This window comes from Calonectris borealis, chromosome 25, assembly GCF_964195595.1.
Source record: "Calonectris borealis chromosome 25, bCalBor7.hap1.2, whole genome shotgun sequence".
NCBI lineage: Eukaryota > Metazoa > Chordata > Aves > Procellariiformes > Procellariidae > Calonectris > Calonectris borealis.
Window position 1 is genome coordinate 3,931,813 of NC_134336.1, and position 140,636 is coordinate 4,072,448.

The 140,636-nt window shown below is 48.5% G+C and overlaps 5 protein-coding genes across 11 annotated transcripts; 3 read left to right on the forward strand and 2 right to left on the reverse strand.

Annotated features, from left to right (window-relative positions):
- The first annotated feature begins 57,491 nt into the window (after positions 1-57,491).
- Positions 57,492-62,378, forward strand: SYF2 (SYF2 pre-mRNA splicing factor). Its single transcript, XM_075173444.1, has 7 exons — positions 57,492-57,585; positions 57,681-57,788; positions 58,185-58,310; positions 58,572-58,689; positions 58,811-58,901; positions 59,492-59,590; positions 59,698-62,378. The coding sequence occupies exons 1-7, from the start codon at positions 57,529-57,531 to the stop codon at positions 59,861-59,863; spliced, it is 765 nt and encodes a 254-aa protein (XP_075029545.1). The 5' UTR covers positions 57,492-57,528; the 3' UTR covers positions 59,864-62,378.
- On the reverse strand, positions 61,070-66,186 carry RSRP1 (arginine and serine rich protein 1). 2 transcript variants are annotated; one of them, XR_012677200.1, is made up of 6 exons: positions 65,941-66,186; positions 65,690-65,745; positions 63,929-64,555; positions 63,419-63,573; positions 62,123-62,614; positions 61,070-61,597 (listed from the first exon to the last, which is right to left on the reverse strand). XR_012677200.1 is itself a non-coding variant. In XM_075173442.1 (6 exons), exons 1-6 carry the CDS (start codon positions 66,027-66,029, stop codon positions 61,412-61,414), a joined length of 1,197 nt encoding a protein of 398 aa, XP_075029543.1. In that variant the 5' UTR covers positions 66,030-66,184; the 3' UTR covers positions 61,070-61,411. The 2 variants fall into 2 exon arrangements, 1 of the variants encoding a protein (XP_075029543.1); XM_075173442.1 differs by having other exon boundaries at positions 62,123-62,206; positions 65,941-66,184.
- A 177-nt stretch (positions 66,187-66,363) lies between these two features.
- Positions 66,364-70,385, forward strand: TMEM50A (transmembrane protein 50A). 3 transcript variants are annotated; one of them, XM_075173447.1, is made up of 7 exons: positions 66,364-66,466; positions 66,884-66,995; positions 67,399-67,511; positions 67,905-67,972; positions 68,179-68,271; positions 69,558-69,618; positions 69,903-70,385. In XM_075173447.1, the coding sequence occupies exons 2-7, from the start codon at positions 66,903-66,905 to the stop codon at positions 69,946-69,948; spliced, it is 474 nt and encodes a 157-aa protein (XP_075029548.1). In that variant the 5' UTR covers positions 66,364-66,466; positions 66,884-66,902; the 3' UTR covers positions 69,949-70,385. The 3 variants fall into 3 exon arrangements, with proteins under 3 accessions (XP_075029548.1, XP_075029547.1, XP_075029546.1); XM_075173446.1 differs by lacking the exon at positions 66,364-66,466 and adding an exon at positions 66,522-66,776; XM_075173445.1 differs by lacking the exon at positions 66,364-66,466 and having other exon boundaries at positions 66,816-66,995.
- A 401-nt stretch (positions 70,386-70,786) lies between these two features.
- Positions 70,787-83,088, reverse strand: RHCE (Rh blood group CcEe antigens). Of its 4 annotated transcripts, none has more exons than XM_075173441.1 (11): positions 82,642-83,088; positions 81,067-81,102; positions 79,630-79,816; positions 79,249-79,399; positions 78,425-78,566; positions 75,420-75,580; positions 74,973-75,110; positions 74,610-74,740; positions 73,618-73,697; positions 72,441-72,514; positions 70,787-71,805 (listed from the first exon to the last, which is right to left on the reverse strand). In XM_075173441.1, exons 3-11 carry the CDS (start codon positions 79,794-79,796, stop codon positions 71,779-71,781), a joined length of 1,071 nt encoding a protein of 356 aa, XP_075029542.1. In that variant the 5' UTR covers positions 79,797-79,816; positions 81,067-81,102; positions 82,642-83,088; the 3' UTR covers positions 70,787-71,778. The 4 variants fall into 4 exon arrangements, with proteins under 4 accessions (XP_075029542.1, XP_075029540.1, XP_075029539.1 ...); XM_075173439.1 differs by lacking the exon at positions 82,642-83,088 and adding an exon at positions 80,235-80,261 and having other exon boundaries at positions 81,067-81,297; XM_075173438.1 differs by lacking the exon at positions 82,642-83,088 and adding an exon at positions 80,235-80,431 and having other exon boundaries at positions 81,067-81,230.
- Positions 83,089-83,972: 884 nt separating this feature from the next.
- Positions 83,973-114,831, forward strand: MACO1 (macoilin 1). The gene is made up of 11 exons (XM_075173437.1): positions 83,973-84,315; positions 93,935-94,076; positions 94,777-94,903; positions 96,996-97,119; positions 99,356-99,534; positions 100,005-100,503; positions 109,333-109,491; positions 109,687-109,869; positions 110,720-110,840; positions 112,333-112,507; positions 113,650-114,831. Exons 1-11 carry the CDS (start codon positions 84,236-84,238, stop codon positions 113,850-113,852), a joined length of 1,992 nt encoding a protein of 663 aa, XP_075029538.1. The 5' UTR covers positions 83,973-84,235; the 3' UTR covers positions 113,853-114,831.
- Positions 114,832-140,636: the final 25,805 nt, after the last annotated feature.

The window sequence follows — 140,636 nt, forward strand, 5'->3', positions numbered from 1 at the left end:
GGGTGTTTAAAAGACGTGTAGATGAGGCGCTTGGGGACATGGTTTAGTGGGCATGGGGGTGTTGGGTGGACGGTTGGACTTGATGATCTTAGAGGTCTTTTCCAACCTTAATGATTCTGTGATTCTGTGATTCTATGATTCTATGACTTTCCAGGCTGCATGGGAGCCGTCCCAGTTTAACCCCTCCTACGAAGGACGTCCAGCTCTCGGTGCAGCCAGGACGGAGGTGCTGGGAGCCGGCATCGTAGGTGACCTGCTTGTCCCACCACAGACCCAAAGCTCTGATTTTGTGGGTCCCAATCCCTCCCACCATCACAGATACGACTTTTTTTGTGGGCTCCCTTCATCACCGTTAACCAACCCCTTTTGTCTTCCGCCCGGCCAGATCCAACCACAGCATGTAGAGCCACATTTCTCAAGGATAACGTCCCCTCCGGCCAGGGCTACCTGGGCAAAACAAACCCTGGAGGATGCATGGGCACATTTTTAGTAAATATGAGCAATGTTTTTGCATTTTAATAATATCCTATACTGCTGCCTCAGAGTAAACGAAGATGAACTCTGGCATCACAGCAGGAACGAGCCCCTGCAAATGGGAGAAAAACGTGTGTCGGTGGTGCCAGCTCGCACAGTTGGGGCTTGAAAGAGTTAACCAAAGCGGGGGCTGATCAGGAACTCTCTCATTTGCATCTATTATCCCACTGACCTCCATCTGAGGGAGGAAGGTGATGGGATGGAGGACTCGGGACTGAACTGCCCAGCTCTGGCTCTCAGCAACACCCCGATGCACACCGAGGTGCCACCAGCACCTGCTCCACCACGAAACATCTCCATAATCCCGACCCAAACTCAGCCCTTCCTACAACAGACCAAAAGTCCCCAAATCGATAAGAGAAAGCAAGCGGTGATGGATTTCAGCAGCCCCTGGGCTCGTGATGGCAGGGCTGCCGTGCCTGGTGAAAGCGGAGCTAACAGGGAGCAGAAACATGATATTTTGGGAAAAACCAAGTGAAGTGAAGCTCTGTGCCCAGCTCGAGGCGCAAAAGCAAACGCACGACACTAACATGGAGTAAATTCGGGTCTGAAAGGCTTTGCCACGTGGAGGTCCCTATTAGCTGCAGAGGTAAGGGAGGTTTAAAGCACGTGCATGGGATCCAACCCCCGTGGAACGGGGCCGAGGTGCCGGTGGGTGTCCCACCACCCCGCTCAGGGACAAGGAGTTGGGGCTGGGGCTGCTCCTCCCCGCCTGGCAGTTTTGCTGAGTTTTATGGAAAAAAAAATGGTAAGCTCGCTCATTCGGTGAGATTTTCCAAACCGACCCAGGGCTAATAAAAAAAAGGTGTTTAATTACAGGGTTCAAGGTAATTGGGCACAAAAGTGGCCAGTAAAATGCAGCGCGGTGCAAAGGAGCTGCAGAACAAGGGCTTAATTTTGGAACAGCACATCTGATTTAGTCTTTACGTTCTCTGGCCAGCACTTTCTCTCTCCTAATGAGGGAAAACGGCATGGCCTTTCGCAAATCCCCGCTAAGTAGTTTATTCCTGACTTCAAGTCACTGAAATCACGGCACCGTGCTCTGTCCTTAAATTATCTCCATGCATATGCTTCCAGTTTAAAGGGAAACGGCGCAGCCCGTGTCTGGCATTTAACGTCTGCCAGGCTGTGAAGAAACAGCCTCCCCGGCTTTTCCGTGCACCCCATCGCTGCGTGGCCCCGCTCCCAGCTCGAGCATCTTCTTGCCACTCGCTTGCCCCCACCATCGCTGAGCGTGGGATGCAGGGAGCAATATTCCTTTAAATATTTTGTAAGCAATATGAACAGGAATGGAAATAGGCGATTTTCGCGGGAGTTTTTAGTATTTGTAATTGAGTGTAGCTTCCTCCCCGGCTTTTTGGCTTCTCACTGGGAGAGAAATCGAGCTACAGCTGGGGATATTCCTGTAACAGCCCCGCTAGCGGCAGCGGCTGGACGGGAGGCGTGCGCGGGCTGCGTTGCTGGTTAGGAAACGTGCCGCTCCCGGGAATAACCCACGTGCTCGCTCCAGAGATCAGAAAGCAACCGCTCCAGTCACTTGCTGAGGTTTTCCTCCAAGAAAACTCCCCTCCAGCTGCAAGAGAAGCACTATTTAACCAACACCCATCTAACGGACACACGGACCCCGTGCCGTCGGCTCCGTCCTGGGATGCTGGTGCCGCACCTGCAGCCATGCGGGAAACCTCTTGCAAAGCCCCGACCAAGGCTCATTAACACAATGAGTATCTTTTAACGACCAGCTCGCCCTGTCCCGCAATCACGGGCACTGGCGCGCTCTCCATCGGCACGCGGAGAGTTTGCGACGCCCTTTGTCTGTCTGTCTGTCTGTCCCTGTGCCAGACCGAGCCCTGGCCGGGACCCAGGAGGCGCAGAGGGTGCGAGAAGCCAGGGCAGACTTTGGTCCAGGGTTGTGCCGCTAACATCATTCCTACCATTTTGTTTTGATTTTTTTAGAAGCTATTTTAACAAAAACCATGCTGCCTTGTGAAATCACATCCCAATATAGCTGCCATAAACACACACACAGAGCGACCGGGGAAAAAAAAAAAAAAATTAAAAAGCAGCCCCGGAGCCCTAAATCCCATCGTTACCAGGAGAAAAGACCCTCGGAAGGTGCCTCCTCCCGGCCGGGCTCCCCGCGGGCACGCGGCTTCCCCGCGCCGACAGCTCGTGGTTACGAGGTCAAACCCCATCACGATGCCAAAGGCACCGGTGAAACCTCAGCGGGGTGGGCTGGGGGGGGACGCGTGGCCGGTGCTGGCGGTGATTCAGGGCACCGCTAGCGCATCCCTCGCCCGAATCGTGGCCGTGAAACTGGTGGCACCTCGGGGACACGAATCTCTCGTGGGATGCTCCTCGCTGGGGTGATGGGACCAGCCAGGGTGGCAGGAGGTCCCTTCCCAGCCGTCATGGGGAGGGCCGCATCTCCCCAAGGGGAAATACAAACCCAGGAGCCCCTTATCCCTCATCCAGGATCCGGCCATCCCAGAGGCAAAGGTCAGGTCCCTACGGGGCCCTCCTGCACGACAGAGATTGAAAAAAAGCCCATTTTTCTGTGTCTCCCTTCCCAACTGAGGCCTTTTTTTTTTTTTTCTTTTTTAAATCTCTCCCTTCTCCTCCTATTTTGGTTGTTTTTATATTTTATTTTACAATAGCTTGAGTAATACATTCCTCATGTTCCAAACGCACTCGCTGCTTCCAGTGGGAATGGAAAATCATTGTTTCTTTTTATTTTCCCTTTTCTTTTTCTTTTTAATATGTTTATGTTATGGAAAATACCCCCAGATTGCAGACGCGTCGGCTGTCCCACTTTCTTGAAAAAAAAAAATAATAATAAAAAAAAAAAAAATTAAAGCATTTTTAGAAAGACAAGAGCCGAGGAGGAGGAGGATAATGCTGCGGTCGAAGGCCACGCCTGGCACCCCGCAGACCGCTGTCGTGGCCAGCTTGGGTGTTGCTTTAGGCTGTCGGTGCCTTGCGGCATCACGATGGTCCATAGAGCACCCAGCGCACTGGGGCCGCATCCTGCCCTCTCTGAGGCGGGATGCCGGTGCCCTGCGTGGGAGGTGGGTGCTCTCCGTTCCCCCCTTTCCCACGCGCCCTTCTCTGCCGGGGGCTGCCCAGGAGGGAGCTGCCCCCCAGGGATGCTTCTGTGAAGGGTCTCGTCATCCTCACCGGCCGGGAAACCACATCCGCCGCCGGCGCGGCAGCTGCCCCGGTGAGGCCAGGGCGGCAAAAGGAAGAGGCAGAAACGGGTGGAAACGGAGAGAAATTTTTCCGGACAAGGCAGGGAGCGGCACCAGGTCCAGAGGGGAGAGGAGGATTTGTGTTTGCAACCAAAAGGGCTGAAGCATCTGCTGTTTCAGCCGGCGCTAACGCCGGGGATGCTTCCCCGTGCTCCAGCAAATGCCGATGGCCTGCCTGTAACCGCGGGCATCGAACCAGATTTGCAACGCGTCTTCACTCATTTTTCCTTCCCACCCAGCGCCGCCACCCCAGGGTGCTGCCGTCGGCACCCCCCAGCCTGGTGCACCCGAATATCTCCCCCCTTACAAGACAGGGCACGTCCCCACCCTGAAAAGAAGCTCTTCCTTCGGCTCCCGGCCCCTCCACCTTCCCTGCAGCCGTGCGTCACGACGCCCCGGTCAGCCTCGGGTTTGGAGCGGCGGCGGCGGAAGGCGGCCGGCGGCGCGGGGTCTCACCTCGCCCAGGCTCACCACGGGGTCGGCAGAGAGGGCAAGGCTGAGGGGTTTTGGCCAAGACTTGAAGTTAAAGGCTACTGGGATCTCTGGGATGAAGGGGCCAGGAGCACGGATTCAGCCCCAGCCTTTGCGCCTGCTCCATCCCCGACGCGTCAGGGGTGAAGCACCGGAGCCAAGGAAGATGAAAGCGTGATGGGAGCCCTGGGGGAGAGCTCAGCCCTCTGGATCCTGCATCGCTTGCGCAGCTAACGGACGTCACCCCCGCAGCGACATTTTCTTCTCACCCTGGAGATACCCAGGAGAAAAATCGGGTGCAAAGGCACCCTGCAGCAGGAGGGAGAGGGGAGGCGCATCCTCGGGGCTGAGCCCCGAGCCCCCATCGCCAGCGCCCCAACGCCGCTGGAGACCTCCTGGCAGGTATTTCAGTGCTCTCCCCTCCTCGTTCGGGCAGTATTTACGGCGTGGCCCGTGGCTCGGGCTCGTCGCTTCGGATGGGAAGTCACATTCTTGCTCCTAATGCCGACCATGTGTGGATCCGAGCCTGCAAACATACAGCTCATTCTTTGTTTCCCAAACCGTACGCGGCCAAAACAGTGGACCGCAAACACTGACGACATATCGGAGGAGATCAAGTCTAAGAAATCATCATGAATTAAAGTGCTCAGCAAAGGGGAACGCCACTGTCTCTCTACCCCTATTAGATCATAACAAGGTGATGAGAGACAATGGATTTATACCCGTTCCCACACACACACACACACACAAATATATTTAAAAAAAAAAAAAAAAGAAAAAAAAAGACATGCCACCAGTCAGCGGGGTTCCCTTGGAAAAGGCAAAGCCACTGACAGTCAATCGGGAGCCGGCGAGCTCCGAGCGCGCAAGCCTTCCGCGGGAGGGGAGGGTGAATGGAGGCAAACCAGATTCCGTGGCCACGTGGTGCTGCGCGCCGGGCCCCCGGCACGTGGGCGAGCGCGTCTGCACGGGGCCGGGGGGGCAGAGGGAGGGTTTGGGCAGGGGTAGGGGGGTGAAGGGACCCGGGGTGCTGGGTGAGAGCAGGCTCCGGCTGAGCCCTGACTGTAGGGGAGCTGCTGGGTGTGCAATGCTCACGGGTGTGCAAACACCCGTGGGGATTGCAGTGCTCACGGGCATGCAAAGATCTGCAGGTATTGCAAAGCTCATAGGCGTGCAAATATCTGCGGGTATTGCAATGCTCACGGGCGTGCAAAGATCCGTGGGTATTGCAATGCTCATGGGCAAGCAGACATCTACAGGGGCATCCTTCCTCTCCCCAGCGCGCGGGCTCTGCCTTGCTTCTCCCACTTGCAGGCACGGATAACATATCCGGCTGCGGGCAGGCATGGTCCATGTGCTCATGTCTCCCACCCCAGCACCCGATGACTGCAGACCCCCACGCGATGCACTGCCATCATGCTGGTGGGGAGCTTAGTTATCCATATGGAAAACAAAAAAATCACTTTGGGGGGTAGAGGATGAGACAAAACACCTGCCTTTAGGGAAACACGACGGCAAAGCTCGGTGGCATCACTACCTGTGCCCGGTGTTAGCCGGTGCCCGCTCACCCAGCCTCCGCCGGAGGCATTGCCCAGAGCACAGCATGGCAGGAGGAGAAAAAAACAACTCGAAATACTGTCAGGGTTACAGTTTTCTGTGGTTAGGAAGAAACACAGAAATCCATTAAAAGGAAGTTTGCCGAGCGGGAATCCTGCGGTGGCCAGTTATGGGAAGGGTGGAAAAAGAAACCTCTGCTTGGGGCAAGCTGGGGCCATCACCTCCGCCCCGGCAGGCGAGGAAAGCCGCTGGTGACTTGGGGGTGCAGCGAGGAGAGGCATTGCACCGGGGCACGGCCGGAGCACCGGGGCACGGCCGGAGCACCGGGATGGCTTCCCCACACCCCGGGATGCTCCAGCCCCGGCGCGCGGCGGCAGCCCGAGACCACAGCCCCCAACGCAGCAATTGCGAAACTCTGACTAATCCGTGCTCGTGGCAAATAGGGGAAAGGCACGGACGCAGCGACCTTCCACAGAAGAAATGACGGCTGCCCGCCGCACCAGAGCAATCGGCATCGCCCACTTTCAGAAGCCAAAGGCGACCGGCACCAGCTCCGCCACCGCAGGGTTTCCTCCTGCTCCTCCTCCAGCATCTGCTGGGGCAGGTCCAGGGCCGGGAGAAGTCAGTTTGTCCATCCAAGCTGCCACGTTTCGGGGATGGGGTGGGTCCATTTCTTCTCCTATGGGGCGGATGATGTTCTTGGGGGGATTTCAGACCCCCCGGCAAGGCTGCCCTGCATGGGGCCACAACCCCGCTGCCTTCCCCGGGGGCAGAGCAGCTCCCTCTGAGCCCTCATGTTCCCCACTTCAGGCAGAACCCTGCCTGTTCGTTAGGCTAACGAGGCCATGAAGGGCCTGCAGGGACCTTCAGGCTCCCCACGCCCTTTAGCAAAGGGGAGAAGAAGATGCAGAGGCAGGAGGAAACTTGCCACGATCAACCAGAAGTGAGGACCCGGAGAGCCCAGGAGAAGCAGCAAAGCAGGGACTAAACCCCAGGATCGGTCCCAGTTCCTTCGGAGCAGCACTGAGCCCTGCATCGTGGCCAAACGGGGCTGAGAGCACGCCTACATCCGTGCATTTGCAAAATGAAGACTAAAATTCCCTCTTTGGATGCCGGGACCAAGGCTCGGTGCCCTTTGCATCCTGCGGGAAGGCATGAAGCCACCTGGGGAAGGCGATGGGGTGAGGGCACCAACGTGATGGAGAAAGAGGCAAAAAGAGTGATATAACACAGTTTCGTTTTCACGGGGGAGCGGGGACGGATGGCGACGGTTTACGAGCTGTTCCTGCGTGCTTTTAGATTTACAAAGGCCAAAGAAAAAACGTCGAACGTCGGCAACCTGAGCTAGGAACAAGCCCAGCACATCCCAAGCAGAGGAGCCAGCTTGTACCACCAGCAAGCCTTGTAGGGCTCACCCCGAGGCAAAATAACTCCCAACCCTCAGCTGAAAGGTCTGAGAGCATCCGAACCGCCGGCACCCCGCTCCTCCCTCGGTGGCCCCGCGGAGCATCGCAGCCCGTGGCCGTCCCTGAAGATTTCCACTGAAGACACAGCAGTGGCTGCTGAGAAACCAGCCCCGGTGGCTGAGGCCCCCCCGTCCCGATAGCCATCGGTAGCGAAGAACTGACTCACGGGTGTGACATTTGTGGTTTGATGACTTAGAGGCAACCGGCTGCCACCGGGACGGCGGCTCCGGGGGTCCCAGGAAGGCACGGCCGGACCCAGGAGCCGCGCCGCAGGGTGCTCGCATGCAGCAGTTATTTTTTTCTTTGCAAAAAAATTTTACAAAGGGTTAGAAAAGTGTTTAGCAGCCCCGTGAAGGAGCGCGGCCGTGGCTCGGTCCGGTCCCATGTGCTCTGCTGGGAACTCGGGCTGGCACCGACCGCGGGGTTCAGCCGGTGGGAGCGGCAGGGGAGAGTCTCCCCTAGTTCAGCCCAGTTTATCCCACCACTTCTGGCCAGTCTCCAAGCGAAGCGAGGGGATGCAAAGGCAGCCCCCAGGCCAAGCCAGCGCTGGCCACCGAAAATGGGGTTTATATCCCCAAAACCATCGACTGGAGGCAAATTTATTTCAGTCCCCGCCAGATATTTGACTCGGTTGTGAATCCGGCGCGTGCGAGTGGGGATTGGTGCCGCTTTCCCACGTGGGGCTCCTTCACCCGCCCCATTGGAAAGCCAAAAAATCCCTTTTCTATAAAAAAAAAAAGCCTTTCCAGACTAACTAGTGAATACCTTTGGGATTTTTCGTTTCATTCCTTAAATATTTGTGCAAAAAAACACCCATTTTCATGGATGTGCCCAGAAAAGCAAACAAAAACTATGAATGCGGTTGAATCCCCCAAAGCCATGAGGAATTTAAATGATCGTTCGTGAATGTTTTGCAGTACTCACCCAAATCTAGCCGGGCAGGAGAAGGACACACTGAGCTCCTTAAAGAAAACAAGGATTTCTTGTCCTAATACTAAACAAATGTTTTACCAGTTGGCCATATTCCATCCTTGGTGCAATCATTTAATTCTCCCCCATTTAATAAAAAATTATGTCTGAAACAAAGATGTTTATTGCTTTTATGAGTTCCTATTTGTATGGAAATTGCATACAAGACGTGATATTTCTGTTGCTCGCTCTCTTTTTATTTTTAAATGAGCAAGCCCAGCTAAACCCCGGCATTTCTTCATCTGGCTTGCGGAGGGAGAAGTATAGATTAAAAAGAACCATGCAAATGTTTTTTATAAACTTCTCTTCTTTCCTTGCCATGGGACTGCCTTTAATTAGCTGCATGAAGTACAAAGGACACATTTATAATGCCACCACCTCCGAGCGGAGGGCATTAAGATGAACGTGGCTGTTTTGCCTGTTCGCCCTGTGCACCGGCATGGTGTATCCGTGCCGGGGCTGGGGAAGCCGGTCCGGATTTACCCCCCATCCCCATCCCTGGCTCTTTCTGCTGCCTCTCCAACACCCTCTGCTCAGAAGACGACTCAAAGCCACGGAGGTGCGGTGCAGGTTGACACCACCGATCCGCCTCAAAAGGACACGTAACCTTTTGTGTTCTCAAAAACCAGCCAAAATCTGGTCTGGAGCGACGCGGTTCTGGCTGACCCGCTGCATTTTGCTCTTTGGGTCGGGGTTTGTGATGACCCTCCCCTGATCTGCCTGGGTTCGGTGCGACGTGCCAAGCCATCGCGCAGGACCTGGGTCCTCGCAGCCATGATCAGCTCAAACTTTTGCTCCTGAACCGCATCAGGAAGGGCAAGGGCAGAGGTTTGCAGAGCTCTGCCCGATGCATTAGCAAGCCCCCGGCTTCTTCCCAAAAAGGTCTTGGCACCTGGGAGCCGTGGTCCCAGCAGCTCCAGCCCACCCAGTTCACCCCGAGTGGAGGAGTTACGGCAAGAGGACGGCCGTTGTGAAAGGAAGGCGGGTTCAATCCTGGGGACCTGAGATCCTGCTGGGAGCTGGGACCGAGCGGAGGAGAAATTTGGGGAGAAGTGACCCCCTCTCGCCGGCAGTTTGCCCGTCCCGAGGCAGCCGGGAGGGACGAGAGCGTCGTGTCCCGGGGTGTGCAGAGGCCGGGAAGAGCAGGTTGAACCAATTCATCGCCCAAGAGAGTTAGAGATTTAGTAAAGCACTATATACAGTTGCTGTGTGTTTTCATATTTGGAGTATTATATATAGGTAAATATATAAAATTGTAAGCTTGAATGCAGCCCTAATCTCCCCCAGCTCTTCTCTCCTTGCAAACCGGTTTCTCTTTAGAAGCAATTTACATTTCTGCAGATTTTTGCTCCCCCCGCGCCGCACCTTGGGCTGCACCCGGCTAACGGCTCGGACGGCAGCAAACACATCAAATCAATCCCAGCACCGCTCAGTCCTGACCCTTCCCAGTGCTGCAATTGTGCGGGAAAAGGGGGCAAAAAAAAAAAAAAAAAAGGAGCAAACCACCCGCCAAACCCGGACAAACACGGCAGTGGCCCAGAGCATCGCAGAGCCGGCAGAAAACCCCGGCGGGCAGCGGCGAGGAGCGAGGTGCCAGCAAAGCCGCGTCAGATCCCGCTGCCGGTTTGCTTCTTTGGAAAAAAATAAATAAAATAAATGCAAAACCCGACAACGTTTCCTGCTGCCGAGGAACGAAAGAGCCGGGTCTGTACTCACCGCGCAGGAAAGCGGAGGAGTAGGTGGCGAAGGAGTCGAAGATGCTGTTGGAAGCCATCCCCCTCGTCCCGTATCCCGGCTCCCCTGGAGGAGCCGCTGGCCGGCGGGAGGAGGAAGAGGAGGGATGGGAGAGGAGGCAGCGAGGGAGAGGAAGAGGAAAACCCCGCTGGCGGTGCAGGTAGCCTCCGGCTGGCTGGTGGTTCTGTGGTCGGCACGGCAGAGCCGCCGGCTCGGCATCCGCTGGGTGGGAGAGCGGCGTCACCTGATCCGTGGCGTCAACGGGCCGGCGATATCGCTGCGGCTTCGGGGTGCTGGGGTTGGGTTTGTTTTTTTTTTAACCCCCCTCTATAGTTTTATTTTTTTTACTAAAAATCTTATGGTGTGTTGTTGGTGGTTCACGGGAGGCTCGCTCGGACTCACGGCTGAGTGACAGACGGGAGCGGAGGAGACATTTCTCTTTAATTAATTATATTGTTGCCTTAGAAGAAACGAAGAAGAGAGCCCGTAGATTCCTAATTGGGTGATTGAAGTAATAACCCATTTACATGCCGTGGTTTTCTCCTTTTAACTGCCTTTTCTCCCACATTCACCACTTGTCTGTATCCTAATTTTGAGCTGTACACGGCTTTCCGACTCCCAGCTGGGTACGGGACTGCCTGCCAAGACTGTTTCCATATGTGTAGATGGGTGGTTCTTCTTCACAGGGATTTTATGTGAATTAGTATTAAGCAAAAATATGAAGCACATGCGGCAGAATAAACAGCGCTGGCTGCGGAGGGGGGGCTGGGGAAGGTGGAGAGAGCTGGCGAGGAGGAGGAAGAGGAGGAAGGCAGCGGGTACGGCTGACCTCCTGCTTTGCCCAAATAACAGCAGATAATTTTTGTATATTTTTTTAAGTAATAAAGCCGATCTGGTAATACAGGCACAGCAAATTTCCAGGAGCACCTAAAGATGCTGTTTCTGATGGACCACAGAAACGCCAGCACCCAAGGGGTGCTCACGCCTGGAATAGGAGCCGCCGTCGGACACTGCCCCGCCTGGGACCGACGCGTTTTCTCATAGAAAATTGCCATTATCACCCTCAGAGATGGATCTTCCCTAAATGGGAAGAAAAGTCGAACTGAAACATGAGATGATATTTGTCCTTTTCTTTTTTCTCCTCATAAAAAAAAAAAAAAAGCAAAGGGAGCTCTCTGATGGAGTAAAACAAACGCAAACTAAGCCTGAGTGACCGAAATCCGCAGGCAAATAGGAGCCAAGGCAAAGGGGCTGGCCATCAGGGCACACAAGTACAGTTTCAAGGTATTTGGAGAGTTTGGTGTCCATCGCGCCTGGCTGCTCACCGCTGTCATTCTCCATGGAGTTTTTCGTCCGATGGATGTTGGCAGTCGGGCGGATGGAGACGTTATCAGCCGGGACGTTGCAGATTCCTGCAGCGCTATTAGAGGCTGGGGAGAAAAAAAAAAAAAAATAAAGAAGAGCGGCTCGTATTTACTGCAGCTGAAAACTGCTTGTTTGCTGCTTTTAAGCACAGAGGGGGGAAAAAAGTGGTTTCAAAGCGGTGAAAGGGGGCAGAGGTTGTGCAAATGCTGGCACAAAAGGAAAGGGAAAAGCACCCCAGCCTGGCAAACACCGGCTGCTGCACAGAGCGGGGTCTGTGGCACCGAACAGCATCGCCTTGTCTCGCTTGCCAGACACCCACCGCAACCACAGCTCCAACCCCGGGACGGGAGGCTACGGGCAGCGAAGTCGTTTCTACCGGAGTGGTGGCATCGCTCCCCTCCAACCCCCAGCAGCGGGGGGACACGGTCCCCTGGCCACCCCCCCCGTGGTCCAGAGGCAGCGGGGTGGCTCAGCCCAGCAGCATCCCACTTGCCACCCCTGCCTGCTTCAGCCTGACGAGCCTCTTGGGCAACATTCAGGTTTTTCCAGGCTATTTTTGGATTTCATGGCTTCTTCCTTGCAGAAAAAAGGGTGGGAGTCTCAGCCCTCACCTGGCTTAAGTCCCACTGGGGCTGATGGGGGGAAAAGTCAGGATGAAGAGGAGGAAGAAGAGAAGCGGAAGGTGCTTTTAAGGTATCTTCCCACTCCCCACATCGTTAGGTGCCAGATGGGAGCTCTGATTCAGCTGTGCTGATTTACAGGCTGACCAAACATCCTTCAGCAGCACTAATTGGGGGAGGCTCTGGATGGGGCTTTTCTTCTCCATCACCCTCCCACCACCCCCTTTCCCTAAATCGTGGCTGCACCACCCCACGGACGTGGTCCTGAGCCCCTTCGGCACAGCCAGGGCTTCTGGTCCTGGTCATCATCCTCATGTGACCCACAAAATCAACCTTTATCATAAAATTTCTCCTCCTGCCCCTTCAGATCACAGTTTTTTTCCTCATGTGGGCCTTTAAATCGAAATGCTCCCCCTTGCTGCTGCAGTCAGATGTAAGGGGCGTTATGGGGTACAACCTGCGGGGTATTCTATACGTTATCTAGGCACGGTACCTATACGGCGCGCGTCAGGGGGATTAATGACCAGCCCAGGCAACGCACTTAATTACACATGTTTATTTGCATCTAGGTGAGAGTCATGGACATCCCCAACGATTTAGTGTTCACCGGTACTCGTGGAGATCCAAAATTCCTCCCCAAAGCCCCACGAGGCTCCAGAGAGATTTGAGGACCAAACCCACGTTAAATTCTTGCCCTTTTACATCCGTTTACAAAAATGGGTCCTTCTTTGTCAGCTGTGTTACCACGGGAGCTGCGGAATGGAGCCAGGGGGAGGGGAAACGCCTACCCCATAGAAAGTACAAGGGAATAAAAACCGATCGAAGGAGCCTTTGGTTTTTTGGGATTAAAGACACGGTTCTATTTGTACGTGCAAACCACGGTTCGGGAATGGGCAAGTTTTAAAAATAACGGATTAAAAACTCTTGTGCAATTAATCCACCGCTGGGATGGTCCCCCCTGCTCAGAGCCTGGTGCTCGGCTCTTCCCCGCAGCCGTGGTGTGGGGTCGGCTTTCGGGTGGGTTTGTTCCCTGCGTGTCCGGGGAGAGCTCCGTGCCGGCTGAAGGCAAGCGGGCATGTTGTGGAGGAGGAATATTTCCTGCTAATAATAATATTGATGAAAAAAATCCGAGACCCCAGCCCCAAACCTTCCCCCTTGCTCTCACCACCCCGAAGCTCTGGATTCGCTTTGTGGGCATTGCTGAAGGGCAACCCCCAAAACCACCGAGCCTTAACGCTCCCCCGCAAACACAGCCCTGGCCTCGAGCCAGCCCGGCTGCCGCTGCACGCTCCCAACCAAAGCGCAGGTACAGCGCCCTTGCACCCTTGCTGCCTGCACCCTTGCTGCCTGCACCCCAGCTGCCTGCACCCTTGCTGCCTGTACCCTGCTGCCTGCACTCTTGCTGCCTGCACCCTGCTGCCTGCACCCCAGCTGCCTGCACCCTCGCTGCCTGCACCCCAGCTGCCTGCACCCTGCTGCCTGCACCTTCGCTGCCTGCACTCTTGCTGCCTGTATCCCAGCTGCCTGTACCCTCACTGCCTGCACCATTGCTGCCTGCACCCTCGCTGCCTGCACCCTGCTGCCTGCACCCTCGCTGCCTGCACCCTCACTGCCTGCACCCTGCTGCCTGCACCCTCGCTGCCTGCATCCTTGCTGCCTGTATCCCAGCTGCCTGTACCCTCACTGCCTGCACCATTGCTGCCTGCAACCTCGCTGCCTGCACCCTGCTGCCTGCACCCTCGCTGCCTGCACCCTGCTGCCTGCACCCTCGCTGCCCGTACCCTGCTGTCTGCACCCTTGCTGCCTGCACCATTGCTGCCTGCACCCTCGCTGCCTGCACCCTGCTGCCTGCACCCTCGCTGCCTGCACCCTCACTGCCTGCACCCTGCTGCCTGCACCCTCACTGCCTGTACCCTGCTGCCTGCACCCTCGCTGCCTGCACTCTGCTGCCTGCACCCTCGCTGCCTGCACCCTCGCTGCCTGCACCCTGCTGCCTGCACCCTGCTGCCTGCACCCTTACTGCCTGTACCCTGCTGCCTGCACCCTCGCTGCCTGCACCCTGCTGCCTGCACCCTGCTGCCTGCACCCTCGCTGCCTGTACCCTGCTGCCTGCACCCTTGCTGCCTGCACCATTGCTGCCTGCACCCTCACTGCCTGCACCCTGCTGCCTGCACCCTCACTGCCTGCACCCTCGCTGCCTGTGAGCCGCAGAACCACCCAGGCATTTCTGGTTTAGCAAACCCACCGGTTTTACCCCCAGCAAGGAGCTGCTTCTAAGAAAGACGCGAGGGTCCCTGCAGCACGCGGTCGCTGCGTGTCGCGGTACGCGCAGCCGGCGCCGTGCGCTGGCGTGGCAGAGGGGCTTCGCAGCTCAGCCGCTTCCTCCCCGGCTCAGCCGAAACGGGGGCTGGGCGCAGCCTCCCGCCTCGCCCCGCGTCGCCAGCTCTCGCCTCCGGGAACGGGGCGGCCAAACTCAGCTCCCAAAGGTGCAGGGAGCGGGTCTGGCAGCGCCGTACGCGCCCACACACACGCACACGTACGCAGCTCCCCGTGCAGCCCAGACACCAGGGAAAGGCAAGAATTAAGGGCTTTAGCACCCGCAGGTCTGCTCTGTCCTGAAAACCGCTGCAGCGCTCGGTGCTCCCCAAACAGCGTCACTAAGGGAGGCGGGATGGGGCTTTCACTTTGTACGTGGGAAACTGAGGCACGGGGCGATGGGGACTAAAACGCCCATTCATTTGGGGAGATGACTGAAAGCTAATAAGTCATGCCCTTAACAGCGCCCAGCCCGGCACGGCTGCGACGCGCTGTATCATTTCAGCACGCAGCATTTCAGCCAACCCAGCCGCCAGCATCTCACCCAGCCCCCCCAAAACAGCTCGTGACCCTCTCCGACACCCCGGGCTGATGGCGGTGGGCAGGCCTGGCCGGGGCAGGACTCGCTTGCCTGAGCCATGAGGCCACGACGGCACATCCCTGCTCCACCGCCAGTCCCAGCACCCAGCTCGGCGCTGCCCGAAGCCATGGGAAAGGAGGCATGTGATCGGCTCCATAAAAACTGTCACGGCCCGGGAACAACTCACGGTTGTGTCCGAGCTTCACCCCAGCCCTTCCTCGCCGGCGCCAGGACGCTCTGGGAATGCCCATGACCGGTGCACAGCACCCGGCCGCGCGGAGCCGCGCGGGCACGCGTGTGCGGCGAGCGGCACAATGCCGGCGTTGTAACCCTGACGCCGGCGGAGCGATGCCTCCTGACCCCGGAGCAGGGACCGGCCACGGGATCTCTCCCATCACGGCTGCCTTGTTTTCCCTGTGCAAGGAAAAGCACCCGAGCCTGGGAGCCGCGGGTGCCGCTGCGGTGATCCAGGGCCCCGGTGCCGAGCTGCTGGTGGTGCCGGAGCCGGGGAGCGGTCGAAGCCAGCGCGGCGGAGCCGACGGTCTGGCAGAGCTGCCGTCCAGCGCCTGCAGGAGCGGCCGGGGAGGTACAGGCGGAGGGGCTCTGCAGCGGGCCCGGGGGATTGTCCACAGAGGTGACCACGGCCCTGGGATGAGAGGGAAAAAAAAAGAGAGAAGTGAAAAAAGCAAATTTAGGAGGGGACCAAGCATCTGAGGTGACTCGGTGCCTTTGGGCACAGACGCGGCACCTGCCCGGACATCTCCGGAGCCCAGAGGGGCTTTGGGGACAGAGGTGTTGGCAGGGCAAGAGGGACGGGACGGGCTGGCCGTGCTCCTTCGCACTGCCACGGGACCCCAAGACTGCCATGGAGGGGGTGCAATGCCAGCAGACCCGCGGGACGGTGAGCAGCTCCTTGGAGAGGCCACACACCGGCTGAGCCGTTGGCAACCCTCTGCCACCGCACCGCAGGCACCCGGAGGGTCCCGGGGTGTTTGGTGGGGCGAGGGACATGCAGCCCCCCGGAGAGAACAGCCAAGCAGAGACGTTTCAGCCGAGAGCACGGGCGAACCCGAAGGAAGAGCCCTGCATGGACGGGGGTTGCGCCATCGCCGGGTCACGCCGCAGTCACACGCCGGCAGAGCGCGGTCACGCCAGCGCCCTTCGCCTGACCCTGGGGATCACAGGCAGGCACCGGGGAGGGCTAGCGGCGTCCCCCGGGGGGTGACAGCCCCGTCCCGCCGTACGCCCCGTCCTGGCGAGCGCCGGCCCCTGGCCCTCACCGGCATTGAGGGGGTTTGTTGCATTTCCAAGAGGGATGAGCAAAAAAGTGTGGGGCCCACAGGTCCCCCCGGGTGCAGCCGCGGGGTGGAAGCCACTTCACATCCAGCCCCGTAGAGGGAGAGAAGGTCTAAAAATCTCCCCAAACCTCAATGCATCCACGGAGCACGAGGAAATTCGCTTTCCTTTTGGGGTTTAAATACATCTGCCCGTTCTGAAATACCCGGGGGATCCCACAGCGATCGCCCACCCATTCTAACTGCCGCTCTCGCAAACGGCAAGGCAAAAACAAACAACAATTTATGGCAAAGAACGTGAATTTTTGTGTCTGGTCTGTGGTCTCGGAGCGTACGTTCTCCAAGAAGAGTTTCTTGCAGGAGCCAAGGAAGCCGAGACGCTCGCTGATGGGCTCTCCCTTGACACGTCTCCCATCAGGGATGACCACGCCAGAAGTCAATCCAAGTTTACCAGCACGGAGGAGACCGCGAGCAGCCTGAGGTCCATTCCCCACCGTGCTCAGTGCTATGGTCCCACCACCACCTGCACCAAGAGCAGGGGGGTCCTGCAGCAGCGGCCGTGGAAGGAGGCTCCAGGCATTTCTTTTGAAGAGTGTAGTTTGCAAGATTGGGTGTTAATAAGGAAAAACCATCATCTGGAGAGCTTGGGGGAAACTGCCGTCACCCTCCAGCTTCCTTGTTTCCCTCCCCAGGAGAGGGGGTTGGATTTATTTTATTAAACAGAAGCAATAATTCACATTTCGAGGGGCACCTGCGACGCAGGAGCGGCTGGGCTGTGAGCAGGTAGGGAGGCTGGGGCTCAGCCAGGGCACGTTTTGGGGCAGCGATGAAGATGGGGGCTCCCAGGAGGGTCAGGATCCCGGCTTTGCCCCCCGTGAAGGAGCCGCTGCCTGTGGCAGGACGCGCCGGGTTTGCGTTTCGCAGCCGGCCGCTGCTTCTCTCTCCGCTGGTGAGCAGGCAGCGCGCGAGAGCACGCGTGGGCTGCAGCTCGTTATCGGGGAGCTTTTGAAGTGGTTAGAAAAATGAGTGTTATCCCCACAGCCTGTGGGCAGAGGTGGATTTGGAGACGTTTTCCACCTTGAAGAAATGCAAAAAAAAAAAAAAAAAACAAAGAAAAGAAAAAGCAAACCAAGACGCGGAGCCGTCGCCACCCACGGGGGAGCTCAGCAGAGCCTCGGTGGGTACCGAGCATCCATCCACGGGTGATGGAAACCCTCCCGCATGCCCCACACTGCTTGGAGGGAGGAGGATTCATGTAAAGTACCAAAATAATTAGTCTGGACTTCAGAGGAAAGGTAGAAATTGCAATCCCTGAACAGTCAGTAAATCAAGGAGACAGTAGAGGGGGAACCCCTAAACATACATACATATATGTATATACATATATATACACATATATATTCTTTCCAATTTTAAAATGCACAACCAAATCAAAAGGCAAAGATGTGCTGGGAATTTTTTTGATGTGTGGTCACAAAATAGTAGAAAATACCGGTATATTAATATAGTCACGGAATTGTGGAAGAGAGACTTTGAGGAGTCACCCAGCCCCTTCTTATATATATAATGTCTGTGCGTATATATACACACACATGCATACATATATATATATATATATGAACTTCCACAGAATTTGTAAGTGATCCAATTGGAATTATTACCTGGCATTTATAGAGCGTTTCACAATGAAGGTGTCTCCATAAATAAGATTCACATCCTTTTTCATTAAAAACTTTTAGCTGAAAATGGCTCATTTAAAAAAAAAAAGCGCGGGTTGTAGTTTGGCTGAGATTTGTTTTTTTCCACAAAAACCTCATTCCCCCCCTCCCCATTTCTTTCGCTTTTAACTAGAAAGTTTCACCTTTGTTTTTAAACTGAAAACTGAAGTTATTTTTGTTGGTCTCTTTAAGAAAGCCAATTAGCTATTGCTCAAGTCATTAAAAAAATAAAGCCCCCCCCGAGGGAGGACCCCCCCCCCCGCCGGCTGCCGACGCCGTCCCTCAGCCCGGGGGCCGCTGCCTTCTCCATCTGCAACCTCGGTCCAAGCGGGAGGCGTCGCAGAGCCCCCGGCAGACGGGGCGGATACAAATCCGGCTATTTGGGTAACCCCAACAGCTAAACCTTCCCACGGGCAAGGTGCTTCGGAGGGGAGGGCAGAGCCCTCTCCCTGCCGCTGCCAGGGAAATCTCCCGCGCCTGCCTGAGCCCCCCAGTTTTCAGACAAAAAAATCGCTCCTGAGCCATTTTTTCTGATGGGAACAACCTGGGAGCAGAAACACCCGAGTGCACGGAGGAGGCACAGCCAGGAGAAGGTGTTGTCCGTTGGAAGATGCTTCCCCGGCTGGGAAGGGGCAGAAGGCATGGGAAAAGCTGGACTCCTGCTCCTCGCTTCAACAAGCGTCGTATTCAGGCTGCTTTTCTACCCCAAATCCAGGCACCCCACACGTACTGGTACACCACCGCGGGGAGAATATCCCCCTGAAGGGGGGCTTGTAGCCCTCCCAGATCCCCAACGCGATGGATTTGGCATCACCTTAATTTAACTTGTCTCAGGGTTTCTCTTCTAAGGCCAGTAAAACCAGTACAGGATGCAGACGTGCTGGGAGAGCTGCCTGGGCTAAACCACGATGATCATTTTGGATCTGACTTGCACATCACGCTTTTGGCTCACCAAAGGTGAGATATCGCTGTTATTTTGCCTTCCAAAATAACGCTCAACCCAGCGATGTCAAGGCAGAAAGGCGCAGCCATGGCTGGTGCAAAGAGCCGTGGGCGAGAGATGGGCTCTGCTTTAAGGTTAAAAACCTGGGGGGTTGGAGGTTTTCCCCTCTCTGGCTTCAAAAGGTATCAGCGGTGCAGCAAACCGGGGTGAATTTTTATTAGGGTGGGATTCAAGAAACTGGGGGCTGGCACCCGGTCAGCCGTGACCTCGGGCATCTGCTCTCAGAAACAAGATCCTCTTCAAATCCACCCAGCAGAAAGCATCCGTGAAAGCAACGTTGGATGGGGACCGGGATGGGGTCAAAGCCCTGAGTCCCGGGAGGGTTTGACCATGACCAGCTCCAAAATCCCAGCACGAGGCTCCAACACAGCAACTGGCTCTGCCGGGGGTAGGAAAGGACCCTGATCCCTCCCGGGTGGGGGTAAAAGCTACTGTAAAGTCAATAATACACATAATTTATTAGCAGCTGGTCACCGATTCTCTCCTGCCATCCATATTGCAAGTACTATGTTTTATTTCAGAGACAAAAATCTTTATTAGGATTACTACCGAGTTACTTGCTTTCCTCCAGAGAGAAGAGATTCAAACCAGAAGAACTAATGGCTTAAAGACCAGGGATGAATTTAAAAGGATTCAACTCGTGGTGTTCTGTTCCCATTCAGGCAACACCCCTTTTGCTAAACAGAATAACATTGCCTCCGTTCTTACTTTTTTTCCTTTTCTTGTCCTTTTCCCCCCCCTCATAGGCAGCTGTTTCCATTGATCACATCTGTAGCAAATCTGCACTTAATCCCCCACTGACAGTGCAGAAGAGGGGGGAAAAATGGAAGGGCTGATCCCAGTGCCCGGGATGTGGCAGGGAGGAGGGAGGGGCTGTAACGGGAGCAGGAGGCTCCGGCCGGGGCGAGTTCCCGGGAGCGACCCCCTCTCCGGACCCCCTCTCCCCCCGTCCCGTCCCCCTGTGGCTCTGTATCCGCAGAACCACGGGATCCAGCTCCACCTGCCTCGGGGAGCCCTGGGGCCCCGGTTCCAAGGACAGAGAGATGCAGCTCGAGGTTTTGACTCATTGCTTTAGTTTTATTTTCCTTTATTCCACCTTTGGTGGTCTGAGCCCTCAGGGACTTTGCTGCCGAGCAGGGCCGTGCCAAAAACGGGTCAGCAAGAGGTTCCCCTGCATCGCTTTGCCCCGAGCAAGGTGGGAGCTGATGTTTTGGAGAGGATGGAGAGCTACCGGTGCCTGGGAAAAGCATCCCCGGGGTGACCCACGCTGCACCCCAGCCTGCAGCCCTCCCAGGTGGCCCCGCATCCCTCTGCTTCGGGGTTATTGCTCGGGCAGGTTTCGGTTTGAAGGTTTCGGTGACCTGGCAGCGGTGCAGGGCGAGCAGGCGGCGGCGGGCAGGGCTTCCTGGGTGCCATTTGATGGGCGGCTTCTGCAGAGACTCATTCGCTTGGCACCGGGAAACAACGGTGAAACCTGCCTTTCCCTCACCCTGACGCAAAGCAGCACTAATCCTGCTGAAGGCGATGGAGCCCCACCGACACAGGCGAGACGAGCACCGTTCCACTGCTGAAAAAATATTTGAGGACCAAACCTGGCTGCTCGGGGGATGCCAAAGCCGTGCCCAGCCAGGGTGAGGAGCTGCAGTGGGTGCAGCCCCCGGAGGGTGCTGGGGCAGTGGGATTTTGCCCCCAGGGATGTCCCCGGAGCAGGGAGCGTCCCTGCCGGGGAGCAGCCAGGACGTGGCCATGCCTGGAGCGGGGACGGGTTCGCAGCAGGACGGGGGCACTTTGCCGCTGCCTGCCGAATTCTGCAAAATTCCACCCTCTGTAAGTATGCATAAAGTAATTCGTGGCCTAAATTGTGATTATTATTATTATTGTTGGCACCTCACCGTAGCCAGTGGGGAAGGTTTAGCACTCGAGCTGCAGCATCCCAAAATGTGGGCACAAGTGATAACGCCTTGGGACCCCCCAGCCCTCCCCTCGCCCGCCCGGCCCCGTAGGACGCCGCGTTTCGCATCCGCACCACGGCGCGGGGGGCAAAGGGTCCTGCGAGGGGCTGGGGGTCCCTGGGAAGGGCTGGGGGTCCCCACGAAGGGCTGGGAATCACTGCAAAGGTCTGGGAGTCCCTGGGAAGGGCTGGGGGTCCCCGGGGAGGTCTGGGGGTCCCCAGGAAGGTCTCAGAGTCCCCACGAAGGGGGTTGCTGGGAAGGGCTGGGGATCACTGCAAAGGGCTGGGTGTCCTCGGGGAGGGCTGGGAGTCCCCACGAAGGGCTGGGGGTCCCCACAGAGGGCTGGGGGTCCCCACACAGGGCTGGGGGTCCCCAGGAAGGGCTGGAGGTCCCCACGAAGGGCGTCCCTGGGGAGGCCCGGGGATCACCGCAAAGGTCTGGGGGTCCCTGGGAAGAGCTGGGGGTCCCCACAAAGGGCTGGGGTCCCCAGCACCCACTGGGGGACAGCACTGGGGACACGTCCAAATTTTACCTTTCATGCCCAAAGTGAAGAACAAGCGATGGGGGGGGGGGGGAAATGCTCGTGTGCAGGAGGGGGCACGTCCACCCCCACCTCCCGTCACTTGATTTCCCCACCGCCAGCCGCTTTCACAGAAACCCCCCAGCCCCCGGGTGCCCCCTCCGCCTCCCCCGGCACCACGGGCTTCTCAGAAGGGCCCGGCGCCCCCCCTGCGCTCGCCGCTCTCGCTTACTGGAAAGAGGTGCGGAGAGGGCCCCTGGCACGCTCTTTCCTTTCTCACCGCTTTTTTTTTCTAGCTTTTTTTTTTTTTTTTTCTTTTCTTTTTTGAAACTTTTTTCGAGCAAGAGCTCAGCGGCGTCATGAGTGAGCCCCGGGCGGAAGCGGCACCGCGGGGCTCTTGTCACGAAGGCGGTGGCAGGTGACGGGGACGGAGGCAGCGCTGCAGGCAGGATTTGGCAGGGGCTGGCTGCGAAGCACTGGGGCAAACTGGAAACCTCTGGGCAGCGGCACGGCAGGGTCCCTGGGGGGCTTCGGGGCAGCCCTGAGGGTTTTGGGGTGAAGCGGTGGTGGGTTCACGCTGGGAAAAATCCCTTCGTGGGGGTGTTTTGGGGGTGATGGGGGGAAAGGGGAAGGCGTGCGGGAGAGGAAGAGGATGGGGGAAGCGATGCTCGAGCACCGGCGTGGTCCAGCCACGGCTCGCGGCAGCTATTTAAAGAGCAGACCGTGGGAAACTTCTTCAGACGTGCGGTTTCTCTAAACGGAGGGACTTGTGTCTTCGCTGCCGCCGGGTGAGTCACAGTCAGAGCAAGAGAGAAGGGGGGGGAAAAAAAAGAAACCAAAAAAAAAAAAAAAAGACCAAGCCCAGCCCCCAGCAGTGGCAATTAGTGCCGCTGCCTCAGAGGACCCGCAGCACAATTAGCTCCCGCGCAGCAGACCGAGGTCAGATCTTTTAAGAGGAGGAAGCTCCAAAGAGGGTTGGTGTTTTTTTCCCTTCTTCAAACAAGAAAACTGTCCCCTGCCTCAAAAAAAACAAAGAAAGAAACCCCAAACCTCTTATGTGAAATTGTATCGCGTGGGGAGGGGCAGGGGAGATGCTATGGGCTCCTCTGCCCCTTGGGGGGACCCTGGGTGGCTCCGGGACCTTGGGCAGCTGCGGAGGTCGAGCATCCCCAGCCCCGTCCCCAGGGAGGGACCCCGGAGGTCCCGGCCACCAGCACGGGGCTGGGTCACCTCCCCGAGCCAGGAGGGCCCCAGGTGTCCCCGGAGAAGCCCAGCTCTGCCCCTGGCCCCGCGGGGAGCCCAGCAGGGTCGGGATGCGCATCCAGGATTTCTAAAGCCCTTTTTCTCTTTCCTTTAAAGTCGTACACTTCCCCGCAGAGGGTTTCTGCTGCTGTCTTAGCAATAAGGGAAACTGAGGCACAACCCAGGTGGGTCCCAGTTCATTGTGGGTTAGCAGCATCTTTATAAACCTGGGGTGGCTCTAAACTGGAGCGAGTCGGGGTGTTGAAGTGGCATTTTTCTGGGTGAAAAAGACACATTTCTGGCGCTCTCAATGCCATCACGTGTGCATCCTTCGAGCTCCGGAGCCGGGGAGCGGGATGAAGCAGGTGGCTTCAACCAGCGAGGAGCCGCAGCGGGAGCCGGGAGGTGGCTTTCCCTGGGGACAATGTCAACGCGGAGACAGCGCTGGGGTCACGGGGACACAGGCAGTGCCGGGGGGGGGCTCACACCTCCCCGCAGGCATCGCTGGGTCTCCTCCTGAAACGAAACCGCTCTGAGATTGAAGTTTTGAATTCTTGTAATTGGCTCTGAATCATTTTGGAACGGCCTCTGCAGGTGACTCAACCTGGGGGAAAAAACTAAAAATAAATCACAAAGCCACATTTCATTCACGTTTGGGAGGTACCAGAGGGGGAAGGTCAGGGCACGTGTGGCATCGTGCTGCTGACGGCGGCGATGGGTGACGGGTGACTCCAGCACCGAGCCGGGGCCGGGGCAGCAGACAGGCACTGGCTTTTCCCCAAAAATACAGGTTTTCCCGGTTCCTGAGCAATTTTGAGAACTGCAGGAGAAAATATCGAGGGTCCAAACTCAACAAAGCAGATCAGAAGCGGGGGGGGGGGAATATACAGCAAGGTTTGCCCTTGGCTTGGGAAATGCTTCATTTCAGGCACCAATTTTTCTAAGGTTTTAATTTAGAAAGTAACAACTTCTAGTGTTGAAGTTACTTCCCCCAGGCCGTCCCGCCAGGCTAAAGGGAAATCCAAACCCCTCGCTGCAAGCCCTCGGGGCTTGACCTGCACATCCTCCTTGGCGCGGGCAGCCAGGCCACCCCGGGGTGCCATGGGGGGGACGCGGGGGACAGCGGCAGAGCGAGGTGCGAGGAGTGGGTGCTGCGCGGGGACGAGGACGGCGACTCCGGCTCTGCGCTGCTCGGAAGGATTTGAAACCCTGCGGCCGCAGACGCTGCTGAACTTTGTAGGAACCCTGCGGTGACCCAAAGACACGGGCCAAGAGTCACCTTATCTGTGACCCAGATAACTGATGTGAAACCAGCCCGGCGCAGGGGCCGGCCGGGACCCGGCTCACCCCGGACGGCGATGCAGCCCCCCCAGCTGCAGGCACGGTCCCTGCAATAGAAAAGGGCTGCGGGAAGCCCCAGCCCTCGCTCGGGGTGTCCCTTTGGGGTGACACCGGTGCGGGAGAACCAGACCAGTGCGGAGATGGCTTTGCACCATTTCTGCCCCAAAACTGCTGGGGGTTTTGCTCCGGGGACCATGGAGAGGGGATGGAGAGGGTAGGGGAGCACCCCCAGGATGGGGCCAGCCTTCATGCAGGACCCCGGGGCCGAGCGTCCCCCCTCTCGGACACCCCACCCCGCTCTATCACCCGCCGTCCCCGCGGCCGGGAGGAAGCGGAGGAGGGCATTTCCCCCTCCCTTCCAGCAGACAGAGCCGCTGCATGAAATCATGAAATTGCCTTTTTTCTCAGCGATGCAGCAGACACAACACACAGCAGCTTCCGGCGTCGGGGGGGGGCTGCGGTGCAGCGGCTCACGCACCCCCAGCCGCCCGCCGCGCTCCCCAAGCAGAAGTCTGCACCGTGCTGGGGAAGTCACCGGTGGCCGATGGCCCCGGGGCGGTTTGCAGCCCCCAACGTGCGTGGGAGAGGATGCTGCTGGGGGGGGGGAAGGAGATGTGGCTTCCAGTGACCCCCCCCCCCCACCTGCAGCTCTCTGGGGTTTGAAGAAAAGCCACTGTTGCAAACCCCAGTGGGGATTTTTCTTTCTAGCGAGGATTTATGCTGAATTACCGTCTCTCAGCTCTTTGCTTCTCTCTTCCCCAGGGCATGGTGGGGGCCAGTGGTTGCAGGGAGGGGGATGCCAGCCCACTGCTTTGCCCTTGCTGGCCGGGTGGACGCGGTGCCGGACCCCCATGGCACTTGGGGTGGCCCTTGCTGACCATCGCAGAGCCCCAAGACCGCAGGTCCAGGGTGTTGGACTGGCCTAGGTGCAGAGAGGGAGAGGAAAAAACCCAAATCAGCACTGGCTTTGCAGGAAAAAGGCAAAGGAAAAAACATTAAAAAAAACCCAACACCCCAAACCAACAAAACAACAACAACAAAACATCCCAAAGCAAAGCAAAATAACAGTTTTTGATGGTTTCCAACACCAAGAGACAGGCCAGGCCTCGGCTCTCTGCTCCCCAGGAGCATCCCGGGGCTGCACCCCCACCCCTGGAGCTGGCGGGGGTTCACGACAGCGAGGACAAAACCGCAGCGCTCTCAGCCCAAAGCGCGGCAGATCCCTGGCACAAAGCACCAGGCCACCTCCCTGGCCGCCCCCGGTCCCCATCTCCTCTCTCGGGACGGATCCCTGGTCGGGACAACGCGGATCACGGGCCCAGGAGGTTTTTCCCCTGGGCACAAGCAGCCAGCCCGACCCGACCCCGAGCAACGGCTGCAGCTGCAGCAGCGCGCAAACGCCGTAGGAATAATTCACCAAGAATCTCATAAACACTTGCAACCGCGGCCGGTGCATTTCCTTGATTATCAGCCTGAAACTTTTCATTAGAAATTACTTATTAAACAGGGATCTAACCTTTCTCCCGGCTGGCAGTGGATAACGAGTGTTTTATTAAGTCATCAGGAGCAAGCAGCAGCTAATGCAAGCTGCATCCGCTGCATCCGCAGGGCTCTGTACTTCATTAGCCATGGATTATTATGCCATTTATAATTAAACGGTCAATACTTTAAAATACGGCGCGGCAAACAGTGGCGATCAGGCGGAAGGGATCAGGGAAGGCTCCTGTAAACGGTGTGTGCCGTGCAGCCAAAAACCACCTTCCCGTGGTTTTGGCTGCTGGGCGATTTGACCAATTCTCCAGTTTTTCCAGCTCTTCCTCAGCAGCCAAGGGGTCTCCAGGCAGGGAAGATGCGACGGCCACGGGCTTCTCCAAAGACCACGGCCATGAACTCAGCGGCAAAATCCCCGCCGGGCACTGCGGCAGCGAGCGGTGGGACGGCACGGAGCAAAACCCCAGCCTTCCTCGCCCGCCGTGCCCGGGGTCTTCACAGACAAACCCCACGGAGCAGCCGCTCTCCGGCAGCACCATCTCCATAACGCAGCCGTTTTACAGCAGCACCACAGTCCGGAGCAGCCTGATGGTTTTGCTTGATTTTAATCCAAAAGAAATGTCTCATTTCTGATCAAATTTTTGCCAGGGAAAGACCAGCCTTCTCTGCCCCACCACTAAAGGACAAACTTTATGGATGAGCCGATGGCTCATCCCACTCCAGCTTTTGCCAAGCCCCCTACGCTGTTATTTTGACCTAGAAGTAACTCGGTGCTTGTCCCGTCCCAGGGATGCTGCCAAGGGTGAAGACAGCCCTACGTGAAACACAACATTTCCCTTGACGTGGGTCCGTGCCATCCTGAAAAGGACCCAGCCACCTTCAGATTTTGGGCTGAAAGTTGCATCTGGACCAGCATTTGCAAACCCCAGACCCTTCCCAAGCAGCAGGCAGAGCAGCAACGGCCACACGGAGAGTCCCAGCACGATGGAGAGCGGCAGCAGCTTAAGAAGAAACAATTAGGAAGGGGAATTTGGATAGGCAACAGGCTATCCTTGCCTGGGAATAATCCCATAAATTTCAGCTGAGTGAATTAAGTGCAAATTGATGGTCAACTTGTTATGCGGCTCCAATATTTTGGTCTTCTCAAGAAAGAGGATATATGAGAATAGAGGGGGTTTCGTGACGCGTTTTAAGGCAGGGAAGGGAACGAATGCTTCCCTGATGGAAACCGAGCCACACACGTGAGCGCCCACCACGACGTGGAAATGAACCCAACCCAAATCCAAACTTGTCCCAGTGCATCCCAGACCGGGGCAAAACCTCCCAAAGCAGCCACTCATCCGAAGGAAGAAACCTCTAACGAAAAGACTAATTAACAGAAGACTTTACGCCAGTAATTTAAACCTGACGAGCGAGGAAAGAAAAACCACACTCCCATTATTTCAGCCTCGCTAAGTTTGGTCAGTTGGGTTGTGCTTTTTCATTAGGCGCTCTCTTGCAATAAGTAATTTTCCTTAATGCCTCGAATCACTCTTGATACCGCTGTGGTGTGCCTGTGGCCAACGTGAAGTATGAGGAGGTCACAGCTGATGTGTCTTCGTTGGGATGGGGTTTCATTAAATGTGAGTGACCACAGAATTTAACGGTGGAGCCCGGCAACACTGCCCACTAATTGCTTTAGCGTGCTTCTGGTACCACCACAATTTCCCCTCCTCGGTATTGGGATTTGTCTACTTAATCCAATGCCCTTCATCAGGATTGTAGGGAGATGTGGCCTCGTTATGTAAATACGGCTTTTCCTGAGTCTTCGGTATTTCTTCAGCGTTGAGAAGAAGGAGACAGCCCTGCACAGGAAACATCTCGGTGCCAGGAGAGCATCGGTGCCTGGAGGACCTCCAGCTCTGCTCACCAGTGCTGTGAAGTGACGTGCTGGTGACACCGTTCGACAGCATAACCCAGCGCAAAGTGTCACTGAGCCCATTTCACAGATGGGGAAACTGAGGCGCTGGCAGGGAATTGCCCAAGGTCACCCCACAGCCCGACGTGCATCTGGGAAAAGACAAAAGCCGTGAAAGCACATCAAAAATTGGGGCATCTCCCGGGTGCTCACAGCACTTGCAGAAAAGCAAACGCCTTTAAGGTGAGTGGAGCTGAACGCCCTGCCACGTCCCTCCGAAGCAGCAGGTAAACCAAGCAAAGCCGGGAAAGGGGTGACCGAATCGGGGACCAAACCCCAACCCCTGCCCCGCGTCCCCAGCGGCTTCAGCCCCGCTAGAGGCTGCTCGGAGTCGTCTCTATTGAGCGGCGTTATGGCTTGTTTTGCTTTAACTAATCCATCTGCTCTATTGTGCTATTTCTATTCCTAAATCTTACATTACATTGAAAGTCTTTTAAACCGTCTGCACAAGAGGACTCTATGCGGTTTCTAGGGCATTTTCTGTTTAACTTGCATTAAAGTCTACCAAAGAGTTACAAGTGCATTAGCGGTCCTGCTCCCAAATTGCTGTTATAACCTTTGCCCCCGGCCAATCAATCTTGCTGACACCCATTAAAATGAGCTCATGGTGCCGTTTTTATGGCCGGATTAAGTGGTATATCTGTAGCTCAGGCGGTTCGGTAAGGGCGTCACACTGCTAATGATTTCTTTATTGATCTTTAATGATTTCCTACATTAGTACAAGCAACATTAGCCTCAACAACATGCTCCAGGACAGATTGACTAAATAATTCACTGCAGCAAACTGTGATCACATAACTGCACATTCCTCCTTTGTGTTAAGAAACAGGGGTGGAAAGCGCATAATTATATTCTCTGATATAAGACAGAAAGCTGTTGCCTCCCCCCAGATTTCTCCTGGCCGTCCCCCCCAGCGCCGACCCACCGTGAGAAGAAACTTTCCCATCAGGGGCCGGTGACCTGCCCCAAATCACTCACCGGGAGAAGAAATGCATCGGCGTGGTCGAGGCTTCGCTCCGCTTCTGCCCGAGGAGATGCAGCACCTGGGGGGCCGAGGGGGTCGGGAGGAGTGGGGCTCTGGCGGGTCTGGGCTTCGGGGTGCTCCCGGGGACCATTGGCTCAGAGGGGACATCACTCACGGAGGACGTAAGGAGCTGCCGCTTCCCCGGCTGTACCCTCCCCACAGGACACCCCGCGGCTGGTGTTTAATGGGCGACTGGTGTTTAATCTTAAATATGAAGATCCCAAACCCCAGGGCTGGGTTTGCCTCCCCTGTGGGTACCCAGCAGTTTGGGGGAACACCACACCATGGCTGCCTGCAAGGGCAGGACCTGCAGACCTGTCCCAGCTCGCTCCGCTTCACCTCCAAGCATGCCCGGAGCAGCAAACGAGATGAGAGGTGCAGAGGTCCTCAGCGGACTGAAATGAAGTTTTAAAATCTCTGGGACAAGTCTGACATCCGTCGCTACCTGCAGGATGGACGGACGGATGGATGGAGGTCTCCCCATGCCACCAGTGGATGGGATGGTTTAAAGGAAACCTCTTGCCTGTAGAGGAACACCCGGGGCCACGGCCAGCACGGGCGTCCCTGCAGGCAGAGCACTCTGCCACATGGGCGGTAGCATCCACCGGGGATGAGCGGAGCTGCCGTGGGGCCGGGAGCTGCGCAGCACCAGCCGCGCTCCTCTCCATCCACGTCCCAACCGCCAAACCCCGGGGAAGCCCTTCAAAACCTGATTTTGCAGCATCACTTCACTATTTCCTTGGTTCACCCCACCCGGGAGCTCCTTCCTTCGACGGAGGACCGAGGCCAGGATGGGGACGGCTGCTCCCTGCCAGCCACCGGCCACGAAACCAGCCCACGTGGCTCGGGATGCGTCGGGGGTCTCAGGTGCCAGAGAAACCCGTCTGCGACCTACAGCCTTCCTGCCGGGAGGTAACGGGGAAGCGCCGGCCCCGCTGCCGCGCCATTTAATTGGGGAAAGCACTCAGTGGCGTGGGTCAAATTCTCCACGGGTGCTGGCGCGGAGCCAGATGAGGCTGGGCATGCCACAGTCTTCATTAGCGTAACTGGTTGCAAACCACAGCTCTTGACCTGCAAATAGAAATGATTTCTTCATTAATGGAGATGTCAAGAGTGGGGAACCTGTGGTTTCTAATGACGCAGCCATTTTCATCAAGTGTACAAACAAACTATTAAGAAAACAGAAAACCGGAGCCTTCTCCCCTCTGCCCTAACTCAATGCGGGGATATTTTCCTTGAAATGCAAGGTGATGCTTCCGAGGTCCTGCAGCGAAGGCGCTCATCACCATGACTTACTGGAGTTGGCCAGAAAACCCCTCCCTGATGTTACCACCAGCACGTCAGCGGTGGGAGAGGCTTCAGGATGGCACCTGCAGACGTCACGGCTTGGCGGTCCCACAGGACAAGGCTAGAGGGACACGAGGTGGTCGGTAGAGGCTGCTTTGGGGACCTTGGCTGTGACTAACGAGGCGTCTTAATGATGTTCCTATCCCAGGTAGGTTCCAGGGGGAACCGCCTGCGTGTGCCGCAGGGACCCTGGGCTTTCATGTGGCTTTTCTAAGCATCCTAAAAACTCACAGCCGACACCAGGGCCCGGGGTGCCGGTGCCGGTGCTGGAGGAGCTGCCACAGCCGGTGCCCTCCCTGGCCGGCACTTGCCTGGCACCGAGCCCGCAGGAGCTGGTGGCTTCACTGGGTGATCTCAGTGCCTAGGAAAAACATCCCAGAAAAAGGTTTTTTTTCAAGCCCTGGTACAGATGGGCCGTCTAAACAAATGAGGCTGCTCGGACGAGTCCAAATTAGAAGCCAGAGAAAGACAGACAGTGGCTCTAAACAAATAAACAAACTAAAGCAAGAGCTCGTTTGCATCCCTCAGCCCTCAAACAAACCGCAGAGGATATTCTCGGCCGAAATGCAGCGACAGCGTCTAACACCTGGAGAGAACCCTGCTGTCAGCCGACGCTTCAAAACCCTCCCCAAAAAACTTGCCGAGGGCCATTTCCACCTCTCCCGCCTGGCTGCCGCGGCACGGAGGACGCGCTCGTTGCTCTAATTATTATTTGCAGGAGCGAAGCCCCGCCGGCAGCGTTCGCTTTGCATCGTGCCAAGCGGAGCTGCTGCAAGCCGGTGCTGCGGGCGGTGGAGCGGGATTTTGCCGAGATGCACCGGGGCGGTGATGCGAGATCTGCCGTGGCCCCGCAGCAGAGCATCACCTGAGCATCTTAACAGCGGTCCAGAAACGAGAGCCAGTTTCTGGCCCTGTGGTCACGGGCAAAGAGTGGAAAAAGGGAAGGGAAAAGCCTCAGCTGTGCTCAGAACAGCCTCTGCTTATTTTACTTATTTTTCTGGGTGCTTTTTTTTTTTTTATAAGGCCACCCTGGGTGGCTGAGCGTGCAGGGTGGCAACGCTGCGACCTCAGGAAGAGAAAGTGGGTTTTCTACGGAGCAGAAATAGAGCAAAAGGCAAGAAAACAAACAAACAAATCCCACTGAAACAGAGTACTCGGGCATGGGACAGGCTCAGACCGAATCCGGTACTGCCAGCAGGAAAACAGCCCTCCGCTCCAAAGAGATTCACATGGAGCGCTCGGAGCAGAGACAGGGGTGCAGAGATGGGGTGCAGCTCCAGCCCTCCCCGTGCAGGTGTCCCTTGTCCCTCCAGGAGCCTTTTCCCGATGGCAAAACCCCCCACGGATCAGAGAAAGCGGCTCCTCGGAGCCGGCTCCGCTCCTTTCCAGCCCGAATTCGTGCACAGCCCAGCCCCTGCCCGTGGACGTCCCCGCAGGCACCAGTCAACGCCTCGGAGATGCCGTAAAACGGGCGGCTGACAAATCCCACCCCGGTGAACTCGTCAGCAGGAAAATGTAAAGGATCTCGTTAAAGGATCCAGCCAAGGCCTCTGCGGGGAGGAATCAGCATCGCCCCCCCTGAAGTCAAAGAAAGCGAGGTCCAACGTTACTCACTGAATTTATACCTGAGTTTGGGGGGGCCGGGAGTGCTGCGGTGGGAAACGCCGCCTCCTTGAGTAACTTCTAGATTAGGTTTGGGTTTTTTTGAGGGGGGAGGAAGGTGCAAAGAATAAATAAATAAATAAAATTGCATTTAATCACACGATCTGCGCACAAGCAAACCAAGCGCCGGGCAGGTGGGCGGCCTCGCTGCACTGGAGGGAGGTGATGGGTGGAGATGGATTACAGCAAAAAATCAAATATTTGTGTTCTCACCCTATTATATTTATTTGGAATAAAACATACTCCGGAAAAAGAGCATCCCCTTGGCGGAGCATTCATAAACCAACACTCGGGGACAACCTTCTGCCAAGGGACTGCCTCTCTCGTGGGCCAAGCAGAAACCCAACCCCGCCGGTTTTCAGCCCTTTAGACCCCAGGAAAACCTCACCGGTGTGTGGGCAGGACAGGCAGGCAGGATGGGCAGGCAGGGATCCCTGCCCTGCGGGGGAGAGGACGGTGCTGGCGGCTGCGGGAGCCCCGACCGCGCTTCCCATGTGGCTTCAGAGCCTTGAGCTGCTGCCGGCCGTGGCCGGTGGCTCCGACGGCAAAGCCACAAACGGCCCCATCTCCCGGCCCCTAATGCCTATCGACCGGGGGCCCCGCCACGGTTGGGGACATCGATCACCGTTGCAGCGGAGCAGCAGCCAAGGCTGCGTGGGGTGGCACGGGGAGCGCAGCCCGGGCACCAGCACCGCAGCCCGGGCACCAGCATCGCGCCAGAAAGCTGCGTGCCATCGCGTGTCCTGCCGAGGGACCGCGGCGGCGGGTGCCACCCCATCCGCCGTCCCCGAGGGTGTGAAGGGGACGGGTTCGGCTCACCCGCAAATCCAGACCTGAGCCCTCGAGGAGCTCCCGGCCCCGTGCAGGAGCATCCTCAGTGCATCCGGCTGGACCCCGTGCTGGGAAAAGCCGCGGCAGCGCTCACCATGTGCCCGCGGTGGCAGGACTGGGGTCCCCATCCCATGGGACACCCAGTCCCACCGTGCACCCAACGTCCCACCAGCGGAGCGTGGGGCTTTGTCTCCCTCTAGTGCACATCGCTCCGGAGCAGCTCGGCGATGGGACGCGCTGGCCGGGGCACCCATGGACGTGGCCAGAGCCCCAGGGCCGGTGGCCGGCACACCGGTCGGCCGCTGGACCCGCACTGGCTGCACCCCACGGCACCGCTTCCCCACAGCAAAGCTCGCAGCAGCGTAACGGCAGCACTCACGGCGTGTCCGGCTGGTCCTGACGCAGGGGAACGCGTCCGAGCGGAGGCTGCCATCCTCTTAGGACACAGTTTGGACTCGGGACCCCAAGAAACCGCCCGCCTGAAGCAGCACCCGGAGTTTGTCTCCTACGGTGACGCGACCGGGAGAGTTTTATCATGTCCCCATGCACCTTCTGTATTGACTTTCCCAGTTTGTCCTGTTAAACAAATATTCTGGCAGGGGTACAGGGTGACTTATTATCCTTGCATTGCAATATCTAATCCACTGATATTATCTATTATTCATTTATTTTTCTATTATTCATTTATTCACTGGGAATTTAGAGGCAATCAAAAAGGCACTCTTGGTCATTTTGCTATAAAAGCATTTTTGATCCTCCTCTCTGCCAACGCGAACTTGTCTCTCTCGCTTAAAATACATTAATGACCCATTACAGGGATGGGATCTGATGCCCTGCTTATATATAGGAGCGTCTTTGGAGATTTTGAAATTGATATAAATAAACGGGGGCTTGTTGTTAATGCGCTCATTAAGCAAGGGGTGGGCTGGGGTGAGGAACACAATATTTTCCACTCCGAGCTCCCCGGGGGCTCTGCGATTGTAGAATTTAATGCCTAAAACCAAGCGACAAGCTGGGCTCTGCTGCCCTGCGCCAGCAGCCAGGAGAACCTGAACGGTGCCAGGGAGCACCATGATCCCTTCAACCCCCCCACATCACCAGGAATCACTCACCAGGTGGTGGGGGCCACATCCAGTGCGTTTGGAGGATGAGGTGATCACCCAAGGGAGAGGGAAGGTCCAATCCTGCCGCTGACCCGTCCACGCGGGACCGGGAGGCCGTGGCGGTGCTGTGGCTCCGTTTGTCAATTTTCAGATAAAATTGCAATTTTATCACAGGCACACGGATACCCCTGCAAGAGATCCTGGCCAGAGGGGCAAAACTTAACTTAAAAAAAAAAAAAAAGCCAAAATTCACAAGGTAAAATTAACAACCACTGACGATTTAGCTCGTGCCACTCTGCATCGGGTGCTGAGCACGGCACCATGCTGGAACCCTCCCTGGTTTTACTGGGGCCAGTATCTTACACCGGGATCTCTGATGGGGGAGATATCACGGCTTTGCCGGGTGCAGAGCGGTACCGGCACCTCTGTCCCGCAGCCTCGAAGCCGTTAGCGAGCGGGGTCAAAGTCACCCACGCCTGGGGACGCAGGCTGCGGCCATGCGGGAAGGTAGAGGAGCACCTAATGAAGAACCAGCGGCAATATTATTCTAACGAGAGGGTAATATTGTATGAAACATGCCGGGGTACATACGTCAGCCTGTTTGTACTGGCTGAGAATTGCCTTTATTCACCAGCAAGGAGAGCGGGCAGAGCCCATCTTGTTCTGCAAGACACGCGCAGCCTGGGCCACCACTTTCTGCCTCACCTTCAAGGATCACGCGTCCCTCCAGGGTTCACGTCGGACCCTTGTCCCGGGAGCTAGAGACCCTTTCTGTCAATTAGGGGTTGAATGCGAAACGGCATCGCCTGCCTCCGTGCCGATGCCCGTCTGCGGAGGTGCACATCGTCACCGGGTTTGGAGTCGCAGGGACTTGCAGGGGAAACGTCACCCGAGAAAAGCCAGTGGCAATGGGAAAGCAAAGCAAAGAAGTAGACAAGGACTATCTCTGCCTCTGTGCCACCTCTCCCATTGCCTGTCCCCAACGGCACGGGGACAGGAAGGTCCCTTCCCCAGGGCCAGGAGAAGTCACCAGTATCACTGAGCCGGGCCAAGGGCTGCCCTCAACCCCAGGAAAATGAGTCAGTGCCCAGCCGGCACCGACCCAGCCCTCGCCGCTGCGCTGCTCCCGGGCCAGGCTGGCTGCAGCCGCGGCCACCGGGCTGTCCCAAACCCTGCGCCCCGTTAGCTGGAGCGGGGAAAGCACCGGCGCAGGGACCGGGTCCCGGCAGCTCTCACAGCTGCGCGATGGCCCCTTGCTTCTGTTTTCCTCTTCCCGGCAGCAGTCGCCCCCGCGGGGTGACATTTCCCCGCTTCTCCCTTTGCTCCTGGCCCGAGACAGCGCCAGCCCCCGGCCCCGCAGGCGCCGCGACCCGATGGCCTCCCCGCTCCCAGCAGCTCCTTTTGCACGGGCGAAGGGCGAGCGCCGCTGGCAGGGCACCCCCTGCAAAGGGCTCCTCGTCCCCCTTGCCCAGGGGAACCAGCCCCAAGAATCACCCGAGGCTGCTCAGCAAGGAAAGGGCACGACGGGGCCACCGTGAACCCAAACCCCATCCTCGACCACCAACGCGAGTTCCCTCGGCCCCGCCGGCTGGGCAGGCTCACCGTCGCCCACCGCACAGCCGCCTCTCGGGGTTGCGCTTTGAGACGAAGCCAGACGAGGTGGTTTGCCGACATCCTACTTCTTCTTTAACGTCTCGACTCTTCTCCCACTTCCATAAGCAGCATCCTCTCTGCTCGCGGGGGGAACGGGCTCGGCAAGCGCCTCGACCCACCGTCTGGTCCACCTTCCAGGAGAGCAGGTCACCCCCGAGCATCCCCTGTGTCTGGGAGGAGCCCCCCACCCGAGAGAAAAAATGAAAGCAGGGAACGGGCTGGAAATGAGGGCTTGACCCAAGCCCTGACGTCAGCTGGAGATTTTCCGTCTCTTCAAAGGGTGCTGGATCAGGTGTCCCCACGCGATTGCCATCGCCCGGTCACAAGCTCTGGCAGCACCGCGCCGGCGGCAAAACCGAGAGTGGCTGAGAGCGCCGTGCCGGCGGACAGCCCAGGTTGCATGCCCTCCCCCGGGCCCGCGGGTTTTTGAGATGAAAAGAAGCAATAAAATCCCAACGAGAGAAGAAGCGGCCGAGTGAGAGCCGGGACACGAGCGGCTCCCTCTCATCCCGGCCGTTAAACGGTGGCGGAGCCCCTGCAAGGGGCAAGTCCTTCACGGCACAAAGGGCCCAATATGGATCGGGGACAGGTCTCAGCGCAGGCGCTTGACCCTAAAGACTTCCCGGGGACGCCGAGCTCTGCCCAGGCGCCGCACGCCGACCCCAGCCCAGCCCAAACCTGCTCTGCCCCGGCAGAGCATCCCCACGGGCCACCCGCGGCGTAGCCGGCGGCACAAACCCCCTTGTGCTTCGATGGCAGCTCCCAGCCGTTGCAAACCCCAAAACACCCAACGTCTTTTCTTTACTCCATCCTCCAAATAGCCATTTATCTTCCTCCTTTGAGGCCGCTGCAGGGCACAAAGGCTACCGTAGCGAACCCCCACGGCGGGCACAAAGCCTCTGGGCCACAGGTAGGGCCAGGCAGAAGATGTTAATTATTATATTAGTGAAACACATGAAAAACAAAACCAACAAAAAAAAAAAAAAACAAAAACCACCTCAACCAAAAATGAAAACAACCCCAAACCTCCACCAAACAAATGGCACCAGCATTATGGAAAAAAATAAAGTTATTACTGGCTGCAAACGTTCAGGCTCCTGAGCAAGGTCTTTCATAGGTAATTTCTGTTGTAATTAACATCTCTGGGGTTAATGGATCTGAGTTTCAGGGGATAAAGAGCCGCATTGTTAACAGCCCGGGCTCCTGGCTGCGTCCGTCCAGGCTGGGGCTGGACCGACCGGGAAATCTCCGCTTTCATCTGCCATTAGCGTCAACCCAGCTGTTATACCCAGGAAATTAAAACTATTCACTGCAGTAAAGTTTTAACGTCCGTGGTTTTATTTGACGTCCCGTGACTTATAGGCTGGACTGGATCCTCCTGCTCTGATCTCTTGGATTTATGAGTTTGAAAAAGGCACCGAGCGACGGCCCCTGGCACTCAGCCACCGGGCAGGGAGCGACACACGGCCCCGAGGTGCCCCTTTCCCTCCGCTGGCTCCCGGCTCGGCAAACACGGAGCCGGAGGCAGCTCGGTTTGCAGCTCAGCAGCTCCGTGCTGCCTCTGTCCTCAGGAAACCTCCCCGCTGCCGGCTGCCTGCCGGCCTGAGCCATGCTCGGGCTGTGGATCGTTTTTTACATCCATCGGGGCTGCTGTGCAGGGCACCCAGCGCAGAGCAGAGCATCACAGGGACGCCCGGGAGAAGGGACGGGGATACCCAGGGAGAAGGGATGGGTCCTCCAGCACCAGCCGGCACTGGAGGTGGGGACAGCCTCGTGCAGGAGAGAGGCAAACCCGTTGTGTCTCAAAGGGTCCCATGTGTTTTTACCATGTGTGGCCCGTGGGGATGCTCTGGTACCCTCCCGGCCATGGGTACCTCCCTGCAAATTTCCACGCTGGTCCGTCCATCAGCAATTTGTGCATTTGGGAAGAGAGGGAGGAGGCAGGACCCGGCACCAGCCTCCACCGATGAGTTTTCACTGTGGGCAAAGCCAGCAAATCAATACTGCATCCGAAACCTTAGGGAGAATTACACTCGGTACCTGATCTTGCCCCCCCAGGGACAAGGAGCTTCGAGCTGTCGGAGGGGAACACGCGGTTCGGGAGAGCCGAAGCGGCTGCTCGGTGCCCGAGGCCGTGCCAGGAGAGCGGCTGCAGCGGGAGGCTGGAGCTACTGCAGTAGCATCCTGGATTTCAGCAGGCAAAGAAATGCTTAACAGATGGATTTTGCATCCATCCTTGTGGCTCCTAGAATATCTTCATAAGCCACAATGTGCCCTTAATCCCACAACAAAATCAAGTCAAAGAGCAATTAATATTCTGATACCTGTGGCTAGCTGAAGTGATATAGAGCTGAAGATTTCTTTTTCCATTTCACTCCAACTGTGGTTTTGTTTTTTTCCAGCCATTCTCTGGTCAGTGGTTTTAGGGGCACCAAGGTTCACTTTTGTGGGTAACCTCCACTGTTAGCTGTTGATTTAATTAACTCAGGCTCCTCTGCCTTCTTGACCATACCAACCCCAGCAGGGCTGGATTTCAAACAAGCCATGAGTATTTCTCAGGGTTTAAAAAAAAGCCCCAAGAAATTAAAAAAGACGACTCTGAATGACCGGGCTCTGCAATTCCAGGGTAGCAATATTGGTTGCTTAGTCCCAAACTCGATGAGCAACAAACATTTGTGACTTGTTTAGCCTAAACTTGAACCAAGTCTTAATGGACTTGTTCAACAGCTAGCAGTCAAGGTACGATCATGGGGGTGCTCGCGGCATCTCCCAGAGGCAGCTCCTGCTGCTTTGCAGAGATCTCTGAGTGCACCCCAAAAAAAAAGGGCAGATAAGAGTTTCTGGGCAGGTGAGGTGGAGAGACAGCCCCGGAGCCCAGGGAAGGGACCCGCGCTGCCCCACCACAGCCCCATGGGCAGCACCTGCAGGTCCAAGTCCCAGGTGGGGTTTGGAAGAGGAGAAGCCTCCGAGTCCTCTGGGTTAGGAGCAACGGGAAAACAGCTGTTACCTACAACAGCGTTTATCAACACAGGACCCCAGCGAGAAACCCGGTCCCCAGCCTCCAGGGAGGGGTCGGCACCAAGAAACCCCCAGGAAGACCTGAGGACGTCCTCCATCCCCTGCTGAACCTCCCTGACCTTCGCCGGCAGCCGAAACCCCGGCCGAGGGATTGGCCCAGACAGGTGCTGCCTTGTTTTTAGCAATCTCGTTGAAATTTAAATTGATTTGTTATTTATCCAACTGACAACAAAGAGAGAAAAAAAAGTCCTAACTCTGTGCGCTGGGGAGATTGGATTCCTGTATCACTGTCAGCTGCATTAACTTACTTCCTGGACCTAAATTCAATTAGGGCAGCATTCCCTAGCATTAATAAATCAATACCAATGCCATTTTGATATATTTTGAATGTCTTTCATTATATATTTCAGGGCAGGGATTAGTGCTGAATTCGAAGTTAATGGGACGTGACAAGGCAAATCAAGTTGCGGAGGTAAAGCCTTAGAGCCGTTAGCTGTAATTGCTTTCTGTTGCAAAAGATTGCAGCGGCAAAACAAAGAGCCGCTGAACTTTTCTTGTTGGGGAGAAATCCCAGCCAGGGACTGTCTCTCTTTGCAAGGGGGAAGAAGAGTTAAACAGCAGCAGAAAGTCTCCGGCGGGTTTTGTGCCCGCATTGCGATAGGGGTACGGCATCGCGTCCCTCCTGCGGCAGCTCTTGGGATGGATTTGCACCTCGTGCCTCTCCCCAGGGCTGCCGAGGGCTCCGGCTTCGCCAGCTGCAGCATCCCCGGCTACCGCCCTGGGTTTTAAATTAAAGGGTTGTGGGCAAATTGAACTGGTTTTGAGGCTCAGTTAAAAAGGGTGAGACAAAGCATTGGTGCGATGTTAGGGAATTTGTCCCTCAGCCCCTCTGAAGCGGTCTTTTGAAAACCACCATGAAAATCCATCAGCCCAGGCACGAGCCCAGCCGTTGGGTCTGCATGTCCACCCTGACCCGCTCGTCTCGGCCCAGGAATTTTTCACAGCAACAAGGCAGTCAAAATGCAAATATTTCCTCTGCAAAGACTCATTGCAAAGGGGAGTTTGCAGAGGTGATGGAAAAGCCTTTACCTGGGGCAAGGAGAGTTCATGGGCATCAGGAAAAGCACGAGCAACAGGTAAGCAGAGCCGTGCTGCTGGTACAGCTAACGATGTAGTAGAGCATCCTTGATATTGGCATCCTTAAGCCTAAATATAAAAGGCAAAAATCCAGATCCTCAGCTGGGATTAACGTTACCCACTCCCGCAGACAACCCAGCCCTGGTTTTGGCTGCTCTGGGCGATAATCCCTCGACAGCCGCCGCAGCAAAGGTAAATCTCCGCATCTCCTCCTCGCTGCCTCTCAAATTGATCAGGACAAGTCCTGATTGCAGATTAAGTGACCGGCTATCAGTGACTTGAATCCTGTCCATCAATCACTCAGTTTGGTCCCTTGCAAAACATTAGTGAAGTAATTTCTCAGAGCGACTCTTTCAGACAATAAACCAGGCACCTTGCAAAATGGAGCGTGCGACTGTTAAAGGTCTTAAAAGCATTTGCCAATTATGAATGGCCTGAAGGGAGCCATTCTTGCTGCATCTGGGGATGAATAAAGATGGAAAATAATAGTATATCAATGGTATTGCAACTTTGCTGTATTAATCTTTTAAGAATTAAAGTTGCTCGGCCCTTCAAAACAGGAATGGCACGGGATACCTCTGGATTTTGGTGCATTAAAAGTGGAAAAATGTGTAGTCTGAGACTTGTTCGGACCCGTCCCCACTGAGTTTGTTGCGGTCGTGTCCCTGAAAAGCTGATGTAGCCTGCACCAGGGACAGAGACACACAGGGAAGGGCCCTAATTCCTCCACCAAAAACCTTCCTGAACTCAAGCTTCAAAGCGTCAGAAAAGCCCAGTGTTTCCTTTGCCAAGCAAGCAAGCCCCCGAGTCGCATTATCCTGTCCATAAAATCAAAATATGCTATTAAGAGCAATTAAGAGTCAGGATTGCCCTTTGAAACCAGGTGTTTTCACTTTCAGGGGCACCATAAGCTGCAAGAATAGGGGATTTATATAGATTTTCCATAGCTGACTTGGAAAAAAAAATAAAAAGGAAGGAGCCCACTAAAGCGTAGCCCCGAGAAGGCAGGTACCGTCGCATCCTTTTGCAATTCATTAGATCCTTCCTCCTCCGGAGGCAGGTGCTGAGCTCACCCGCGGGTCGGGCAAGGGAAGGAGGTATAAAAAAATGCCGCATTGTTGATCAAAACCATTTAGCCCTGACAAAAACCAAGTAGCTCTTTTTCCAAGTGGACTCCAAAGCCTCATAAAAAGGCACCGAAAGCGGAATGACCTTATAAACCTCAGCCCCGAGTGCCTTTGGGGGCAGTTCAGCTCAGACCGCACCATCCGACGAGGTACCCGAAACGGCTTTGCCCCTAAAAGACAGCGACTGCCACCCTTCAGATGATGCAAAAAGCCAAATCAGGCTTAACCCCAGCAGGGGATCCAGGTCCGGAGGCAGGATCCGGCCCTCCCGGCCGGCGCGGTTTCCCAAATGCCTCCGTCGGGGCTGGGCTCCCTCAGCTCCTTTCGGCCGGAGGGGGGTCTGGCTCAGCAAAAAGCCACATCCGCGGCTTGCCAAATCAAACAGGGCATTTTCTGCCCACTTCTGAGCGACTATAACGGGTTTATAACTCCTGGAGGGTGTGGAAAGTCGGCTATCGCAGGCTTTTATTGAACTTGGCCGTGGAGACTGAAAAAAAACCCACCAAAATAGACGTTCAATGAACAAAAGCATCAGTGAGGATTTTTCCATCTCGGTCGCAAGCAGCACACCCTCCCGGATGGGCTTCGCTCCTCAGTTCAGTGGTAGTAACTAAATCTGGAAAAAAAAAGACCCAAAATAAGCTCCAGGCATTTCTAGCATCGCATCCCAGGCTCCCCGTCGAGGAAAGCCGAGCGGGTGGTGGGTGATGTGCCAGCCGCGGCCACCCTCGGACGTCCTGCAGGGCCCCCTGACGCTGCCCGTGCAGCGATGGGTTTTCCTCGCCTGTCCACGGTCTCCCTAAAGCGCTGCCCTGGAAGTGCATCTGCACCCACATTTTTGGCCGTGCCCTCCTTTTAACGGGCGGCTGAACTCCATCCCACACCAGGCGACAGCCAAATCCCAGCCAGCAGCTCCCCGCAAAGCACAAAAGGGATTTATTCCCCCCAACTTTTATTTTTCAGGCTCAAGACCTTTCACATCCACATAACAAGCAGCCTCTCTCCGTCCCGGTGCTACCTGCCTCCCCTGCGTTCGTGCCAGGTGAGACCCCAAAAACCAAGCACCATCTGGGCCGCTTTCCCCCCGACTTCCTCGTCTCACCCGAGCGCTTAACCCAGAAGAAGAAGAATCAAGAATGGCTTTGCCCAGATGCATTGCACAACCTTTAAAAAAGCAGAAGCCTCACTTGCAAAGAAACCTGCTTTGGGCAGCCCAGACGAGCCCCAAACCTCCCTGCCCACAATCTTGAGCAATAATTTATCCCAGCCACGATGGGGATCTTCTCTCCCCACGCCGCAGCGAGCCGAGCACAGCCCGGCCCCCGGGAGGGCTCGAGGTTTGCTCGTGCATCCAGCTGCTATAGGGTCTTATTAAGGGGGACTTCATCCTGCAAACAGGGTACGGTGCTGCCGGCTCGCTCCTAACCCAGGGGAACGAAGGAGGAGATGCAGAACGGGGGTTGGAAAGCTGGAAGACCCCACATCTGCCTAAGGGATGTTTGATTTTTCCTATTTTTAATTAATTACAGATGTAAAGCGAATGGCAAAGAGAGCCGGGGCTGCAGAGACCCAGAGCTGGTACAAAATCCCACATACAAATGTGAAAATTAGACAAGGTGTTCGATGACCCGAGGGGAGGGAAATAAAAAAAAAAAAAAAGAAAATATTTCAAACATTCCAGAAATAACACAGGCAGTTCCTGAATTACCACCGCGTTAATGGAGACTGCTCCGCTGGCAAGCCACCGAAATCTGCCGTAATCCCACAAAAATCAATGCAACGATAGCGCTGCCAGCCTGCCCTAACGTCGGCATCTTCTCGGACTCCTGAGCAGCGTTTCTTCGAGGATGCTCGGATACGGCAGCGGCGGGGGCTGCATTGCAAGCACACGCTCGCCCTCCGCCCAGCCCCATGGCCATCCCCGCCGGCTGATGCTTAAAATCAAGATAAGAACGTTACTGCACCAAGAACCATCAGATCCAGGACCGAATACAGCAGGAAAAATCATGCAACCTGCAATGCGACCGCTAACTCTCCTTTTCTACCCCAAACAAAGCTCTTATTTCCCTCCCTGGAGGAATTTTTGAGCCTCCCTTTCAGCAGGGTCAGAGCCCGTCAGAACGACGGCAGGACTCATTTCACGGACAAGCCCATCTCCCCCTACTTCTTGCCTTTACTTCAGACATGACCTTTTGATTTCTCGGGTAGAGTGTAAATTACATGTCGCCAGCATAAAATATTAAATCCAATTTATATTTAATTATTGATGTTATTATGTATTCCATAGTAATGGCAGCAGGAAAAAAAAAAAAAAATCCACCCCACCATTAAATAGCTCGGTTGCATTAGCAGCTTCTTGAGGTTAGATATCTTCCTCCGTTCCTTCTTAACGGTAAGATTGATGGGTATGGGGAATTTTGCAAATAGTCTTCCAGAAATATTTTATCTGATTATTGTACCTATAAAAGGGAGCGGGGAGGGGGAGAAAAGGCCTTTTTAAACCGCTACTAATTATTTGCTCAGCTAAAGGGCAAACAGCTCGGCGAGCTGCGTGCGTCTAATGCTCTCCAGCAACCCCACTGGAGGTCGGCAGCCCCAACAGCCCCCGAAGGCAGAGACGGGGCCGTGGAAACCAGCCTGGGTTTAAGAAAAAAAAGACGGTGGAGAACCACAGTGGTTTTTTCCAGCTGAGATTTAACCAGTATGTTAAACATGAGTTTGACATTTTTACTAAAATATTAATCAATTCTGTTTCGACTTGATTAAGCTAATTTTCTCCCCATATATATTTAATGCCAAAGCCACCCAAGGTGCGCAGGGCTTCGTTGCTTTGGTTTTGCCCCCACGGTCCTCATGTGGGATGGAAGGGGTTTATGGACATCCAGCATGGACCAGGCTCCCAGCGGGGAAGAGCTCATCCCACCACCCCACCGGTGCTGCAAGGCCGAACCACCCAAATCACCTTCACCCCCCCCCCCACGGCAGCTTCACGTTCACCATAACGCAAGAATGATTCAATTTATTTCTGCCGTGCCCGCGCCCCCCGCCAGCGTCCTCAGCTCCCCGCTCAGCACAATAAAAACAGCATTATCCCCCTCACTTAAAATTCAAATCAATAGACCAAATGGAGAGAAGCCGACTCAAGAAAAGTAAAGAGAAATAATTCATCGGGGGACTGACAGCAGGCCACTAAGTGCTCAAGTGTCACCGCGCTGGGTGACAACCTTTGGGACCGGCCAAGCTTCGGAGGCGAGGGGGAAAGTTTCTCCAGCCCAAGTACGTCACGGAGCTGCTCCCGTAGAGGAGCCTTGTTCAAACAAAGAAGCGGGTTCCTTGATATTCCGCCCCCTCTCCCCGTTCGGAGGTTTGGCAGAGCCAGGGGAGCTGCTCGCCCGGCCCCGCACCCAGCTGCAGATGATGCTCCGGCGGGAGCTGCTGGGCTGGACCTGCACATCCAGCGACATCCAGATACCCTGCAAGCTTCCCCCCGTTTCCTGAGCTATTGTCTTAAAAGTCAAAAAGCGTCAAGCACGTTTTGTCAGTGTTTCAAAATAAAGCGCTCCCACTTTTTGATAGGAAAGGCTTTTCTTTTTTGCATAGAAACGCTTCCTTAGCAGCCTTCTAAAATGCCCCAGAAGCCTTTTCCAGCCAGTCCAAAAGAAAACACTTTGAATTTTTTGCTTTCCGTTAGCTGAAAAGCTTTGCAGGTAATTCCAAGGCAGGCAAATACAAGATCAGCCCTGGCCACCCCAGCCCAGCCCCGTGCAGAGACCCTAAAGCTGCTGGGGCAGAGACCACAGGGCACAACCCGGTTCCTCCTCTGCTCCCCAGCACCAGCCCCGGGCCAGGACAGCCCGAATTTTACCCTTTTGCTGCCTCCCAGCCCTCGCTTTTCCCAGGGCTCCGACACACGACGGCCCTGAGCGTATCGTGAGATACTTCAGCATCACGACAGCTCTGAGGAGCCACAACCACTTTTCAAGACTCACGTTTGCCAAAGCAGCCCCTGCGGTTTGCAGCACAGGAGCAGCCAAAAAGCTCATCCACCGGCTCTCCGGGGAGATGCTGGTGTGAGCACAGCAGCCATCGCCTCCCCTCCCTCCCACTGCAGCTGATTAATCCCTAATTGCCTCCACCCCGTCCCGCTGGAGCTGCCTTGCGGGGCAGCTCAGGTGCCAGGCGTTTGACCCTGCATCTTGTCACCCCCCTCGAATCGTGCCAGCTCCAAACTGCGGGTCTGAGCTTCATTTCTGAATCCACAGAACCCCAAAGGGGCTTAAGAAGGGGCCAGACTGCAGCACAGCGCTGACTTTGCCCCCCTCCTACCCTGCTATGATGTACGGGAAGGGAAAATTTGCCCCAAAGGGAGCTGCCTCGTGCAAGCCCAGGGGATGTGTTGGCTCTCGGAGCGCCGGGCAGCTCCGCAAGGACTGCAGGGTCCCAGCACCGTGGTGGGGCTGGAACCGAGGGAGAAAACAAGAATATTGGGTCTTTACATTTAAATGCTCAGGTCTGGGCTTTTCCCAGGTTTTTGGCAGGATGGAGCAGCTGGGAATTTCAATGCCGCAGGATCCCTGCGTGTCCCAGCTCCCGGCGCTGGGCACCTTCCCTTTCAGCAGACAATATATATTCAAATATAAATTGTCCCCCTCTCCCGGGGAGCTCAGCGAAGCCCCCCCGTCGGGGGAGGCAGCTCTGCCTGCCCCAGGCCCGGCTGCGAGCGGCGGCGAGCGATAAGCGCGTCCAGCCATGGGAAGGCGAGCGATGGAGCATCCTCCTCCCGTCGGCAGGCTCTGCCCAGCTCCAGCGCAGCCTGGATGCAACCCCTTCGCGCTTCTCATCACAAGTGTCCACTTGATGCTGGTTTTTTCCTTGCTTCAGCTTTGGTTTTCCCCCCGTTGGGGCCCAGCAGCAGGGCAGGCGAACCCTCCGCTACGCCATCGCCCAGCCCCACTTTGGTACCTCCACTGCCAAAACCCTCCCATCCCGCTCGGCCAAGCGGTTGGTTATGTTATTAATTAAAATAAGCTGTCATGCCCAGGAGATTTATTTTCTTTGCCATATCTTTAGCAGTAAATGCCACTCGGAGAGCTCAGAAGACCATGTCAGATCGAATCAGCTTCTGAACAGGCTTTTTTTGTTCCTTGTCCCCCTTAATTTCGACCGATCCCTCTTTTCCATTCCCAGGAAGGAAGCAAGTGCTGTGCTAGGCACCACATCTGCGCCCCGGCACCCTCAGCACCACGGTGCCACCCGTGTACTGGCCCGGGCACCCATCTGTCTTAATTACCATCCCCTGCTAATAAGCACAGGCTTTTTATCCTATTCAATTACCCCCTTTGAGGCCTAAATCCGTTCCAGTCGAGTCCTCTGCCTGGACCTCCGATCTGGCAGCATCGATTCCCTAATCGCGTTTGTCCACGTCCTAATCTCTACGTCGACTTTAATGGACATTTATATATATGAATTATAGCCCAGCCCATGACATTTCTCAGAAATACTCAGAGAACCCCCAGCAAGGGCTGTACACGGGCGTCAGGGACCAGCACAGCCCCACCTCGGGGACCCGGAGGGATTTCTACACCTAAAAATATACAGCCTGGATTATTTTTTAATTTGTTTTTTTTTTTTCCTGAAGCCCCCAACCAAAGCTGCATCAATACGCTTTACAGGCACCCACAGACAAACCCCTGCTCGCCTGCTGCCCGAGGACGGCGAGCCGCCCGCGGGGACGCAGAGGGACGGCCACCGCCGATGGCACCGCGGAGCAGCGGGCGCGAGCGCGGTGACAAACGCTGGCAGAGCCGCCGCGCCGAGCTGACGCCTCCCGCCAAGACGCCGCTTGTAAACAACAAGTGAAACAACCGCCCCGGGCGGCCGGGGAGCGCTCGGCGTTCCTGCTCCCCTCCGCGGGCTCCCCTCAGCCCCGGGCGCACGGGGGTCTGGGAGAGGTGGCCACGGGTGCAGGGCTCCGTCCAGGAGCTCCGCTTTGGGAACCCAGCAAGGGTGGGATCGAGCCGCCTGCTTTTGGGGGAGCAGCCGGGGGAACGCTTCCCTCGGAGGGAAGCAAAAGGCAACCGGCCCCGGCTTGGGTTCCGAAGGGAGGAGAGCTGGCAAGGGGAGACGGATGGGGAGGCTTTAACGAGCAGGGCTGAACGCTCAGAGGGGACTCGTAGATCACGCTCGGGCTCGGCTCGGCCCCGCTGCAAGGGGTGAGCGCAGCCCGCATCCCGCTCGCTCCGTACAAACCCATCTGGGCTGCGGAGGCTTCCCGGGATGAAGACGTTTCCCCCTCTCCCGCCTCCTCGGCTAATTTTACTCCGTCTGGCCGGAGCTCGCAGCCCCTGGTTCTCGTTACGCCCCCCGCCGCGCACCAGCGCAGGCACGCAGCATTTTTGCAAAGTTACAGGGTAGCAGAAATATCCTTGTTTTGTTTTTCCTTTGGCCACTCTGTCGCGCTTCCAAAGTTGGGAAAAAATTACGAAGTAGCAAGAGGGGGAAAAAAAAAAAAAAACAACCCCAACCAACACAGATTAGACAAATGCATAAATAACCTCTGTTCTTTGGGGGTTGATCACGCTCCAGAGCGGAAGAAGGGGGAGGACAGAAGGAGGGAAGAAATTCAAAATCTAAAAAATTGGAGTTTGTTTATTAAAAAAAAAAACAACCCCAAACCCGCACACGCGGTGACGCCAGCCCCAGCCAGCCCGTCATGCCCCATCCCTGCGGAGACGACCCGTCGGCTGCGGCTCCCCATCACCAGCCCCAGCCGGGGGTCCCTGCCCCGCAGCGGGGGCCTGCTCGGGGGAAAAAAATCCACATTTCCTTCTCCTCGCCGTTCCCGGCAGATCCACCCCGGCACTCGCTTGGACGGGGCACAAGAGCACGTCCCCACCTCGTGCCACCGCGCTGAGCCCTGGACCCAGCAGCACAAGGGAGGGGGACGAGGATGAGCTGAGGGTGATGAAGGGCACCTGGGAGAGAGGTAAAACACCAGCAAGAGGGAGAGCAGCGAGGTCAAAGAAAAGGGAAGGCGCTGGCATGGGAAGGAGGGGGTCTGGCCCCGAAAGGAGGGCAAATAGCGCTGGTCAGAATGGCTAAATATGTGCTTGGGGGTGAGCTGGCGGCAGCAGCGAGCAGGACCAGGAGCCGATACCGGCCCCTGCTAGGAGGGTGGGCTCTGCGGAGCCGCGGGGGCCACGGCAGCCCAAATTTCTGCGCACAGCCCATCCGAAACGCCACGGCCCCAAGGGCCAAGCAGGAACCTGGAACTGAGCTGCAGCAGAGGGAACTGGGGACAACGCTGGAGCCCTCGAGGTTTTCATCGCAGCCCTTCCCCAAAGGGAAAAAACACATGGGACGGGGGGTATAAAGCACAAACCACCATGTTTTCCCCCCAAAAAAGCCATCACACCCCCGGCTGCCGGGTGGACGGGCGCAAGGTGGGCGCCGGGAGGAAATCGTCCCAGCGGCGGGTGAGGAAGCTGCGGGGCTGGGGCTGGATCCGGCGCACAGTCCTGGTTAACACATGTCGCAAAACTGAAAGCCAAATGGAGAAGGAAACAGAAGGTGACAGTAAAGATACCGTGACTAACGGGATCTTCCAGGGCCGGTTAGAGGAACTGGCTTTGCCTTGAGGTGGTCGGGGATGTGCTCGAGAGCTACGGGCGGCCCCGCAGATACCATCAAAATGCCACCCAGGTGGTTACAAGAATGACAGATAAAGGCGGCCGAGCAGGAACAGATTTGCAGAAGTGACACCCTCCGGGGCTCAGCACCAGTTTTCGGCCAGGCTTGGTGGTTTCTCTGTTTATTCTCCCAGCGAACAGCTACGCCCCAGCTCCCGTGCAGCCAGAGAAGCCTTCCCAAATCCAGCCCTGGACTAGCACCCTCCGAGGGTTTCCTAACCCTGACCGAGAGTCTGAGGCAGGCAGAGCGTTGGTGCAGAGCTGCACGCCCCTAAGGTCTCCTGTTGCCAAAAAAATCACCTTTCGGTCCTGCAGTTAGATGCCTTAGATGCAGTTAGATGCCCAAACATTTTTGCATCAGTGCATTTTTTTGCTTTGGTGCATTTATCACCTTGCACAAAGGAGGAGGCGACTGCTCCAGGTGCCTCCCAAAACAGGGGGAAGGCATTTGCACACACCCCCCCCCCCCCCAGCAAAAACCGGCATCAGCGAGCCCTCCCAGCACCCATGGGTGTCCCCAGGTGAAGGATGCTCCCGGCAGCTCCCATGGGATGACTGCAGAGGACTGAGACCAGAACGGCGCAGACCTGAGCTTGCATTTCCCCCCGGCACCGAACATCCCCGGGCACGAGCATCGGCTCCCGGGTTTGATCCTCCACAAGAGCCGAGCAAACCCAGCTTGCTCGCAGCCCCCTCTGCTCCTTTCACCAAAGTTTCACCATATTAAGCAGCTGAACTGCATCATCCAAGGAGTGTCAAATTGGTTTTAAATGGTTCTAATTATAACCAGGAAGTTTTAAAGTGTGTGGGTGGAAAGGAATGCAGCAGATTAATTTAATAGCAGTTACCACGGCACAATAGTCCTTCAATTAAGAGTTCTTTCTGGCTGGGTGTTTTTTTTTTTTTCTTTTCCCTGTTAATAATAAATGTCACAAATGAGAATAGACATATTACTTCATCAGATGCCTTGGCATATCTTGTCGCCGAAAGCCTTTTGTGCAGAAATAGTAGCTGAAAGGGTAATTTTATAGGGCTTAGCACTCACTTAACACTTTAAGGGCCAAAATCAGGCCTCAGAAGAAACCCAGGAAGCTGCACCTGTTTACATCCCAGCAGAATCCGACTCCGCAACCACAAAAAAAAAAACCCTGGTGTAGTAGCAGAGCTTTGCTATGGTGTGTCAGACACGAGCTGGCTGGGGAGCATCCTGCTGCCAGCAGCTGGAGAGAGCAGGGGGGGGCCGGGGAGCGTGGGGAGCTCAGCTTTGCACCCCCAAAATGCTCCTTTTGGTTTTCCAGCCCTGTGAACCTGAGTCCTGCACCGGCTGTGGGGTGGCTTTGCAGTGCACGGGGGGGAGCGGGATCCCGCTCCGGCTCCCCGTGGTCGGGGAAGGGGCCGGCTTCCTCCCCTCTCCGGCTTTGAACAGCGTGGGGGTTCCTGAAATCCAGGTGTCGAGACTGGAAACAACACGTTTCCCAGTGCTGCTCTGCAAAGAGAGAGGCTGTGTGCGGGGCTCGGGGGCTGCGGGGTGCGGGGTGGCCCACGGGGAGCAGCCTGCACCCCGGCTCCTTCCCGGCGCTCGTTAGCAGCCACGACGTGCGGCGATGGCGGTGCAGCGATGTGCCCCAATGCACCACGTCACCCACCGCTCCCTGCTCCGCGGTGAGCAGCAAAGTGCATCTCACGTCTCCCTGGAAAAGAGACATTGCGGCCCCGTCTCTCTTCTTTGAACTCCCCTCGTTAAAGCCATCAAACCCCAACCCTGATTGCTTCACACCTGAAACACAAGCCGGGTTTCCAGCATCCCTCCCCGGAGCTGTGCAGCACTCTGGGGCGAGCTCCTGCGTCCCCAGGCTTCCTCCCTGCCTTTGCAATCCACATTTTCCTCGGCTGCGGCCAGGCGCAGGGTTTCTCTTTGCAGCTGGAAGTTCTCCCCAGATCCGGCTCCCAGTGCCGCGGAGGGGAACCTGCCGGCCCTGGCCCTGCCTGAAATAGCCTTTACCGTTCTTTTTTTCTTCTTTGAAAGGTTTATTCTGGTGGGTAATGAGGGGGGAGACCGCTGGGATAGGGGAAAACCACGGAGCAACCCAACCCAGGCAGTTAATGACGAGGGAGGATGCAGCGGCCGCGGCCAGGAGACAAAAATACTGGAAAGAGCGACCAGAAGCGTCTTTAAAAAGAAAACCTGTGGCTGGCAGGAGGGGCAGGGAGGCTCGGGGGGGGTCAGGAGACACCCCGACACCTCCGGGCTCCCCAGAGCACTGGGCAGAGGATGGGAATGAGCGGGGCACAGCCCCTCCGCTGGCGTGGGTGCCCCATGGACCCCCAGCACCTCTGGGTTTACACCCAGGGGCGGTGTACTGGGAGCACTGGGAGCTCTGGGGGGAGCTGGCCCCTGTCCCCCCGGCATTGCCGATGAACCGCAGCTTGGGGGTGAGGTGCCTGCTGCTTACCAGCACCGGCTGCCTTTTAATATTTAATGATGGCTAAAGTGTGCTTCCCACGCAGGGGGGCTCGCCTCGGGGTTACAAGAAAGCGATGATCAGGCTGGGAGAGCTCCATCTCCGCAGCGGCAAAAATGCACGGGCCAGGGGACGGCAAGGCAGGGGCCAGAGGCGTCCCAAAACTTCGATGGGGCCCACACGGGAGAGGGACACGTCCCCCGGCGCCGCAGCATCACCCTCGCCCAGCGCTTCCCCGGCCCCGCTCAGCCCCGGCCCTCCTGCGCTCGCCACGAGGTCGGCGCTTGTTCGCGGTGCCCGGCGAGCCCGCGGGAGCTGCCCTGCACACCGCCGAGTGCTGGAAAACAGCAAAGACTGACTAATGTTCCCCAAAATCCGGCTTCGTCTTTGTGATTTGTGTTCGCGTTTGGCCGCTGCAATATTGAACAGATGCCCGGAGGGATTTTGGTACTTAAAAACAACGCACAGGAGGTAAACAGGGAGATTTATTATTTTACTTTTGTGGTTTTGAGATAGTTTATGACACCGGGCTAATAACTCACAAACCAAAATCTTCATTGATCGGGGGAAACGTTACGTTATCCTCCCTCCGCGCCCGGAGAGGCTGCTCCCCCGCAGCCACCCTCTGCCCCGCTGCCTGCTGGGGACGGATCCATCCTGGCACATCCCTGGGGCACAGCTCCATGTCCCACAGCAGGGAGGGAAGAGGATCCCCAGTGTCCAGGGCAGCGGGACCCCCGTGGTGCTGTGGACTCAATATTACTCGTGCCAGGACCAAGAGCAGGATTGTCCCCACCACGCTGCCCAGCTCACAGCATCCCTCCCTCCGGCCTCCTTCTCCCTCCTAATTGCAACAGCGGGACCACAGGTCCCATTCTTCCCCGTTATTGACAGCTAATTAATTGCCACTTGTCACATTTCCCGGGGGAAGTGTCCGCCCCCAGCGATCGATCCCTGCTGCTGCTGGGTTTTGGGAGCCTCGAAGGCATCCCCATCCCGCAGGGGCCGGTGGAGAACCAGCCTGGCACCTCCCGAAGTGGCCGCGGCACCGGGGCGGCCGTGCCGGCGGGCGATGCTCGAGGGCAGCACATCGGCTGGGCCGTTTCCCGGCCAGAGCTCGGCGAGGGGAGAAACGCAGAGGCGAGCGCCCCGGGCCACTCTCCTGCTGTCTCACACCGGCGTATTTCTGTGATATATACTGTAAATCTGCTTCATTTGAAATTCATGGTTAATGACTGAGGTGCTCTCATCCAGGAAACTCCGCGAGGTTCCGGCTTTTAAGGGAAAAGATGTAACCGGGCAGGAGTTGACAAGCGCTGCGGAGAGCTGCCCCGTTCTCCAGGCACTTAAGAAATCTCCAAAAGAAACATCAACCCCCCCGGGAAGGCTGGGATTTATCGATCCTAGGGCTGCGGATTCCAAACCATTCCACCCCACGTCCCCCAGCCCATCGTCCCAATCTGAGCTACGATCCCGGACCGATGGGGTGTAACATGGACAGGGAAGCCTTCGGCAAAGCTCGCCCACAGCCCCTCGTTCGGCCGGCACCGGGGACACCCGGTGGGACCCTCTGCGCGGTCCCGGGGGGAAAACGGGGTGGATTTTCCATTTTGCCCATTGGCTCGCTGCTAGCGTTAAAGGCAAACCGTTGCCATCATTTGAACTATATGATCAGCAGCCTAATTCAATACAATCAGGCTCATTGTTGGAGGGTTGAGCATTTAGCTGAAACCCTAAGCCAGCCCTGCAGTAATTTGGCTGGGGAGGAATTGATTTTGACCATCAGCACTTTCTCATTTTCAATAGAGTACGAACGTAACCAGGTTAATTTCTGTTAAGCACATTACCCAGGTACTTTTTGCTCTCCAGCCCAATGATTATGTGTCTGATCTGAAAGATTATAATTGCAACCCAACAGGACACAAACAGTAGTCTGTGATTGAAAGGAACCGGACTGAAAGAAAACCAGCTTCTCTTCTACCTAAAAACCAAATAGTCTTCACGTTTCCCCTCTCTCCAAATTTCTTCATGGCTAATGACTACACGCAATGAAGCAGTATATTAGATCTGTTCCAATAAGTAAATATGCTCTGATTAATCTTATCTTCCAATACACTAGTATGTCTCCCATCTCACTGGATTAATGCAGTTATTGCAAGTTTGATTTGATCCTATGCAAGTTTGAGGTCTCGTTTTCTTCTTCTTTACCCAAACCAGCGCTTCTGCTTGCAAAGGGCTTCCCAGCGTGGTCGATCCCAGCACCCCGCTGGTCCCAGCCCCAGGGCTCCTGGCCACGTGGGCATCCTGGGCGCTGCCTCTTTTCCTGTCACCAGTTTTCATCCCAGTGACAAAGGAGATTTGGCCACGGGTCTGAGATTCCCAGATGTCGGCATGCCACCGGGATGGCACTGCAGCGAGCCGGCCCAGCGGGAGCACGGCAAACCAACCCCGTATGTGCCACCCACGCTCATCCCTGTGGTTTCCCCCAAAATCAGAGGTGGGGAAGGGTCCCCGCTGCCCAGCTGAGGATGTCCATCCCCCCGCCACCACCTCCCATCCCAAGGGCTGGGACCGGGATGAGCGCAGGCTTGCCTTGTCTCCAGCCCTGCCTGTACATTATTTCTCCTGATCATCATAACTTTCTTCCGCTTCTAAAGCACCTTTCATCACGAAACAGGATGGAGCGCGGCAGCTGTTGAACAGCATGGAGCTGCGCTGCACAGGCAGGGACGGGCAGGAAGTGGAAGCGGCTCCTGCAGCTGCTGGGACCGCGCAGGAGAGCTGTACTCACGCCACCGCATGCCGGGGCCTTATCACATCCCCCAGCACGCTCACGGCTCCCTTCTGACACGCAAGAAGCCCATGTGGCAGGTTGCACGTGACGGCACCGATGTGACACGCGGCGGCTGGGGAAGGGCGAGCTCCCCTGCGGGACCAAGGGGAGAAGAGCTGTCCTTGGCCGCAGCGGAGCATGGCGCCTTCCTGCCCTCTCCAGCAGCACCTCCACCCAGCGCAAGGACCCGCGGGGCCGCAGGTCTGACCCGCGGCAGTGCAGGTCCAAGTTGTGGCATTGCAGGTCTGGACGGTGGCATTGCACACCCAAGCCACGGCATTGCACACCCAAGCCATAGCACTGCATGTTCAAACCACGGCATTGCACACTCAAACCACGGCACTGCACACTCAAACCACGGCATTGCACACTCAAACCACAGCATTGCACGATCAAACCATGGCATTGCACACCCAAACCACAGCATTGCATGTCCAAACCACAGCATTGCACGCCCAAGCTATGGCATTGCACGCCCAAGCCATGGCATTGCACGCCCGAGTCATGGCACTGCCTGTTCAAACCACAGCACTGCACACCCAAATGTCAGCATTGCACACCTAAACCACAGCATTGCACACCCAAACCACGGCATCGCACACCCAAGCCACGGCATCGCACACCCAAACCATGGCATTGCACACCCAAACCACAGCATTGCACCCCCACGCTTTGCTGCCGCAGGTCCAGCCACGGCACCGCACGCCCAGCTCAAGCCGCTGCTGCCCACAGGCTGTGGATCAGCCCCGGAGCTGCCCTGCGAGGGTGGGAGATGGGGGCTGCGCCGCGGGGCAGAGGCAGCGAGGGTGGACCTTTAGGGAAGAGACGCTTATGGATGCCCCGGCTCAGGGCGAGGGACCGGCCGTCCCCGTGTCCCGGCCGTTGTGTTTAAGTGCTACCCGCGCAGAGCGAGCTGGGCGCGCTGCAGACCTGGCTTCAGCTCCAGCTTGGGGTTATCCTCCCTGTCCACCCTCCCTGGTGGGTGGGAAATGTCCCCCCAGGGCTGGGGCTGGCTACCTGCGGCGCTGGCGCGCGGGGGCTTGGCTCACGTCCTGGGGAGCGCGCTGTGGCCTCTGTCACGCTGGAGCCACAATTATTTTTCTGAGAAACAACACAAACCCCTCCCTTCCCCGCTGCCCCGACTGTCTGAGCAGCCCGAGGAGCTTCACGCTGCGAAGACGCCCGGCTGCCTTCGCGGGGGCACTCGGCCGCGCGCCCTGCGGACCCCTGATAAAAGCGTCATGTTTGCTGCGGTGAATGGGAGATAAGCGATGCTGCTCCCCCACCACCCCTCGACCAGGATCTTCCCCTTTGAAAAGGACAAATATAACCGAGATGAGTCAGTTCCTCCGAGCTCCCATCCCCTGTACAATATGTAACTGGAATTTTTCATTTCGGCACTGCAGGGGAGGCATAACTGGAGAAGACAATGGAGTCAGCTACGACCCAAAAAAGCAGTGCCAATTTATGTGCATGAGAAATAAAAACATTTTTTAATCTAAAAATAAATTAACTGTAAGTGACAGCAAGAGCAGATCTGCATGTACTCACTGTCAGCCCGCGCAGGACCAGTCCCTGCTCCTTGGCGCAAGGTGGGTTTGGGTGAATTCCCTGCTCTTTCAGGCCAGGTTGGGATTCGCAGCAGTACCACCGAGCTGGGGAGGCCCTCAGCACCTGCACCAGGAACTGGGCTCCCTGAGTTGGCATCAGACCCAGAAGCAAATCCACAGAAGCCAGGGAAACCTCTTGGGTTTATTTTATAACTGCATTACGGCAGTGAGAAGGGAAAAGAGGCTCCACCAAGCTCAGGGCTTGGCCGGGCCAAGAAACTGCACAAACCCATAAAACCCATCCAGCTTCCCGTGATTAAATAAAAGGGTAGCGAGTACGCAAGCGGCTGACGGCCTCATTCTGCAGCTGAGCTGTGGCTACCCCCATGTCACGGAGCAGAGCAGATACCTGGGGCAGCCTCTGCCCAGAGCCCACCCTCCTCCCCTGCCGCTCGCCCCTCTGCTCGCTCCTACCTTGTGTTTGGAGGAGACGAGGAGTGACCGAGTGCCCAGGTGTCACAGGAGATTGTCCGGATGCTCCAGAAAATAAGAGGCCGGTCAAGGGACCGCAGGTGGGAGCTGCAGGGGGGGCGCAGCTGATGCATCCGAGAGCCAGGCCGGCATCCCCTCCCTGCTCCCAAAAGTTCTCGGATCCCGAGTGTGGCAACCAGTTCCCAGACATGAGGGACACGGAGACAGACCCCGAAGCAGAGCACCCTCTTAGGGCACGTGAGCAGGGCTGGATCCTGCTGCTCTTCTTTACAAGCCCCAAGACTTGCCGGGACACGGCCGGGGTTGCTGCTGCGGCGGCAGCAAGATGTTTCTCAGCTTTTCTTTGCTCCTGTCATGCACCGATCACCTTCGCTAAAAACCCTTCCCACGGGGTCACCTACGCAGGTGGTGGGACACCCCTCGCTGCAAAGGGCTCAGAGCCGGCGAGGACAGGACCCAAGGGACGACCTCAGGGCAGAGGGGCCGGGAGCTCCAGGCGGAGCAGAGAGATATTGGTGAAGCCGTGGCCCAAGCACGTAACTCAGATTTTGACAGCGCACTGCCCAATTTACTGCGTAACGACATCCACCGCTTCGCTGGCTGTTTCTTTCGGAAATCTCCCCTCTTCCAGCACCGGTGGTCCCTGTCCCCAGGGTGGTGGCAGCTCGCTCCATGTGCAGGGAAATCTGACGCCTTCCAGCCAAGCCATGAGGGTATGGACAAGGCAGGTGAGGGGGGACACCCCAAAACCAAACCACGTCAGGGCAATCCTCTCCTTTTTGTTAAGATATTGTCAACAGGGCTACATAAAAGCCTTCTGCCTCCCATTCTTTGCCCCAGTCTGCTCAGTTTTACAGCACTGGCTTCACTAGTTTGGGTTTCTTTTTTTTTCGTCTGACTTGACTCCTTGCTGGGTAACACTGTATTTGATATTTTTAATCACTCAGCATGCATCAGAGTTTGGCAGTGGAAGAAAGTGAAGTTAAAAGAGAACAGAGATAGTTCGCGTTTGCCAGGGCTGCCTGCCATTGCCACAACCCTTCATCGCTTGTGCTGCATTTCCCTCTGCTGGAAAGTCACGAGCCGCAGCTGACAAGGTCAATTTAAAAAACATATCGTCGGCTGGCAGTTATTAACCTTCTGGGGTTTGGATCGTTTCTTCAAAGAAAAACAAAAGTCCTGAACTCTTCTACCTTTACTGTACAAATATACGGACATTACACGTACACACACACAGATGCATTTGTGTGCACATATCAATATTACCGATAAATTCTTTTAATAAATCTATATTTGGCTTTGTAAGGCTGGAAGATCCTGGCCACTGTAGCAATATTATGGAAATTTTGACTTTCTTTGCTTAGAAGTTGCAGCAAAACCTTTATCACTTTGTTTTCTGTGAGAGCTGCAACTTTCTCCCGGAGCAAAGCTGTGGTGGGTAACGCGAGTGATTCCCGGAGGGGCCGAGCGGATGGACGGCGCGGAGGGATGCTGGTTCCTGGTTTCTCATTCTACGCCAGGCTCTACCCTGCATCCCGCCGGTGCTTCCAGGCGAGCGGAGGCACAGCAGAGTTCATCTCGTTCACGTGCTGCTTCCTTACTTTTGACTATAAAGTTTGCATCACCCCATTGATTCCTTGGAAGAAGAAACAAAAGGTTGATTAACAGTGTTTACTAAACCACGGAGTCACTTCAAGCCCGCAGCAGTTGCCTGCCCGGCCATTAGCGTCTGGAATACAGGGGTAATTTAAAGGTTGCTTTCCAGACGGCTCCGAGACGCAGCGACACGGCTTTAAACCTGCCTCCAGAGGTAAAAAAAGGAGAGTCACTGTTTTTCATCTGCCTCTCTCTTCGCACACAGAAATTAAGCCCAAACCACCCGTGCAGATCGCTGACTCCAGCCTGCCGGAGAGCAACAGCGACCGGGGCTCCCGGCGAGGCCGGGGCCGCCTCACAACATTCCCCTGGGACCCTTGAGCCCTCTCCAGCTCCGGGGGCGGGGGGAGAGCCCCGCAGGCGCCGAGGCGAGGAGCACCGAGGGGCGGTTTAACGGCGGCGGGGCCTCGGCGGGGGCGGCCCGGGCCCGCCTCACGGCGTGAGGGGAAGGCGGCCGAACGGGGCGGCGGCAGCAGCACCTCCCGCCCGCTGGGGGGCGCCCGATCGCCGCGGCAAGCTCTTCGGCAGGAAGTGCGCGAGGCCGGAAGCGGAAGTGTTTATCGTGCGCGATGGCGGCGGCGGTGTCGGCGCTGGGCGGTTTGGGGGTTCCCGATCCCGATGGCGGGGTGAGGCGGCGGCGGGGGGAGGGAAGCGGTGACGGCGGCGCAGGGGGGTTTCCGACTCCTTCCCGGTGCCGGTGGCTGAGTGTGGGTTGTTTCAGGGCTCCTCGGGCTCGGAGGACGAGGCGAGGCCTGGCACGGCGGCGGCGGCGGCGGCGGAGAAGCGGGAGGAGCGGCTGCGCAAGTTCCGCGAGCTCCACATGAAGCGGGTACGCGGCGGCGGCCGGAGCGGGAGCGGTTCCCGCCAGCGGTGCCGCTGATGCGCGGGGAGACAAAGCGGAAGGGGCGGCGGGGCTTGCCCGGCCCAGCTCGGGCGCAGGCCGGCCGCGGCCCGGTGGTCCCGGGGAGGTTGTGCCGCCGGTTCGCTGCTCCCATCGCATCGACGGTTCCCCGACCCATCTAACCCCCGCCGCGCACGCACGGGTGATGGTTGCTTTAGCCCTTCGCCGAATGCAGCGTTTTACGCAGCGGGATCAGGAACCTGCGGCCTGGCCCCTCGCGGGACGGGCGCCCGCGGTCCTCGGGGGTTCCGGGTCTTTTTTGTTTCTGCGGCGGAACGTTTCCACGCGTCTCCGGAGCTCAGTAACAAACTGTTTTGTTCCTAGAACGAGGCTCGCAAGCTGAATCACCAAGAAGTGGTGGAAGAAGATAAAAGACTTAAACTGCCAGCGAACTGGGAAGCCAAAAAAGCTCGGCTGGAGTGGGAGCTGAAGGTGGAGGAAAAAAAGAAGGTAAATGCGCAATTACAGCGTCCTGTAACCCGGCTGAGCCTCAGTCCAAGCGCCTGCAGTGATGCTGAGCCCCCCTTCCCGGTGGCTGGACAGTTTTGGGAGCTCATACGGATGTTACCCCCCCAAAAATCCATCTCCTGATTATCTAAGTTACTGTCCTGCACTAGAGGTTGACTGGACTGATCTAGATAGTTATAACTAGGTTTGATGCTTGGACACTATCTTACTGTCAAAACTGAAGTGTTCTTTGCGCTGTGTTAGGAATGTGCGGCGAGAGGAGAAGACTACGAGCGAGTTAAACTGCTAGAGATCAGTGCTGAGGATGCCGAGAGATGGGAAAGGAAAAAGAAGAGGAAAAATCCAGATCTAGGATTTTCAGGTAATGGCTTAACTGCGTAATTCTCTGTGTTCGTAATGAACACCTTTGTGAGTATTTCAGCTGCAAACTGAACCGTGAAATAAAAACCTTGCCCTTGACACGAATTCATTTTCTCCCAAAGATTACGCGGCTGCTCAGCTGCGCCAGTACCAGAGGTTAACCCGGCAGATCAAACCTGACCTGGAGCAGTACGAGAAGCTGAAAGAGCAGTAGTAAGTCTGATCGCAGTCATCTGATGTTGTCTGTGGTATTTCTGTGTGATTAACAAACACCAAAGACTTAAACTAGTCCTTTCAGCACATCCATATTCTCATATATGCTGGAATATTAATTAGGCTTTTAACACGATCTTAAAACACATGGCCTCCTCCGCAATCCCTGCTTTGGTAGGGAAGAGGGGTGGTGATGTAATTGATGAGGTTCATTTCTTCAAGCTTGGCATTACTGAGTTTGAAGTATTTTATCAATTAGATGATATTTAAATGCATGAGTAGATTACTCTTGGTTCTCAGAGTAGGTTTTGGGTTTTTTTTAAGCAGCCTGGCACAGTTTAAGAACAGACTGACCAACAGTTTGCATTCAGATTTAGAATTTCAGGGGGTTTCTGCATCTTTCGTAGGCGTGTGCTAGCGTCTCTCAAAATAATTGAGAGCTTGTTTTTAGTATCAACAAGTTCTCACCTCAATCTTGGACTCCCACTGTTCAGTATGAGTTAAGTGCTAAATTAAGACTCAAACAGAAGCAGTGAAATCTGAGTGATTACGGTTGTGTAAGCTGCTGCCCATCTGTTGCTCTTGTCCAGCGGTGAAGCGCTGTATCCCACATCTGACAGTCTTCTCCACGGAACTCACGTGCCATCTAAGGAAGGGGTTGACAGAATGGTTGCAGATCTTGAAAAACAGTAAGTAAATATGGAGCTAAAACAAAGTGAGAAACATAGAGTAGCATTGTGTGACCAAACCCCCAGCATTCACCCACAGCCTTCAAACACTGCTGTGTGTCTTACAGAATTGAAAAGCGTGAAAAATACAGTCGAAGGCGTCCTTACAATGACGATGCAGACATCGACTACATTAACGAGAGAAACGCCAAGTTCAATAAGAAGGCGGAGCGGTTCTACGGGAAGTACACAGCTGAGATTAAACAGAACTTGGAGAGAGGAACAGCCGTCTGAACCGTCATCTCCGGCTAGCCACATACAACAGCTCTCTACGTCTATTAAAGTGTGGTATAGAGGTTTTGCAGGCAATTTTAAGTTCTATGAGAAAAATACTTCGTAGACCTCATTAAGTAACTTGTAAAATCAATAGTGTATTTAATGTAGTAGAAGTAATTTGTGTAACAACTTCAGCTGTATACAGCTTTTACTTGCAGAAGTAACCAGCTTGTGCTATTTCATGTTCTAAATAAACACAAACTCTCATTGCTCAATTTAGAACAAAGCTTGTCTTCATTCTTCAGTAGCTGTGGACCGGTGAAGTCCCTGAAACCACTTGTTTAGCAAGAAGATGAAAGAATGCTTGAGGAACCTTTCCATGAAAGAGAAGCTACCCCCAGCTGCCCGGCACGTGCTGGAGTTTGGAGCTCTTCCGTGGGCAGCACTGCGCAGCACAGCTGTCCCACCACCCCCCAAGAGGGCAAGGAATAGGGACCATCTCAAGCATTAACTTCAAGTTGCCACAAAATACCTAATCCTTAGTATGTTTGCCAGCCTCGTCTTGGCAATTTAATAGTTTCTTAAAGCAGCTTCCAGACTGTAGGTGTCAAAGTCAGTTTATTTTACTAACCATTTAATTTTACAAAAAATGAGTTTAACTGCTCCCAAAACCATGCAACAGCCTGCTGACTTACTTGCAATACTTTTCTTCATGAAGGTCATGGCGAGCCATGGAGCAAAGCGCAGTCTGCTGAATTCTGGAGCTCTGAGCAGTTACAGGCAGCGTAGCCTGTACCACTGCTAGCATGAAGCTGCCTCCACTAACTTCACAATTTGCTAACGGCCTTACACAGCGAGCCTTTAAAGGCTGCATTTAAAGCAACCTAAATCAAAACACAAGCCGGCACTAAGTCAAGTTCAGCATTAGAAGTCGGCAGAAGCAACAGCGACACCTTCACATACAGCAGTCAGGTATACATCCCACACGAGCTTTCCACTTGCGGAGGGGTATCTGGGGAGGTCACGCTGGAGGCCCTGAACTAGCCACAGCCTGGGCAGGAACAATTCCAGTGTAAAGGTCCACTTTCAGAATGATGCAAACATTATCTTCTGTTGCGCTTTGTGGTAACAGTAGATAAGTGAAAGCTAAACCTGGAAATAACCACTTACAGGACGTAGTCAACTTACTACCAAACACAGGTCTAATACTTGACACATGGAGAAGCCAGTGCAAAACTAAAGTTTATTTACTTGAAGTAAACAGTTACACAATGTAAATCAAGTGATCAAAATAACAGCTACTGAACTATTGTTTAGAAAAAGTTACCCACCTGTAAGTTCTAGTCCATTAAAGCAATACAAAAATATTTACAAATATACACAAGATTCCCATCTGTGGCTTCTGGATCACCTTGCTCTAGATCTGAAAGAGAAACCTAAGATTCCAAAATTAAGATCTCAAAATAAATACTCAGTATTAACAAATCTTCAACCTGATCAGAAAATTTCAGATCTCACTAGTGAAGAATGCATAATGCTGCAGTCGGAGACCGTGAGAAAAATAAGCTAGCGTGCCCGGAACGGTGCACTTTTAGGTGAGAAGTTTAAAAATGTTTTCTTCTCCTCCTTCTTGACAGGAACCCACTGCCCATAGGGACTTCCCTTTCTGTCCTCTTCTCTTCCCGGAGAAATTGCCGGTTCTTTAACAACATGGCTCGCTGGCTTCTGTAATACTGGTTTTGCCATTGTATTCTGGAAAAATAAATTTCCTTTTAAAATGCTAGAATGAGAAGGAATGTACTAAGACCTGTCAACTTCAAGGGGTTTATCTGTGCTGACAAGACAAATGTTTCCTTTCCAGCCCATAGGAGACCCGATGCCTACTGAGTATCAACTACGTACACTTAACTGACACAGGGTTCAGGGAAGTTGCTTTTTTCTTAGTTCTGCGTTATTAAAATATATCCAAACATGTAACTTGAAAGAAGTTCTGGTGTATACCAGTTCTGGCATACACTTTTGAGTCTATAGTACAGTACAGACATTCAACATTATTAAGCATTGAAAGGTAAACATCTATTTTAAACACACTGCTGTAGCATGTTTACAGTGCCCTACTGCTGAAGTACTGATCTAACTCCTCCAGGAAAGTCGTTATCAAACCATTAAATTCAACTTGTTACTATCATAAGATCTTTAATCTGGCAACCAACCCTGGCAAAAGCCTAGCACAGGAGGGATGAAGTATGGACTTCCATCTTGCGAAATCACACTTACATTAGGACTGAAAGAAATGCTTCTCTGTACGGTTGCTCTCTCCATTCCACTCTTGGTCATGTCTTCTGCCAGTCTTCTGGGTTGCTAGAGAAGAGCACACACAGCTTAAGCGGGAGGGTACGTTATCCCGTGCAAGTTAAGGCAGTTTCTAAAGAGTATGAACTTTCTGGTAGAGTTGTTTCAGATATTTACATCAAAAGTAGCTGTAAGCTACTAAATATGAAAACAGATGAATGTTGGAACTCAATTTGAAAAACATTCAGTATTTTTATCAATGTCATTGTGCCAATTCACATGTGACCTGATATCCATGCCCCAGTTACAGTTTTAGAAAGGATTCAAACGATTCAAAGCATGGACTGCCATACAATGAAGTGTAGGGACAGAGTAAGTTGCATTAAGTTCTGCATATCCATCCTGCACAGCTTTGGATAATGACAATAAACTTATCTGCAAATGATGCAGGCCTCTTCTTCTGTACTCTCTCAACATCTGGAATATATTGCATATATTATGAAAGGGATGCCTGTACCATTGGTCTAAAACCCTTAGTAAATTTACTTCCATTTGAAATAGCAGTATCTGATCAACGTAACAGTTATTGCAGTTTTGTATTTGCCACGAATCAGGTTAACACACCATAACAACAGAGCCAAACTAAAATTCCAGTTCAGTTTAAGCTGCTCAAGTTTCTCCCTCCCTTAAATTCACAGCAGCTATAGCCCACAAGTCCCTTAATTACCAACAGATTTTCTTCATCATGTCTGGAACCATAGTCATGATTTCTATAAGACAGAAATAAAGTATGTAAAATGCATTGTGTGCTTGGGTATGTAATTTCTGGGAAAAGGTTTGTTGTACATGAAAAGCTTTTAACAGTTAAAAAGGGTAGAAAGATTTAACCTTTAAAGAAACCCACACTATTCACTAGGTTTGGTAAGGAGACTCCTTGTTTTAGGTCAGAAACACAGAAACTAGTCTAAGTAATGGGCAAGAAGAACAACTCAAAAGAACAAACTACATTCAGCTCTCCTTCCCAACCTATCACTACTGGAAAGCCTGTATGTACTCCGTGGATCAATCACCTCTTAAAAGTCCACAGTACTTTCAGCTTAACACGAAGTCTACAGTGGTTTCTAGAGTAATTTTAGCATTCTGGTAAATCTGAAGTTTTTGTTCAAGGGTCTGAATTCATCATCAAACACTCCACAGTCAAAAACTGTAACACATCCATGCAAACAACAAGTTTTGAGAAGTGTTTACCTTTTCATTGAAAATACTCCAGTTCATACTTACCTCAGCTGACTCTCCAGGATCTTCATGCTCTTGTTTTTCATTTTTTATCTCTTTGGAAGGAGTGAGGATCTTCAAGCTTGCTGGCAAGACTATGTTATCTGTTCCCAGAGCTTTTGCAGCATTAGCTTTTGCTATTTCCAGTAGTTCCCTCTTGTCTACAAGAGGAAAAAAAGTGTCATTCTCTTATGTTTAAAGCAACGTGTACCTACTGACACAAACCTAAAACCTGCAGGTTTACTATCGCTGCATGTACATAAGCATCAACTGTGATGAACTTTCCTCAGAACTTGGGAGATTTAGCTTCAGTTGAAGTGCAAAGAAAATGCTCTGAAGTACTTAGCTTTTTTTTTTAATACATTTTTATAATGACACAGAGATTTTCTTCCACATTGCCACTATCAGTTATGTTCTATAAAGCAAGTAAATGGATGACAATTTGACTGGTTAAAATAAATATAAATTGTATGTTTTGAGGTTCTCACACAATGGAAGTCTCAAAAAAAAAAGTACCTTTTTCACTCAAATGGAGAGGTGACCTACTCCGAGATCTTGTTCGTGACCTGCTTCTCCAACTCCTGTAAGCCTCGGGATATATTGTTCGCCCAAATCCATAGTATCTTCGGCCTCTTGAACGTGATCTGCTTCTCGAATAGGACCTTCTGTAATACGATCTTCCACGAGACCACGACCTACTGCGTGATCGATACCTCGGAGGAGAGCGGTGGTACCTCCTGTAGCGTCTGGCGTGGTACCTTCCGCGGTACCTCATGTAGCCACGTGATCTCGACCGGCTTCTGGAATATGAACGAGAGTATCTTCTGTACCTTCGGGAACCATTTCTTCTAGCCCATGACCTTGATCTGGATCTGGACCGGCTCCAACTCCTGGAGGAAGCTGAAGAGGAACTACTTGAACTGGACTGTGAACTGCAAGAGGATCTGCTAGATGACCTTGATGACTGATCACAACTTCTCCTGGATCTCAGAGAAGACTCTCTTTTCTTCGGTGAGCTGAGGGTTAAGTCATCCATGAAGTCTGTCATATCATCAGTTTTCCTAACCACCGTTTTCTCCATGCAGGTACTTTCAGAAGCTGGTTCCGTTTTTATTGTTGTTCTGTAATACCCGGTCTCTGTTCCTGTTGTGGGTGGGGAGGGGAAGCCGATCATTTATATGCATCAAGTCATTTATACAGCAACAACAAACATTATGACACACAGGCAAAAAGTTCAAGGATAATTAAACACACCAACAATTCTCATCCAGTTTATCAGCATGTTTTGCACATGACAATTTTAAGTTTCACCATTTCCTCTCCTGTAGTCAGTCTTCTGTATGAAATAAAAAAAGGCTTCAGTTTCAACCATAAGTAGTACTGTGTAGAATTTTGAAGAGAGGTTTGCGTGGGTTTTAAGTTTAATACCCTTCATTTGCTAGGTAAGCACACACCTTTTGTGAAAAGAATACGAGTTAATACCCTTTTTTTCCCCTCCACACAGAATTTTCACGGTATTTTATCTTCAATCTATTCTAACTGCAGCCTATTGCATCTACAATGCAAAATAACCATTCGCCTTCCAGATCAGTATGAATTGAATAGTTTTCTTCTGCAGTTCTATGGAGGTTAAGTTTTACTGTTTTCCTCCAACTGGATATGATTCATCGGATATAACTTGTAAAGGATGTAACACTTGTTAAGGTTATATATTAATAATTAAGATGGCTGTTCCTCTAGTGGCAGCCATTTTATATCTACAAAGGTTACTGTATTCTAGGGTGTAACTATTTTATCACCAGTACTTACACCCTGAGTTACGTCACCACTTTACACTTTAAGGAAGCTTGCTTTACCACAAGATTTCTATTCAGTGCTCATTGTAAACCAAAGTTACCAAATAAATCTTTAAACCTTACCAAAATCGATCAAGGGTATGAAGTTCTACACGAATTTGTAAGAAGCATTCCCCTCGCTACTACTAAAGCTAAAGTTTCACTACTTCACCTCTAAACAAAGGCCAAGGTCACAAGCACTGTACAGGGCACAGCGAAGACGAAACAACTGATTAGTTCTAATCCCAAACACCACCCCCACCTCCCACGCTAAGCTACCTAGGCATCACTGTTTCCAACAACGTACATATTGAGCACATCCACGTATTCTCACACAACTGGCCTGCAGCTGGCAAGCTGCACAAAGCACGGTCCCCTGCGCCCGCCCATGAGCGGGCTGAATTCACAGATTTCCCGTCAGATGCTGTTCACAGGCACTTACCGCTGGGAGCCGCCGGACACCCCCGGTGCTGGTTCCCGTGAGACTCCAGTGCTCTTCTGTAATAAAGACAAACGTGAATAATGTGTTTCCCCCACCCCGCAACGGCGACCCTCCCACACGTTCAAGGGAAGACAAGTAACGGCCTCTCCCCTCCCACCGCCCCGAACAACCGCCTTTCGCGAGCACACCCCAGCCCCCGGCCTCCGCCAGCGGCTCCGAGGAGCCGTCCCCGCGGTGCCCCGTCAACTCACCGGCTCCAGCCAGCCGGGCTTCCCCCGCACGGATCCTGCTCCAGAGGCGACGCCTGCGGAGACAGCCCCGTTTCGTGAGTCACCCCCATAGCGACCGGCCAAGCTCCTTTCACCCAGGAAACAAGCCGCGACACAGCCCCGGCAGGACGCAGCCCTCACAGCAGCAGCGGCGGCCGCCCGCTCCCGCCACCCAGCAGCGACTGAGGGCGGCCGAGAACCTTCCAGAACCACCCCCCTCCCCTTACGTAACGGGGAACCAGGGCGCACGCGCAGAGGACAAGCTCTTTCCCGCGCATGCGCACTGACCGCCATCCCCCATACTGCAGCGCATGCGCAGAAGGAGGTGTAGGACCCGCCAGCACCCCGTGCGCCTGCGCGCCGCCTCCCTGTCTCATGACTCCGCCGGAGCGCATCAGCTGAGCGCCGCGCATGCGCAGCGTGCGCGGCTCGGCGGCTGGCTGGCGGCGGTTGGGGCTGCTGCGCGCGCACCGGTGAGCCGCCGGCCAACGGTCGTTGCCGCCCTCAGGTAAGCGGAGACGCGGCGTGAGGCGCCGCTTCGGGGCGTGCGCGCTCCCCGGGCGGGGCGGGACGCGTGGCCGGCGCCTTCTCCCCCTCCACGCGTGGCCGCAGCCCCGCCGGATGTCCCCGGCCTCGGGTGCAGGGAGGGCGGCGGGGCCGCCTCCGAGGGCTGGGTGCGCTGACCGGCGGTGTCTTCGCCTCAGCTCCGAGGCCGTCGCCTCTCCGGTGGTTTCCCAGGTGGATGTTGGTGGCTAGGCTCTGTCATCTGCTGTGCTCAGTCGTCCCTCGGGAAGGGGCCCTGGCTGTGGGGTTTTCAGGTGGCGAGTAGCAGTTTTATCCTTGCACGATGCGCATTGCTGCACGCCAGCCCTTGATGTGTGATGGGTTTCCTCTTGGAAAGAAATGTCCCTTTTTTCTTCTCCAGTTCTTCAGAGCGCTGAAAAATGTCAGGTTTTCTTGAGAGCTTGAGGTGCTCGGAGTGTGTTGACTGGGGAGAGAAACGAAACACGATTGCTTCTGTTGCTGCCGGAGTGCTGGTACGTACAGCTTCTCTCACGCTGCTTTTGGGCTTTTTAGACGTAGTCAGCTGTCGATGAGCTAAAAATTATTAGCCGTTTGGAAGTAAAAGGAAGAACAGGGATACATTGTCCTTGTATGCAGCAGCAGAGTTAACGACAAAATCTGTTCTGGGTGCTTGCATCCACGTGTTACTTAAGTTTCGCAGCTTCTACCCATGTAATAACCATTGGAGTAGGTAAATCTCTGGCTTTGCAGTTAACCTCGTTCCTAAGTTGATAGCAAAACTAATTATGCTATCAGTTGACTCTGGGTTGGTTGATTTTATATGTTAATGTTATTTTTTCTAGAGCATTCTTATATATTGTTAAAAGGCTTGTGTCCGTATTTTAAGCTGTTGTGCTCTTTCTTCTTTTTTAATAGTTTTTTACAGGTTGGTGGATAATCATAGATGCAGCTGTAAAATACCCTAAAGTGGAAGATTTCAACCATTCATACCATGCTTGCGGGGTTATAGCCACTATTGCATTCCTAATGTAAGTGTAATTTCTTGATCAGAGCTACACACTCCTAGCACGCACTTTATGCAATTAATAAAAGAACGCATCGTCTTTAAATGGAGAGGTAACTCAGAATAACGTATCAAGTTACTATCTGAGTATCTTTAATATCTTTCTTACATTTGTTGATATTTATAATAAGGAACCATTTAAAAAAAACTAAGTGTGTAATACAGGTCCAAGACTTACTAGTCTTTGGAGAAAGGCTTTTTAAGTTTTAGCCTTGTCCCTCTTTTAAAAAAAAATACCAAAACCCACAACATCATCCTTTTTATATAAGTTTCTCAGAAGTTTCTCCTATTGTTTTGTAAACACTTACTTCTTGCTTAACCTGTGTTTACCCAGTTTTATCCTGTTTTGCTCGTACAGGATCAATGCGGTGTCTAATGGACAAGTGCGGGGTGACAGTTACAGCGAAGGCTGTCTAGGACAAACAGGTACGGTGGCGTCGGCTGTTGTATAGCGATAGATCAGTGAAACCTTTAAGTCTTGGAAGAGTTGTAAGAGCTATACCAGCGTGCACGTTGTGTATCTGTGCATAGCTCTGCGTGTGACGGAAGGTGCTCTGAAACAAAAGCATGCCGAAAGTCACAAGTGTCTGTCCTCGGACACAGGCGCAAAACATCCCTATGTCTTTTTCAAGGTGCTCGGATCTGGCTGTTCATCGGTTTTATGATGGCTTTTGGATCTCTGATTGCTTCCATGTGGATCCTTTTTGGAGGCTACGTTGTTAAAGGTAAAATAAAGCATGGAATGTGACCTGATCCGTTTTTGAAAGTTTAAAGCGTTTTAAATTGAATTTTAGAACTTATTTTTAGACAGTTTCTAGGCAGGCCCAGTTCTAGTATTTTGGTTCCCTATGCACCACTATTCCATACTATCTACTGTTATTGAGATCGATTTTATCTGCTTCCAAGTCACAAACTTTCAACTAGCCTCACTAGAAACACAGGTCTTGGTCAACTGGGAACTGTACTGATACAATTAAACTGCTGCAGTTACATGGGAATAATTTCCTGGGTGAACACTTATTCCCAGAATAAAAATTACTGATTTCGTGCAAATTGCTCCCAAAGCCTACATACTAAATTAGTGAAAGGGAAAAAATAATTCAAATTGCCTATGTAAATTCATACCTTAACATGTACCACGGTAACTTTTTGTGAAGGCAAGTCTTGAGAGAGACATGAAAACTGCACCGTATTAGTCTGTGTTTTTCAAAAGGAAGTTGGGTCGCTTAAGTAAAGGTGAAGATACTACTTGTACCTGGAGCTGAAGTGAATTTCCGACTAGTCAGGGCACTTGGCGGTTTTGTTTGATTTACGTTCTCGTCAGCTTTGGCCTTACTCAATTCACAGGGGATTTTCAAGGAAACCTACGTGCATTAGTTGCATAGTAGTGCTAATGTGCTCTCCCATTTTGTATATTGTCATTATATATATGTATATATACTTACACACACATGCATTCCAAACAGGATGTGCAATCGCATGTGATAATTACACTCTTCATGAGCATTGCATTTGAGAGGCACATTTTTGGGTAGAGAACAGGAGAGGCTGCTTTTATTTGGACGATTAGATGATTTTGGGGGGCACAAAAGCCATTGAATTAACTTTCCAGGGGGTGAGACTTGTCTTCTGAGTCACACAGCTGAGCAACAGAGATTGGAGGGGACCGTCTCGTTAGAGAACGAAAGGGGTCCTTGAGCTGCGTAGTGTTGCCTTAATTCCACGCGAGAACAATCTGGCCTAGGCAGATTTGTTACGTACGAGCAACAGCACAAGAGTTTGCTGCCATTTCACCCCTGCACCTAGTCGGGAATCCGACATTGTAACGGACCCCTCTGTCTAACTCGGCTCCTTACCACTGCTTCGCAGCGCATAGACTCCAAATGCTTGTATTTAAGTGAAACTGGTTATCTTTGCTATCAGCGCAGCTTAGTGTTTCTGAAATGTCAGAGATGGGATATTCTTGAACGTGACTTCCAAAAAATTTATGGAGATTTTTTTCTTTTGTTAGAAAAACCAGTAGTATACCCAGGAATAGCTGTGTTTTTCCAGAATGCGTTCATCTTTTTTGGGTAAGACTGTATTCCTTTTTTCATTTCTTACCTAATTTGTTTATAATGATTAAAACTGAAACTTGCTGTAATCTGTTTTTTCTTAAGCCTTGTTTTGTCACTAGACACAGGTGAATAAACTGCTGGTAGAGGCAGTGGATCTCTCGTCTGCATAGGTTTCATTGCAGAACCAGGAACTGGATTTACAAATACTACAACTTGCTCCCTGCAGTGATGTATTTAAAATACTAGGTATTTTATTTGCTCCATTATGTACTCATGTCCCTTTATTCTGTTTTAAACAGAGGACTGGTCTTCAAATTTGGTCGCACGGAAGATTTGTGGCAATGAACACGCCTGTGGAAGTGCATGGAAGTGCATTGGCCATGCTGGTTTTTTAACTGCACACTCCCGAAGTTTTGTAAAACCATTTTGTAAGCGGTGACCTTCAATTGTGTCTAAAGATAAACCAAGGAAAACTTAAATCATAGCACTAAAAATTCTGGTTCTATTCTGTTTAATTTTTTTACTCTTGTATGTTGATTTAAATGTTGCAATGTTTTTGACAAACGTAAAATTGCTACAAGTAATAATGGAAGTCACTTTTACGATACAATGTTTGCTACAAGTAAATAGTATAGTGGAAAATGGATATGCTTAACCAGCTGTTTCTATGATGTTATTTACAATCCAAGACTTACTAAAAATGCTTTAAAACAACTTTTTAACATATATTTATTAAATATTTCCTATATCTGGACAATATAACCATTTCTTCAATTTCAAAACGTACTGGTGTGTGGCTTTTCTTGCATAATATAGAAGTATGCTGCTCTGGGATTTGTTTTTCCCCCCCTCCCTGAATATTTAATTTTTCCTACGATGATAATGAGGAAGACTCTGGTGAGTAACAACTTACTGTTGCTGTCACATTGTAGAGTCACAAAGGATGTAGTGGCTCTAGATGGAAGTAGCTCATCCACAAACCTTGCTGTAAACTATTTTCTAACCGCTGTAAAACAAAGGAAGAGTACTCACACATCTTTAACTGCAGTGATCTACTTTGCTTAATCCCTAATGAATGAATTGAGGTCAGCGAGCACCAAAGGTCTCATGTTTTGTCTTCAACGTTACATTTTTCCTCATCACTTCATTTTTACGAAAGTGTGCTGAATAAATAAAAACAATCAAATTTTGACTTTTTTATTAGGGAAGCATTTTTGAAAGAGTCAACTATTTTGAAACAAAGAAGAAACGCTGCAGATCACAATCCAGTTAAAAACAAGGGTTCATTTGCGCAGAATCCTCTGCCCGACCAGGCCCTAGCTCGTGCACCAAAGCCCCCTGCTTATCTCGCAGTAAAACAGCCCAACGTAAGACACTTCGGAAGTCGGGTGTTAGCGTTGGTTCCCCGCAGCACCGAGGACTGTTCCCCAGCCTCTCCAGTTGTCCACACCACAGAACAGACGGGCTGTTCTGGGGTTTGCTGCCAAACCTTAAATATCAGTAGTCAGTAATATCACTGATTTCAGGGGCACCGTCTGCAAGCAAAACAATTTAACTGCTTGCCTTTTGAACTTCCATATAGGCAGCCTGAGCCAAGTAATGACAGATTTTTCTTTAAGCAGTCAGATAACTCAAAGAGCTCAGTCTGGCAAGATGCAGAGTTCTGGCCCTGATCCAGCTCACTCATCAAATCCTTGCTTAACAAAGCCTTTCACAGAATTAATTTAGCTTAAAAACAAGTACTTTAACGCTTCGCTACATAAGAATGAGTATGTACTCCTTGAAAAATTATACTTTAAAATACATATTTCGGCTTTTAAACTTGGGAGCTAAAAATAGTTTAAAAGTTCCAAGCATTTTGGTTGATAAGCCGTCACAGCAATGAATGCAGCCAACTTTTTTGTACACATCCTACAAAAAAAAATTTAAGCTAAGATCAACAAAGCAGAAAAGCGAAATGCATTATAAGTTTGCATCTGTAAATTTAGATCCTGTATCTTTCAAGAATAACTAGAACAGTTTATTACTAATTTTTCATGTGTCTATTGCGATGGCTTTTTTGAGCCTGAGAATTGACACTTAAGGGCTCTTTCAACCCATCACAGCGATTCATTTTCTCCAGCGACAAAGAGGAAAAGCTTATCTTGGTCAAATCTGCCATCGGGGTTCCTCCATTCAAAATCCAACAGCCAAATGGGGAAACTGTGAAGACAAACATTCTTGTATCAGAACATTTTATGCATCAAAATCATCATACGAAAAAGGCAATGGAAAACCTTATTAGAAGCTTATTTTCATCCATTTCTTTTTTGTGTAATTCAGATACAGCATCACATTCGGCACCTGAAGGTGCCCAAGGCCTGTGTTTGTGCACCAGACTGAAAGCCACTCTGCAGCCACGAAGGCCAGGGGGCTTGGTCTGTTTTCATAAAAAGCGCCTTCCATTCCGCTCACTGGCTTCTAAAAATCCCTCTCTCAGATGCTGCTCAAGTCTCCTCAGAGACCGTGTATGAAGCACGGAGGCCGGGGCTGTCAGTCCCAGAGGATGTCTGAGCACCTAGGATTACGTCTTACAACAAACAAGATCGTTCCAAATTTAGCCCCGTGCCCACCACCGGCTCTGACAATCCTAGCTGAAGACTACAAGCGTTTATAACGTTCAGGCTCTGAGTCAACTGTGGGAACAGTTCACCCATTTCAAACGGGGCATCCAAAACGTACTGTGAATGGAATTATCCCCCCCTTTTTTTTTTTAATTCAAATACCCAGAGCTCTTCATCAGGGTCAACAAGGTGCTATATATACTCCCACACGGTTAATTTTACATTGAAACTTACCTCCCAATAAAACTGGTCTTCAAAGTACTTGGATACAGGGATGGTCTTAAACAGTTTGAGGTTTAAGATTAAACCTATTTGTAAAAACACATGTATCCAGTATAAATATATGGAAGATTGTGTGTAACTGGAAGTTTCTTAGTAACATGCATCCAAATGTAACATAGATCAAAATACATATTCAGAACTAAATGCTTCAGCAGAGCCCCTTGACTCAAGTTGACCTTAAATACAAAGAGAGAAGCTTGCCAGGATCAAGACTTGTGTTATTAAAAATTAGTTACTCCAGATAAAACCCCATTAAACAGCCTGCCAGATTCTAAAAATACATCAAAAATCATTAACTTTTTGCATGAAAAATGCCTGTGTTTAAAGCAATCGGGCTTATCAGCACTGTTAGCTTGGGTTTTCAGATGGAAACATCTAGATTTTTAAACAATTGGTTAAACACTGAATGTTTGATTATTTTAGCTGAATGTTTTTTAAAAATCTGCTTGATTAGCTCAACTTCTTAATTACACTTAAGGTAATGCAAAGGTTTCAGATCAATTAAAACACAAAAAAATCATTTTAGAGTATATTTCACAGCAAGTTTCATCCGCCATTTCTCTTTTATTCAAGACAGAATTAAAGCTACTGAAAAACTGCAGCTGCCATAAACCAGAGAATGTCACATGAGAAACACGTGAGCCCTGATGATCCCAGACCACTAGTGACCAAAGGCCTAGGGCTTGGCTGATGCAAGCGAGCTACTGATGTTAGTGAAACTTCGCAAATTTATACCACCTGGCCCAAAAAGTGAGAAGCTCTAGATAGCATTTTTCTATCACGAAGACAATACCCAAATGTAAAAATATTTTCATCCTCACACATCTCCTGTCTGAAATTTGAAGGCAGCTGTTAAGCATCTGTTAAAATAAACTTCACCAATGAAAGAATGGTGCTACTAGGTTATTTATGTTGAATACATCTCTTCTTCAAAACACTGGCTTTGAAGAGTCCCTGGCATGCATGTTTCCCATGGCTGCTTCTACAAATAATTTACCCGTAGAAACACACTTCAGAGCCCCAGTTAAACTGGCCTCTTTCTGCAAAGGGTCATAGCAGGAGCAATGACATGCCCCTTGCCCTGAGGAAATGGGGAAGATATTTCTGAAATATGTTTTTCAATACTGACCTGTAATAAAACCTGTTATCAAGGCAACACTGATGGTCAGGCAGAAGGCACCAACGTGAAGCATGACCAAATAACCCAGTCTGAAAAGCAAAACAAGTGTTTCACCTTTTACAGTTGCTGAATTTAGCATTAAGACTGTGAATGAATCTGTACCGACACAGCATTTTACATCAAGACCTCTCATAAAAAATTCTGTTATTCTTGAATCTCTCTGCAGCTGCAGTTAGATGTTTTAAGAGATCCTATCAGAAGCCTAATACAGACTCCAGAGGACATATTTTGCCCTTAGAAACCATCATTGTGTACTAAAACTTCACTAAATTTGTTTGTTTCAATAAGAGTATTATGAGAAGTGTAAGGCCCGTATGCTGTACTGTGATTCATTCCTGCATAAGTTGAGAAAATCAGAGAACTTCTTGTACGACTTGACGTGAGCTTGATTTGCAAAAATGAAACGCCGGTGCCAGATCAAAACAACCTATGCCGAATATCCTTAACTGAGCCCTTCAGCTTTTGCAGGGTATCTCCCCAAGTGTTTTTCAGTTCAGTGTCCAGACTAGCTTTAGTCCAAACTGGCATTCTTGCCCCTGACTCAGAGTTAAAGCCTCATTCAAAGAGAAATGCTGATTTCTGCCCCCCCTGTATTAGCATACAAAGCTCCCCAAAACACATCACAAAAGCCAAAATGAGTCTTGGAAGGGTGCGCATCCCCAGCCTTCATCTCCTATGTCTGCTGTATTTAATAACAAATAAAAAGGGAGAGGGAAAACAGGACCAAAAGCTAATACTAACATTTTGATCCAAAGTCTGCTCAAATCTGAAAGGTTTTTTTACTGACTTTTCTGTACTTCAGAGATTATCTTAGGTTATCTAGTATGAAACGATTTATCTCTGATGACACTCAGGCTTTCTGTATGTATGAGAACTCTTCTCAAGACATACTACAATAATGATTAGCTAAGCTTATTACTTAATGGAAAGAATTTATGTACCTTGTTAAATTAGTCCAGTTTTTTATTACTAAGAGAATGACCTGGGCAAGAGCTCCAAGCACACCAGGCAAGCCAAAAGTGAAATGAACTCCAGAGGAATCATGAATCTTGAGAGCAGGATTCAAGCATCTCTGGGAAGAAGAAAAAGTTTAATTGATACACTGAAACACAAGTTGATAATAGCATATTGTCTATCTCAGACCTAGAAAACGAACTTTGGTCTTGCAATCCTGTGCTCTGCTCAAAAGGCTTCAGGTTTCCTAGCTTTAACCTCTTTGAAAGAGAGGTTCCCTTGAGGTATCTTTTATTGGAAAAGAAGTTTATACAGCTTATACAAAAACAATTTCAGGTTTTGAGTAATACCTGTAAACAGTAAGATCCTAATATGGTTACCACACTGGCAAGCAGACCCAAAATCATTGCAATCCAAGGATACTTGATACTGTGTGCTGCATAACCAACAGTGACCCCACCAGCTAGTACTGCGCTGTGGATGTGAGTCTGTAAAATAAAACAACAAAACATGGAGTGAGAATTCAGTCATCACTTATCTTATAGCAGCCTAATATCATAGATTGCTATTCTCATGCAAGTGCGATCTCCTTAGGGTGAATTTGGGCCTCTGTATACTGTAAATTACAATCTGAGAACATAATTTCTAAGTTACAGCTTCAGCTTGGGAGGCTAATGATGACTGTCAGGCTGAAAACTTGGATTTGTTTTTCGTTAATAGCTATTACACTTGCAGCGTATTACTGAGAGCAACAGAAAAATATCTTCTCCGTGCAGTGATTTTCTCTCATGTCTTACCATTCTGAATTTTCCGTCCTTTGTGGTCAGAACAGACAAGACGAAGGCAGTTACAGCACTCACTGCAAGGGCAAAGTAGGTGTTGTAGATTGCTTTGCTCTTGTCTTTCACAGCTAGCACAGAATTGAAGCTTGGCCAGAATACCCAGAGAAAGAGAGTGCCTTGGAGACAAAGACAAGCAGTTATCATTACCTGCTCTAAAACACAGTGAATCCATCACCGGCTGTCTCTGGAGTGCTCCCGCCCACATTTTGCATTCACTATAATTCCCACATTGGAAACAAAGGATAACACTTCACAATGCAGACAGCCCTGAGAGTTACCTGCTATACCAACACCTTCGCAGAAACACACCACTGTAATGTCAAACACACAGCCGAAGCACAGCTCTACTGGCATCTGGCTGGTCCTTCGCCGAGTTGAAGGCAGGATGCTCGTTTCAAGAACACCTTTAACATCAGCTTTGTGCTATCTATTGTCCCCTTAAATGCAGGTTCAGATACAAGTGGGAACAATTCCACTGTTGATTTCCAAACAATCAGCATCCTGCCTGTTCTGCACAGGCACCAGGAGCTTTCTGCTCCTTTTCATGGAACTGTGGAATAACTGTTCAAAACCAGCTGCAAGAGAGAATGAAAGAAAGCCAAGGAGGAAGAGAAAACAGCTCACATGGTACAAATCACTCTAAAGAAACCCAAAGTGCACTTTGGAATGTCTTTTACCTTGGCTGCCAGTATGACAAGTACTGGGTGTCTTGCCTCCTGGCAGGGTTTGAAGAGAAAAAGAGGATGAACTGGATCACAAGAACAGCATCCTCTCTACCTCTACTAGGATTACTCCAGAGGAGGGCTAAAGACGAATAGCTTGAGCTGACATGATCATGCTTCACAGCTATACACAGCTTAACTTTCTTGTTATTTGTGGAAGAGTTATCTACTGAATGGCTACTCCCTAGTACACAGGTCCAAAAGAACAATTCACTTTCCTCCTGTAAGATCACTGTACAGTGTCACGCTTTCATGACCACACAGGCTTGACCACAATAGGAATGAAAACAGGTTCTTCTGCTTCTGCGGCCCTAATTGTCAGCATTTAGGAATCGCAGCCTCTATAAAACAAGTTCACTGCTTGGCAGGACACACCTTTCCCTATGTGCACATGCATAGATCAAATTCCAACCAGCAGAGGGAAGTAGGTGGCCTCACACTAAGTCAAGTTGGACCACACGTTGCAATCTGTGCCTCTGCTCCCTGAGTTGCTCATAGCTCTAAGTGCACAGATGACAACACAAACAAGCAACAGTTTATTTTGCCTTGTCCAGTCATTATTTTTTGCTGCCCAGTCAACTTCCATAGGTAATGTTCTGTTCTCCATGCCACAGAGGTACCAGACCTGTGTTGTGCAATTCACCTGACAGTAAAATTGGAAGTGTTCTTGTTCGTTCAAGTCAATTAAGAAGTGACAAAGGCATTGTCACTATAAAGCACAACGGTTAAATCCCGCTTCTAGCAACCCTGGCAGCTACTGCTTTTGTACAAGCTTATCTTGGCTCCTTGAAATCCAATTTCCATTGCTAATTTTCACCCTTTCAGTGCACCAAAGAGGTGACAACCAGACAGGACATTTGGCCCATTAACCTTGACTTGATCTGAAAAACTGACATGTTCCTAGCTGGACAGGTCATGTTCCTAGCTAATGTTTTCTGCAAGTGGAGTGCTATTTCTATCAAGGACATCCCTTGGGAAACTGGCTTCTTCACAAGTTCAGTGCTTGCAGTCTATCCAGACAGTCTGGACACATTTCTTCTGTTTTGTTTTTTTTAGCAGTACTCTTAATTTGTGGGTAATTTGACAGCCCTAATCTCGGCATTGCAAGATGCTGGATGCAGGTTGTTTTCAGTCAGTGCTCTGAGTTAGCTCTTAAAAGACATTTGTGAGGCTCACTACAGCATATTCACTATCGCAACTAATGTGCTAAGTAAAAAGCATTTGTAATTTTATCCCAAACTCAAACGCAGTATTTTCGGAGAGTCGCAGCCCTCAGAAGCAGGGTACAAAAAGGAACTATGAGGAATTTGCCTGCTCAGTTGCTCCTTTCTACCCACGTTACCTCAGGAATTATTCAAGACATGGCAATATAATTACTTTAGATAGCAAGCACTTGGTTGTAGCAAGCTGCCCTGAAATTATAATGAAGGTTAGTGTCTTGAGGAGTTAGATTAAAATACTGATTTCGTCGAATTCTCCAGCAAAGCAAGAACTCCAGGGACTCAAAAGAGCAGCATTTAAATTTCTCTTTCCCTAAACTGGGCTAAGACTGACCAAGAATTAGAGTCTGTGGGCCTTCACAGAAAGATCTTAGTTCGGCTGGTGGCAGTTACATAACGGAAGTCACGATAATAAAGAAACCGAATTGCGTCTTTAAGCAAAAGATGGAACTCCCATACATTCAGCCTATCATCACTCAGATCCTTTCTCGTGTGCCTGTCTGTATCATATTCCCCACCCTTCATCAGGCTTTTATCTTTTCATTTACATTACTAGGCAGGGACTGCCTTTTTATATCTCTGTACAGCACCTTGCAAAAAAAACCTGAGCCTTGGCCCCAGCTGGGAACTGTAAGCACCACTGAAATACAAGCAATGACCTCAACTTTGGTGCATAGGTCCCTTTCCAATATGCCTATACAAGCCCAAAGGGGACAACTTAGCTGGGAGAGGGAACGGTTAACCTGGCATAGCCTTTATGCTGAGACTGACAAAAGCAAACTAAGCCACAGCCGTTGCAGGAGTGGCTTAGATGCCTGGTAGGAAACATGCTGAGACTCACCAACTCATTGTCAGAAACCACGAACCACAGCAGCAGCAGATTTCTATGCTTGGCTGCATTCAGACCTGCACTTTGGATGCAAAAGCTTCACTGTGCTGTGGCCAGTGCCCAAAAACATTCCTTACGTTCTCACTGCAACCCCTTCTTCCAACTGAGACGTTAAAGCAAATGCCTTACCCAACATTGACAATAAATCCGACTTCGGAGTACTCGCATTCTTCTCAGACCTTGGTGATGGCTCAGAAAAACGTGAGGAGACTGCCAGACCAAAGTAGGCTCCAAACAGGTGAACATGCATCATGCTGATATTGTCTGGAACCTATATCAATAGAATAATCAAATCTGTGGTTTATTTCAGGCCACAGAAAGCCTTGGATGCAGTTCCTGATATAGTTGCTCATGTAACGTCCCTATAAGCAATTTATTTTCACAGTCCCTCAGTTTATGCATGAGTTATTTATGTGAGATTAACTTATATGAATTCAATGCAGCTCATAAACACACAATTCATATACAGAGAGTTTGGGGGTTGTTTACATTGTACGTTAAATGCAGGTCTGACGCTGCTATCCAGACTGGGCTGGTATACCATTCACACTGGAAATCTTCCAGACTGAACCGACACAGGGAAGGGGTAAAGTTTAAAGGCAATTAGTGCCTTAGCATAGGTCAAGGCTTTCATTCATGTGTTGGGAATGATCAGGGTATGGCCAAATGCACTACATCCCAATCCATCAGATCAGCTCACCCTTTAAGGCCAAGAATATAGATATAGCCAATTATATAGATACAGAGTGTGCAGGGTTTGGAATTCAATGTCCTTCAGTATAGTCCCAAAGTCAGACTTCATCTCTTATTGAAACCATAGTCACAATCTAACTGAGATGGGATAAAATACACCGATGTTCCTGTCAGCAGAGCATTAACAAACCACCAAAAGGCAACATACCAAAGTCCTAGTGAAATTTTCCCCCATGTGCCTAGAAATCATACTACAATACCTGCAGGAATCTGTTGTTGATCCATCTGCTCATACGGAAAACTATTATCTCCACAACTGTCATCAGAATGAATTGCAAAGGATTAGTCTTCCCAAGAACAGCTCCAGTGGAGATGACCACAGCAGTTATACTCACAACAGCCTTTGTTATTCTGCAATAAAAGAAAGGAAAGAAAAAAATAATTCTGTATCAGGACCACACCAGGGCCAATAAAGAAAGAATGACAGACAGTAAAATGTACTTAAAAACCCAAAGTCTTATAAAATGTCTGCAAATATGATGATGCTAATTCACAACTAGGTCCTTACAACAAGGCATTATCCTCCACAAAGAGCAACCAGCAGTTCTAGATTATTCCAATTCTAAACACGAACTAATCACCTTTTCAGACCATCTTCGTTTTCCCTTTGAAGAAAGAAAACTAATAAACCTTCTACCAGCATGGAGCATTGGACACCAAGTACAACGATCAGGAGGTTGAATCCAGTGCTGCTAAACCCGTATCTTTTCAGAAACGTCAGGAAAAATCCAAATCCAAAAATCACCATGTGGTTGACATCTTGAAAAGCTGCATGACAGAAAAGACCAAGACAGCAGTGAAGTTATTAATGCAGACTGGATTTTTGGTTAAAAAAATAAATGAAAAGATCACAATAAATTAAGAGGCCTTCAGATAAAAATTCAGGTGCCATTATTATTTAGTATTTGTAAAGAATTCCAGAGCTTTCCTTCCAATCCATAAGTAATCAGAAAAACAATATCCTTGACCCTGAATTTATTTTTACAAAGTGATCAGAATGGATGCCATAGGATGGGGGTTGAGGGGTCAAAAAGCACAACAGACATGAAGTACGTTTAGCAATGAAATTTGGACATTCTTTTTTCCAGAGGTGAATTTAAAGAGCTTAAGTTGAACTTTTCAGGGACAGTTACTGTGAATTAGTGCTGATTCATTCCTTGAGAGCATTAGGGAAGAAATGACTTACAAAGAAAAACCTGTATGATGTCCTCATCTGGGTAGAAGGAACAGAAATAGCAGTAGAAAGAGTTTAATTTGGAAACCAGCACCATTGCATAAAAGGTAGAGGCTGTCCAAGATATAAGCTCTTGGACCTGTAGACCTGGAAGCGTCCCCCGGGACACGCTAACAGTCATATTCTCATACGGTTGTGCTGGCCTGTACCTACAGCAAAATATCAAACTGCTAGTAAGTAAATCTCATTTTTCGAGCTATAAAACACGGAGGGTAACACAAGAATGTCATGAGGATTAATCAGCTCATATTTGCACAACACTGTAAATACGTTGCACACTATGGCTGTAGCATAATCTGCTAATACATTCCTTTGATCAATGCACAAAATACATCTCCAGAATATATTTAAACTCTTAATTCCACTGTATTTACTTCATTTATTTACATCAAGCATTCAAACAGAAAATACTGCCATCCTGAATTCTTATTTTGTAGCACAACAACGCCTTTGCATGCCAAGACCTCACAGAGGTAGGCACTTAACACAGAGCAGTGCCTGCCCTCAGAAGTTTGTTACGTTCGTAGGAGTTGAGATTACCACAAACAGGCAGCAGAAAACAGACCAGCAACGCAATTTAGTATCACTTACGTCTTCGTTCACTGTCATTACTTTGATATAAATAAATACACACCATACATGGCAAGGTAGGGTACTTAAAGCGCAGTAAAAACATTCTACTTCTTCTAACAAATACACAAACCTGCGGAATCCCATCTCTGTTGCACTGCAAAATAAAAGCAGGCATTAACCCTTCCTTTCACAGCAAGGCCGCCGATCTTACCTGGGTAGGAGATGCTTGATGTGAATGCACCATCATCTGAGAACAAAAAGTAAAAGAGGACGATGAAAATGGCTTCCAAAAAAAGGATTAGCCATGGCACGTTGTTTCGGAAGTTGCGGTAATTAGAAGACATTGTGCACTAGACTACATTAAGCACAAACACATTAATATTTTTTTCTATAAAAATGTTCCAGTAACCTCAAACCAATAGAAAAGGAGGTGTGGGGGGCAGGAATAAAAACTCAGAGAGATAAAAAGCCCAAGAGGCGTCAGCAAGGAACAGTTCCTTATCTGTGGCATGTCACGAGTCCAAACTTACCACAACTGACATGGACTGAACTCAAAAAGTACTAATGAACAGAGAAATATCAAGCTGTCAGTACTGTAATGCCCCAGGATACCATCCATACAGTACTTCAGCTGCTGTTGAGCCTTACATATCAGCTAAATGGCAAGTAAAGAAGAGCATGGGCTCATAAGAGTAGGATGTTGAATTTAATGCAAAACCATTCTTTATTTACATTGCTTGTATCCATCCTAGACACAAGTCCCTTCATATAAAGGTCGGGGAAGGTCCTGTTGAGATTCTCAATGTGATTCTCGGCTTGGTTAGGCTATAGCTCTACAGCCATGTCCCATGTTCTCATACATGACGAATCCAACCCAATGCCAGAGAATCAAGAATCTCTGGACATGTAAAGGAGGTGTAGCATTTCCCATGCTACTTGGAAGATCGGTCTATTGTTTGTAGTATGGCTATGGAAACGGCGACAGTGAACGCTCTGGAAGAGCCTGGTAATCCCCGGGAAGTCGCAGGCAGACAGCACCATTCCGAGTGCTGCAGGCTTTTAATTGAGATCCACACCCTCCTGATTCTTTCTTTAGTTCAGACCCAGCCTTCATCCAGAAGCGTATCAACTTCTATTACCACGTTGTGGCTACATGGTACCTGTTGCCTCATGGGTTCTGAGCCTTTTGGTAAGGCACAGGCTTTTTTTATTTTTGTTGTTGTTGTTTTTTTAAACCAGGAGCCACTAGAGTGGGCACATGAGCAGGGCTATACGGTGGAAGCTAACTACGTTCAGTATATCCCTATGCACAGACATCATAATTTGTTAGATAAGATTATTTGGTTGATTATTTGAATCCATAATATGAACATTACTGTCTTCTCAGTATTCACTGCGCGTTTGGTAAACTGCTTCTTTGTTCAGGTAGTCCAGGAGATTAAAGTACTGTAATTATGCCTCAGACTTTCTACTCTGAGGTCATTTCAAACCGAGAGCTGTGCTTGCACGCTGGGGTTTGAGATAGTAACAATGCATACAAGTGGGTAGAAAGCCACCTACTGGTGACAGAAATAGGTATCAGACAAACACACATGCAGGAAAATTCCAGTTCACTTATATTTTAGAACATTCCTCCTGCACACCCAGGCTATATGGCACAATAGTAGTTTTCAAGCCATCTGTGAAAGGTTTGTGGTGATAACTTGCACCTTCCTCACAGGCAGTGTCAAAGTGCTTTACCAGTTTTTTCTTAGGCCTACTAAAACCGTAAGTTAAGTATCCTTACCCCCATTTCAGAAACTCCTAAACAACATTCACAGGACTTTCCCAGACGTGCAGAGCACTGCCCTGACTTCAGAAAAATCCCGATGCAGAAAGATCTACATTCAGCTCCTTTTCATGGGAATTCTGTGATCATGTGGGTAATTCAGACAGAACCAGAATGCCTGGTTTTCTCTAGACACGAAAAAGGTAACAGCTGAAACAGCAAATCAGACATTGATTTAGCTAACTGATGCAGTGCCTTCGCCTGGTTTATAAATGCAATATATCTAATTAGCTTTCATCAGTTTCCTGCAAGACAAATGCGTTTCCTCACGGTTTCCACAGTCCAAAGGCGGCCAGAGGCCTTGGGGCGGGGGCTCTGCCGAGCGGCCGCGGGCTGGGGAGGCCCAAAGGCCGGGCCCTGGGCCCTGACCCGGCGGCAGCGCGGGGAGGGGGCGGTGCCCGGCCGTGACTAGGCAGCGCCGGGAGGCTGCCGCGGCGGGACCTCCCCGCCCCGCCCTTCGCCTCCCATTGGCTGAACACCCCCCCTCCCAACAGGCCTCCCTTAGGGACTAGTCTCCCATTGGCCGAAGGCTGGCTCCCTCATGGCCTCTGATTGGCCCATCTCCAGCCACCGTCCGTCTTTGGGCGGATCGGGGAAAGAGAGGCCGAGTCGCCCCGCCCCCCCCGGCTTCCTGCCCCGCGATTGGACCAATCCCTTGTCACTCTGTTGTATGCGTTCTTTATTGGCTGGAGGAGTCCGTCAGTCACTCTGAGGATATTTTCCCTCCGGTAAGCCGTCAGGACGGGGCCGCGCTGTGGGGGAAGCACAGGGCGCGACGAGCTGCCTCCTCTTATCGTTGCACCCTGAGACTTATTTTCCCCTTTCCCAACAGCCTATTTGCTAGCGATGTTGTCAATCAAGTGTGAGGGGCGGTACTTCAGCCCTACAGTGACAGAGGAAATTGAGCCCTCCTTCTTCCGTTTCCGAATGGATAGCTGAGCTGTCCTTTTATTTTTATTTGTCTCTTCCATTGGGCAGTCTTGCTGTCGATCACAACACGGGGCGGGAAGCAGCCCAGAAGGACAGTAGGCGGGAGAAGAACAAAACCTACTCAGCGATTGGCCCACAAGCCATCAATTCACGAATCCTTCACTTTGACGGGCTCTCGCGGCCGTCAATCAAGGGCGTGGGTGGGCCACCCGATAGCGTGGGGCGGGACCAACTTTCTAATGCCGCGATGGGCCTCCTCGGCCGTCCGTCTGCCTTTCCCCACTGCCGATTGGCCGATCATGCCGTCATTCCAGCGGGCTCAGCCGCTTGATTGGGCAGCGCTGGGGAAGGCGGGGCGCTGCGCGGCGGCTGCGCGGGGGGACGCGGCGGGGAGGGACGGACCAGGAATTATTTTTATTTCTTTGTTTCCCGGGGAAAAAAAAAAAAAAAAGAAAGAAAAAGAAAGAAAAAAAAAAAAAGCCCCGCGCGAGGGAACCCCCCGCGGGGGCGGATGGTGCTGCCGTGACCGGGGCGGGCCGGGGCAGCGCGGGGCCGGGACGCGCGGCGGGGCCCGCCGGGCCGGGCTGGGCTGGGCCGGGCCGGGCCGGAGGCGGCCGGGAGGATGAAGCGGCGGAGCGCGGACTGCAGCAAGCTGCGGCGGCCGCTCAAGCGGAACCGCATCACCGAGGGCATCTACGGCAGGTACCGAGCGGGGGGTGGCGGTGGCGGCAAGGGGGGGGGGACGCGCTGCCCCGGTCCCCTCACACCCCCGTCCCCGCAGCGGCTCCCCGCCGCCCCGCCCCCCCGCCCCTGTCAGCGGGGGCCGCGTGCGACATGGCGCCCCGTCTCCCCTCAGGCGCTGCCCCGCCCCGCGGCCTGGTCGCGCCGCCGCTAGGCCGCACCGGCCCCTCCGCCGCCCGCTCCCGGCTCCGGCGAGGCGGCGGGGCCGGGGGAGAGCGCGGGGTGTGGGGGGAGCTGCTGGCCAAGGTCCTGCCGGCGCTGCCTGGAGGAAGCGGCGAGGAGCCGGGTGGGAGCCTACCCCACACCTCCCCGGGGCTTCGCACCGTACGGTGGGGCGGGGGGCCTTCGCCCGGCCGCCCGGGGGAGGGTTCCCGACCGGGTTGTCACGGCTGGGCTTTCCCAGAGGTGCTAAGCCGCACGCTGCGGTGGTTCCACACCGGCAGCGCGGTAGAGCAGGCTAGCGCCCGGGCTGCTGGCTTTCGGCGGGCGGCAGCCTCTTGCGCTAAGGTTAAGAAACTTGGTTTTCACGTGGTGGTGAAGGTCCCTGTGCTGTGGCCTCTGCAGTGGAAGCACACGAGAGCCATTGGTGTAGCAGCGAGGGATGCGAGCGAGAACCTGCGTGGGTGATGCCTGGAGCAGGGATGGATGGCCTTGTGGGGGTGAAAACGCAGTGGGTATCTGGCTCGCCCCTGATCTACGAAATAGGAAAGGAAATTGTAGTGAGATGAGATCCACGTTCTTAGGCACGGGAGGTACCTCATCGGTGTCTTGGAATAAAAGCGGGCTTTCCAGGTGTCCACATGCAGAACGCATCAAAACATAGATTCCTAAGCATTTGCTGCTTGTCAGTGTATTTTAAAGAGTATTTCAGAGCTCTGCCTTCCTGAGAGTCTAAGTATGCCAAATTTTTTATGAAATACAATAATTATGTATTTCTGAATAAAGAGGAGTTTGTTTCAGTAGAGCCTGGAAAGCTGGGTTTTGAAAGTTGCAGTAAGCATAATGTCCCGTTTCTGTTTCTCGTTCATTTGAGGTTTATATGTGCAGTGGCTGGAAACTTGAGCAAACTTATACAATGCAGATGTTGGCTTTGCATAAGGGAAACAGTTGATAGTGAGCTCTGACTGTAATAAAATTGTCACAATATACTGCTTATCCTAGTTGTAGTGAATCTCTACTTGAGAGTAGAGGGCATCTTTTTGCTTTAGACTCCCAGGTTTTGAGAAAACGGTTCTCGGAATGTTAAAAAAAAAAAAAAATTGCTTAGAAGTTAATATTTAAGATGACTAGTCTTAAGAAAATAACTCAAATGTAGGCAGTTTATTATATAATTAGTTTTCAAAAGTCATTCAAAATCACATGCTCTCCATTAGCTTTGAGGTGACTGGCTGGAAAGGTGGGGTGAGAGAAGGAAGGAAAACCAGTAAAAGATGAGAAGAACACCAGATGATGAGTATGTTCAACATGTAGAGCTGTTGCAGTTGCGTGAACAGCTAACAGAGACATCTGGCTTCTTGTACTAACTTCTCCTGGAATGCGTTAGTTCAGAAATAGGACTTTTAGCCTTTGTTTCACGTGGCATTTTGATAAACAGAAGTTGTCAGTGACTTTGAAGTATTGTCCCACAGAAAGAAAAGAGGAACTAGCGTGAAGGCTTGCCTTTTTGGAAATGTAACCAGAGAGAGGTACTTCTATGTGGACTGTGGCTCTTGTTTCTTTTACTTTCCTCCTTCTCCTTTTTTTTTTTTCTTTTTTCTTTCCCCCATAATTCAGAGAGATTACATACAGGTAGCTTCTCATATAACTATAGATTTCTAAATTCTTGTAATTACTATAGTTATTTACTCAACTTATCTTAATTGTCACCATCAGCTTATACAAAACCAGTAAATACAGTTATCAGTAGGGAGCATCATAGTGTTTTAAGCAAAGCAGCTAGGCTGAACAAACAGCATGATTGAGATACTTAAGTCTTGTAGGATTTTTGTTTGCTTTTTAAATTAAGACCAATCTTCCCACCCTTGTTCCCTCTCCGAACTTTCAATGCAGAGCTAGGCACAGCTGTCACTAATAGACGCATGTGAGCGTAGTTGAGAGCTGCAAAGCTGAAGAGTTTTGGAGCAGGTGAAGCAATGAAGGAATTGGACTGCAGTAAAACTCTGGTGGCAGGGTTTTCTACATGTGTAAATCTGAAGCAAATTATAAGCAGTGATAGAAAAATAATTTCTAGTCACAGAACAGAGTTAGAAATGTAAAATCCTGGGTTGCATTGAAAAATGTGAATGTCTCCCTGAATGTTATTTTTTTTGCCAACTTCTGCAGTATCCTTTTTAACAAATTTATCTAAGGGTTCACAACCTTTCTTATTTGAAATTTTACAGCTCTAGTTCTTTAAAGTACTTTCCCCAACATTCACTACCTAAATTAAATGGACTGTTTGGCCTCAGCCCTCCATAAATACTTTCAAAGTTATTCCTGACCAATCTTCCCCCCCTGCCCCTTCCCCACCAAATTTGCAACAGCTGCCCTCCCTAGTCTTTAGACGCCTTTTTCCATTCTGCTGTTTTTCCTTCCTTCTGCTTTCTGCCTTTTTTACCCCTTTTTTTTCCCCTTTCAGTTTAGTTTCACTCCCCATCTACAGCTCTAAGGTACTTCAGGCTGCGTACAAGTGCTGCGTAACAGGCATGCCAGCACTGCCGTGGGCAGCTTTGCTCCTGTGTACTGCGACTGAAGCCTTGGATGCCAGCAGTGCAATATCACAGCTTCCAGTGAATATTGCTACCCGTACTCTGAAAAACCTGATGAATCCCAATCTAATACTATGTGCAAGCACGATAAAGACTTGTGCTACTTAGAAGTATTACAGTATCTGTGGAAAGAACGTTATTATAATTAAAACATAGATCTCCAAAACCAACAAACTAATGGTAAGAATCGTGAGATCTCTTGTTATTTCCACAGTTGTCCTGGTTTCGGCTGGGGTAGAGTTAATTTTCTTTCTAGTAGCTGGTATAGTGCTGTGTTTTGGATTTAGGATGAGAATAATGTTGATAACACACTGATGTTTTAGTTACTGCTGAGCAGTGCTTACACAGACTCAAGGCCTTTTTCTGCTCCTCACGCCACCAGCGAGCAGGCTGGGGGTGCACAAGGAGTTGGGAGGGGACACGGCTGGGAAAGCTGACCCCAACTGACCAAAGGGGTATTCTATACCATATGATGTCATGCTCAGTATATAAACTAGGGGAAAAGCTGCTCGGGAACTGGCTGAGTATTGGTCAGTGGGTGGTGAGCAATTGCATGGTGTATCACTTGTTTTGTATATACTTTTGTCATTATTATTATTTTCCCTTTCTTTTCTGTCCTATTAAATTGTCTTTACCCCAACCCATGAGTTTTACCTTTTTTTCTTTTGTTTTTTTTAATTCTCTCCCCCATCCCACTGGGGGGGAGTGAGCGAACGGCTGTGTGGTGTTTAGCTGCCTGCCAGGTTAAACCACAAAAAAAAATGTATGTTCAAAACTTTGCCTTTTCACTGTTTAAGCTATCCATTGCCATTGTTTTACAATGCTTGAGTGATTAACATCTTATACCTTTGACACTGTGCATGCATTAAAACCTTAATTGTTAATTAAAGTATTCATTGCAGCTTGTCATCAGTTTAGCAATTAGAGTTTACTTGTTACTGCTTGTTTCCAAGTCTTCCCAGTCCTCATCCTTGATCTATTTAAAATCCTTCAGCTTTATTGCTGATACTGCTTGTTTTGGCTCTACTGAGTCATATTGGCACTTGATACCAATTTTGTAGCTGGTTAAGTTTCAAGATGAATTCCACATGTTATTGGCTTAACTTACGCTGTCACATCAGCTGGTTTAGGCTATGTATCATGGATTTCCTGACAATAGTCCTTAAACACTGTATGTTCCTTTAGAATTAGGATTTTTTTAGTCTCATATATATATATATTGCCCTGTATCACAGGCATTACTTGGGCTGGCAGCCAACTGAATGCCTGGGAGGATGTGAATGTGTCTGTAATCTCCAAGTGATTACTGAGATACCCACTGATGGCATAAAGGCAGTCAGGGCATCTCATACTGGGCAGCATTTCTTGATACCATGATTCCTTTGCTAAGGTACTCATGTGGTTCTGTATGCCAGATACGGCTGATTTCCAAGGACTTGATTTTTGACTCTGCTGACAGCCAAATAAACTGTAAGGAAAAACAGTTCATTATGAACTCCAGGAATGTGGCCTTTTTTTAGGCTTTTTCTTTTTTTTTTAAATCCATAATGATTCTTCCTCCTGATTTATTCTGGCACTTTTTTTATAAGCTTCCTATATGGGGAAAAACATTTTCTTTTCAACCTGCCCTGGAGGTCTGTAACAAACCAGCAGTGCTACCTTTTATGACTTTAACTTAAATTCAGGTCTCAAATCTAATTTAGCTTACATTTAAATGTGTTCTACTGTGTCAACCCCAATGGTACATGTAATATTGCTTCCCTCTGCCAGTGACTTTCATTCCCTGCACGCTGCAATTCCTCTAGCTTTATTTCATGTGTTCTGGACTCGGGTGTTTTCAGCTGAGTTACCATAGTGGGCTAACAGTTTCTCTTGTTTCAGTACCACAATACTGATTGCTGATTATATGCCTGTGGTTCACCAGTCTATTACGCTTGCTTCCAGAATTGCTGTAAGAGTTTTCTATTTTGTCTTCCTTTACTTACATTCCCATAGTTCAGTGATTGATATATTCTGTGCCGTATCAAGACACTGAATAAGTAGTCAGGGAGGTTTCCTGGGATTCTTTACATTTCTCTTCCTTTTCAAAAATTTAGTTGGCAAGTATTTCACCTAATAGTTTCCAATATGCGTACCACATCCTAGCAGTCATGTTTTCTCTCTTGCATACTTGCTGTGCTCATTCTGTACTACTGTTTTTGTCCACTAGTAATAATCTTACATATATATATATATTTATTTGTGTGTTTACATATATAAAGCTTTTTTATTTTAAAATCTCCAGTGATACTCAGTCAGCGTCCCCAGTGTTCTGTCTGGTATTGGATGGGTAACCTTGAGATGGTGGTTGTTGACTCTTTGGCAATTTCACAGGCATGCTAAACTTCACCTTTCTAAAGCCTACCTCTGCATACGGCACCCTGCCAGGCTCAGGATGCCTTCCACTCCATTGTCTGGTCTGAGTCAGGCTACAAAATGAAACATGCCATCGGTTCCGTTAAGATTCACTTCCCAGCCTTGGGACTTGCTGATAATAGTGGGATAGAACAGAGGCATAATTTGCTACCAGTTTGGATTTGGGGTGCATAATTGGTTTTTTCCTAGTGATTTTTTTGGAGTTTTTTTACCTTACAGCAAGCACGATACCCATTTCTGTGGGGCAGTAAAAAGAGAACAAAGAACAAGCTGGGGGGAGGAAGGAAATGGTATCTGGCACCTAAGGGGGGAAAGGAAGAATAAGGAGGAAAATTATTTGTTTGAAAATTCAGAGGGGGAGCACAGCCACTGTTGGGTTATGATTAAATCTTTATAGTCAGTATACATTAGCAATCAATTGACCTTTCACAGAATTTGCAGCACTGTAATCACTGCTCCTTCCCGTTCGGTACCCTGCTCTTCTCACGAATGTGTCTATCTTTCCCCCTTATCTTGTATTACCCTACAAGATTAGATACCATACGCTAGTTCTATAGGGAGAGCCCTGTCCTCCTCAAACCTCTGTCGGATCACTGAAGTCAGATTTTTTGACATGTCAGAAAATTGGATAACCCAGATTTTAGGTATTTATCTGCAACAATCTTCCCCTGTATTGAGAACAAACTCGGAATTATAATTGGCATCATGGAATATATTTGAGCCTTTCTAATAAAAGGGCTACAGAGGTTAGAAAGCACTTCTGCCTGGTGAATATTATCTGTGAGGATACTGACGCAGCAGCTATCAAAATTGGAGAAATGTGTGGATGTGCCCAGAAAGATCAATGACTGTCAGAGGTCCACAGACACCAAATGGCTAGTGCTGGATTCCGAAGGAGCGGCGGCTGTCTGGGTTGTAGGATGAGCGTGTTGGAGGGGAGGCGCAGTGGGGACAGAGGCTGGGTAACAATAGAAACGTGCTGAAGGGAAGAACGATGTCTGGAAGGAATCAAGGGATCGAGGCGCAAAGATGAAGTGAAAGTGGCTAGTACGAAGCAGAGAAAGGGAGGAGGGCTATCGCTAAATTTTGTTAGTCCTTCCATTCATGTGATCTTATTTGAAAGGTCTGTCATATGAAACAAAACAGCAGAAGAGTGATTAGCCTGTCCAAACGAGAGGTCCGTCAGCTTGTTTTTCTTTGGGGTTTAATTCTTGCTGGACATTTTTCGGCTGTCAGTAATTTAAGTGCTCACTGAAGAGGTGTCTGTTCACTAAGCACTTGTAAATTAACTGATGAACTGCGTGCTTGCCAGGAACAGCAAATCTCAGTGTGCAGCATACCTTTATGGAAGAAAGGAAAGCGAGATGTGTGTTCCTTTCTTCTGCCTACAAAGACTCATTGCCATCTGCAGACTGCAGTGTGCTGCAAAGGCACCCGAGCGGGTTGTAACCCAGCTGCGTGTGGAACCGTGGCAGCGTGGAAGCTCAGCACAGTTTGTAAAACCGGCCCATTTCGAGGAGGGGGCTGGTGTCTTCAGGCTGCTACCAATATCGATTTTTAAAGCTGGGGTGGAGTGTTTCATTACGGACTGCAGTGTCTGACTCTGCAGTCCTGCATGCTTTAATTGGGGGGGCAGGGGGTCCTGATGTTTTAAAAAAAAAAACACAAAAAAACCCCACACCAAACCAATTGATGGAGCATAGTACCTTTAAAATGTTTTCTGTAAGTGCATGTGGACTCATGCAGTTGAACACATATGTAGAATATATTACACAACAGTGAACTTTGTTGCTGAGGCCAACATAAGTGGATGAAGTCTTTTATAAAAGGAATAACTTTCTTGTGCCTTAGTCTTGTACTCATTAAATTCTTAATTGCTTTTGAGTCCTTCAGATGACTGAGAAGTAGGCTCTTTAATATTGTTGGGAAAACCTTATTACAAATGTTGTATTGTTACAATTCCACTTTAAAAGGTGGTAAATGTCACCATGGCCTTCAGATTGATATGAATTTAATATTAGAAATCACTTTAATGGCTGTATTACAGAACCCTTATTCAGCAAATGCTTTAACTTAGAGTGGCACTTAACAGTTGAAAAGCATTAGTTCTGATAACCCTAATTTGCTAGGAAAAATGTAGTCTCTTTATGGATTTCACTGGCAGAAAAATAAACAATAGCCATAACTAATCCAGGAGAAAGTGCCTACACAACACAAGTGCTTTTCCAGCTAAACAGACAGAATAATGATCGCCTAGGTGCGATGCCTTTATATATTTTCTCAAATCTTAAGAACTGCACATGTACAATTCAGCAGCACGGTCAAAACGAACAGAGTGGTGGCTGCGTACCCAAATGTCTGTCACCTTTTATGTCTAAGTATTCTCTGAATGCAGCTGCTTTTTACAGATTTCTGTTGAAGATTTAAACTTTAAATAAACAGAGAACAGCAGCATATGCAAGCATAATCTGCCAGGACAAATGTGTCCATTTAAGGCTTTTTGGTGGGTTTTGTTTGTTTGGGTTTTGTTGTGGATTTTTTTTTTTTAATACTTAATGCTGTAGTTTCATTCTTCTCCAAGAGTAGTTTTTGACTAAGTGGCTGGGGATGGTTCTGTAAAAACTGAAAAAAGCAGTACCTTAACTTTTCCAGCTCTGCGTGTGTCATTAATTTTGTTTCCATTAAATCAAAGTGCTTCCTTTAGCCTTTTTATTTGCATTTTTTTTTAGTCCCATTAGGTTAAGCTCCAGATACAGAATATTCAAAAAGGTGGGTGGGGGGAGGCCGAGGTGGGTTACATGTAAGAATAGTTGCTTATTTGTCTCAGACTTCAAAAATGTATTTTCTATGAAGTCTTTCTTTAGTTTGCGCTGATTTAAAGCATGTACTCGTGTGAGCACGTTTGAGATCATTTACGTAAGTGGTTCCACTGAAGCAATTCCTTTCAGGGGTCTCGTCACAGTGAAAACCTTGGCATTGGACTCTTAGGGGAGAGCCTGGTAACACACAGTAAGTGAGAACAGCTACGCAAAAACTCTTCCCTTGGCGGAAGCGGTAGGGCCAGGACACTTGATAAGGGTCACTTTCAGACACATGCAATTAATCTGTGATTCACGCGAAATCAAAGTGTTTTCCCAGTCGTGTGGTTTGGAAGCTGACCCTCGTGTGACAAGTGACGTGAGTGATAATTGGACGAGTAGTTCAGTTGCTTCTAAACCTCTGCTGGTACGTAACAGTTTTCATAGAAGTTTTCTATTTTGTATCTTCTCTGAAGCTCTGAACAACTTCCTAAAAAAGCTGCACGTCCATGAACAGTGCAGAAACTCGACCCTACCTGGCACTGCGCATGCAAACTCTTGGCAACTTATCAGCAAACATTCCAGGGCAAAGTTCTACTGGTTTTGTTGGCAGTATGATAGAGGAGGAAAAATAAGTTACTAAAAGGAAAAACTGCCCTTGACTGAAAAAAAAAAAAAATATTTTAAAAAAACCCACCTTTGTTATAACCCAGTACAGTGCAACAAGGTAGTTGCATTTTGAGGTAGTGGAGCAACACACTGGATCTCTGGGTGCTGGGTTTTGGGGGAAAAGGGGTTTTGCTCGCTCCTTTTTAGCAGAATGGATTGGGCTGATCCCTCAAGTGCTCCTGTGTTGGTTAGGCATGATTTCAAAATATTTTGAGTTCTGTAGCCAAGAAGGATCATCAATGGTTCAAAATGCAGGACTAAGAATAAGAGTATGTGGCTTTGAAATAATTTAAAAAATAGCAGTTAGGCTGTCTGGTCTCAAGTCTCATGTGCCTCCATTTTTCTGTTGGTTTTTTTTTAATGGATGTATTTAGTTTAATGTGGATGTTTTCAAATATAACTCTGACAACTCAGTATCAAAACAGTCTTCCTAATTGCTATAGTTATAGCTTAAAATATATCTCAATTTATTGGTGTTGCAGTTTGTCTGTGTTAAATGTGGAAAATGAGTGAACATCTGCAGTCTGTTGAGGAGAGGGAACACAGAAATTTCTGAGCTCCAAGTACAAGAGTGCAAACTAGAAGAGAAGCATTTCAGCTGTGACAGCATACCTGTCGGCAAGACTTCACTTTGTAAAAATATGCTGCAAAGCTAAAGGGAGATTGTCGCTGAATGTCTTGTAAGAGCAGCGAGCCTTCTGTTTCTTTGCTACTTTAAAAACAAATGCAGTTGAATATAATTAACTTCATTAGACCAGACCTGTTTTTAATGTAATAATAAAGCTACCTATTTTGTAAAATTATTTTGGATGAAGTTTTCTTACCTGTATTATAGTTGTCTATAATTTTTATTCCTGAACTTTTAATTCAAAAAAAAAAAAAGAGAAGAAAGGAAGTCTCTCTATTGGAAATACTGACCTGAAATTACCTTTTTTTTTTTTTTTTTAACAGTACTTTTCTGTATCTGAAGTTCCTGGTAGTGTGGGCCCTAGTACTGTTGGCAGATTTTGTCCTGGAGTTCAGATTTGAGTATTTGTGGCCATTCTGGCTCTTCATCAGGAGTGTTTACGATTCCTTCAGATACCAGGGTTTGGTAAGTATAACACAAAATTGCTGTCCTTTTGTAGGGAAATCCTGCAATGTTTCAGGACATATTCCACATTATACAACTAAGTTAATGGCGCTGATAATCATTTTCACGAGAGGAGGAATTTTCAAGTGACTAGGTGACCTGGGCTCCAGTCTCTTCTCTCTGACCGCCTATTTTATCTGTGGCAAGTGGAAGTGAAATAGCTATCAAATTTTCACCATAGGAAAATATTGTTTGAATTCCTGAGATTAGTGAATTGGTTTAGATCCCTATATAACAGTGTTTTCTTTAACATAAAATGGAAACCTTTGTCTGTTTAGATTCTTACTTTCTTTCAGAGAGTAAACGATTCTGCTGGTTGTTTGGGGTTTTTTTCCCAGAAGGAGAGTATAGTAATGATAATTCAATATCAATAGTGTAAATGAAAGCCTTCAAATAAAATAATAAGGAATAAATATAGCTGTTTGGAGACTTGTTGGAAGAGTGGATGGGCACAAATTCTCCCGTTGCACCCGTTCTCTCTTAATTGGCTAAATTTCTACTTTCATTGGCTAGACTGCTCCATTTCTTTGCCCTGATTATAAACAACCCTAGTGTTTCTCTGTTGAAATCATTGTGGTGTAACCATTAATAAATAAACTGGTAATATTCGCTGGAATAAACCAAAACACTCTTCTTTCCCCCCACCCCTCCTTTCTTTTAGGCCTTTTCAGTATTTTTTGTTTGTGTAGCATTCACATCAAATATAATATGTCTGCTCTTCATACCAATACAATGGCTGTTTTTTGCTGCCAGCACGTATGTTTGGGTACAGTATGTCTGGCACACAGGTAGGTCACTACTTTTTATTTACAACTTACTGATTTGAATAGATATCTTACAGCTTTTAGTAGCATGCAGAAACCCTCTTCTATTTGTTACCATGTTTGTTTTAATGCACTTTTGTTAAAGTTAAAAAATGTTCTTTTGCTTCCGTTAGTATGCTGATTTCCACTTCATACGTGTCTGGGTGGATCTTGTAGTAATCATTAAAGCTTGACCAATGGAACTGAAGTTGTATAAACAGGAATTCCAGAGCAGTAAAAAACCCTATTTTCCTGACTTCAAAACACTTCTGCAGCAATTCAACACATACAGAGCACATAGGAAAAGTTTGTGAAACAGTGTTACATTCTTCCTACTACTTGATTAATGTGCTGTTAATTTTGGATTTTATCATAGTTTAAATTCGTATTAGTCAAATCTTTGTGTCAACTGGATTCAGTTTCTGAGCAAAAAGGATAATGCCAGTGGCTGCCCTGACAGTTTGAGACACGTATGGAGAAATTTTCTCCCTGCCCTCCCTCCCCCCTTTTTTTTTTATCCTTAATTGTTTGGGGTTTTTTTTAATAAATCTTTGGGTTCTGGGGTTTTGGGGCAGCAGTTGGATTGGGGGGAGGTGGTTTAGCTTGCATGAGCACTAATACTTGACACGGGTTATGTATATGTCTTTCTCTCAATCAAAAAAATTTAGGAATAAAACTTGATTTTTTTTTTTTAAGAGGTTACTTTTCCCTGCCCAAGTCTTTGGGATTTGAGGCTTTTGTAATATTTCATGTTAGTCTTGCCGTCAGATCACAAGAATTTGCAGGATAGCATGGATCATTTCTCAGCTTACTGGTGAAAGCAGTCATCTTTCTGACAAGTTAGTCATTTATGATAACGACAATGTGGGAGCTAATGAAAGATACTGTGAACCAGTTGCTGCCCAATTTAAAATACGTAAAAGATCTGGAGTTATTTTTAGGATTATATTAAGATGTTAAAGTGTTATCTGAAGTTGTTCTTGGAGTTGATGTTTAGAAACCCTGAAGGAAAAACCTGATGGGCCAGTTTTAACTGTAGTTATTGAGCTTGTTTAATATTTTAATTCACTGCAACCTTAGGGATTCTCCTTTTTAAATGCTCATCTAAGTTGATGGGAGCTTGCTCTTTTTTTTTCTTTAGGAAGCTATGAACTTTTTAGGTGGTATGTCTACTTAGCTGAAATGTTCAGTCCCTTTAAGCTGACAGTTTCTGCTATAGGTTTCTCATTTATGCAAGGTGCAGCTATTCAAGAGAGACCAAAGTAGAGTAAATAACATCAGGGCCTCAGATTAATGTTCTTTTTAGTTTTGAATTTAAGACCTGTTTCCAAGTCAGCACACAATATGTTGATGTCAGTATGTAATCAAGAACTTTGTTTATTTTTATGAAGCTTGTGGCATGTAACTGGAATTGATTTGTGGAAATTTACAGTGGCTATATTGCATCCAATAGTGGCATTTTCCATTGGCCAAGAGCATTAAGACCTTAGTTTTGCTTGGCTACTACTTCACATTCTCACCAGTAGTGCTGGAGAGAGAAATCAATACAGCGTCCTAAACGTTCCCCTGATGTAGAGTTTTGAGACGCAGACTCTAGTCAGCATTACTGTATACGGAGTAACCAGTACTGTGCTTACTCACTCCTGTTTTCTCAGCTGATTTGCTCACTGCTGCTACTAAGATATACCTAACTTGGAGTGAATAAGTAGTCCAAGCTTACCGCTTCTGACTCAAAGATCATAAGCTGTAACATTACCTCATCTTCTGCAGTTTCTTCCCTTTGTGTTCCTTCTCTATATAGGGTTTTGTGCCAAGCTATTTCATTAGCTGTGCATCTGTTATTTTTCACTGGTGCCTTATAAAAGTAGTAAAGCAAGATAAGGAGACAAAAGTTTAGAGTTCGTTTAAAATAAAGACATCCTAGATACTTTATTCTGAAAAAACCCTCTTGCAATTCCCTATATGTCTGTCTGAAAATTTCCCTTGACTTTTGGAATGTTTTAAAAATAACTTTAAAATATTTGCTACTTGTAATATATTACTAAGGTGTTTCTCTCCTTTTCTCTTCTCTGAATAGAAAGGGGTGTGTGCTTACCAACAGTATCACTGTGGATACTTTTCGTTTATATTGAAGCAGCCATTAGATTTAAAGATTTAAAAAACTTCCATGTAGACCTTTGTCGTCCATTTGCAGCACACTGGTAAGTGGTTTTTTTTTCTCCTTTTCTTACTAACCTTTATTTCACCAGGGAAATTAATATTCAGGGCTTTTTATTATGGTTCAGGGTTTGGCTGTTCAGTTCTCCCCTCACACATCTGTCATTAAACATTCCACGAGAAGTGTATGCTAAACACTAACCAAGTGCAACCTTTCTGAAGATACAGTGCTTGTGAGCTGGAGGGAATTTGTAGCAGGGATATTCCTAACATTTCTTGAAAGTTCTTGTCATCAATTTACAAATTTTGTATTTACTTAATTAATAGATGGTAAAAGTAGGAAAAAAAATATTTTCACTGGTAATTTATGTATCCCGTTACAAAAATTTTCTCTTTTTTTTTCTGTAACAAAGCACTCCTCTCTTTCCCCACCAATTAGAAGGATTCTCATGAGCATCTGATTTCATAATTCATCAGAGGAAGTGAATAAACTTCAGGTTGAAAATCGTGACAGAAAATAAAAAACAAACACTACTTGTCACTTCCAAAGAAGTAGTGTAATAAGACTGACTTCAGGCAAAAGATTTAACTGCAGAGTATTCATATCTGGAAGAAATGCACTTTCATTCCGCAAGTTCTTAGTGTAGCATGCATTGATCAGGCTGCGTTTAAAATGTGTCCTGTTTTTCCTGGAGTCATTTGGTCCAGTTCCCTGTGATATAGTCTCCAATAAATTAGACATCTGTCATTTTAATTTATATTGTCTACATTGTGCAATAAATCCCTTAGACACTAATTAAATTCTATAACAGGTTATAAAAGCACTTTAGGAGCTGTGAAGAAAGGTCTTTCTGCTGCTGAACTGGATGCAAACATTTCAGCTTGTCATCAGAGTTTTAGAACTGTAGCTACAGCTGGCTTTACACAGTATTACAAAAGAAGCATTGGCAGAGATAATGTCAGATGCATATGCAAATGATTCTTGCATTCTGGCAGCTTACTTGGAAATACAATTTGCACAGTGCTATTACTGAGCAAAGGATGAGAAGATTTTAATGGTTAATAGTCATCTGCATCTGAGTTTTCCCCTGATCTAGGATACCTTCAGTGTTTAAAATGCAACTTCACTGTGCTTTGTTAAAATACTTGTCAAAGATATGTTTATTTTTATACAGGGATGTTTGCTTATTGATTGAGTATCCTTGTTAATAAGTACACTAGTGTGATTTGTTAGCATTCTGTATTGGTGCAGTTGTCACAAGCTAATAAGAATACTTAAAATCTGCGTGATGAAGCTGATATACAAAAAAATAATTCCAAAGTTCTGTTACGCTTCTGTCGTCCCCATCAACACATGGAACAGCAGACTCTGGCTGGAAGTGAAATTCTTGATATCTTATCTGTCAGTAAGATAAGTGGAAGAACTAAGTTTAGAGATTAGATGTTTTTCGCTTACAGCTTGAAGGTCAATCTCCTAAACGAGGAATTTCCAAAGGCGGTTTGTTGCCCACAAAAGACGTCTTAATTGTGGCCATCCTCAGCAGAGGCAGGTGGTTATTGAGGCTTTACCCCCAGCGTCACTTCTAGCTGTACCAGGCGTGGGTGATGGCACTTCGGCTCTCAGCCTTGGTCCCCCCCAGGAATGCAGTAGCCCCAAAGCTGTGTGTTCCAACGGCTTCTCCAGCTCTTGTTTCTCAGCCTGTGCTGCAGTGAGAAGGTATCGCAGGGCCTGTTGCAGAGGCGGTATTTTGGAGAACCATTGTTTTGTCTCAGCTTTAAAGAGCGGTGGAAAAGGGATCTGCTCTTAATTTCTGAGTGCGAAAGGATGGGGCTAAGGATCAGTTTCTCCTTTCACTGTTCTGGATAAATGTTGTTTACACATCTCCCAGTTTAATGTCTTACATATTACATGACCCTTTAGGAACAAAACTTGGGAACTTCTGCTGTATTTGGCTGTTATCTCCTTAAAAGATGCATGATTCCTAGTCTGGTGCTTGTCTAAAAGCTGTCTTTGCTATGCATAGTGCAATTGCATTGTTGTAATCCTTTAATCTGTGCTACAGTTAATTGCTGTCTGTAATGAACTGTAATTTTATCTTGATAAAGAGGCGCCTACATTTTTGAACTGTAGCTTTATTGTAGTACAGCAAAAAATGTTTTATATATAATTTTCTATGAAAAGTTGTAATCCAGATGTATTCACAGCTATATAATTTATTACAATTTATTAATTTGCTATTGTGGTTATATTTTGAATAATAACGTTGCTTTTTTTCTTAGTATTGGCTACCCTGTTGTGACTTTGGGCTTTGGCTTTAAAAGTTACGTCAGCTACAAAATGCGTTTAAGAAAACAGAAAGAAGTGCAGAAAGAGAATGAGTTCTACATGCAGCTTCTCCAGCAAGCTCTGCCCCCAGAACAGCAGATGCTACAAAGGCAAGAGAGGGAGGCAGAGGAAGGCAAGTTATACTTAATGTGTTTGCTATTATCTGCTATTTTTAAAAAGGAAAAAAAAAGCCTACTAAGGAAGAGCTTCTTTAGTCCATGTTGTTTTGATGAAAGTGTAGTGAACTTAGAAACAGAGGAGCCAGAAATAAAATTATTTTGGCAGTGGTTAGTATGACAGTAGAAATGAGTTATGTCCTCTCTGTTTAGTTCTTTATTAGGAACTGCATGAATCTAGTCAGTCAGTGCTCTGTGAAGCACTAGTATTTATTATTAAAACCCTTGGTTACTGTTTCCTGCCTGTAATGAGGAAAAAGTCTTAAAATATCATGTGACTTCTGATTTTCTTTTCTAAATAGACTCTTAATACTGATTGTTTTCTGTAGAAATGATTGATGTGTACTTAATGATTTTTCTTTGTATGTCACAGTATTGATTGATTTAATGAACTAAGTTGTGGTTTTTTTTTATTTTGATATTGCAGCAGCCAAAGGATTATCTGATATGGATTCCTCAATACTTTTGCAGCACAATGGAGGCATTCCAGCCAATAAAAAATTATCTGCAACGTTGCCAGAGCTAGAATATAGAGAAAAAGGGAAAGAAAAGGACAAGGATGCTAAGAAACACAACCTTGGAATAAATAACAATATTTTGCAACCTGTAGACTCTAAAATACAAGAAATTGAATACATGGAAAACCATATCAATAGTAAAAGATTAAATAATGATCTTGTAGGAAGTACAGAAAACCTCTTAAAAGAGGACTCATGCACTGCCTCGTCCAAAAATTACAAAAATGTCAGCGGAGTTGTGAACTCCTCGCCTCGCAGTCACAGTGCAACTAATGGGAGCATCCCTTCCTCATCTACTAAAAATGAGAAAAAACAGAAATGTGCTAGCAAGAGCCCAAGCACACATAAGGACTTAATGGAAAATTGTATTCCTAATAACCAGCTAAGCAAACCAGATGCACTGGTAAGGTAAGTTTGATCTGAGCATTGTGTAACAGCCTGTCTTATCCTCCTTTCGTTCTAGTACCTCAGATCTTTTTTTTTCCCTTAGGAAAATGTAACTTATGATCCCATAAAGACGACTGAATTGTCTAGTAACGGAATAAGATAACTAGGAGCTGGGCCTTTTGGGTTCTGTTCCTGATTTTTGCCTCTGGTTTGCTACGCAGCCTTGAGCAAATTTCTTCCTTTCTACCTCAGTATACGATACTTACCTACCTCACAGGGGTGTTGTGAGGCATAATAAATAGCTTTGACAATCATTTGTTAGAAAGCCCGAGAGAAATGTGGAGAATCATTATTACAGAGCTCAGTGGATTGTTCTTGACAAATCTTCCACGGGGTGACCTTTACATCTCCAGGGAATTCAGTGGGTTTGCTGGTGCCTGAACAGGTGTTTTGTCTTAATTTTTTGGTTTGGTTTGGTTTTTTTTCCCTTGAAATGTTTGGCTTTTGTTTTAATCTTCAATTGACAAGTATAGATGCAAAGTATCAGCTACTACATAACTCCTTAAGGTGATAAGTTCAGATTCCTGCTTGCATACCTGCTGCCTTACTGGTTTAAATACAGGTCACAGGGATTTAATTTAACTGCCTTATAAACGATAAAGATTGAAAAAGCCACATCTTTGCATATGCTTATCTGAAGTTTTAAATAAATATGTATTTATGAAATGCAGCTAAGTACTTACAGCATGTAAGTCCTGAGACACACGGTGTTGTCATATGTTACCAAATCAAGTACTTGGAAGAAAGATAGTGTGTAACTGTTCAAAATGGAGATAGAGATACGTCTAGAAAAAACTGTTGCACAGTTATGCGCTTTCCTACCATTCCTGGCTTATGTCTCTCTTTTTCCTTTTCTCATGTGCTGAACACTCTTTGGACAACAAATCCTCTTTGGCTAACTTAATTGGCAGATCAGGTTCGCTTTCCCTGCAGGTACCTTTTGGTAATTGGACTTTTGACTCTGGTCTGTCTCTGAGGATTTGTCCTATGTGAATACAATTACTTCAATGAAAATATTATTTTCTCCTCTGATAATCACTCTGCCACTGATTGGCATACCTCTGCCAATTAAATATCCAGACTAATTGATACCTAATGTCTGTAGAGAACTTGTATGAAGCAAATAAGAAACCAGCTAATCAATCTAATCTGTGAATCAAATTCAGCCAAGATTAATGGGATGCAGATGGCTCTGTCTTCAGCAAAGCTGCATCTAAATAAACATGTATACAACTGCTGTATTTGTATGTTGCCAGTTTCAGATGGGCATCTCCATGGCTTCTTTGCTCACTGAAGAAGAGAACAGGTCAGTTCAGCTTTGCTGCAGTTCAAAATGTGGTTCGTAAGTCCTGAGAAAAGAGAAGGGAAGAGCTTTATAGAATGACCTGCCAGACTAAGAATTTTGTCCCATGTAGCTATGACAAGGAATGAGATTTAAACCTGGCATGTTTTAAGTTTTAAATTACACATTGAAATTTTTATATGCTGTGATGTAAGCTTAGACCAGGTGGTCATTGTAATTGTCTAAAGTGGGTTTTCTAATGCAGAAGTGAGTATACAATAAACTAGACTGTGTCCTTACGGAATTCTAGCTCCTCTAATTCACTGCGTAGGGACGGAGCACACAATTAGTGTACTCTGAAAGTGCCTTTGTGCAACGTAGCCTTACTCTGCCCTAAAAGTGAATTAAGCTACTTCAGTTTTTTTGATTGTGGAACGTTTCTATGTGATGCGTGGGTGTGATGCGGCTGTTGTGCTACACATTCATGTAGCTGCTTATTGTGCACCCATTTCCCTGTGCAGGCAAGCCAAGAGCACTTAAAACACCAATTTCCCATGTGTCGCTGCTCACAGTTTCTTACAAATGTAGATGACTGAAATCATTCATGAAATCTTGTTTCACTTCAGGTTGAGTATGTAACTCCTACACCAATAGAAGCATAAACTTACCTGACAAATTGGATGGGATGGAATGCACTTAAATTTAAAAATTCATGTTTATTTTTTTTTTAAGTTGTCAGTTATCCTGTCCCTGGAGTGTAAGGCATCTTTTCTGCTTCCAGTAGTATTACTCATTCCCATTATTAAACTTTTAGTCAACATCAGTGCTGTACCCCTGAAAAGGGCTGTGTGAAGTCCTGCATTTGTGTCTGACTTTCAGATCAGATCTGCTCAGCTTCCAAATAAAGATGCTTTTTATAACTTCTTGTCCAGCAGACTCACAGCAGGATGTCAAAACCAAGCTGCTTTCCTTTTGTGTTCACAAATGATTTCCCTGAGCTGACTAACCAGTATTAAATGTAAAGTATGCCTTATGACTGCTAGGGACTCAGGATTAACAGGGGTTATTCGAGACAGTAAAGACTGGGGTTTTTTGGGAACAAGAGAGTCTTGCATGCTTTTCTCTTAAATACTTGATGTGACATTTATATTTGAAAGAGTACTGCTAATTAATTTAATTTTACACTTTACATATACAATATTACTCTTATTTGAAAGAGTAAGTTTTTATTTTTGTTCTGTCTGGTAAATGGTTAGCGCATGTGTGTTCAGTTTTTTGGAGAGGAAGTTACCGATCCCCATCTCTACGTATTTCAGTGAATATAATGTTATGTTGTTATCTTGATAGCTAGAGCAGAGGGATTCAAGAGGCTCTGTCCCTGCTGATCAGCCTTGAAAGTAATCTCTGCCTCAGTTTCCCTACAATTGAAATGAATATCTACTTCTGATGGGTGCTGAAATCTGCTGTTTGTTTGTCAAGCGCTTAACTGAATCTCTGTGATCTGAGCTGCGTATTTCCCAACACTGCGGTAATTGGGCCAATGGAGGGATACATTTGGTATCCAGTGGAGGGATAAACTTGGTAGCCCTTTACACTTAATATTGTTTGTCAGTAGGTGCAGAGCAAGCTGACTTCTTGTTACTGTTTCACTGTCACTTCTGAGGTGCAGCAAGTTTTGTTCATGTTTTAGGGGCTCGATGTATGGAACGAGTCCAAGCTGTAATTGCTGCAGAAATTTTTTTTTTGCATTGCGTATTACATAGTAATAGTCACGTCCTGCCTCTAGCTATTTGCACCCGTAAAAAAAACAACCAAAAAACACAGACAAAAACCAGGCAGTGCTGCTTGGCAAAACTGTTTGTATCCATAGAGGTCTTGCCTTTGGCACAGGAGGTGTTGAAACAAGCTGTCTTATGTACTAATTATTCTCAGAGATAACGATGACATCTTCTGGCAATTGGACTAAGAAAAATATTTGTGAAGCACTGGCTGGTCTACCACATATTATTTTGCTTTCCTAAAATTTGATATTACCTGCAGAGACAGACTTGAAGGTTTTAATGTAAATTTCTGTCCATTTGATGCTAATTATTGTACATCTTCTGTGGCACCATTGATGTCCTAAGAGCGATTGCTGCTTCTTCCTTATCCCCCCTGCCTGAAATGGCATTAGTATACCAGAAGGCTTTCTGCTGTCAGCTGCAGTGGGGGAGATGGTCAGTGTTTCATGAAATATGATGGGAGTGAAGGAAAGCATAGAATAGAAAAGCGAAAAGAACTGGTAATGTAAATTAGAAATCTGGGAGATGATCCTTCTAGCAGACCATTTTCAAGCCACTGTCAACATAGTGCTTGGACTGTTCAGAAGCAGAATAACCTTTTGAAATGCCAGCTACTTAGATCAATTCTGTGTAGGAGAAAAATAAGTAACTCTGCTTTCTCTCTGTGGATTACTGTCTTTTTGGTAATGAAAAATGCTCTGAGGAACTGCTAGTAACAGCATATTACTTACAGCAGGAGAACCTCAATGCTGTGGGGTAACGTTGGCTACTTCAGAGAAATAGGTTCACTGCGGGGGAGACTTATGCCAACAGATTGGGCTGGAACAGAACAAATGAAAAAACGGGTCTCTTAGAAAAATGTCTGAGTGCCTTCTGGGTCTTTTAAAACTTTAATTTTTATATAAATTGTGCTTAATTTGTGTGCAATTTCCAGGTGATTATGGAATTGCGTTATCGGAGTAAACTAAGCAACAAGGATATGTTATTCACCAGTTATCTTAGGAGTAATACTTAGGAGGATTAAGCTGAATTGAGTTGTCTTTAAGTTGATCCATCAATCTTCCCTGAAGCATTTGGAAAACTACTCAGTCTTAGCGGCGATTACTGATTAATTCTCTTCATCAGTGAGATCAGGAATGATATGAGGTAGTGCTGAGAAAAGAAAATGGGTACATCTGCATTTATAGTAATGACAAATCGAAAGAAATTGGCCTTAGTTGTGTAAACAGCACAATATAATAACCTGCAACGAAACCCTCATTTTAAAAACAGTCATGTGTCAAAATGACTTGTAGTTTGTGCAGCAATAGAGAAAAGTATCTTCTAGAATTCAAGTGTTCTTCACCCCCCACTTTGTAAATAACTTTTCCAGTAAGCCTGGAAATAAGAGACTTAAGCAGAAAATGAAATGGTAGAAAGAATAATAATTTAAAAAAAAAAGTGCTGTCTTATTGGGTCATTTATCATTGTAACAGTAGTGCAGACTATTATGCAGGGGGGGAGGGAAAACTCCACACACTAGTCTGTGCTCGTAGCAGCAAAGCTTTCTTTTATGACATTGTGTTGGCTTACCTTGATGATGTGCTTTCATTTCAGAAAGGGGCAGCAGAAAGGGTGTTTTTAATCTCGGTATTTCTGTGAAAATGATGGATGACCTCTCTGTCTATATACAGAGAAGAGCTTTGACTTGGTGTTCCACAGGAGGAAATTTTTAGGCTGAAAATGTTTGACTGGACTTTATAAGGTGGATAAGAACATGGTTACACACCAGAGAATGCAAGGAGTACGTGTGGGTTTGAGGGGAAACTAACTTCATGTCTTTTTTTTTTTTTTTTTTTTTTAATGAAGTTGTATCTCTAGTTAATTGTGGCAGGTCTGGGAGAGAAACTGTATAGGAAATATTTGATCCTTGCATTATGATGGATTATTAGCTTCCTAACTAATTTTAGATAGTAAGGAGCATTTATTTGCTCTATAAATTGCAGAAAATGTCTGTTCTGGTATTTAAAGCTACAGCAAAAACTACAGCATAATAAAAAGCAGTAATTAAAATCTGGTAAAATCTTACTTTAAAAATTATTTCTAAACAAGTCCATCGACAGATAAATTTCCAATGGTTTTGTCTGCCATTGACTTGAAAGAGATTCGTTTTCTCTGTATTAATTCTCTTCTGCCCCTTTGGAATTGCACTACAATAGCTGATCACTCACTTATGTAGATTGATCATGTTTAACATATTTTATTCTGTCTTTCGACTGTTTAAGTTAGGTCATCTGTACTGATAGGAGCGGTTGTTTCACAACAGAATAAAAACTCTTTAACTGCATGGTGGCCTGAAAAATTCAGATGTACAGAAGTACCGGAATCCTTTGATTAGAGTAAGTCAAATTGGTTAAGTTGCCACTCTTTCACTCCTGAGCCTACTGTGAGCTCATTTGTGGTGGCTAGTGAATTGGAGACAATCCACATCTTTGTGTTTTAATGGGTGCACGAGGTATATGGTTCGCACTTTACACCTGCTAGCAGTTTCTAAGAAAAAAAAACTCCTCTCCGCAGCATTTAGTGAATGAAGGGTTGCAGGCAAACAGCACCAGCTGCTCATAGGCAGTGATACTTTATCGGTACGTGGTCTGTCTGGATGTGTTTTAGTGGTGTGGCTACTGGTTTTTCATAAACAACTGAAGCACCCAGAGTTTGATCAATTCTTGTTGAGTTTAATCCTGACTTCTTTGTGATTTACAGTGAAAATCATAATGAACGGCAGGTCAGTCTCGTTTTCCTGTAAAAGTTACCCAAAGTCCCCTGTGGTCCTTCAGAGTAAAAGGATAAATATTTGACGCGTAGAGCATGCTTGAAAAGTTAAGGTGGAAAGGACATCCATGAGGCTTTGGCTCTGTGTTCAGGCAGGATTTGAGCGATGTATCATGAGTGTGCAACGCTTCCTGATCCCAATTCTCACAAATTGCGCTCTACAACTACCTGAAAGGAGGTTGTAGCGAGGTGGGTGTTGGTCTCTTCTCCCAAGTAACTAGCGATAGGACAAGAGGAAATGGCCTCAAGTTGCGCCAAGGGAGGTTTAGATTGAACATTAGGAAAAATTTCTTTACTGAAAGAGTGGTCAGGCCTTGGAACAGGCTGCCCAGGGAAGTGGTGGAGTCACCATCCCTGGAGGTATTTAAAAGACGTGTAGATGAGGCCCTTAGGGACATGGTGTAGTGGGCATGGTGGTGTTGGGTTGACGGTTGGACACGATGATCTTAGAGGTCTTTTCCAACCTGTATGATTCTATGATTCTATGAAATTTAACGTATGCAGTTCTGGTTGGATGCTTTTACCTATGCTTAGTAAAAAGGAAGGCTGTGGCTTGCGGCCTCATGTGTTTCCTCCTGGTTTGGAAAGTAGGCATCCTTTCTGGTCACGTTTGTGTGCACTCTGCAGATCACGCAGGTTTTATCTTTCTTTACAGCACAGGCTGGACCAGCCCCATGAGCACTGCAGGTACAGAGCCCTCGCTGAAACCGGCAGGAATGCCATGAACCAGATGGCTTAAGAAGTTTGAACTAATGTCAATACTCTGTTGCCAAAAATACAAATTCAGCTTGTCCTGTCCCAGCACCTCTGATTTATTCGGGCTTTACCTGATCAGTGCTTCTTTTCCTGGAATACTAAGTACCCAAAATAAATCCTGTATATCTTATTTGAGCAAGTTTGACATAGCCTTAGTTATAGGGAAAAGGCTATTTACAGCTGTCTTCTTTTCACAGTTACCACTTTATTGTAGAGATGTATGTTGAAATTATTTATGGATATGTGTCAATGTGAAGTGTGTGTGATTTATGTGCATTCCTTTACATTGTCCTACCAACCATTTTTTCACCTGTTTATTAAAACCTATATTAAAACCAATCAGCTGTTGGCAGACAACAGGCTGTTAGTGCTTCCTGCAGCATCTTACTCTCTTCAATTAATAAAGTTTGCTCTTTCTAAAACACCTAGGTACTGCTTATTGGAAGATTAAATTGAACTGTTACATCATCACCCAACAACTGTCCCGCTCTATCACTTAACATACTGAACATGGTGAAAATACATACCTAATAATGTCTGCTGATGGGTTTTCCATTTTTGGTTTATGTGCTATGGTTACATGGTTGAATGAATATTTGGTTAGGTTTGCAAATTCTTTTCCTCCTACAACTGAGTACAAGGTGTTGAAATGATTTGTGGTCTTCAGTATGAAATGAGTATTTGCTTTGTACTATTACTATTTGCCTACTAAGTATAAATTGGGGTTTTTTTCTTTTTAAAGGTACGCTTGACCACAATTTATACTATATTAAAAGGATTCATCTTACCAGTAGGGCAGTTCAAGTATAACTAGAAAGACAGCTTAGTACAGCTGTAGAAAGTGGGATCTGAGCATTTGAGTTATAGGAGTGTATTATAAACCACGCTCCTTTATAGGCTGTTTCTTGCTGTTAATTTACCCATTAGACCTCTTTGGTGCAGTTTTAGCCTATTACAGATGTACTTTTCTGAATTTCCCTAAGTTTGATGATTCCACATTTAACCTCTTGATTCATTCATACAGGATGTTCTTATGCCTCGTATCATTACATCTCTCACTAGCATTTTAGGTTGAGATTTTTCTGCACTGAAGCCCAAAAGAGCTACGTGTTTTTATTAGGAGGACAAAAAGCTATAACTGTTCATCTGTGCTAGTGAATGTCAATAAGGGCAGTTCATTTTGGCTTTTGTGACTCTTTTCCCCAAGTCTTAATGTTCAACTACCACTAATTCTGTATGGAACATTAGGAAATAATAACATCATCATCTTCTTTATTCAAAAACTTTTAAATCAATAACTGATGGAGCAAATGAGGGTTATGTGTGAATGACTGAGAGGCATATTTGCTTTAAATACATATGTAACACAGTGCTCATAAAAAATGGTTGATTATTCACTTGTGATGTGTTTTTATTCTAAGAATCAATAATCTTACTTTGAAAATGTGGGGAAAAAATTAAGCTGAGCTGGGGGCATCTCTGTAGAAATTTGTGTTTTACTTAACCAATTTTGGTTGAAAATATTTTAATTAATAAGCTTGCATGAGTCTTCAGGAACTTTCTAAAGCTACAATTAAGTGTATAGCAGATGGTCTCTGTTCAGGAGCAATTAAAATTAAATTTACTGACTCCTGAACTGTGGATGACTTAACACGTACTCTATTCAACATGCACATCGTGTACTTCAAGAAAAAAAAGTTTAGGTGAGAATTCAGCAGTATGCTCCATAGCTCAGCTATAACTAACAAATGAAACTCATAATTTGTTGAGAAAAGTAAAATTTGTTCACATGTGCACCTGTTCTTGTTCACAACTTCTCAGACTTATCCATTTCACTTCTGCTTGAAGAGGAAAAATATAATTCCACAGGATTGGGTTTACAACTCTGCAGTGCATGGAGGAAAACCAAATTCCTGTGGGAGGTTATGAAGTGTGTGTATAGCTATAGATAGAGCTATATATGTATAGTTATATAAAACATTATTATTATTTAGCAAGGATAGACATAATTTCTGAGAGTTTATTATTTTAAGAATCAAGGCTTTGGAGGGGTTGGCAGATGGTATGATGTTTACTCTGCTTATTTTTATATAATGTGCTTGAATCTTTGAGTGACTGGGAAATAAAGTTGAAATTGTCTTTTAAAATTGTCTTTCTTAGGTTGGAACAAGATATTAAAAAGTTAAAGGCTGACCTGCAAGCAAGCAGGCAGATCGAACAGGAGCTACGTAGTCAGATCAGTTCTCTGACTAACACAGAGCGGGGAATTCGATCTGAAATCGGCCAGCTCCGGCAAGAAAATGAACTGCTTCAGAACAAGTATGTGTTTCTGCACAGCTGTGTAAATTAGTTGCTGATGACTGTAGTCTGGTAAAGGGGAAGTATTGTGTTAAGACTCTACAAAATTTGAGGCACTTGTCTGCAAATCCAGGAAGACTCATTTGGGACCATTGACAGCAATTTATTTTTAGTAAGTAAAATCCTCCATTAAATCCCATACCTGTTACCTTCCAGATTACACAATGCTGTACAAATGAAACAAAAAGACAAACAAATGATCAGCCAGTTGGAGAAGAAACTAAAGGCAGAGCAGGAGGCACGAGCGTTTGTAGAAAAACAATTAATGGAAGAAAAGAAAAGAAAGAAGTTGGAAGAAGCAACTGCTGCACGTGCTGTCGCTTTTGCTGCTGCTACAAGGTACTTTGTTCTACCCCCAGAAGGTAGTTCAGCTCCAGAAAATTACTGAAACGTAGCTGTTGCTACTGAAATGTGTTTTGGGGGGATTTGGGGAGGCATTTTTCACTCTTGTATACATAAAAGAGTAGTCTGTATTTGATTTTTTTTAAAAAAAAAAGAAAAGCTTTATTTGTGTTAAGAGGTTTATTTGTGTTAAGGCAGTGGGAGGACTGGGAGATCTCCTTCCATGAAGCTGAGTCTCAATACTCATATACATTACATTTACAGGGTGTAACGGATTAATATGCTCTAAATTATCTGCTGCACCTTGATTGTGCTGACAGAGAGATGTTGTACCCTGTATGGGTCAGCTTTAAAAAAAGGAAGATCCCCTTTTCATGTGGGAACTGTGAATCAAGGATTCATGCGACGACGTTGGCCAAGATACTCTCTTGATCTCACATCTTGAAAGTATTCTGCTCTAGCCAATGACCACCCGTGCTCGGCACAGTGGTGTTTCAGTAGTAACATAGGTGTACAGATGGGAAGTTTTTCAGGATGAAAGCACGGCACAAGTGTGGATGACTTTAATATGCAGTGCTCCAAATGTCTACAAAGAATTATTTCTGCTTTTCTGTTCCCTATATTTCATAAATATTCCAAATTTCCTAATATTTGAGGCATAACATGGAGTAACTTTTTGCAGCTTTTTGCATTGTTGCTATAAAGGAAATTCTCTTGCTGAAAAGAACAAAGTTAGCTTCCTCTTTTTATCCTTCAATATTTATATTAATTTTTATGTTATAAACAATTCAGGAATGACAGCCTCATTCTTATTTCATCTTCTTCTCTTTTAATGTTTTTTCTGCAGAGGGGAATGTACTGAAACTTTACGAAATCGTATCCGAGAGCTGGAGACAGAGTGCAAGAAGCTAACAATTGACATAAAGCTGAAAGAAGATCAGATACGAGAACTAGAAATGAAAGTTCAGGTAATGAGAAAGCACCAGGGGCTTAGATCAGCATCACAATGAGTGCTTTCAGCCCTCTGAAATTGGTGGATCTACATAAGAGGCAATCAACACCTTCAAGAATTATGCTCTTCAGATGTCTGTCTTGCATCAGGCTTTGTAAGAACGTGGGTATGAGAAAGGTTAATAGTCTCAGCTCCACACCGCTCAATTGTTTAAATTATTAGAATTTTTTTTCCCTGAACCAATGGTCTGGGTAGACTGAGAATATAATCCCCCCAACAAAATTTTTTGTCTAATGTGAGGAGCTTGTTGCCAGTCTGTAACAGTATAAATTTCACTGCTAGCAAGTCAGATTGCTTACTCAATGCAGTCTTAATCACTGACCAGACATACTTTTTTTGGTGAAAGTGCTTGAATATTGAAAGTACATTGTGGTAGACTTGTAGTAGACATGTTGTCTGGCATGTTAGAGTTTAAGAGCTCAAATGTGTGAGTTGAAGTTGACCTTATTCCTTTAAAATGTCTGTTCCTAAAGATGCACTCACACTGTCAACTGACAATTTGCATGAATATGTATTTTTAATGTCTTGTGGTTTTTTAGACACTCTTCAAAATCCACCTGTTACTGTGAACTTGTTTCCAAATAACATATGCAGCCTTGTTGTTCCTGGTTTTACCAAACCCTTGAAAACAAGCGTGGTTTATCCGTGGAGAATATGAGGGTGGCTTTCAAACGATTAAAACCAGCTATAATCAAGCTTTTTAATTTTATTACCATCTTCAAACTGTTAGAGAAGCTTTTAGTTACAGGCATTAATATTTCCCCCTTGCATTATTGTTTCTTCATCTAAAAGTATAGAACTTTTTTTTTTGTGTATAGTATTTCTCCTTTTCTTAGTCAAAATGTTAATGCATACTTCCCAGCCACAAGGTGCCTGTCTCTTACGTGCAGAATACTTGCTCCTTCCTTTTCTGTTTTCTGAATTTCTGGGTTTGCAGCACAGTTAGGTTCAATGTGGGAAGTATTCTGAGACAAAGAAATCCCTCTCATGGGCCAATTGAAATAGCTTAAAATGCTTATTTAGTATCATTTCAAACTGTCTAGCGAGAGGTCAGTCCCCATCCTAGCCATTTTGCTTGTGGGAAGTGTTTTCGTATCCCACAGCTTGGCTAAGGGTACTGCGCGGCTGCTTAGCTGGCGCTTGGAAGTGCCGAGGAGGGTTGCTGGGTGGAGGGCCTCGATACAGATGATGGAGGGCCGAGAAGCAGAGTAAATGGTACTTGCTCACCGCACCGTAATTATGAATTGTACAATACGGCTTTAATCACTTGTATGATGGTTATGTATAATTACTGGAGGTAATATTACAGTGTCCTTAATTAACCATCATTTTAATTTTACAGTATTAATACCAGGCCCAGTGGTGTGCTGTGGGGAAGAGAAAGACTTCTTGGTGTATCTCATGTGTAAAGTCCATGAGAATAACATTTGTCCTAATTACTCCTACAGGAACTGCGGAAGTACAAGGAAAATGAGAAGGATACGGAGGTGTTAATGTCAGCACTTTCAGCCATGCAGGATAAAACACAGCACTTAGAGAACAGCCTGAGTGCAGAGACAAGAATCAAGCTGGATCTGTTCTCTGCATTAGGGGATGCAAAACGGCAGCTTGAGATTGCCCAAGGTAATATGGGATGGTTTAATTCAACACACAGTACTGTCTGAAATAGTGAAAATATGGCAGAAGGAATATCCTACCTTTTTATTTAGGGGTGTGCTACAGTCCTCACGCAGCATTTCAGCTTTCAGTGGGTTTTTGTCTTTTACAGCTTTGTGAATGTGAGCCTAAGCAATCCAGCTGATCAGCTGACCTGATTTCCCCAAGCTATTAAACTGAAGACAATAAATGTCAAGATGGGCGTTTAAGTTAATTTATGATGACTTTCTACATTTTTATAAACCATTACCTTAAAGCTGGAGAACTTCTTTCAAAGACCTAGAAGATAAAATAATAGTTGCCATCTATTAAGCCCCTGTTCTTGAATCCTAATAATATTTTGATACTCCTGAAGTAAATAACAACCTAAATGTGGAGGGAAAAAAATAACTCAACCTTTTTTAAACTTCACGCTGGTGAGGTAAGCGTGGACATTGGTGTCCATGTTGGGCTGGTGTTGCAGCCACCAGAGGGAGCATGAAGCCAGTATAAAACCCTGCCCAGACTGTCCTTTGTTCAGCTGTGCAAACCATGAAGCAAAATTAAATAACCTTTTGATTTAGTACCTGTTAATTGCCTTGCAGAAGTTTGCTTGGTTGCAGGAAAATTTGATTAGAGTGAGAATTTTTTGTTTGTTTGTTTCATTTCATTGGTGTTTCCCTTTACGTAGTTTCATAAATTGCTGTAGCGATGTTGTGAGTGTGCACAAAATGTGTTGTGGTGAGAACAGGACAGTTTTGAAAATAAAGTAAATAACACATTTAATAAGCAAACATTTGTGCTCCTTTGAGGTGCTTGTAAAATGTGAACAGAAAAGTGCAGAAAAAGTTGAGCCATAGAAATAATCTTTTGGTACGGTGCAGCTGTGAATCCAAACAATGCAAAATCTAATTGAAGTGCTATGCCTGGTTGTGTTACATGGTAACTAGAGGTAATTAAACAGTTCCTCAACACAAAGCGGGAGTTACGTGAGTAGTTCTTTTACTGGTGTCATGTTAGAGCGCTGAATGTCTTCTGGGTGTTTCACTTTAACAGCTCTTATCGTTGAACGGTTGATAGAGGGTGAAAACATGCTGCTGGTTCTAAGTGATGTTATTTGCTGTTTTCAGGGCAAATCATTCAAAAAGATCAGGAAATCAAGGACCTAAAACAGAAGATTGCAGAAGTTATGGCAGTAATGCCCAGCATAACATACACTGCAGCCACCAGCACTCTGAGTCCTGTTTCCCCACATTACTCTTCCAAATTTGTGGAGACCAGCCCTTCTGGACTTGATCCCAATGCCTCTGTTTATCAGCCCTTGAAGAAATGAATGCCAATTTTCTTTTTGCCCAGTAATTTTGTCATGCTGAAGGCATCACGCAGGAGTGTCTCTTGCAGTCAAGATGAAATTGTATTGTGTGAGACTGTATTCGTTGTCATTTAAAACAGGATAAAAGAACATCTGGATTGACTAGAACTGCCCATCAGTTTTTCTTGTAAATTTTTAGAAAACCTCACAGAACTTTGCAATTTATTTTCCTTGGCCAGTGCATTAAAAACAATTCTTGGTTTTCAAGTAGCCAATTTTGCCTTTTTATGTACTCTTGCATGGTTTCCTCTTGAAAAACACAGGGCTTTGCTTGATTTTGAACCCTTTCTTCTATTTTTTTTTTAAATAATCAAGTTGAATTTGCAGATTCATTCAGAAATAGTGAGGAAAAAACTTTTGTTTTTACAGTGAAAGGGTTAAATAATCTAACAAAGCTTTGATTTATAGCTGTATTAAATACAAATATGTGATGTTGCAGAAGATAATTTGATTACCCCTCAAAGGACCAAACAAATTTCAGGGGCGTTGTTTAAGGGAAAGAATAAGAGAATAGATGATGATGTGACGGTGGTTGTTGTGTGAAATATTTATATTCCCATTGGTGTTTTTAGTCATTGAGAATTGCTAACAGTCTTGTTCACAGTGCCTTGGGAAAAGACATTTCAAGAGGAAACTTGATAGTTTAAACTATTTTTTCCCCCTTCACTGTCATCTAGCTTATATATCAAGCTCATTACAGAGTCTACTGCAAATTGTACATGGTAATTTGGATGTTCATTATAAACCAAGGTTACATCTTCTGTTTATTTTGATATAAACTCAGCAGTGTTCTGTAACTTGCCTTGATTATACTGCATCGTGGAAGGCACAATATTAATACAGGAAGCGTTATTGTGAAGGCGGAACTGTGCAATGTACTGTATACAAGAGACTGTAAAGCTGGCTAATAAAAGCTGCAGTTCTGGGTTTTTTTATTTTATTCAACTGTGATTTACACTTTATATCACCTTGTGTTTGACTATTTAAATGGAGCTGAATATTTTTCAGCTGTTGTGCCAAGGAGTTTTTAAGGAGTTTTAAAGGAAACTCATGAGTTGCACAAAGGTTTAAGTTAAAATGTATATTATACATTGATAGAATGTGTTTGCACTGGCAACTTCTGAAGTGTTTCAGATTTTTTGAGGATGGGGATTGGAGGGGTGGGAAGCAAAATTATATTGGAAACCAGCAGAATTACAAACCCAACATTATGATTTTGCAAACATGCAGTGGACTCTGGAAGGACAAAGTTCTTCTTAAAAGAAAGGATTTTTTTAAAAAAAAGTTTCATGTCAATTGGCATGTATGCCTCATTAAAAAAAAAATGAAGTAGGACACGCAAGTCAATAGAAGTATTAAAGGTTCATGATTTTAATCACAGATATTCTTTTGGGATAAAACTTCTAGCTTTAGCCAGGTGTGCATGTTGCTGTCATTTGCATTTTTGAATCATCTTGTGTAATTGTCACCATAAAAGTGTTACTCAGAAATGTCATAGGTTTTTCATCTTTGTGCAAAACATGAAATATTGTCACTGACTTTTTGTGTTGAGGTTCCCCCATTTTGCTGCCTACTTTGGCACAATTTTCGTTCAATACTTGGTCTTGGCTGCATTCTTTTTTTCTGTGGGGTTTACAAAGAATAAACGTTTTCTTGCAGATAAAAAAAAATAATTTTTTTTGCCTTTTTAACTGACCTGATTTAGCCTGGTATAAAGAATACATTTTGTTTAAAGAGCACTCTGTTATTCCAGGTAAGTCTTCTCTTTTGAACAGAACTTCGCTTCTGTGAAACAGAAGGAAGAACAGATGGTTTTTGTATTCGATGTATAAACTTAGCAAGTTACCCTGTCTGTGGGCTCTTAAAAAAAAAAAAAGGGGTGAATTTCTTGAGAATTGCAAAAGTATGTCTGTAAGTTCAGCCTTTGTTCCTTTCCAGCCATTCTCCTTACTGCAAAAGCAAAGCCGAGATGGACGATTTGGAGATTTAAGCATTGTCCTTGCCTAGACAAAAAGAGAGAACAACTTGTCCCTGGTTTTCAGTATATCTGCTTAATTCTCTTAGCAGCCACAGTTCCTGTTGTAAAAATTTTTATCGGGAATCCTGCAGTTGTATTCAGGGTAATTGAGCTGTCTTTTACATCTTTGCTTTGGCTACTGCCAAAGCTGGTCCTGACATGGGTGTTCTTCTCGGACTGCATTAGGCCTCCAGGTAAAATTTTTCAGGTACCAAGAAATTCCAACCTCAGCTATTCTGTGATTCTGCTGCAAGCGCTGCCAGAACCTCCCGGTTCCCTGGGGACACATTCATTTTTTTTTTTATTTCTTCTCAAACCACCACCAGTCTGACACACACATAGATCATTTCCTAATCAAAATACATTATAGATAAGTTTGCAATTTGAACAGATCACGTTGCAGTGCAGCAGAGGCTGCGTTCTTTAGCACCCTCCTCAGTTCAAATGGAAATGTTCCTTTAGGAAAGGTGAAAGTATTTGCAGGCACCAGTCTGCTATGCAGGATAGGTGGAGTGAGTGGAAGGAGATAATTTAAGCACTCGTATCTTATACCAGCCAACCTCTGGATCTTTAAATATTTAAATGTCTGAAATGGAAAATATCTTAACTCATCATAAATTGTACTTGCCAGATTAATACATGGGGAATTTAAGAACGTAAGACTGCAGAAGGGTCACCTAGGATATTTTGGTTTTTCTACAGTTCAATTTTGAAGTATTACTGCGGAATAAATACTCTAGAGAGATCTGCCAAAGAAAAACTGAAGTATCCAGAACTTTTTCCAGCCAGTATAAGTCTAGGAAGGAAAGGTAATGGAAAGACAGGACTTCAATGTAATGGTTTTGAGCACCTCAGGGTTTATCCTCACTAAAATTTTAAGTAGAGCGGAAAGCAGTATGTAATTTTATTTTTAATATTTAACGAAAAGCTCCTTTATTCATAGAATCTATTCTATAACTGTGCTAAGATGAACTAGGTCCCCTTTCTTAGCATATTCCATGGTGATGGGGAAGGGAGGGCTTAAATGCATGTATTGAACTCGGTCTTGCTTCACCAAATAACTTCCAGAAAGTAAAAAATTGCTGCTTTGACTGAAATGTCCTCTATGGCCAGCTGGAAATGAAGCTGGAGATACCAACTTCAGTGCAGGAAAGCAGGTGAACCTCCATCTGCCTTAAAGTAGCTATTTCCTCCGAAGTGTTTAAACAGAACAAGCTTGTGGTTTGTTTTTCCTTTTTCTTTCTTAATTGTTAAATCAGATTTGCAAGTTGTTTGCTTACCCCAGCATTGCCTTATGCAGACTGGAATTGCATACTAGAGTAACTGGCTCCAAGACAGTTTCTTAGACTAAGAGAAATGTGCCTTTCGGCATTTCCTCATCCTGCCGTTATTGTGTCCAGGAGCTGGCTGCTCCGAATATGTTGTTGTTGATGACATTTGTAGGCAACAGATGGATTTTTTGCACTTCAAAATAAAAATCAGGCTCCTTCCAATAGCATTTGATAGAAAACACTCTATTAAAAAGTTTAACCCTTTTCCTTTACCAATAGTGCCTGCTATTGAGAATAAGACTGTTCCCAAGATTAGCATCTGAGAGCGGAAAGAGCCTAACCCAAAGTCTGCATTTGACCTCGTCCAAACAGGTTTGTGTACTACCGGCACCGAGCACCACTGTAGTGCAGCAACTTGATCATCTGCAGCTGTAAGTTGCTGGGTTTTTGGGGGTTTTGTTTTTGTTTTTTAAACTTACAAGTTTTAGTCATAAGCTCAATGGTTATTAAATACTCACATAGGAGTTAGTGTGCAGTGGGGGATGTGTTTCTTTAGTACTGGACACTTTCTTTTCTTGTATTGCAATTTGGAAGTCAAGGTCAGAAACAGACCTTCAGCAAGTTAATACATAATAGATTATAAAAATGAAATCTGAGATGCCACAGTATCTTAATTGAATCGGCTTCTATGATGCACTAAAATAATACACAACTGTTGACTAAAGCATTTCTAATAAAGGAGAACAGGCAGAAAAAAGGGCAAGAATCCATTTCAATCAAGTTCAAATGTAAGTGCCTCATTTACCTATAATCTCTCTGAGTGGTAATTATGCTGTTCTAGAGCATGTTGTCAGGTTCAGAAAATACTGGGTTTTACTGCTCACAATGAAAATCTTTAAACTATATGCCTTACATAATTAACAAGAAATTATTTCCCATCAAAATTTAGCTGGTATGAACAATAATGGTTTCATTATAATAAAATAATAGTGGCAGTTAGTGAAAGTGTGGCCTGTTCTCTTTACGTTTCTGGAAATGCTCCAGCAGTAGTACAGTTTTTGTGGGGAAATGCAGCTTTTTCTTGCTCTACCCCAAAGCATTAGCTTAACAATTTCCTTTTCCTAACAAACACAGCTGTAACGCAGTACCCTGATCATAAACCAAGTGTCAGCTTCAGGTGAATTTTCTTATCCTTTGCTTTCAAGCCATTCCATTCAAAGTCTGATTGAAACATTCCTTATGCAAAATGCATGACAAGCATTTTAAAGATAATTTAAGACGGTGCTAAAACCAAGGGATTCTTACAAGATTGAAATAACCAGCATTTTACAATCTTTATCTCCATAATTGCTCACTTAATCTGATCTGTTTCCTCATGCATTTGCCACTATATCCTAACTTTCATTAACCTTGACTAAACAATTTGATCTCTTGATGATGTTTTAGGCAGTCTCTCTTTTTTTGGTAACCCCTTCAGGGGTATTGTCACTTAAAACCATCTGTTTATCTGTAATTTCTTTTTTTTAAAATAGGCTTAGGTGTGGGGTTTTTTTTTCTTAGACCTCTCTGAATTAATTGCCATATAGAATAATTGCAAGCAATTTTTATCATGAGAAGATTTATGCTTCATCTGCTTTTAGTCCCATGTATCAAAAAGCAAACCGAAGCGATTATGCAGGGTGCATCCATTACCCATGGGAACGCATTTCTGCCTGCAAAGCCCCTGGGGCTCTTTGGAGGGCAGCAGGACCCCGCATCTGTAAAGAAACTGAATCATATGCCATCCTTAGAGACTTAAGTTTTAAAATATTGAACTGCTTTGATGGGAAACAAGATGAGAAGTGCAATAGTCTTTTATTGGTGATTAGCTTGAAGCAAAAAAATACCCCTAACTCCCAAGTAAATTTGGATCTGAAACTAAATGTTGTGGCTTATAGCAGTTTTCAGTGAAAATATTTGAGATCTGGAGGGCCCGAAGAGAACATGTCTTGGAGTTTTCTGAAAGTGAGAACTTACTGAAAGGAAAAGTACTTTGTGTCCTCTCCAAAACGGCCACGAGAGGGCCCAGGATGCCTGGAGTGAGCCCGGCCCTGCCTGGAGAGCAAATCACGAACATCACTCAGTCACCAACATACTGGAAAAAAATCCATTTCTTTTTTTGAACAGACATCTGAATGTTATTTCATAGGCTTTCCGTTATGTGAAAGAATAGGAAATTCATCTTGGGAAGCCCAGAGAGCTCAGAAATACATGGATTTGTGTGATAATAAAAGTATAATCAATATGCAAACATTCTCTCCGTGTGAGACTATATAGAGATTCAAAGAAAGGGAAGAAAGAAGGCTTTGCTTTATTCTCCATATCCAGAAGCCTTTCTGTTGCAGAAACCATAGAAGCAATATAGATCCTTGGTTGAAGTTTGATGCAAATACAGGAAACTTTCCACAGTGTATACACCTATGCTATTTCACCCGTCCTCTGTCCAAGGTGATGGTACTCACCTGCTGAACTGCCTTTACTGGGTGTCTGCCTGCTTCAGCTGCAGCTTGCCACTAACTCTCTTCCCTCGGGAACACTGATATTACAGCTTAAATACCTTTTCAAAGATCCATGGCTATTCATGATATCTTACAAGCCATTATGTCTTTGCTATCCAAAAGTGCAGAATTGTCGCCTCCCATAAAAGAAAGGTATTATTTAGAAATGCAGGTGAAAAACATTTAGTCCTGGGTGAAAGTCTAGTTTATGAGCCAGTATCTGACTTCTTAGCACCAAAAACAAGTTGCTGAAACTCTCCATTATTTGCAAAGGGGGACAGCATGTATCTTGACTCGTGTGGAGGAGCTGGTTTAGATTTCTGTTGAGAATAACTCTTCTCATTAAAGTTCAATTTATAGTAAAAGATGCCCAGCATCAAAAGTCACTACATTAAAAATACTCGATGTTTATGAATACTTTTTTTAACCTTAGATAAATTAACACATTATACCAAATTTGAACATGGGGCAGGGAGAAACCACACCAGTGCTGCAAGTTGTCCTATTAACACCCTGCTGTTGTGGAGTTGACCTTCATTAGCTCGTTCCTTTGGCTTCCTAATTGAAATGCAATTCTCCGCGCTGACTCCTTTAAACTCTGTGCTGTGTCTCGTTGTCGTACAGCGTGCGGTGCCACGCAGCTGTACAGCAGGACTGAGCGGGCCGGTGGGTGGGAGGTTATTCTTCTAAGAAGATGAGGAGGATTATGGAATGAATTTGCTTTCCCTTTTTTCCCCCTCCCCCTTCCATTTAGTTATTTTTAAACTCCTTTTTTATTACTGACATTAGTAATCTGTAAGTAGCGCTTACAAGTCTGGACTGAGCTCAGAGCATTTGTGCCTCGTGTTATACGTATACAGGGGGCTTTTTGCCCTGAAGTACTCAGAGCCTGCGTGGACTTGCAGAAGAAGAGGGAGAAATCAATCAAACGAGAAGCACAGCAGCGTTCCCGTTTTACAACTTGGCTAGCAAGATGGAAGTCTGCTGGGTTTGCTTCCCCTCCTCCACCGCCTCAGAGACTGCTCGGCTGGGGCCAGGTTTGCAGAAGAGCTCCGTGCATATTCTGGTGCCCAGATGGAAGCTGAGCTCTTTGCAAAACTCATCTTGCTGTGTGAATTTCGGCAGGTTCAAGCCCTTGGCAGAGCTGGCAACTTGAATAAGACCTAGCAATTCAGGCTTAAACTGCTGCTACATCTAAAGATTCATGTCTGCTGCTCCAAGGAGTCAGTATATCAATGCGAGTGCAGAGTATAAAAATGGACCTGCCCTTTCGTAATGGCATTTTTACATATCATTAGCACAACTTTCCAAACCCACTTGCAGCAAAGTGAGACCTTAAGGCTCTTTCCGTCAGTGGACAGCTGGCTTACCAGGTACAAATGATACCTTTAATGTTTCGAAAGGACGCATTTTTTCCAGATGCCTGTTTGAATTTGCTGAATTTTCTTGAGTATCATTCATCTACGTTTTGTCATTACAGTACAAAAAAATTCTATACATTATAGGTAATCTTTTTAACATGTATTTCTGAGTGCCAGTAACTGTGCCTTACAGGTGCAGATTGATAAAGCCTGATACTCTTAATTTTGTGGCTCTAATACAGAAATGTGAAAGTATATTTCCTACTCTCTTTTACTTGGTCTTCATATGGAAATGTAAGTAAATGGCTGGGTGTCTGTCTACTTCAGCTTATTTTTTAAGTCAGTTTGCTAATTTCAATTAAAATTGGCAGCAAATCAGTAATGCTAAAGATATACAAGCTCCTACAATCTTGGAGAAAACAGGCGGTTGAGTAGAACAGGGGGAGACCATTAGCTGCGTAGAGGTCGAGTCTTCTTAGGCTTTATAGTTAATCAGGAGACCCATATCCACAGGATTGCAGATACTGCAAGTTAGCGTGTTCATGCAACTACTTTGTGTTAAAGCCTATTTAAAACAAACCAAGTTGTACTTGTTAAAACAAAAAGGCTTGGCTGACAACAAATTAACATTATTCCTTCTCAGAGAGTAGTCTTGCAATTCATGCCTTGCTTTTGAAGCATCGGATCTGCTCTTTATTTTGCATATTGGGTTTTAAAGGGTCATGGCCAACTTTGAATGATGCCAAGAAATCAGGATCATTGTAACTTTTAATACCATCTTCCTCATGACGAGTATATATCCTGGAGGAAATCGTTTAACTTCTCTCAACTTGCTTACCCATCTGTAAAATGGGGTTTTTGTTTCTTGGCTTCTCAGGGAAATATTTTAAAGCTCGCTCCATATTTATTGCTGCTTTAAATGTTTAGGGCATTATTAAGATGTTCAGTATTTCTGGGGGGGACTTCGCTGGGCTCAGCCATACAGGAATGCAGAGGCTGCATGTAATAGTTTACAGGTAGGAATTTCTCTGGCAGATATTTTGTAAAATATTTGGCTTCCTCCTGTGTCTTATCTTCCCCACAGCTGCAAAACTTCAGTAACAATAAAAGGAAAACTTAAATATATGCATAGTTCTAACAAAAGGGTCTGATATCTTCTGGTCCCTCTCTTTTTAATTTGTTTCTGATTTACCATAGCTAAAGAAAAAAGGAGGGAAATGTAGTAATGTGATGGAGAACAGCAGGATCCCCACTTAGGCATTGACAGGGGAGAAGCTGGAGGAGTTGAAACCACGAGTTTTACAACATATTATGGCACAAAGTAATGCATTAACAGACTGATTCTCATGCTGTGTTTCTAAATGGCAGTAATACTTAGAAAGTCAAAATGCTCCTCAAGTATTCGAACACAAAGGCAAGAGTTATTCGCTGCAGAGGGAGCCTGTTCAATTATCCCACATGTACCAAACCACTCGAAAGGGAGCATTATCTGGTGGTTCAAGCCGAGCTCTGCAAAGCTCTGAGCAAGACTAGGTTCTGCTCTCAGCCCTGTCACTGTCAATTGCTGCAAAAAGGGGATTTTTAACTGAAAAATGGTAAGGCAGCTTCTTGCCCCATAGAAGCTCATCTGGAGAGACAATGGGGAGACATAGGAGGGAGAAGGATTAAACAGGAGACTTTTCTCAGGACTTCCTCCTTATTTCTTTCAGCACTGCATGTTTAATAGTAGTTACATGAACCAACACTTATTGATTCCCTTCTGCCCTTGGCTGAGTTTGCTTTGCAATTTCCTTGTATTTCAGTTGCGCCGGCCGAGTGCCTGCCCTGCTCTTAGGTAGATGGTGATCCAAGGAAGCAAAAAAAGTGGGAGTAAGAAACACCATTGAGTTCTTGTGTATCTGATCTGGTTGACTCTCTAGTGAACTTGTGAAACAGCAACTTTATTTGTTCTGTGATAGCACTTAAAAGAGCTATTGGACAGGGATTCAAAATCATCGCTGGCGACTGAGCAACGGCATGCTTTGGGGTCCCTGTTGCTTTTTTTTTGACCTTTAAAATTCCTGGGGCTCTCAGCACACCTGCGAAGTCCCGTAAGCCAAAGCAATCATTGAGCTGAGCGATCTTGCTTGACAGGTAGAAGTTATTCCCTCCCAGCTGGGCTTTCTATGCAGTACAGCTCTGAAGATGTACATCTCCCTCCGTTCATTGCTTGGCTCTTTAGAGAAGCAGGTCCCTTATTCTGAAGGAGGTAATTTGCTTAGTTGGACCTCTTTCTTCATCTCCCTTGCTTTTTACAGCCAATAAGCAGCTGATGGAGTTTCAGCTTGTTGAAAGTTTGTGGTCTTTCTTGATTGGATTTTGGATTGCATGGCTGCCAGTAATACTATTTCTCAAAGCCCAGGCTTTGAAAATTACTTAGCCTTATGTTTGGCAGTTCAGTTAATAAGTTGCATAATTACAGTTCTAGGAGCGGATCCAGTACCTTTAGAAAGTGCAGTGGAATCTAAATACCTTCTTCCTTCTCTGCCTTGAAATGGTATTCATTTCTTTCTCCTCTAAATGGCAACAGAATTAATTTCGGAGAGACCTGTTGCTTGAAGTGGAGTCAGTGGATTAATAAAAGCGTTAATTATTAAAGCCTGCAAATGCTCCCTGATGATTGTTTGCTGCAAAGTTAATGTTTGATTGGAGAAGGTCATCTGCAAGCCTGAGTAGAAAACCTGTCTCTGTAATAGCAGGTGAAAGCGCAATTACCTTCTTTTCATGATATGCGCTGTGTCTCTGTACTACGTTCTGCCTGATCATCGCCTAAACAATGAGCTTGGAGGAAGAGATGTTTTGCCATAGGAGAGCTGCAACCCAAAAGGTCACCCTTTTTAATTAAGTGGGAGCAATTACATCTGTTACTTTGCTTCCTCGAATGAGGCATGGGCACCTCATTCTGTATCCCTACCTGAAAATGAACCTCAGGCTGAGGGTGGTTTGTGGTGTTTCGCAGCCCAAAGGGCTGCACTGCACACAGTTTCCTGAGAGCTCAATTAACACGTGGCAGATATGCAAAGGAAATGAGCGGATGCTATGTTTTTACGCCCATAATCTGTCCTGAAATGACGTGCAATCAGAAGTGTCTAGCAATAATCTGTGCTGCAAAAACTCAGCCTGCTGTGCGGCTGGAATGGAGGGTGTCATCCCGTAAATGACAGTGCAGTTGCCCGTATATGATCTTCAGGTGTAATTGAATTGAATGGCACCCCCAGGTATCTTCCTCAAAAGAGATGGGCATCCTATTGCTCCAGCTGAAGAATGACCTTCTCTATTAATTTTAAGTCTAAGGCATGCTGCTGAGCCTTTCTGATCTGATCTCGTAGGGGCAAGTTAACTGCAGGCTAGCCAGCGTCTGTGACAGTGTTTCAATACTGAATCCTGTGCTTTGACTATTTTCCTCTACTGAAAGTTAATTGGAAAGGACGTCAAGAATATGCCTTAACGTTTTGATTTTCCTGAAGTGATGGCTGGTAGTACTAAGGGTGGGAAGAGACCTCGGTTTTTCCCGAGGCTGCCACTCACTCTTTGTGGTTTCAGGCAAAGCATTTAACCTGTCTGTGCTTGGAACTTTTTTTCCTATTTAAAATAAGGATGATAACGTACAACCTTGAGAAAAACCATCGAGAGCCTTGTAGGAAGGGCGTTGTCACAGTGCTGCCAAGTTCTGTAGTTGGTAGGAGAACGGATGTTTAACTTTACAATTTAAAACAAAACAAATCCCTCTGACTAAAGCATTGCATGTAGCTGCTGGGTTTTAGGCATTAGTAATGTTGCAAATCCCTAGCTCATTGCTTCATCAGAAGGATGAAACTAGTGTGTTTTGCAAAAGGAAACGTAGTAAGAGTGGGAAATCAAGAAGTGAGTCTCTGCCAGAGGTGAACAGTCAGAAACAAAAAGGAGGGGAGCAGCCAAATGCTTTTCGGTGCAGCTACACCTCAAGTGAACAAGGGACATAACGTAAGAACCTTCTTCATAGCAAACAAGGCAGTCGGTACATAAAAGCAGAGTCAGAAAGGGTGGTTGCTGACATGAAGAAATAAAAGCTGCTGATTTATCTTTCAGAACTGACAAGGGCTTTGGAAGTGTCTGCTATGAAAGCACTGTTCCCCAGGAGGAAGAGGATGAGGACTTCTGAGCTGTCTCCTGTGACACCAGGAGAAGCCCTGTCAGTCTGATAAAGGATCGTGAGAGATCATCAGGTGGGAGAGAACTGAAATAATTCTGACCTTTTGATATAGGAAAGCTCTTGCACTTCATGCACTGTCCATGCAATTGTTGCAACTTTGGGGATCTCTTCATTAACCTCTTAGATGCTCATAGGCAGGCTCAAAGGAACAGCTTCTGTCTCCTGGGATTTTGGCCCCTTGCTTTGCAGCTTCAAATTAAGCCGATAAAAGGGGATTGAGCAGAATCCAAGCTGCACGTGCTCCCATCGTAGTGAAATACAGAGAAATCTCCTGACAGATTCTGACAACAGGAGCCACAGCAGCGAGAAAACAAGGAGCTGCAGCAGCGAGAAAACAAACACATACTGTCTGGGACTTCAGGGGGTTTGTATGTTTGGCCGATTGAGATTTATCAGCCCTCTTTTCACTATAATTCACGGGACATGGGAATGTTTCAGTTACACCGGCACTGCTAGGCAGTGAATGCCTGTGTGACTCCGGGAGCTGGGGCAGTTCCTGCTCGTAGCTGTGACTACACAAGCGTGGGGTGAAGCAGCCGGTCTGTGCGCTGCCAGACCCTACAATTAAGCCTCTCAGGCCTGTTTAAATGATACCGAGGCACAGCTCCAGCAAGAGGGCTCTCCCTTTCGCTACCCTAATTTACGCTTGTTGTTGATCACTTAATGTCCCCCATTCGAGCATTTCACTCAGCAGAAGAAAGGTCAACAAGGGACAGCAGAGTTCTTGGCTTGCACATCTGCGATGCCAGGCTCTTTAGGAAGTGTCGGACACTTGTGGATCTCTACAGTGTCTGGTGAAGGATGTCAGTATTTGTAAGCTGTCCGTGGCAAAGCCTCTTGTTTATGGAAGGATGTGGGCAGCAAGAGACAGAGAGGGACCCAGCCTTCATATGCGACTGCTTCATGAAGTGCATTTTGGAGCCTATGAAGATGACTGATTTCTTCCCAGACTGATGCCGGTTGGGTACAGGCCAGGCTGCACATGACAGGTTGGTGGTTGGGTTTTGGTGGGGATTTTTTTTGGGCGGGGGGGGAGGTTGGTTTTTTTTAAGAGTCTAGTCAGCAGGAAAAGGGCCAGAAATACATCTCGGCTGAGTAAAGCCTCCAAATCCCGTATGCAATTGAAGCTGCAGAAAGAATGAAGGTTGGCAGAATGTAATTATCTAAATTGGAGTTCAGCCAGGACCCTGGAGCTCACCCTCTTCCTCCTGTGAAAGTGCCATTGGATATTTGATAGCTATATTGGGTCCAACCACTCGGTTTTATATATCCCTTGAAAGGCTGGAGTCGCTGGAGCAGGAAACCCCCTTGGCTTCCTGCTGGAGCTAAGACTCTGTAGTAACACCTACCAAAGCTTTCCTAGCCACAGCTTGAAGCACCTGAATTTTCTTCGGCGATCCCTATCCAGGTTCTGCCAGCTGAGAGCCTGCTTCTTCGCGTCTGGGATGTGGCAGGATCGCAGCCCAGAGGCAGTACATCTGCAGGCTCCACTCGCAGTCTTGTCTTTATTATGGCAGGCGACCGCATCTTTGATCCGCTTCTCCCCTGCGCCCTCCCACGTTCAGCTGAACACTCCCCCAGCGCCTGCAGCAGCGAGGGAACGCAAGATATGCCAGTCCTCTCTGCCTAAGGATTTTGCTGGTGCAGTTCCCCGAATCCCGTCGCTTTTGGCCACGTCTAGACACGTCAGCACAGCATGGCAAGGTAGGGCAGCTTGCTTTTGCCAGTGCATGAAGAGGAGAGTCCTGGATTCGTTGCTGTGAGTGTGTAACAAGCCCTGCCTTGTTCCACCCTGGGGTGATCCACAGGTCCGGGGCTTCTCCGGCTGCCCCGTCATCGCGTGGGAGGGATGTCAGTACGGGCTCTGCCCAGCGACTGTCAGCAAATGTGCTCCCGCTAGCCGGGCTAGCGAAGGGGTGGTGGGATGTCTGCGTGTCACTGCCGTTGTCCTGGTGGCCGGAACACCCCAGAAAAGTTCGTTCTTCTGATTCTTTGGTATAAGTATTTCGTGCGACCCAGGAAAGTCCCAGTGGGAGCTGTGCCGCGCACTCTGAACATGGGCCACGTGAGTGGAAGTGGTGTATTAATTATTATGAAACAGCTCTGAGAAACAAATGCAGGTTGCCATGGAAGCACCAGCAGCGACAATGTCACCTCATTTTTAAGATGCTTTCAATGTTCCAATCACGATTTCCCTTCTCTTTCAAAATAGACGATGGCAAAATATCCCAGTGGAGGGGAGATGGGGCTGCGTCCACAGGCTGTGCAAAACTTGACTCCGCTTTATTATAGCTGAGAGATCAACTTCATGCCTAAGCCAGGAGGAAAGGGCACAGGGGGCTGCCGGTGGAGAAGCTAAACCCGGGAGGCGAAGGCAAGCGCAGGCTGGAGGTCGGGGGAATAGCCGGCTCTTTCCCCATGCAGAGATACAAGGGCTGGAGATCCACAGGGCAGCAAGTCTTGTGACCCCTGCTCCTTGGGAGGTTTGGGGTGTACCAGGAGAAGAGTTAAACATTAAAGAGGGTTAGAATAGGGACACAGGAAACTGTCTCTGAGGATTTGAATGGAATAAATTGAGATCTTGTATGAGAGAGGAAATGAGGCAAGCGGTAATGTTGAGAATTGATAATGCTGATTTAATGAACACAAAAATTCAAATTATTGGAGAGCAATGAAAAATACAATAGTAAATGCCTGGAAGCTGGGTTCTCCCTGCCCCTTTCAGTCATCTGTGTGAAGCAAAAAGGTGACCTTTTAACCCACTTTATTTTAATGAACCTTTTGTTGCCTGACTTGCCCCAGGAACTTGTAGTTTTAGTGCATGTAGCCAGTACTGGTAAATCTAAAGGAATAATCAGTTGTAGCCAAGTCTTGGCCTGTCTGCTCTCAGATGGTCCCACCTACAGGCTACCAGCACACACCTGAAGGCAATAGTGTTTAACTGGTCGTGTGGTGCCATCCGCCAGCCAAGCCACCCTGACCGACGGCAGGCGGGTTCTGCTGAGCAACAGCTTGGTCTTTGCTCCCCACGACCTGGGTGCGTTACCTTGCATCTGGGTCCGCGTGAGCTCAGGCAGCTACTGGGGCACCGCTGGTGGGCATCAGCCGGTGGATTTACTGAGCCACTGAAATGTCATCCCTACAAGCCAGTATCCTGCACACTTATGGGCGTTAATAGCAGAGATGTGACATTTCTCCTATTCTGGCTGTGCTTGTCCTGTAACACGAACTATTTCTGCCTTCAGAACTGTCCTTGTTTTGACCCTGCAGTTAGTCTCTCGCTTCATATTTGTTCTCTTGCAATTGCCCGATTTCTTGATTCTGTGGCCGCTGCCTTGTTTTTTGGGTTGTCTTTGCTGTAGCACTATGCATGCTTAAAAACCTGCACCGTTAGCCACTTAGACAGGGGCCTTACGGCTATTTCTGCAGAGCTCAGAGCATGAGTAGAAAGAGATTTACTGGACCCATGCTGTTCAAAACTGATGGGAAAAAAATGTTCAAATTTCGTAGATTCCTAAGACCCAAAGTCTCTGCTCTCTGAAACCTTTCAGTGCAAGGATTTCTGCTGCCTCAGAGGATCTTTATGAAGATCCCAATTGCTAACACTGAGGGCAACAAGTTCCGTCCAGGAAGGCTGGGATCATGGCCGGGGGGCTGGGGCTCTGGCTCTCGGACAGTTCATGCTTGCACGAAGGGGATTGTGTCCCTGTGTTTTCCACCCAGACCTGTAGAGGAGCTACTCCACCATTCATGATTGGCCTTAAAATCTCTCTTGGGCTAAAAAGAAACACTGCAACCCACTATGTGTTTGAAAATTCACACATACTCAAATAGAGCTACTAAAAAAATGCATTTTAGCCAAATAACTAATGACTTGACTTAGCTCAGCCCGAGTTTTGTGTCATTTGCTTCCGAGATGAGGAGGTTTTATTCTAGGCCAAAACAAAAATCAAACCAAAAAACCTTGCAATGTTTTTCAGTAACCTTGGATGACCACGTGCAAAAGGAAGACTGCAATATTCCAGCTGTTAAATCAAGCGATTGTGGATTTTGATTCTTTACTGAAAGGCAGTGATATCTCCCTGCAGTAATAGCGTGAGCCAGCGCCAAGCCAGCGGGCAGCAGGCGGGCATAGATGAAAAGTAAGTACTCTCCTTAGATTCATTTTAATTCCCTCTGTATCTTATGATAACTGCTAAATCATCAGCACCAAGAATAGCATTTGCGGTTATTAAAAGCATCCGTCAGTCCACTTAGCCACTGCAGCTGGCGCTAACCCCAATCTGTCTGGTTTATGCTCCTGCTGTGTTGACTCTGCACCTCTGCAATGATAACAGGGGTGCTGATTTAAAGAGGCGGCGTTGGCTGTGCTGGAAAGCAGAGGAAGACGCACAGAGTAACGGAAAAAAAAGAATAGAAAATTGATTTCTCAAAGGTTTGGCCCTGCCAAGCCTCAGCCCCCATCCAAAAGAAAGCTGTGGCACTGCTGGCTGGACTTTAGCTGTGAACATGTTTTATTTGCATCAGTGGCTGGCCTGTTAGCAGGATGGTCCCAAGGAGTCCCTGGCACGTGGGCTGGAGCTCCCAGCATCCCTTCACAAGCAATTTTAATGCTTTGGCAGCTGGGCTTGGAGACTCTGGGGTGAAAATCCTTCTCCCAGAGTGATGAAGATGGCGACCTCCTAATCCTAGAGAGCAAATATCAGCCTGAAGCTCAGGAAAGGGAGGAGAAAAACCCCAAAGCATCAAAGAGGACACAGATGGTCAAAAATTGGTGGAGAGCACAGCTGCCTGGCAGGCAGGGCATTAATATGAAAGCAATTGTTCTACAAATGCCCAGTTCTTCTGACAAACCAAGTGCTAGCAGCTGATGACAAGACAGGAGCTATTTAACTAAACAGCAGGCAATACAGGTTTTCCAGTCCATTTCTGATGGATTTTTTTAAAATAATGAGGTTTGTGGGTTTTGTGTTTGTTTTGGGTTTTTTTTTTTTGTCTTTTCAAAAAAGCCTCCTTTCGTTTGAGTTTAAAAAAGGTTCCTGTATTTCCTATCCCTTCCGTCTCCACCCTTCACGTACAGCAGCTGCTGAGAAGTCCAACTCAATGTCCGGATGCCATACAAGTTTGCAGCGCCAGCAGCGAGCAGTTTTTAACAGCCTGAGTAGTCAATGCCTTTTCTGTCTGGTCCTCAGTCGCTGGCAGTGCCTCTGATGCTGTAATCGAGCCTGCTCACAAAGCCAGGCTGGGTTCGGTGCACGGATGGATGATCTGCATGGGAAGCAGCTCCAGCACCGAGCTGCTGGCAGCGGGAGGTTTTGGGCTTGCTCCTGACCCAGCCCTCCAGCATGCAGCAAGGAGAGAGCTGTGGCCTGAGAGAAAATGTCATGGAAGTTTGTACCTTGAACTCTTGCCATTGTTAATTAGCCACATCATCTCTCTCTTACGCAGCACTCTTCATCAGTTCATTTGTCTTGTTCTCTTCATTTGGCAGATGGAGAAGCTAAAACACGGAGGACCGACATTTTGGCTGATTGTTGTCCATCGAGCCCATCTGCAGAAGCCAAATAAATCCAGGTTCCCCCAAATGCCAGTCCAGCGCGCTAACCACGAGGTAACACTGCTTCTATCCTGTTCTCCCTATAAAATTTGATAAAATTAGTCTTATTTCTCCCTTTGATTCCTCTTGAAATGCTAGAGTGCTACACTCAACTGATTCCCAAATGATTCCCCCACCTACCTCAAAACTGTGTGCCTCTTGCTCTGTGAAAGAGCACATCATTTGGTGTCTGAGCAGTAACACAGCGCTAGCAGAGCCACAGCGACTGGAGCGCAGGGTAGGGGCATTCGATGCTCCTTTGCCAAGAGTGGGCATCTGGGGCTGTAGCGGTTAGTCCCTGCGTCAGGCTTGCTGGTGCTGAGAGCGTCCTTGGGGAGGAAGGTCTGTCCTCGCCACGGCAGTGCTCTAAATTTCTGCTTGCTCATACCAGACACAGACCAAACGTGGATTTCTCACTGGGCCGACGGTGGGCTGGAGGAGAAGCAAAATATCCCTTCTCATGCCTTGCACAGCAGCTGAGAATATTTCTTCTAGCCTGGCACCCTCCTCCACCCACCTCCTGGAAACTGCATGCAGAGCGCTGTGTCTGAAATGCGACGTGATGCAATAGGAGCCCAGCAACTGGAGAAAACTAACAATGACAAAAGGTGCCCTTAAGGGCATTTGCTTCCCAGAGGAATGCACTTAAGGGCTCTGTGAAGCGCACTGACGTTATTAAAAGGATGTGCGCGGGGGAGCGCTTGTCAGCCCTAAGTGAAATTGATAAAAAGATGTTTTATGCAACAGGCTGTATTTAAATCTAAGGGACAATTTAAGCTGCTTTGTGGGTAATAGCATCTCTTTGATTGAGAAGCCGTGTTTTAAATATGGAATTAGTGAAAGCGAGTGTGTTGGTGACCCTGTTTTCAGGGAAGGCACTGTTACGCATGTTGCAGTGAGCAATGGGACTCGAGGCACAGTGGAGTGACTTTAATCCTTCAGTGGCTTTCATCTGATTAAGGACAAGCCCCTCAGCTCTTTTCTGGCATGTCAGAGGTCTGGGTTTGGTCCCTGACCACTGTGTGGTGACTGCGCTCAGTTGGGAGCACCAGGTTTGGGAGGAGAAGTGCAAATGCCCAGCTGGAGGCTTTTAAAGGGCTGACAGCAGAGAGGCATCTACGCCAGCCCAGATCTGAAACCCTCTCCTGGTTAATTGCCTTCTGCCCGTGCAAGATCAGCCTCTGTTGCAGACAACTATCACATTCATTATCGTTCCCTTTCTGAGCTGTCATCCAACGTTACTGTTCCCTGCCACACTCCATCCCAGATCTTGGCTCCTTTTCAGTGCTCCCTTGATGCAGTTTGGCATCTCTCTGGGCGAGAAGCGCTATTGCTGCCGCCTTCCCCTATCACTATCCCTTTCTTGTAGTGCCCTTCTGCCTTGGCGCTCAATACCATCAACTCGGTAATTAGCATCGCATTATAATTGAATTGTCAAAAGGCGCTTGCATCAGACCTGAGGAAGTCGGCAGGGTTACTGCTGTCTCCTTTGGTCTTTCGTCATGTTTTTAACGTCTTTTCTTCATCACTTTTATTAGTCATGATCTAATCTAAGGATTCGATTGGGAGCCTTTTGGGGCAGGCTCCATACTCCTTCTGCAGCATGCCTGCAGCGCTGCCGGCAGCCAGAAACCTGTACCAAGGGCTGCTGTTTGGTCCCTACCCCATCACTGGCTTGCAGCCTCTCTCTTCCTTCAAGCTGTGTGCTAAATCTCCAAAGCGACTGAGGGGGATGTTTCCAGAGGAGCTTCAAGTGGCAGCAGATGTGCAGGGGGTTGTCTTGCCCGGCCAGATAGAACCAGCTGCAAAAACCACAGCTGGGAAGTGCTGGTAAGCAGCTAAAGTGGCTGCTAAAAAGGGCTTGAACAAGTTCTGGCTGCCTGCTGGTGCCCCTCTGGGGAGCTGCCCCCATCCTCCTCTGCCCAGTCCCACTCACCCTGGACTGTGTTTCTAGTCCAGCCTGCGTGCCCTGGTCCCGCATTCAGCGCTGTCGGCACCTGCCAGGAGAGGGCTGGGTGCTGAGCACCTCTACACCTCTGCCAGGACAACTCTCCCGGCTCCTCCAGGCAGCACAGAAGTACGCACCAGCCCCTGCTGTAGCAGGGAGAAAAAGCCCAGAGCCTGGCACAGCTGCTTGCTGCAGTCGAATACAAAACAACTTCTCTACCACTGCAACTCGTCCTCTTGGCCATGAATTTTGGGTTTCCCCTTTGGCAGCAGCATCAGAGTTTGCAGATGAAAAGCTGCGCGGCAGAGGAGCAGGGTTGGAGCGGGAAGAAAGACCACGCTGCGGATTTGCCAGGCCCCTACCGAGCGCGCTCTCCCCTTGTCTCGCTGCCGCTTCCTACAAGATTGATGCAGAGAGCACAGAGAAAATGCCTTGGCAGAGGTAAACACGTTTTCCATCCATCTGGGAATCCCAGCAATCTCTGTTGATGCTCCTGCTCGTAGCCAAGCCACGAGCTTTCCAAACACCGTTGGGACCCATTTTACAGCAGCATTTCCAAATAAAGAAGGCAGTTCTTACACAGCAGTTTGCAGGGCTGAGAGAGGAAGCAAAGCCATGTGTTGTCTCGTTTGCAGGTGCTTTGACCTCTTTTTCCTGAGACTGTTTTGCAGCGATACTCCCATTCTCCTCTCCCTTCATCTCCCCACTCTGGGATGCTCCGAAATTCCCCAGGGAGATACCAGCAGCGGGACTGCAGGGTGTGGAGGAGAAGAGCCAGCATCTTGCTTGGACCCACAAGCCAGAGAGACTTGGGCACCCGGCTGCAAAGATGGCCCGGGCAGGGCTGCTTTGCACGCCAGCAAAGTTTTCCAGCAAAGCTGGGCTCTTCCGAAAGGATTAGGCTGACTTCCTAGCCGATTTACATGCTGACTGAGGGCGGATCTGTGGAAAGCAGCTGGGAAGGTAGAAACGCCCAAGGGCTAGAGCAAGAGATGCGATCCGGGAGACACTTTCTGTGCCGGTGGCTGGCAGGCCAGGACAAGCCCCCTCAGCGCTCCTGTCTGCACAAGCGAGTGTCGGCTGCCCCGGGGAACCTGTGAGGAGGGGGATACAGTCACTCCCGACGTGGCAAGAGGGGCTGGAGAAGCATAGCTCCGAGGAACTACTCGTACGCTGGACATCAGCCGTGACCCCAGTGCTCTCAGGGTTGGCTCTGGCAGGAGAGGGCTGTAGGACCCCTTCCCTCACTGTTGATGGCTGGGGTCTTGAAGAAGCCCTCTTGCAGCTGGGGCTAACGAGGGGCTGTCAGAGCCCGTGGCGCCCATGACCCAGCTCTGCGCAGCCCTTGCTTTGCAGACAGAGCAGCAATTCGGCAGTCGGTGCAAGCAGCGTTACCGCAAAGACGGTGGGGACAGGGGTTAATGTGCCAAGGTGGCGGCCCTCCATCTGGTCCCGCTTTCCAGCGGACGAGTTACTTTGCTGCTCTGTGGATACTGCATCCCCCCCGACATCAGCTGTCCAGTGCCCCTGCAAGCTTCTCGGCTGCTGTATTTCTTTCCTCATTAAAATTAAAACACCCAGACCCGTGTGTTTCAAAGCCCTTCCTTCTTGCCTTCACCGAGCTACCTGCCCCTGCACTTCCATTCACCCAGCGAGGGTTTGCTCAGGAGCAGCGGCCTCTGCTTTGCTGTTGACTGCAAAGTGAGCAGCTGAATGTCTGGAGGACAGGAGTGTGCTGAGAAGAATCAATATTTTAGGAGACCTTCCCAGGCAGGCCGGGGGATTTACAGCCCGGAGAGAGACGCAGCGCCTGACCCGCAGCTCCCGGCAAGCGGAGGTGCCACATTGGGAAACAGCAAAACGCCGTGGGATTTTGGCAAAAGGGAGTCAAGCACTCCTGTCCCCCGGCTTCCTCCGGGAACGCTGAACGAACGGGAAAGACGTTTTCCCCTGAGATAGCGGGGTCTGCTTTGATTTCCGTGCAGCACCAGTGAAAGGAGCTCCCACCTCCTGGACAGAAAACCTGCCGGGCTCCCGCCCGCCGGCCCTGCACCCCATCCCTGGCGTCAGCGGGGAGATGTCCCTGCGTGGCTTTGGGGGTTTCTCCACTCTTTGGGGGCACCAGGGTACGGCTCAGGCACGGCACTTTTGCCAGTGTAGCTGTGGGACAAATGCTCACGTCCCGCTCCAGCTGAGGGACTGGTTCCCCAGGGCTTGTTCCTGGCCGACTCTAGCACCCGAGGAGAGGTGAATTCACCCACCGTCAGTGGGCGCATGAAATCTGTAGGAGCTGAGTATCTTTGGGACCTCGCTGCTCTGCCAGGCAGGGGTGAAACCAGCTGCTGGATCCAGGAGCTGCTGGGGCGGGCATGCTGGCACAGACAGCGGCTGCGTGCTTCTTCCTCGGAACAACCGCCTCATCCCTGAGGATATGGCATGCGGGTATTTTTTGAATTCCTGAGCTTAGGTGCCACGTTGCCTCTTTCACTGCAAAGACAAGACAGACATGGACCTGTTGGAGCGGGTCCAGAGGAGGCCACGAAAATGATCAGGGATGGAACGCCTCTGCTATGAGGACGGGCTGAGAGAGTTGGGGTTGTTCAGCCTGGAGAAGAGAAGGCTTTGGGGACACCTTATTGCGGCCTGTCAGTGCTTAAAGGGGCTTATCAGAAAGATGGGGACAGACTTTTTAGCAGGGCCTGTTGTGACAGGACAGGGGGGAATGGTTTTAAACTAAAAGAGGGGAGATTTAGACTAGATATAAGGGAGAAATTTTTTACCATGAGGATGGTGAGACACTGGCAGAGGTTGCCCAGAGAGGTGGTGGATGCCCCATCCCTGGGAACATTCCAGGTCAGGTTGGCCGGGGCTCTGAGCAACCTGGTCTAGTTGAAGATGTCCCTGCTCATGGCAGGACTAGATGAACTTTAAAGGTCTTTTCCAACCCAAACTATTCTATGATTCTATGACAGACTGTCCGGTCAGCTCTGCTCTCTGACTAGAAGCAGCACCTGATGCAGCCACGTATTTCAGGGCTGAAGGGTGGCCAGTGACCCCCTGCAACCCAGGGCTGATGGCCAGAGAGAGGAGAGCCAGGGCACAGCTCCCACACCTGGGGCCTCTCAGCCGGGCACACAGCTGAGGACTTGGACCAGCACCCTGCCGAATGTTTTTCCCGCATGACGCTGCATCCCAGCTTACATGTGATTAATTGAAACCTCTTGTTGCTATGGGATTGACGTCTCCCTACCTCACCTTGGCTTTCACCTTTTTTGTTTGTTTGTTTGTTTTCCAGGTAACTGCTCTTTGTTCTTTTATTTTCCTTTTCAGATGTGGTGGAAAAGCTGGGATTGGAGAGGGGGGTGGGAAGGGGGAGCTGGAGCTTGTAATAGGAAATAATGGACTTTTGTAAATACATAGACAGCTTTTGCATATGGTACAGCAGAAATAATCTGCTTTTGGTGGATCAGGAACCACGCAATTGGTCTGAGGCTGCCGGAGGGGCTTCCCAGAGGAGAGGCAGCAGAAGGGACCTGGTATGCTGGGTGGTGGGGACAGAGCCGGGGCGGGCCAGGGGGTGCACGTTGGTCCATCCCTGTTCTCGCATGCTCTGCTGCATCCCCAAACATCCGAGTTGGGCAGCCTGAGCAGGCCGTAATATGAAGAGCCAGCATTTGGCACTAGCCAGTCTCAAATTAAAGCTGCAAATCAAACCCCACATTCGGGGGGGTCATGCACTTGTCGCATGCTGTTATTATTATCTGTCCTGGAAACAGCACCATAAATAGCAGCAGGGCTTAACACACGCATTCACTGCCCCAAACCGCTTACAGTGCGGCAGATCCTCCCTTCTCCGCAGGAGAGCGTAGGAAGGGACCCCCCGAGGAGAGGCAGTCCCTGGGAACGGGGGTCTCCAGGACCTGTCCCAGGGTGGCAGATCCCCGGGGAGCCGGGGTTAGCCCCGGGAGGGCACTCACGCAGGGTGGCTGCTGCCTTGCGCTGGTGGCAGGGCTAAAAGCAGGAGCGGGGACCAGTCCGGCTTCCTTTGGGGTTTGTAAAGCTCCTGTTGGTCTCGGTGCTGGAGGAGGGGGCCCAGAGTCTAGCTGTATCAATTGCGACGACAGAGGCAGAACAGGGACCGCTCCTCTGTGCCAAAGATGCTCATGAGAAACACGATAATCCCTGCCCTGGGGAGATCATTATTCTAATATCTTCTGTCTTTGCTCAAGGACAGTTATCTTTCTTCTTTTAAGTTATTAACATGGAATTATCTATACCCATATTGTGGTTTCTTATATCTCCTAGCAGGTTCAAAGCAGACATTTCCAAAGAAAGGTAATTGATTCAGTACAAACGAGAGCAGAATGACATTCAGCATCAGGTCGGAGTGTGAATCGGCGCTGTCCGAGGCGCAGGACGTAAAGACGATGCAGGTACCAGCAGCCTTCGGAGGAGCAGCTCAGGGGCACGGGTAGATGTGTAGCTCTGCCGTATGGTCAGGAGACCAGCAGCCGCAGGAAAAGGAAACTGGATTCAGAACAAACTGATTTATCAGATGCACCTGGCATGGAACAACCTGAAACCCAGCGTGCAGCCAGTTTAGCGAATAAAAGGTCAGAGGGGAAGGCTGGGATTGCCACTCTGAATTCCTGAATAACAGGACTTAATTCTCCCTTTCAGCAAGGCATCCAGGCTTAGCTTAAGTTTTTCCACTCGAGGATCCAACCCAATTCTTGATAAATTGCTCTAATGGCCAATTATCCTCATTCTTAAAAAAATAAAACCAAAAAAAACCACAACAAAAAACCCCAAAATCTATTCTGAGTCAAATTTATCCAGCTTCATCCTTCAGTAATTGGATATGATCTCTTTGTCTCGCAGGTTGAAGAGCCTCTTTCGGTCAAGCTGCTGCTCCCCGTAACGCTGCGCTCCAGGTACAGAGTGGGTGGATTTGTTGTTGGCCGAGTCCGCGGTGCCGCTCCCCATCGCCGGCTCTGCTTGAAGGTGAGAGAAGAGAGAATCGGGCTCGTTATCACCGCTGGCGCTGCACGTCTCACGCAGGGATCTCAAACCGCTTTAAAATGAGAAAATGATTTTCCTTTGCGACAGCGGAAAAAAAAAGAGAAGCCAGCAAAGGCCAAGACTGTTTTCCAGAAAAGGATTCGGTGACTTTTTGGAGCAGTCAGTGCCTGCCCGTCCCTTTGCGGTCAGCTGAGACCTGGGAGCTCAGCCTTGGGAGGGCCAAGCTCATCACGCACGTGACCAGATTCCAGTATTACTATTAAAAGCTCAAAAACCCAGAGTCAGCTCCTCCCCCGAGTCCAAAGATAAAAAAAAAAAGTATGATTTCTCTGCTTGCTGTCTGGATTTTTGAACTTCTGTTCTTCGTATTTTCAACCACAAAAATCTAGAAACCTCATGTTTTAATGGAAGGGAAGACTTGTAATCTGATAACATAACCCTAGGGGCTGTGTGTAAAACAAGGCTTGTAAGAACTGGCCACTCCAAAAGCTACAAAGCGCATCCCGAGCAAAACCAGGAATAAAATGTGACCCCTGTTCTCTGGATGTACTCATCATGAAATGTTTGTTTCTTTTTTTAACTTGCTGGCATCTTTCGAACTGCCGCAGCCCTGAATACCCCTTCTTCACGGGAAGGATGAAGGACGTTTTGTTGGGAAAGAAATCCCTAATGAAGTCTTCCTCGGATGGTCGGGTACACCTCACCAAAGGCGATGTGCCGTGCATACAGGTCTGGCAGAGATGTCCCGGCTACAAGGAACGATCTCAGCACACAAAGAAAACAACAATCTGGACTGGAGGGTAAGGAGATTATAAGGATTAAACAAGATGGAGAGAGATGTTTACAATTATTATTAGCTTCAAAATCTGCCCAACCAAGAGCAGCGAGGCACTGCCCATCTGTTTTACATCTACATGGCCTCGATGGTTTTGTCTGCACCTTAAATTTGACGTTCTGGTACAACCTGAATGTAAAGCAACACCAGCAACAGCAAAATCGGAGTGATGAGGAGGTGGTGGAGTGGTGAAGCGGTGAAGCTGGTTGGGTGGAAGCAACTGGGGAAGATGGGCCCTGCAAAAAAAACTTGGAGAGAGAGGAATAGCATCTTAAAAGCAGTACTGTAACAGGAGAGGGGACAGAGAGTGCTGCTGGGCAGAGGCAAAAGGCAACGCAGAGCTTTCTTAAGGAAAAACTGAAAAATGGTTATAATTAAGAACACATTAAGAACACATTAAATTGAGCTGAGTGGTAATATTACATGAGGTGGTCGTGGCTTTTCACACAGTTCAAATTAACTCCCTTGGCATTTGTATATAAATTCCCTTATCCACGTCTGCTCTAACCTGACAGAGAAATGTTACTCAGGGCTGCCACGCCAGCAAAGGATGTGAGATGAGGGGGATAGAGAATCTGCCAGGAGCTTGCTTAAGGGGATGGGAAGAGAAAGAAAACCTTTTTCAAAGGAAGAACATAAAAATCAAGGGGTGGATTTTGCAGGCTCTTTCCTAAGAAATCCTCATCTCGGCAATGGGGCTGTGTTCTAGGGGAAGATTTGCCTCTGAAGGGGAAGGATGCTGGACCCAGGGCAATCCTGGAGGGCTGCATGTATGAGGGGGTGTGTATGTGCCGGGGGTGCGTATCTAAACCATTCCTGAGACATGAATTCGTCGCTGTTTTTCAGGTCGTGATATTCAACTCTCTCAAAACACATAAACACATTCACACGGGTGCAGGGTTCACCTCCCTAAGGCACGTGGCCACGTCATGAACGCCAGGTTAATCCCAAGAGGCATGGCACTAACAGAGCGCCAGCCTTTGGGGGAGCAGAGCGTGGGCAGCCCGAAATCCCCGCAGTCCGGGATGTACCTGCAAACATCCTTCATCGTTTGGGTCGGACAAAGGGAAAGGTTTCAGCTGGAAAGGCTGGGGGACTTTCAGTGCCTGGATGGGGTTTTTTGGATGCTTTTTTTTGAGGCTGGGCAGTTCAAAGAGTTGTGTCAGAATGGAATTTTTTGTTTTGTTCCTAGTGAATAATTTAAAAGGTTTAAAAAGCTTAAATAGCCCTAAGAAAAGACTGTTCTGAAATGACCATTGCCTTTTTCTTTCTCCCAAAAGTCACTGAAAACCTGAGTGAACCCTGATTGCATTGGGGAACTGGTTTGATGTTTTGGCTCAGTCTGACCTGGAAACCTGCTCCTGGTGCGTTCGTAACTGCAGCCTTGACAGGCAGAAGCAAAACAAGCAGTTCAAGTGACTCGAGCAAGATCACCTTGCAGGTAAGGGGCAGAGCTGGAAATATATCCCCCTGTCTTCTATCCCCCCTCTCTGCCGAGCCCTTTCTGTCTTTAATCAAACAATCACAAAGGTTGTTTCCGTGGCACGGCGATAATCAGCCTCGCTGCTGATTGCGGTGAGTTTTCACCACCTGGTAGGACCAGGGAAGAAAGATGCTTTCAGCCGCTGTAAATCAGCACAGCATCGCTCTCCCTTCCAGAGAACCACGCTGATTTATGTTGGCCTCACAGAGGTCCCTGGCAGACACGTGCCGGTGGATTAAAATCGGGCTGTCAGGTGCCCCAGTCCTGCTGATGGATGTGAGCACCCGGAGGCAGGGACATTTCATTTATGGCAGCTCAGGAGCCGTTGCACAAGGGGCTGCAACGGGTTTGCCGGGGCGGCAGTGCCTGGCAGAGGGGCAGGGTTGGGTGCGGCGGCAGCTCCGGGTGCCCCATTTTAATCTGCTGCCACATGCCGAAGGCGCC

Excerpts from the sequence above, each read along its gene's own strand:
- SYF2 (XM_075173444.1), top strand. The coding sequence starts at position 57,529 with ATGGCGGCGGCGGTGTCGGCGCTGGGCGGTTTGGGGGTTCCCGATCCC. Across the intron at positions 57,789-58,184 it reads GCGAGCTCCACATGAAGCGG|AACGAGGCTCGCAAGCTGAA; the intron begins GTACGCGGCGGC and ends TTTTGTTCCTAG. Across the intron at positions 58,311-58,571 it reads AGGTGGAGGAAAAAAAGAAG|GAATGTGCGGCGAGAGGAGA; the intron begins GTAAATGCGCAA and ends GCGCTGTGTTAG.
- RSRP1 (XM_075173442.1), bottom strand. The coding sequence starts at position 66,029 with ATGGGGGTGACTCACGAAACGGGGCTGTCTCCGCAGGCGTCGCCTCTG. Across the intron at positions 63,574-63,928 it reads TCTCCATTTGAGTGAAAAAG|ACAAGAGGGAACTACTGGAA; the intron begins GTACTTTTTTTT and ends TTCCTCTTGTAG. Across the intron at positions 62,207-63,418 it reads ATCCTGGAGAGTCAGCTGAG|CAACCCAGAAGACTGGCAGA; the intron begins GTAAGTATGAAC and ends GCTCTTCTCTAG.
- TMEM50A (XM_075173447.1), top strand. The coding sequence starts at position 66,903 with ATGTCAGGTTTTCTTGAGAGCTTGAGGTGCTCGGAGTGTGTTGACTGG. Across the intron at positions 66,996-67,398 it reads CTGTTGCTGCCGGAGTGCTG|TTTTTTACAGGTTGGTGGAT; the intron begins GTACGTACAGCT and ends CTTTTTTAATAG. Across the intron at positions 68,272-69,557 it reads TGGAGGCTACGTTGTTAAAG|AAAAACCAGTAGTATACCCA; the intron begins GTAAAATAAAGC and ends TTCTTTTGTTAG.
- RHCE (XM_075173438.1), bottom strand. The coding sequence starts at position 80,403 with ATGACTGTTAGCGTGTCCCGGGGGACGCTTCCAGGTCTACAGGTCCAA. Across the intron at positions 79,817-80,234 it reads CATCATACAGGTTTTTCTTT|CTTTTCAAGATGTCAACCAC; the intron begins GTAAGTCATTTC and ends TCTGTCATGCAG. Across the intron at positions 71,806-72,440 it reads AAGACCAGTTTTATTGGGAG|TTTCCCCATTTGGCTGTTGG; the intron begins GTAAGTTTCAAT and ends TTGTCTTCACAG.
- MACO1 (XM_075173437.1), top strand. The coding sequence starts at position 84,236 with ATGAAGCGGCGGAGCGCGGACTGCAGCAAGCTGCGGCGGCCGCTCAAG. Across the intron at positions 109,492-109,686 it reads AATGAACTGCTTCAGAACAA|ATTACACAATGCTGTACAAA; the intron begins GTATGTGTTTCT and ends GTTACCTTCCAG. Across the intron at positions 110,841-112,332 it reads AACTAGAAATGAAAGTTCAG|GAACTGCGGAAGTACAAGGA; the intron begins GTAATGAGAAAG and ends TTACTCCTACAG.